Raw genomic sequence first — 144,179 nt, forward strand, 5'->3', positions numbered from 1 at the left:
GACTAATATTTGCTCCCCTTTAAATGTTGTGCCTGGGGTGACTGCCCACGCTGCCCCCCACACACTAAGCCACTAAATGGGGTATTACAGTATCCTTGTACCCTCCCCATCAACTCATCCCCTCACAGTTTTCTATCACTGGACCCCCCTTTTAGTAAGCTGTAATGAGCACGGCCTTCTGAACCCTCTGGTATTGAATCCTATTGAACGCACGCCATTTCTTTTTTATTTTGTAAAGCACTTCGCCAACTATTATTGCTCCATAACTCCTCTATAACAATAACTTGCGCCTGTAAACATCCACGTACATGATCCATTTTAACTTGGACTTTTCCTGTCGGCTGACCCATGTCCTCTTTATTTCTTGTATTGCTATACCCACAATTTCCATCTCAGCAACTTGCCCTGCTACTTTGTTATAGTTTAGGATGAATCAGTAGCAAAGGTTGAAGAGAAGTGTTTTCCTTTTACAGTTAGTAGCCACAAGGCTAAAGCAGACAAATATAGAGCTCCCAGCAGTGGCTCATAACTTAGAACTGTCACCAGAGTCAGGTCATCAGCGGGAGCGCGCTCCCCGCGCGCGCACACACGCTGACAGCTGCGATGACAGCTGTGCGCATGCGCGCCTAGGACCTTTCTGAAGCCAGGCAGGCGCGCTCCCCAGAATGGGCGGGGCACGTGGACGTGCAGTGTTTGTAAGTAAATAAACGCTCCCGTGTTAATCTGCTCGGTGAACGCGCTTCGAACAGACATTGATAGTGGAGGACATATGCTGACCTGGGTGTCACAGACCGGCTGAAGCGGACTCCTGGAGGACTTTGGTGGGTGCAGTCCTTGTTTGTGTTCCTGTAACCGGAGCAGCAGCCAGGCCCCTGGTCACCTGCACTGTGGGAGCCATTGGCAGCAGTGTCCTGGGCACAAGTTTCCTATGTGTGCCATTGTGTGTGGAGTCCACAAGTGCAGCCCTTCTGTATGAGTCTTGTAGAGGCCAGGCTCAGCCCCCAGCACTCCTATACAGCCCATACTCTGAGCCTTGAACTCCAAACATGGCAGCTGAGGTGTACAAGCCAGCCCCTGTCAGGGAGGTGGAGAGAGGTGAAGGCCAGGACTCCATAGAGCCGAAGTCTCAGCTTCACAACAAGGAGAACGACCAGCATGGTGGACCCTCAGAGTTCAGAGCCATGGAGGCCCCGCTGCCAAAGGTCAACCCCTGGACCAAGAAGAGCAACGGGCCACCGCTGGCCCATGTGTACGGTGCTCCGGGGCACACAGGTACGTCAGGTGTGTCACCATGTGTGATGTTGTCTGCTATTATCCTGTCTGATCTCTTGCCAGGACAGAGGTGATGATTATACTTGATTGGCATGGGATTCCAGCCAAATCTGACATACATAGCTGCCAAAGAGATGAGATTCGGGGTCCTCTGAACCAAAAACACAACAGTAAAATCAGCCTGTATATGCAGTAAAGCATGCTTGTTATACTTACCATGGTGCCTAAGGGGTTAATCCTCTGCATTGTGTGAAAATGCTGTTTGATCCTGACTGCTCTGATCATCCCCTTCTTCCAGTGTCCCCCTCTTCCTGATAACACATATAGTGTGGAGACACTGCACATGTCAGTTTAGTGTGTATGGCTAGAGAGGTTGCTTTTTTTTTTTTCTCTCGGGAGAGTGCATGTGATCAGCACAGGGCTAATTAGCACTATCCAGACAGAGATCGGGGGTTCTGCATCCTAGAGCAAAATGAAAACTCCTCCTGCACGTTTTAACCAGTTCTCTGCTGGACAGAAGTCACAAGACTGCTGTATACTGCTGATGAGAAAAGGTATTTAGCAGTTTGTATTTACTAAAATAATTGCATTTCCATGTACTGTAGGAGACCCAATATAGTGAATGCAGGGTCCTGGGTTTAGTAACACTTTAAAGTGGTTCTATACCTCAGACATAAAGTATATCCCTCTATAGTGTGTACTTGTCTCAATTAAAAGCACTAACTGTCATTTCTGTTTGCTGCTTTGTGCCTCTGCCATCCAGCATGAGTCACTTCTGACAGGTTTTCCTGACCCCAGGAGAATAAAGGTGATGGGGAGGGACCTCCAGCAGTTTGATAGCCTCAGCTCTGTTCCTGTGTGCTGTGTAAAGGAGGTGTGTCTCTTCCTTCCAATCAGCTCTTAAAGCTGTCCTCCCGAGCCCTACAGAGTGTAATTTCAGCTTTCCACTCCTTTTTTTCCTGAACTCTCATACAAGCTTTATAAATCCTGCACTTTGAGTTGCAGTTGATGAAGAGAAAACCAGGTCAAACTTATGTAGGAGGATTTGTTTCATCTTTCTGTATCACCTAGTGTTGCCACCTCATCACTTTATAAACCGAACATTTATTAAAGCTGTACTAAACCTCAGGGAAAGGGGGGGGGAAAAAAAGTCCCCTGCAAGGTAATGTTATAAAGTGTTACTAAACCCAGGACCCTGCATTCACTATATCTGGTCTCCCACAGAAAATGGAAATGCAATTTCAGTAAATATAAACTGCTAAATACATTTTCTCATCAGCAGTTAGAGCAGTCTTGTGACTTCTGTCAGTGTTCACAGGGATGTTCAATTTATATCGCCCGACACCACAAACATGTAGTTCCGGGCATTGGGCAGGTATTTTTTAATCTTTTGCCCTGTTGCGGGCAAGCAGCAGGGCTCGCCTGTCAGGTGGAAGCATTCGGGCAGCTGTGCTGCCTGATTGCTTCCACACAACCCACTACAGTGCCCTCATCTGCCCCCCCTGCCCGCTATGTCTCCCGGGCTTAGCTTGCCCATCTGCGGGCCTGTGACTATGTGACTAGTTCAGTGAGTGCCGGCAGGTGTAGGGGAGGGAGAAGAGCGGACACATCCGCTCCCCTCCTCCTGACCTGAAAGTGATGTGATGTCACTTCCGGGTCCCTGTTGACAGATTTCCTAGCTATCAAGGCTGGGAAATAATGTAATGCAGTGTGATGTGCCCTGCATTACATTCAGTGGAGTACAGGGGAGACATCCAGGGTCTTTTAGACCCTGGATGTCTTAATAAAGAGAACCTGTCACCAAAAAATCATCACATAGGGGACTTTTTGTCTGTTAGTGATTGAATTAACTAGTTGCCGACTGCAGATAGCCGAATGACGGCTGCACTGCGACTGGCCAGTTCTGGGTGGGCGTCATTTGACATCTTCCCAGAGCGCGCTCTCCTGCACACCCCTGGGGGCGCGCACCCAGTGGTCTCCATGATTGCTGTGTCCTACGGACACAGCTGATCACGTGATGTGGTAAAAGGCCAATCACAGCGGCCTTTTACCACGTAATCAGCTGTGTCCAATGACCCGCTGATCACCGGGAAATGCAATTGCCGCTTCTCGGGTGCACTTTCCTCACACTGTTAGAGCGTGAGGAAAGTACTGCCGAGAACTTGCAGTTGTCAGAGCAGGGATCAGCACCGATCATCAGGGAACTGATGATCAGTGTCCTGATCGGTGCCCAGCAGTGCCCCCACCTGTGCCCAGCAGTGCCGCCTATCAGTTCTGCCCGTCAGTGCAGCCTCATCAACACACATCAGTGAAGGAGAAAAATTACCTGCTTGCAAAATGTTATATTTTTTTTGCTCTTTTTTTGTTTATAGCGCAAAAAGTAAAATGCCCAGCGGCAAGTAAATACCACCAAAAGAAAGCTCTATTTGTGAGAAAAAAATGATAAAAATTTCATATGGGTATAATGTTGCATGACTGCACAATTGTCTTTCAAATTGTGACAGCGCTGAAAGCTGAAAATTGGCCTGGGCAGGAAGGGGGTATAAGTGCCCAGTAGGCAAGTGGTTTTAAAAAAAAAAAAAAAAAAAGTAAATTTACCCCCAAGCACATAACCCCGCAAAAAAATTTTTGAGGCCCCCCATTCCCACATATGTACGCACATACAAACGTAAAAGCACACGCTGGGGCGCCTACACATGAAAACGCTGATTGATATACACGTTGTATATCGCTGCACATGCCAGAATGAGAGCAATAATTCTAGCAGCAGACCTCCTCCGTACACTATACTGATGACCTATTAGGGGCTTTAAAAAGGCTAAGGCCGACACTCCCCTTCCCTGACCAACACCCAATCAGTGCTCATTACACTTCAAGGTCTCTCCCCTCCCTACTAGTCCCCGGGTGCGGTGCTGGAGACAGGCAGGGAGGGGAGGATTGGTAAATAGTGCAATGTTAAAAATATTAAATGTTTAAGTCGCCATAAAGCCCCTTTTTGTTTTTAAAAGCCCCAGGCATTCCTTAAATCACCTCAGATTTAAATACGGTTTTGTTCAAAATTTATTTTTTTCATCAGGACAAGTAGATTGTCACGAGGGACCAATAGATTGGGGCACAGATTTAGTCCCTGGACAAGTAGTTTTTTTTTTTTTTTTTTAAATGTCCAGTCGAGCACTGGTTAAAGCTTGTGGGAGGAATTTTCATTCTGCTCCAGGAGGATGCAGGACCTCTGACCTCTGTCTGGACAATTCCGATTGGCCCTTTGCTGATGTCATGCACTCTCCCAAGTAAATACAAAAACCTCTATAGCAATACACACCAAACTGAGCATGTGCAGAGTGCCTCCACACAATATGTCTTATCAGGAGACAAGAGGGGGACACTGGAAGAAGGGGAGGATCAGAGAAGTCAGGATCAAACAGCGTTTTTACACAATGCAGGGGATTATCCCTTTAGGTTCCACAATGAGTATAAGAGGTATGCTTTACTGCATATACAGCCTGATTTCACTGTTGTGGGTTTAGTGACACTTTAAAATGAAGCACTTGAGTGGCGTGCTGTCACCACTGCAAATTCTTTAATTTTCACCTGGTCTTCCTTCTGCATTCAAAAGCTCCAGCCATCTAACAGGCTGGGCCACGATGACGTCACTGGGCTATGGCACACGGCTCTGAAGGAACGGCACAGGTATGCCGTTCCTTCAGAGCTCATGCGCCAGCTTTAAAAAAGAGGCAATATCTCCTAAATGGTGCACGTTTAGGAGATATTCATTTTACCTACAGGTAAGCTTACCTGTAGGTGGTAATTAAAAAAACAAAAAGCGTTTACTTCCAGTTTTACACAGGTTCTGGGGCTAATTTAATGCAGATAAGGCACTAAGCTAGTTTAATTACCACCTTAATCAGCCACAGAGCCTGTGTAATTAATGTTTGGTTTTAACCACTTCCTGTCTGGACACTTTTACCCCCTTCCTGTCCAGGGCAATTTTCAGCTTTCAGTGCTATCAAGCTTTATTTTGGTGGTATTTATTCACCGCTGGGATTTTTATTTTTTTTTGCTATGTAAATGAAAAAGTCCAAAAATTTTGAAAAAAAGTGTTTTTCTTATAAAAGTTTGCAAATAAATAATATTTCATCATAAATCTTGGCCAAAATTTATTCCATTATCTTTTTAGTAAAAAAAAAAAAAGCCAAATTAGTTTATAACCAAAAATTATAATTTTTAAACATTTTGTTTTACATTTTTATTTTATTTTTTTATATTATTTGTTTGTTTTTTTACATACTGTCACCCTAGCAGTACAGTGTCACCATGGTGACACTGTACTACTTGTTGGGGGGGGGGGGGGGTGATGATTTTTTTTTCACACTGATTGCTTTTACACCCATATAGGATGTAAAAGCAATCATTTCTTTCTCTCTGTCTGTATTCTTGCAGCCATTGAGAACTACTGTGTGAGCTGTAATTTGGTCACTGCTTTAAAAACGTGTGTTTTTAAAACCGGTAGTGGCTGCGCCGCCACCCTACCTGTCCTGCCGATCACAGCCGCAGATGTCAGTCGCCGGGTAACAGCCGGTCGTTACCGGCTATGTCCCGGCGATCAGCGGCAATCGCTGACAGAGAGCACAGCTGCAGTAGCTGTGCTTTCTGTCAGTTCCCTGACAGCTCCAGGACACGCTGATCGGGACAGAAGAGTTTCTCTCTCCCGATCAGCGGTGTTCCCTGCAGTACACCCCCCCCGCCCCCTAGTAAAACACTCCCCTTACACAGTTAACCCTTTCCCTGAATAATAAACTTAACCCCTTCCTCCCCAGTGCCATTAGTACAGTGTCAGTGTTTTTTGTTTTTTTTTGCACTGATCACTGTATTGGTGTCACTGGGGATGTCAGTGACCCCAAGTCAGTTCCCCCCCAGTGTCAGAATGTCCGCCGCAGTCCTGCCATAAGTCGCTGATTGCCGCCATTATTAGTATAAAAAAAAACAAAATCCCAGTATCTTTCCCGCCATTTGTAAACGCAATAACTTTCACGTAAACCAATTAATTTACACGTATTGGGGTTTTTATCAGCTAAGACATGTCGCAGAATGCATTTTGGCAGAAATTTATGACTAAATTTGATGTTTAAATTTTTTTTTTACTGGACATGTTTTATAGCAAAAAGTCCAAAATATTGTTTTGTTTTTTTCCTCAAAATTGTCAGACCTTTTTTTTTTTTTTTTTTTTTTTTATAGCACAAAAAATAAAAACCACACAGGTGATCAAATACCACCGAAAGAAAGCTCAATTTTGTGGGGAAAAAAAAGGATGTAAATTTCATTTATGTACCGCGCAATTGTCCGTTAAACTAGTGCAGCGCTGTATAGCAAAAAAAAGGCGTAAATTGCAGTATCTATACCATAGTTTGTAGACGCTATAACTTTCACACAAAAGCAAGTTTACTATATATTTTTTATAGCTGAAAGTAAAAAATATTGTTTTTCAAAATGTTTGGCCTTTTTTTGTTTATAGCGTAAAAAATAAAAAGCGCACAGGTGATCAAATACCACCGAAAGAAAGCTCTATTTGTGTGAAAAAAAGTACGTAAATTTTGTTTGGGTGCAGCATTGCATGACCACGCAATTATCAGTTGAATTAGTGCAGCGCTGAGTAGCAAAAAGAGGCCTGGTCATTAAGGGGGGTAAATCCTCAGGAGGCCAAGTGGTTAAGGTTATGTTCACATCTCTACGTTCCTGCGGTTTGCGTGGCCACGAGAGCCCATTCATTGAATGGACTCCCGTGCCCCGGGATACGCAGCGAAGTAGTCCCTGCACTTCTTTGGATAACGCAGCCCGAACAGAAACCTCGGTTCTCAGTACGGTTGCAATTTCCAGTGCGGGCGGCGTGCCATTAGCATTCCCCTATGCGGGTTGTGCGGCTGCCTGTATTTTTTTTGAGGATCCGCAGCGGCACCACCTGTACAGATGTGAACCTAGCCTTAATCTGAACTCCAGAAAAGGCAAATATTGGAATCGATTTACTATAACTGGTGCAGCTGTTCATGATAGCCAATCCGCTTCTAACTTCAGTTTGTTCAGTTAAGCTTTGGCAAATAAACCTGAAAGTTGATCGGTTTCTATGCAGAGTTGCACCAGATTCTGCGCTCTCGAGGTTTAGTAAATAACCCCCACTGTCTAAATCAGCAATGGGCAAACTACGGCCCGCAGGCCGTATACGGCCCGGCGGACCTTTTAATCTGGCCTGCGGAGCGTGATGTGAGGCTGTCAGGATGTGTGTAGGCGGGGCAGCGTGACGAACGTGAGGGGAGCTAGGCTCCTCTCACAGTCCGCCCTGAAGACCGGAACGGCGCGGGAACACGGCGAGAGGAACGCGCGGAGCAAAGGTAAGTAAATTGACACAGGGGGGACTTACTCTATGGGGGATGAATTACTATATGGGGGATGAATTACTATGCTTACTATGGGGGAATATTACTATACTTACTATGGATGACACATACACATCATTCATCTACTCTTGGTCCAGCCCCCGGGTCCAATATATGAACCCATTGCGGCCCTCAAGTCAAAAAGTTTGCCCACCCCTGATCTAAATACATTCATCATATTTATTCTTCTTTTGAGTCTTGCATGATTTGTGTATTTCTTCCAGATCTGTGCAGTAATCCAGTGTGAAACTTTCCCTCTGTGCAGGAACTTCCCTTGATCAAGGCCAGTCACTGCTGTTCTCTTCCCTTGTCCAGGGTAACTGGTTTTGTCTCCATTCCGGCCTGTAGTTTTCGGCAACCAGCCTGTAGTGGGTGGAGCCTGCTGACCCCTCCCACATCTCTGCTTCTTGTAAAGGCTGTGTACAGCAAAATGATCACTGCTACTTTTACAAGATAAAAATGGTTTGTCAAAGACAGGAGGGGAGGGAGAGAAACAGTGCAAAAGCCATGGTGCAGTGTCAACGCTGAAAACGTTTTAAATTAAGAAATATGTAAACCTGACATTTCATCTTCATGATTTGTGCCTGCTGTACCATGTACTTGTAAGAAAAAATATCCTGTTCTCTTTGTATTGCTTCCTTTGTTTGAAATCCCTGGTGTTCCTGCCAGTCCCTCTGCTTTCCTGTTAAAAACTGACCATACCAGACATGAGCACAGTGGGGTAATTTCTGTAGCTTTGCTAAAACTCAGTCTGCTCTCCTCCAATGATCAGATTTCTGCTGACCCCCTCCTCCTTCCCTCTGTGTACAGCCATTGATCAGTGTGCTGCTGCTTCTTCTTATCCTCCTTATGCAGCTGAGAACAGATAGTATGTGATCACTTGAAAGAAAGGTATTTTCTAATGGTTTTTTTTTTTTTTTCATATCTGTACACTGGTCCCAGCCAGTGATTACTCGCCGGCGCCCAATGATTACTGAGGATCTCTGACGGGGAGGAGAACTGTTTTGTTTATTAACCGTTCTCCGTCGGCTCGTGCACACTGCTTTTGTTTTTTTTCAGCCGGCAGTCGGCTTTCATGTAAAAGCAATCCTAGTGGCTAATTGGCTGCAGGATTGCTTTTACAAGCAGCTGGAGAAGATGCCCCCCCCTCCCCCGCTGCCTTCCATGGGCAGTCCCGAGCCATCGGGGAACCTGAGAATGCAGCTGGTGTTTCTGCCAGCTGACCATAGAGCTGATTTGGAGACCGGAATGGTGCCAATCATCTCTATAGTTTAAGAAATCGGAAGCTACAAGCATTCATCACTTCAGTTTCGTAGGATCTAAAAGTGCCATTTGTAAATTGGGACCGCATCTGATCACATCGATTTTGGTGAGATTAGATAATGTAAGGGCAGACCCCAGATTTAAAAAAAAAAAAAAAAAAAATATATGACAATACCTATTAAAGTTACGGGGATATTTGCATTCCCTGTGATAGCATTACAAGTGATAAAAAAAATGAAAGGGACAGTGTAAAAATAATAAAGAAGAAAAAAAAAAATTTTTGGGAAAAAAAAAGCACCCTCGCCAACCCCCAACCACCCCACCCCCCCGCGCGCGCACACCTGCGTGTGGGAGCGTTGACACTGTGCCAGTATGTAAACAGCGGTTGCACCATGCATGTAAGGTATCGCCCTGAATGTCACATCAAGGGCAGTAATTCTAGCACTAGACCTCCTCTGTAAATCTAAAATGGTAGCTTGTAAAGGGTTTTAAAGCGTTGCCTATGGATAAAAAAAAGTATGCATTTTTTTGCCATTGCACGGGGCATGCGCAGCTTTAAAGCATGTCATGTTTGGTTTCTATTTACTTGGCATACCATCATCTTTTTATATTTTACCAAATAATTGGCCAATATATTGTGTTTTTTTTTTTTTTTTTTTTAATAAAAAAATTGCATTTGAAAAATCGCTGCATGAGTACTGTGATATAAATGATTGCAGCACCCACCATTTTATTCACTAGGGTGTCTGCTTTAGAAAAATATATAATGTTGGGGGTTAAAAGTAATTTTCTAGCAAAAAAATTATTTTTTTTTTCAGTGTGTCAGAAAAGGCTTGATCTTCAGGTGGTTAGAAGAGTGAGCGATGTGTGGCATAAATTTCTAATGCTGGGCATAAAAAACCCCCCACCCCCCAAAATTACCCCTTTTTTGGAAAGTAGACAACCCAACATTTTTGCTGAAAGGCATGTTGAGTCAAAAGAAGAATTTTATTTTTTTTTTACCACAAGTTTTTGAAAAATGACAAAACAAAAATAATTTTTTTTTTTTTTTTTGGACACAAAATTGTTACTTAAATGATTTATTGCTCACACATGCCATGCGTATATATGGGGAATTAATCCCCAAAATACATTCTACTACTTCTCCCGAGTATGGGGGTACCACATGTGAGAGACTTTTTGGCAGTCTAGCCAAGTACAGGACCCCAAAATCCAATAAGCACCTTCAGGCTTTTAAAGGGCTTTATTTCCTCATTACACTTCCAGTCTACCTATCAGTTTTGGAGGCCCTGAAATGCCAGGATAGCACCAAACCACTGCAAATTGCCCCTTTTTGTAAAGTAGACACCCCAAGGAATTTGATAAGATGCATGGTGAGTATTTTGCAGATCTTGTTTGTTGCCACATGTTTTTGGAAATGAAGAAAGAAAACAAAAACATATTTTTTCTTTTCTTTTTTTATATTTCAAAACCTTGTGCAGCATTGCATGACCGCGCAGTTAGTTTAAATAGTGCAGCACTGTATAGCAAAAAGAGGCCTGGTCAGGAAGGGGGGTAAATCCTCAGGAGGGCAAGTGGTTAAGGATAGTGGTCATATAATAACAGAAATCACCCAAATGGCCCTGTTCAAGTTTACATATCCTGGAATGTTTGGCCTTGGTACAGACACACAAGGTGACACTCCCACAGGTTAAAATGTCAATTAATGGTAAATTTCCCACATCTGTGGCTTTTTAAATTGCAATAAGTATCTGTGTATAAATAATCAATGAGTTTGTTAGCTCTCACATGGATGCAATTAGCAGGTAAGATACTGAGCCATGGAGAGCAAAAAAGAACTGTCAAAAGACCTGCGAAATAGGTAATGGAACTTTAGAAAGATGTAAAAGGATCTAAAAGATAACCAAAGTCTTGAATATGCCAGTCAGTACAGTTCAATTACTTAAGAAGTGGAAAATTTGAGGATCTCTTGACACTAAGCTAAGGTCAGGTAGACGAAGAAAGCTTGCAGGCACAACTGCCAGAAGAATTCAGGTTACAAAGAAAAACCCACAGGTAACCTCCGGAGAAAATATAGGCTGCTCTGGAAAAAGATGGTGTGGTTGTTTCAAGGAGCACAATACGATGGTGTTTGAACAAAAATGAGCTGCATGGTCAAGTTTCTAGAAAGAAGCCCTTATTCTGCCAGTGCCACAAAAAAGTCAGGTGCGGGATGTCAAGGTGTTATAACTGGGCTTTTTTGTGGCACTGGCGCAATAAAGGCTTCTTTCAGGCAGCTTTTTTTTTTTTTTTTTTATTAAAGTATCGTTAAAGTATCATCCTTGAAACAACCATACCATCTTTTTACAGGGAAGCCTGTATTTCTCCTGAAGGATAAAAAGGCAGGCCATCTGAGTGTGGTATAATCATACACCATCTTTAGTCACAAGTAAACCAACTCACAAGAACAAGACTTGTAGCAGGCATGTAATGTATCTCACTGCTGTAATCGTGTCCGGTTAGCTATGTGGGATGATTGCTCGTCTGGGCCACTCTGGTGGTTCCCAAGGTCCTTCACAGGCATGAGTCTAAGGCTGAGAACAGATATCGTCACTACCAGAAGTGGAAACAAGAGGTTTGGCACACGTTCTGAGCATGCGTGCTCCTTCATCAGGCCCTTCCAGTAGTGATGACATCTGTTGTCATTCTCAAACTCACGCCAGCCAGGGAGCCCTGGGAACCACCAGAGCGGCATGAATACTGTGTAAAAATGGTGTATGGTTATACTACACTCAGATGGCACTGCTCTTTGAATCTTCACATAGCCTGTTCTAGCTCCCTCAGTTGGCAGTCCTCATACAATATAACTACAAAAGACTATTGGACTTGTTATACATAAGCCGTCTGTCTGTCTCCTATGAGCTATGCGGTACTTTTTTTTTTTTTTTTCTTTTTCCTCCCATTTGTATTTTACTGAGGTTACCCGTGGGTTTTTCTTTGTATTGCGAACAATTCTTTTAGCAGTGGTGGCTGTAAATTTTCTTGGTATACCTGACCTTGGCTTGGTATCAAGAGATCCCCAAATTTTCCACTTCTTCTTAATAAGTGATTGAACAGTACTGACTGGCATATTCAAGGCTTTGGATAACTTTTTATATCCTTTTCCATCTTATAAAGTTCAGTTACCTTGTTACGCAGGTCTTTTGCATCCACATGAGAGCTAACAAACTCAGGCTATCTATACGCAGACGCTAATTGAATTTAAAAAGCCAATGGGAAATTAACCACTTCAGCTCTAGGCCATTTCTGGAACTTTTTTGTAAACATGTAAAAACCTGTATTTTTTGCTAGAAAATTAATTAGAACTCCTAAACAGTATATATTTTTAAGCCAGGGCCCTAGAGAATAAATTGGTGGGTTTTGCAATTTTTTTTTTTTTTTTTTTGTCACATGGTATTTATGCGGTGGTTTGCAAACTACATTTATTTTTTTCCCAAAAAAAACACACAACACAATACATAACCCATTTTTGGTAAAACATAAAAGATGTTACCCCGGGTAAATAGATACCAAACATGCATGGTTTAAAATTGCACGTGCAATGGTGACAAACGACATCAGTTTTACTAGTCATAGGCGACGCTTAAAAATACTTTTTCAGTTTACCCACTTTAGATTTACAGACGAGGTCTAGTGCTAGAATTACTGCCCATGATCTGATGTTCGCGGTAATACAGTATATGTGGGCTGATTGCTGTTTGCATGTGTGCATTACTGACACGCGTGTTCACGTGATGATAGGGGGATGGGGGCACTTAAAATTTTTAAGTGCCCCCCTCAGTAATAGGCATGTGACAAGTGCTTTTTATGGAGGGATCTGGCGTCTATAAGACCCCAAATCCCTCTTTTGTCCTCCAAAAGCATTCAAAACACCAAGATCAGTATTTTTGTAATGCTTTTGATTTTTTTAAAATGGCGCCCATGACATCCAGGTAAACTGACTGTTCGTGTGTCTGACCAGCTTGTGGACACGCTAGCTGGCTGCTCAGGTCTCCTGGTGGGACAGAACGTTTTGTACAAGAGAGCCAGCTGTCGGCTCCAGAAAGTGGCACCAGGGTGATACCTGAAAATTGTGAAATTTTGGCATTGCTATTGAAAATATGGCTGATAATGGAAAAAAAATCTTGTCTTGTTTAAGGATAGTGATCATATGAAGCCATTTATTATCACATAGTTGTTTTGGCTCCTTTTTTAAATCCTAATGATAATAGAAATCACCCAAATGGTCATGATTAAAAAAAGTTTATATACCCTGGAATGTTTGGCCTACAGACACAAGGTGCCACACAGGTTAAAATGGCAATGGTTAACTACTTGCCTACTGGGCACTTTTACCCTCTTCCTCCACCTCTTTACTTTAAGGCTGCCTACCCCTGTTCTACACTGCCTGCAGCTACAAAGGTCAGTGAAGGCATATTTTTACTTTTAAATAAAAATAATAAGCAGACTTGATTAAATAAACACATATAAAGTGTCACTACACCTAAAGTCCAAGTAAAGTCCAAAAAATTCTTGCAGGTGATTTCACAATAATTCGTATCCCCGAATAAGATTGATGGTATACTCCAGAAAATCTTCATATACCTCAAAGAAAAAGATTCTAAACATATTGTATTATCCCAGATATTATAATAAAGTGCCACACGTGTCACATGCAGACAAATTAAAGTGCCACAGCAATCGTGAAATGTCAGGACTCCAACAACTCAATTAATCCACTGCACACAATATAAAAACTGCATAATTACCCTAACATAGATAAAATCTGCATAGGATCCATAATAAAGATGAGATTGCCTCCAAACATTATTCTACCATCTTCTCCAAACACTTCCCATAGACCTCATAAACAGACCAGGGATCAGTATATGTATTAGATGACAAACATATTTTATTGTAGCAACTTACATTAAAATTTGATGAGATCAGCTTCCATATAGTGAGATGGTCAAAACAACATCACTCCTCAGCGGTAACTATATATTCATGGCCATACCACTCTGAAGGAGAGCCAGGTAGTAAATGGAAGTCTCCAGGGTGAGAACAGCCGTGTGTTCCAGAACCCAAAATTGAGTTACCCACATAACCTCGAAGACTTATGTGGTGTGATCTACTTCCAGGTGTTCTTGACTCCCCCCATATAATGATTACTATAGGCAGGCAGTAGGGGGCTTCTCTTTTACGAAACCATTGACAAGGTAGACCAGTTGGGCTGTTATTACACTGCAGAGCTGTATAGTCTATACTCTTATCTTTACACATTCATGCTTGAACTAAATTACTTCTGGCTAGATACAAAAACATGTGAATGCTGATAAGAATTTTTAATAGCCCTTGTACTCACACCGCACCATACTGCTGTTTCTGACACAGCCTGCACAAAGTTTTGAGTAGATGTGAATGTTCAAGGCATGAAAAGTTTTTTTTTTTTTTGTTATGCTATGTGTATGTTGCCTTTGGTTAGGCTGCTATACTAGGAGCAGATTCTGCATGTAAGGCTACGTTCACACTAGCGTTGTGTGCAGGCGGCAGAGAGGCGTTTGGGAAGCGGTTTTACTGCTTGCCAAACGCCTCTGTCAATTCTGCACATTACAGCACATGGTGCTGTTCTAACAGGAGCGTTTTGCGTCATGTCGCGTTGCGTCATGGCAAAACGGACGCCTCTGGTCGAGTCAGGAGGCGTTGAAGCCTCCTATTCTAGTCTGTGGTGCTGCTCCACAAACGCCCGGCCGGCGTTTGCGGTGCGGCTGCGGGGCGTTTGCAGAGCGGTAACACCATTCAAACTGCATTATAGGCGTATGTGGGGCGTTTTTAACGCTCGGCAAACGCCTAGCAACCGCCGCTAAACCGCGCATGCTGCGTTTGCGGAGCATTAAAAACCGCTCCGCAAATGCCGGACCAACGCTTGCCAAATGCTATAGGGGCGTTTGGCAAGCGTTGGTAAAACAGCCAAGTGTGAACGAGCCCTAACTGAGGTTTTGGCTACCATTGCTTTCTTCCATGAGGAAAAGGAATAATTACCTGGCTACATCCAAATTCAATAAATGAAAGCCGAGCTCCAGCTATGTTTTTATTGCATACGTAAGTATACATTTTCCATACTTCTAGGATTTCTGTGGAAGGGGAGAATCGCTGTGGTAATCAACACTACAACAGTGATTGCTGCGGTCCTCTGAATCCTGTCCTCGCAGTTGCCCTTCTGCAGATGGAGAGGTGAGCTTGTGACTTCACAAACTCCACCTTGTCCAATTGGATTGCTTTGTATTCTTTGAAAAAATACAAGGCATTTTGTGAATGGCTGTTGTAGTGAATGAACAATTCCACAGGTATGGTGTATGTTGATTTACATTAGTCCAAGATAGACTAATATAACTATGCAATTAAAATGATTTTAAACCTTCATTTAAATAATAAACAGGTCATGTCTGCTCTGCTCAATGGTTTTGCACAGAGCAGCCCTAGTCCTCCTCTTCTGGGGTCCCCTGCTTGCGCTCCTGCATATGCCACCATAGGAAGGCTCTTCCTATGGTGAAGTATGTGCGGGCTAGATCCTGAGCAGCGCTGTCTATCTGTAGACATAGACAGTGGAGCTCAGCCCCTGCTCGCTCATCATGGGATTTGATTGACAACAGCAGGAGCCAATGGATTCTGCTGCTGTCAGTCTGCCCTGTGAGGAGGGAGAGCGCGGAGAGAGCTGCTGCTCTCATTTACAGCGCTGGATCGAGATCAGGCTCAGGTGAGTAGAAGCGGGGCTTGGGGGAACCTGTGGCACAGAAGGTTTTTTGCCTTAATGCATGCATCAAAGTAAAAAGAAACTGGAACCTTTGAAACCATAGCTCGAGTTCAGCTTTAAGTATATGAAACAAATCTGCAACTCAAGCTAGTCCAAGTCACTGAACCAGAACAAGTACTCTGATCAGGAATTCTAAATATTAATGCCACAAGGTCAGCTCCATTGCCAAATAACTAACATTTCAGTAAGAAGGTCATCAGTGGCAGCCTGCAATAGAATATATTTATTTCAATACAAAATATATTGGTTTCTTCTAAATTCCCTATATAAGTAGTAAAGTTATTATTGAATTGACATTTCAGTTTGGTTAGTGAAGATTAATAATCGGTCATTAAACAGCTATCCTAGTCTACAAATTGCTGTTCTTGTAATAAGAGTATCATTTGTGTCAAATGAATGGGCATACTGTTCTTACAAATAAATGTCTGTTCATTTTAGACCTTCCATGCCCTGCAAAGATTGTAAAAGCTGCAAAACCCGTGTCTAAAAAGGTACAGAAATTTCTGTTTATACGTATTTCTTGTGTGGTTGTTTTCTAGGTTGGTTAAGTAGAACAAGTTTGATTGCTTACTGAATGCTGAATGTGTCACTCTCATGTGGATTCATGTTCTTGATTTGCTCACAAAATTGTTTGAAGGGACAAGCCCACTAGTTTAGTAGTGTTTGGGTGTTCTGTAGAGGGATATATTCTCAGTTCTAAACACATTTAACCCTTTGTTACTTGAGTCATTTTTTTAAAAATTTTTTTACACAGGTGTTTTAAATGTACTTTGTTGGCTTGGAAATATACTAAAGACAACCAAAATTAAATGTTTCTCAAAGGCAGAAAAATTCTAGAATAAATAGATTTCAATTCTCTGTTTCCCAAAACATTTGCCTTTTTTAAATTTATTTATTTATTTTTCAAATCTCTATTCAGTATCTACTTGCACTGTGCAAAACAAATTTTTATTGCAAACCAAAAATATAAACTCCAGATTTTGGCTACTAAAAATGAAAGATGAGACTACCTTATAACTTTAGAGATAAACCTACATGATGGATCTAAAACTATTCCTCAGTCTTGATCTACTAAAACTGGAAAACTGCAAAATCTGGTGCAACTGTGCAATGTAGCCAATCGGCTTCTAATTTCACCTTGTTCAATTAATCTGGAAGCTGATTGGTTTCTATGCAGAGCTGCACCAGATTTTACTTTCTCCTGTTATGTGGGCTTTTAAATTTATCATGACAGTTTGATCCTTGTTTCCCCGGCCACATACCAATGCAGAATTAAAAAAAAAAAAAGAAATACATTCTCCCATTCCCACCCCTACCCAATCTGTATGCTAACTGGCTACTACTGATTTCCTAAAGTTCTGAGCCTGGACAAACTAATGGCCATATACACAGGCTGAATGAAAAAACATCTAAAGGCTCATGTACACGGGGCATTTGGAAAACTCTTCTGACCACTGCAAAACTGACTGCTAGAAAATGTAGGTTAAAAAACGTCAGTTTAGCCGCATTTGCATACCGCGTTTCTTTGCGGTTTTTTAAAAAATAACCTCAGAAGACCCTTCCAAATGCCCAGAATGCACTGAAAAATAGTAAGTTAACTTTTTCAGACATTTTGAGAGAAATAGAGAGAGCAGTATGTGTTGAGATGACCTGTCTTTTCTGGTTGTATTCACTATGGATCCCATCATGAGCATAATGCAGCACGTTCTACCATTTATTTCCTTCATGCGAAACCTGGAACTGACTGTGCTGGTGTACTGGGTCCATTTGAATACATGGAAAACGCTTTGCATGCTTTTTTGATGAAGAATAAATGGCTCTGGACAGCATCTGGATGTGGACCTGTCAAAAAACGCGTCTAAACGCTTACGCTTGTAAACACAGTTAACCGCATTTACAAGCGTTTGGAACCCCGGTAAAATCTACTCCTGAACGCAACTGTAAACTCAACGGCCTGTAAACGGCTATATGTGTACATGGACACATAGGAAAACCTATAGAAGAGTTCAGGGGCTGCTGAAAAAAACGCTCAGCAGCTCCTAAATGTCAGTTTAGCAGCTGCAGTGTACATGAGCCCTAACAGGTTCCTCAATTTTCCACTGCTTCTATTGTATTTTGACAGCCAGTGCCCATTGGATGCATCTGCTAACAATTTTCTGTACAGATACTTTGATTTGAGTGCTTACATGGTGATCACATGGTTTTGTTTAGAAAACAAAACCAGGTGTTTTTTGAGCAGGCTGCATTGCAAAATCGGAGCTAATGTTTCCAAAATTGTTAATTGCATCGCAAAGTAAAGTTCATATCGGTAGTGGAGGGACAAAGTAATTGCACTGGGCAGCTGGTAACTCACCCTAATTGGCTATCTACAAATCTCTGTTTATTTAAATACAAGAAATGAAGAACAAGTCTGAGAGTGTGAAAGTCAAATTATAACTAATGTAATAAGAACGCCAAAAATATGTCTTCAAGTCCTCAGAGAATAGTTAAGCTTCATACTCGAGAATCTACCTCCTCTTAAGATTGGCACACTTGATGCAAAGATGCTAATAGTCAATAGCAATGTGAGCTACAAATCATTGAACAGCACCCTTTGTCCTCATGCACACTGGACGTTTTTACAGCGGCTGTTTGTGGCTTGTGACCTTTTTTTTCTCTACAGCTTAATGTGACTTTACATTGCTAACGTTACCAGCGTTCTCAAACGCCCAGTGTGCATGGAGCCTTAGTACTGAATGGCACAAGAGTTTCAGGTGCAATTAGGAAAGACATTGTTAAAATAAAACCTGTACTCTATTTCCTTTGCTTGGGGAGTCTTTTGATCTAAAGATTGAGTGGAAGAATTCTCTAAATGTACTTGTTGCAATTTGTATGTGTGCCAGCGGCATATATACTGCTTCCCTTGTATGCATTTATTACAGCACTGAACAGTAGTTCAATAAAGTGAATTTTGTGGTTTTCTTTTTTTTTTTCTCTAGGCTAGTGACTTCAGTGACATCACTAACTGGCCAACACCGAGTGAAACTGCCAACCATGTGGTGTGTATCTCTATCTCATTTAAAAGCATGGATAGTGTGTTTTTTTTTTTTTTGTTTTGTTTTTTTTTTCTCTTCTCCCAGTTAAGATCTTTATTACCCATATTAATATTTAGCCCATGGTTGTAAGCCTATTATAAATATCCCCTACTAAAACTTCATGTTAGTTTTACTGCAGGTATTTACAGTGGGGCAAAAAATATTTAGTCAGCCACCAATTGTGCAAGTTCTCCCACTTAAAAAGATGAGAGAGGCCTGTAATTGGTAGACCTCAACTATGAGAGACAAAATGAGAAAAAAATCCAGACAATCACATTGGCTGATTTGGAAAGAATTTATTTGCAAATTATGGTGGAAAATAAGTATTTGGTCACCTACAAACAAGCAAGATTTCTGGCTCTCACAGACCTGTATCTTCTTCTTTAAGAGGCTCCTCTGTCCTGCACTCATTACCTGTATCAATGGCACCTGTTTGAACTTGTTATCAGTATAAAAGACACCTGTCCACAACCTCAAACAGTCACACTCCAAACTCCACTATGGTGAAGACCAAAGAGCTGTCGAAGTACACCGGAAACAAAATTGCAGACCTGCACCAGGCTGGGAAGACTGAATCTGCAATAGGCAAGCAGCTTGGTGTGAACAAATCAACTGTGGGAGCAATAATTAGAAAATGGAAGACATACAAGACCACTGATAATCTCCCTCGATCTGGGGCTCCACGCAAGATCTCACCCCGTGGGGTCAAAATGATCACAAGAACGGTGAGCAAAAATCCCAGGACCAGACGGGGGGACCTAGTGAATGACCTGCAGAGAGCTGGGACCAACGTAACAAAGGCTACCATCAGTAACACACTACGCCGCCAGGGACTCAGATCCTGCAGTGCCAGATGTGTCCCCCTGCTTAAGCCAGTACATGTCCGGGCCCGTCTGAAGTTTGCTACAGAGCATTTGGATGATCCAGAAGAGGATTGGGAGAATGTCATATGGTCAGATGAAACCAAATAGAACTGATTGGTAGAAACACAACTCGTTGTGTTTGGAGGAGAGAGAATGCTGAGTTGCATCCAAAGAACACCATACCTACTGTAAAGCATGGTGGTGGCAACATCATGCTTTGGGGCTGTTTCTCTGCAAAGGGACCAGGATGACTGATCCATGTACAGGACAGAATGAATGGGGCCATGTATCGTGAGATTTTGAGTGCAAACCTCCCTCCATCAGCAAGGGCATTGAAGATGAAACGTGGCTGGGTCTTCCAACATGACAATGATCCCAAACATACCACCTGGGCAACAGAGTGGTTTCGTAAGAAGCATTTCAAGGTCCTGGAGTGGCCTAGCCAGTCTCCAGATCTCAACCCCATAGAAAACCTTTGGATGGAGTTGAAAGTCCGTGTTGCCCAGCGACAGCCCCAAACATCACTGCTCTAGAGGAGATCTGCATGGAGGAATGGGCCAACATACCAGCAACAGTGTGTGCCAACCTTGTGAAGACTTACAGGAAACGTTTGACCTCTGTCATTGCCAACAAAGGATATATAACAAAGTATTGAGATGAACTTTTCATATTCACCAAATACTTATTTTCCACCATAAATAAATTCTTTCCAAATCAGCCAATGTGATTGTCTGGATTTTTTTTCTAATTTTGTCTCTCATAGTTGAGGTCTACCTATGATGCCAATTACAGGCCTCTCTCATCTTTTTAAGTGGGAGAACTTGCACAATTGGTGGCTGACTAAATACTTTTTTGCCCCACTGTATACACTGTGCCCCTACTGTATGTAGAACTGGCAATTTCCACAGCGCTTTACATCTTGTATATTCACAGAAGTTCCTGCCCTCGAGGAGCTTATGATCTAAGGTTGCTATTTCAAATGCATGCATACACACACTAGGACAGAATTGGATTGGATGCAATTAACTTTCCAGTGTGTCTTTTTGGGGTGTAAACCACGGGCACAAAGTAAACTTATATCATCCCCTATTTTTATATGTAAATATTAAATGTGTAAATGTAAACCTATAATATTGCATTCTTGAAACAAAACACACAAAATTGTTATAGCTCATATAATCAAACCCAGAGGCTAATATGTGTGCTGTAAAAGTCTCTCTCCATGGAGCAGGATACAAGCAGTTTGTATGCTGTGTCATGGAGCAGAACCATTTTACAGTAACTTTTATCTGGAAGCGATCATTTTTTAATATCTGGTAATTGGTCAACTTCAAAGCTCAACTCCGATCAAAATGAAATGGAAACAAATTCCCCCCACAGGTGTTTAAAAAAACAAAAATTAATAGTAGGTGCATTCAAGCTGGCAGAGTAAGGACTGACTGAGTGCAGGACATAATATGCATGCCCCATTATGATGTCCTGCCCTGCACTCTAATCCCTGAGAACCACCTACTTCCAGGTATACACATAGGAGGACGAAGACCCTGTTTTATCATGTGGGTGGTCTGAAGACTTCAGGAAAAAGTAAGTATAAAAAAATCCTACAATATTGCTGGAGGAATCTTTGGAGGGGTGAAGCACTGAAGGGTGCAAGACGTGAGGCCGAAGTGAGGTTTTAATAGAGGTTCACTGTGGCAGCCTGTACATATTTAAGGGTCTGCCATTGCTCCACTACTTCTTTTTTTTTTTTTTTTTTTTTAACAATTCAAGCTCCCTTGTTGTCGTCCTGATTATGGCTGCACTATCTAGTAAGCCACTTACCTGGCACAAACATTGGACTGGAGCTCATGTTTAGTAGCTTTCGCTGTCCAGATGCTTGCTCTGAATCACTGAAGTAGAAGGTAATGAATTAAGCTAGGGTCAGGATGACAGCCCTGAAGTCTGCAGCTTTTAAAAGTAAGCATTGCTAGCATTTCTGTCCTTTACAGTTTTACTGTGAATTGCTGACAACTGCATCCTATGTTATGTATCATAATTGGACTATGTTGTAATATGTGGCCATGTAATTACTTGGAGTATCAACCTAATATAGGAAAAGGTGTTAACCTGTTCCTAATGCTTTTTGCTGTGCTTGGTGTGTTACAGTTCCAGCCGAACCTTCTAAATCCCCCCAACAAAAACTCGTATTCTAAAAAGGAGAAAAAAAGCGACAGTAAACCTGAGTGGAAAAGTAACCCTGAAAGCAAAGAGAATTGCGAGGTTGTCACTCCTGGCCAAAGCGAGGAAGGACCCACAGCGGCTGCAAAGAAAAAGTGTAAGTATTGCTGTCACATTTCAGGCATTGGTGGAAATTTGATGTATTATTTGGTTTTAGAGATCTGAACAGCCAGTACTGATATAATTTTCCACTTGCTACTGTACAGCAGGTCTTCCTTTCCTTACAGTATTTAATGTACAGTACTGTGCAAAAGTCTTGAGTATGAAAAATGCTGTAAATTTAAGAAATGCTTTCAGAAATAGAAGTGGTAATAGTTTATTTTTATCAGTTAATAAAATGGAAAGTAAATGCATGTGTGGAGTCGTTATCCTGCTGCAGGATAAATTTGGGGCCAATCACACGCCTCTCTGATGATATGACATGATGGAAAAGTATATGCCTGCATTTCTCAGAATTGAAGACACCATTGACGCTGACCAAATCTTCAACTCCACTTGCAAGTAACCTCCACCATGCTTCCCTGTTAACTGCAGACACTCCTTATTGTACTGCTCTCAGCCCTTCATGAACAAACTGCCACCCGCTACAGCAAAATATTTAAAATTTTGACTCCTCAATCCAGAACACCTACTGCCATTTTCTATACCCCGGTTCCTATGTTTTTTTGCAGGGTTAGGGCTCTTTAACACAAGGATCTGCGTAGATCAACACAAAATGAAACTGGAAAGTTGCAGTGCACTGGATTGGTTTGTCTAACTCTCCAATTAAATCTCTTATGATGAGTAGAACAGGATACGTGGTCATGTGATGAGAAATCATGCAGCTGTCCGCATAGATCCAGGTAGATCAAGAGAAACTCAGACAAAAGTGGCAACAGCGCGAGACCTCCATCAGCATATATACACATTTATTGGAAATAAAAACATAGCACACTTGCACATTAAAACACAGGTGTCCAGCACAGGAGAAACAGACACTATTATCACTGATAGAGTGAAGCCGCAGACCAGGTTCCTCTCATGCTAGCAGGAGGTGGAGGTGTTTGATCTGATAGCTGTCAAGGACTGACCGGAGTTTGGCATCCTGCAACGCTGTAATCAGCCTTGTGGTGGTTCCTGTGTGTGCCTGGGAGTGGTGGGCGATGTAGGGGGCAGTAACATATTTCAAAGGGAAATCCTCCTTTTGTCATAACCCCTAATGTGTAAGTGTGCTATAATTTTTTTTATTTCCAGTAAATGTGTATATAAGCTGATGGAGGTCTTGCGCTGTTGCCGTTTTTGCCTTTTTGAGCATAGATCAACACCAGATCATCAAAAGGGCACATAGAGAACAATTGTTTCTATGTGCCTGTTCCCACCATACATGCATGGTGAAAATGCATCATATTTGCATTTTTTTGAACCGTCCAACTCACCACACCACATAAATGACTGAATTGTCATTTTGTGATCCTTTTTAGTGAAGTTAGAGAGAAAAACGTAAACCTTGCGATGTATTATAACAACAAATTGCAATGCCCCTACTCAATGTACACAAGCGTGCACCAGTTTTTAGCTTGCATGCTGGTGTGAACAAAATCTAATTACTGAAGGAGCATTAATAACATGTAAATGGTGAGGTCTTTTTCTTTCTGCTGGTGTGCTTGAGCTGCTTGCTTTTTGCCTGGAACTTGTTACATTATCAAGAAGCTAAATACGGAATTCAATTTATAAGCTGAACCTTCGACTGACTACTGGAAGTTCCATTGAAACAAATGATGGACACTTTTTTTCTTCTTAAAGTAACCCTGTCACGAGTTCTATAACTGGTAACACAAATACCTTGCAAAAGAAGAGCAAACAGTTGGGTTCATACAGGACCATGAATGGAGGGGTAATGTGCAGCCCCTAAGGCACATGAACAGAAATGTGAAAAGTCTTCCAGGTACCTAGAATTCTAAGTTGGCAAAAAAATAAGATTGAGCTCCACAGCAGGTCATCATCTGCCATGTGAAGGAATTTCAGTAAAAGAACCATGTAGGCTCAATGTTCAGCCAATTGAGATAGTGAGTGATGTGCCAAAGTACGCTCCTCCTTGTCGAGCCAGTTCACAGCCACTGAGGGGTTGTCATAGAATTGCACAGTACCATTACGGATGATTTTATGCTAGGCAGGATAGAGCATAGCAAATTGTACACCCAGTTTGTGCAAATGTTGCTTGATGTCAGAATTTCTACTGTTGGTGCTGTACCGTGGCAGAGAACTGGAAACAAGGATATCTGGGCATGATCCACAGTGAGCAATTGCAGTCTTTTTTGCTTTGGTCAAGATAGCATCTCTGCCTTTTATAATTGAGAAGGCGAAACCAGGTCTAGGACTGGCACCCAATGGAAGGGGGTCTCACTGACACCCGATGAGCTGTCTCCACAGCAAACATTGGAGGAAAGATTATCCTTCCCAAATGTAGCCACAAGCCAGGATTCTATAAAGGAAACTATATTATTCCCCCTCAGTATGTTCGGGGATACCAACTGCACATGTGTTATTTGCCTCAGACTGTTTTCTTCCAATCTAACTGCGTTGGTAGAGGAGACAAGACTGTACATACCAGATATCCCTCTGCAATAGTTGCAATTCATTCTCCAGTGTGCTTAGCCTGCCTTCCAAGGCAGTGCTGCGATCATGCCATTTTTGCATATCTTGCTGCACTAGATTGAGTTCAACTTTCATACCCTTCAACTCCCCCACTAGCTCTGCTATGGAAGTATTGCAAGTAGTGACTGCAGTTAGAATTCCTCTCAAAGTGGGTTCTGGATCTGTGCCAGTAAGCTGGGGTGCAAACACCATGTCTGAGTCTGCATGGTGAGTACTCAGTGAAGCCGGAGCCCGCTGCGCCCTCAGGAGAAGGGAGGGAGCCATCCGCTTACCAGTATCCACATTGCTTGCAGCTCAGTGAGCGGCAGAAGCTGGGGGGCTCCTTGGCTGGAGTTTTGGCAAGCAGTCTGAGCCACTTCCTTCTGTTTCTCCTTAGCGGTGTAAGGCTGGAGTCCGCCTTCTTGTCCCATCTAGTCGTGCACTGCTCAGGCTTCTTTTCCTCTCTTTAGCCATCCCCCAGCGAAGCGGGAGTAGCAGCAATGGGTAGCGGAGGGGGTGAGTAAGCTAGGCAGGCAAAGTTGGAGTAAAATCACAGATGCCGGTGCTGTCAGGATATTTTATCAGGATCCCTGGTGGAGCTGCTCAGATGCATGTCCTGCTACATGCTATACCGGGTTGCAAAAGAAGAGTGTAAATACTTGTCTTTACCTCTACCAGTGCTGCCCAGCACTGCTCTATTCAAGAGAAATGGTCCTTCAAAGTCTGCTGGGAAAGCAACACTTCCTGAGTGTCAATCTCCAGTGTCCCCCATAACACTTACTGGTTTCTGCTGATGACCTCTATGTAACTACTGTATTTCTTTAGTGACTTGTAGGTCAGCAGAAGGAACCACTGAGAACTGCAGGGAACACTGGAGATTGATACTCCTGGAAGTGTCACTTACCCGGCAGACTTTGGAAGAACAATATATTTTGCAGGATATTCTGTTTTGGGAGTTAAAAATTTGTGACAGGATCACTTTAAAAGAGATCTTGAGTATCCTAAGTAAATAAGTAAATTTAGATGTCTGATATAGCTGACTTGTCTGTTTTTATAGATGTCAAACATAAATGGGTTCCATTACACTTGGAGGAAAAGAAGTCCAATAAACAGGAAAGGCCTGCTTCTCAGACTGATTCTCCATCTGAACCAAATACATCTAAAAACTTCAGACGAGGGCACCATATACATGGTAAGTACGTTCTTATAGGTGTTGTGTGTTTTTTGTTTTGTTTTTTAAAGCATATTGTCACTATTTTCTGTTCTTTAGGACTAAAAAGTGCTTTCAATATTGTGATTAAAATTTGGATAGGTTGATTGGGTAAATATAAGCAAAGAAAGGAGAAAGGAGCCTCTAAGTGTAAACTGTAAGAAACTTGATTTATTGTACATGAAAGACAGCAACTTACAGGAGGGTAGATTAAAAAGGCACTTCAATATCCATCAATGGGGTTTTAGCCACTGTGAACGGCATAGTGTGCAGTCCAGGATGATGATCTGTCAGTGTCAGTCATGAGCGGCCGGCAAGATGGACGAGGTCTTGCACCAAGGCTTGGAACGCACCGTGTGCGTGATGTCACCAGGCGTGGTGCGATGCATTACCTGAGCATGCGCTGTGAGATGGCAGTCCTAGCGCGCTCCTTTGTCAAGTGGTAAAAGACGTATAAGGATATGCAGGAACAGGAGACCCCCTGACGTATACCAGCCTCTCTCAATCACCTTTTATGGTGTAAAAAAATAAATCTGTAATTCCCTATAAAGACACAGCGCAAGGTCGGTGTCACACTACCAGATGGTTCTCGGGGCTGCAGTTCCTCCAAGCTTTTTATAGTTTATACTTAGAGGCGCCTTTCTCCTTTCTTTTCTTACATGTATCCTTATGGACTCAAGCTTCAATCCAGCAAAACCATAAGTGAATAGGACTACAAATAGGATTGTTAGCTATACACCTGTCAGCGGTAGCTAGACTGAACATAATCTATTTATTTATTTTTTCCTCTATAACCCGATTGGCTCCCATTTGTTTGCCATTCATTTACAAGTGTTTTTTTTTTTCCCTGCATATTGATGTTTCTTGTTACGCCTATTTGTGTTTTTACCCCACCTCTAGATCATACACAGGTTGTGCTCTTTTTTCCTTTTGTTTTTCTGATTAGGTAAATATAGCTGTATATTGTGATCAGATATTCAGTGGTCCAACAATTATTTCCATCACCTGAGTTCTAACATATCTGAAATGAGCCAGAGTACACAGGGGAAAAAAAAACTGCTTGAAGGAAGAAATTACTATTTTAAAGTTACTATGTTGCCATAATGTGGAGCAAAAGTCCCTCTGCTAACAAAGATATTACTCACCTGTCCGGTGTGTGGCAAGACCTGTCTTTGCTCTGATGACGAGCTACAGCCGCTGTAGAATTCTGCACTTGTATGTGTGTGTTAGATGCACTATATTGCCAAAAGTATTGGGGTGCCTGCCTTTTCACACACATGAACTTTAATACCAGTCTTAGGTCTGTTGGGTTAATTATTGAGTTGGCCCACCCTTTGCAGCTATTATCGCTTCAACTCTTCTGTGGAGGCTGTCCACAAGGTTTAGGAGTGTGTCTATGGGAATGTTTACCATTCTTCCAGAAGCACATTTGTGAGGTCAGGCACTGATGTCAGACGAGAAGGCCTGGCTTACAGTCTCCACTCTAGTTAATCCCAAAGGTGTTCTGTTGGGTTGGGGTCAGGGCTCTGTGCAGGCCAGTCAAGTTCCTCCACCCCAAACTCGCTCATCCATGTCTTTATGGACCTTTCTTTGTGCACTGGTGCTCAGTCATGTTTGAACAGGAAGGGGCCATTCCCAAACTGTTCCCACAAAGTTGGAAGCATGAAATTGTCCAAAATGTCTTGGTATACTGATGCCTTAAGTGTTACTAAACCCAAAACGGTAAAATCAGTCTGTATATGCAGTAAAGCATGCTTGTTATACTCACTGTGGAACCTAAGGGGTTAATCCTCTGCATTGTGTAAAAAAGATGTCTGATCCTCTTCTCATTTCTCTGATCCTCCCCTTCTTCCAGTATCTCCCAAATATCTCCTGATGGAACAGAGGCTAGGGACAAGCTGCACATGCTCAGTTTCGTGTGTATTGCTAGAGTTTTTTTTTTTCTTTTTCTTGGGAGAGTGCATGTGATCAGCACAGGGCTAATCAGCACTGTCCAGACAGAGGTCAGAGGTTCTGCATCCTGCTGCAGGAGAATGAAAACTCCTCCTCCTCCAATATGTAACCAGTGCTCTGCTGGACTCTGATAGAAGTCACAAGACTGCTCTAACTGCTGATGAAAAAAGGTATTTAGCAGTTTATATTTACAAAAATAATTGCATTTCCATGGTCTGTGTACTGTGGGAGATTAGATATAGTGAATGCAGGGTTCTGGGGTTAGTAACACTTTAAAGTGGTTGTATACCTCAGACATAAAGTATACCCCTCTATAGTGTGTACGTCTGTCAATTAAAAGCACCCAGACGGATTGCCAGACAAAGAAGCATGATTGGTCACTCCAGAGAACATGTCTCTACTGCTTCTAGTGTCGAGTGGTGGCGTGCTGTACACTACTGCATCTGACGCTTTGCATTGCACTTAGTGATGTAAGGCTTGGATGCAGCTGGTCAGCCATGGAAACCCATTCCATGAAGCTCTCTACGCACTGTTGTGCTAATCTGAAGGCCACATGAAGTTTTTGGAGGTCTTTAGCTATTGACTCTGTAGACAGTTGGTGACTTCTGCACACTGTGTGCTTCAGCATGTGCTGACCCTGCTCTTTTTTTTATTTTATGTGGCCTACCACTTTGTGGCTGAGTTGCTGTTTTTCCCAGTTTCTTCCACGTTGTTGTTGTTATACTGCTAACAGTTGACAGTTGGAGGGGTGTCCCAATAGTTTAGTAATGAAGTGGCCAGGTATCTGACATATACTATATTGACGAGAACTTACAGCCAAATCAATTTTCCACTTGCTTATGTGTAGTATATTTTGAGGTGAACATGAGCACTTTTTTTGAAATTTTGTAGTTGGTGCTGTGCTCATTCTTCCAGAGTGGGGTCACTCTAATTCATAAAGTGTGTTACTGCTCAGATCACCAGGTGAAAACAGAGGGGAGAAAATCCTAGTTAATGCAGCCACCACATCTACTCATCGGTAAGCTGCAATAGATGAAATTTTTGGGTTTAATATCACTTTAACCCCTTGGCGCCGAGCATACGTAAATTAGCGGCCCCACTGGACTGGGCTTTTTTCCATGGTGCTGCTAATTCTCATACCTGTCTTTGTGATGGGAGTGCGCCACATGGTGCGCTCCCAGCACAAAGACCAGGGTGTCAGTGAGATCCTCGGGTCCCGTTCTAACAGTCGGGACTTGGAACTCCCGATTCACATGAATCGCTGTTGCATGATCGCTGTGAAAGCCTCTGACTGGATATCACGGTGATCAGTCACTGTGAAGCCCATCCCCCTTGTTTACGCTGTCTGAGTGGAGGAGAGAGATGCATTATATCTCTTTTTGCCCTTTCAGAGGGGGGGGGGGGGGGGGGGGAAGTGTTTTGTAGAAAATAAATAATAATAAAAAAATAAATACCTAGATCAAGGTTTGATCTAGGTCAATGCCAGGATTAGTGTTTAGGTCAAAGTCGGGGTTAAAGGTCAGGGTCAAGGGACTTTTTTTTTTTTTGGTCAGGATTTTTAATTTTTTTTAAATTTGGTATCCGTGTCAGTTTAGTGGCAGGATAAGAACAAGCAATGTGTGTGTGTGTTTGTGTGTTTTTTAATTATTTGGGTCAGTTTTCCTCTTGATGATGATAAAAAAAAAATCAGGAGATATCCATTACTATTTACCACCAAATGAAAGCCCAATTTTGTCCTGGAAAAAAAAACAAGGTATAATCTACCTGGATGCGCAAAGTAGTTGTGGTGATATGTACAGTTTTTTGCTAACACATGTCAATGTTGCAAAACTGTTCTTGGGCTTTAAGATTTGTTTTACCCTTAGATGTGAAGGGGTTAAGAGACTGCCAACACAAAAAGGTATTTGACATGAATAAACCAGTGGCTGCAGTATACAAAGTAGAGATGAACAGTTCTGTTAGGTCGTATTGTTTAGTACCACACACTAGTTCCAGGCTAGTGAAGTTGAACCTAATTACAGTGATGTGAAAATTCTGGAACTAGTATGAATTTGGAGAGCTGGACAATGGCAGCTCTTGCCTGAGGCTTTCACACAAGTACCATGCTTTGTGACAGTTTACCTTTTTAGGTCTAGTTCATACTAGTGCAATTTCAGATGTGGCATGAGTCCCACAGAATTGTATGACAAAGAAAATCACATTGTTTTCAGTGGTGCCTGTTCACATCAATGCAGCACAACGTGACAATTTTAGAAAAGGGTCCTGTATTACTTTGGCGATTTTGGAACAATGCACTTCAACTGAAAAGCACCCAGGTAACAAAATGAGATTAGCAGCACTCCCTTTAAGAGACTGCTTCTAATCTCGGCTTGTTACCTGTATGAAAGACACCTGGTAGCCAGAAATCCTGCTGAATGACAGGGGATCAAATACTTATTTCCCTCATGAACATGCAAATCAGTGCATCATTTGTTAGACATGCATTTCTTTTGATTTTTTTTGTTGCTCTTCTGTCTCTGTGTTACAATATACCTACCATTTGGTTTTTAGACTGATCATTTCTTTGTGAGTGGGCAAACATTCAAAATCAGCAGGGGATCAAATACCTATTCCCTTCACTGTATATTCTCCCAGTAGTTCACAGGTTTGTCTAAATGTTGTGCAGCAAACTGTACACGAGCTTCAACATGCTTTTCTTCAGCAATGAAGTCTTGCGTGGTGAGCGTACATACAGGCCATGGTGACAGAGTGCATTACTTATTGTTGTCTTGGAAACAATTGTACCTGCTAATTCCAGCTCTTTCTGAAGCTCTCCACAAGTGGTCCTTGGCTCTTGGACAGCTCTTCTAATAAATATTTGCAAGGAGCACGTGGTTATGGCCGGTTTATGGTGAAATGGCCCCAAAAGTGCCCACTGGAACATTCAGAAGTTTAGAAATCTTTCTGTCTTGGCTTTCAGTTCCTTTTTTGCATCTCTTGTTTCATGTGTTCAATATTTTTTTCCGTGTCATTCCTTTTTATTACATATAACTTAATTTGTGAACCTATTTATTTTGGTTTCTTGTATGGATTGCATGGGTTGTTACCGACGTGAAATTTTCATATCAATAGCACCTTTTTTAGAAATATATTTACCTAGAAAAATGGTGACGTGTTCAATACTTATTTTACCCGCTGTACATGCTCAGCTATATAGCTGCAGCATTGGTCCAATGTTGCCGCTATCCCCCGAGAACTGAGAGATCACATAGCTGCTGATCATTCCATCCTCAGTCTTCACTGAGCAGAGAGCGGTGATTGTCAGTCACTGCTCTCTGCGCTGTCCCTTCAGCACTCACTGGAGTGTCAGGCTGTGGAGGGGGCAGAAGCAGCTGGCTCAGATTCTTAGCTGCACATTGAGAGGCTGAGCCAGCTGATGGTCAGGCATCTGAGTAAATCTCAGCCTTTGTCAGGATCTTTCCAGAGCCTGGGACCGACTCTGCGATGTCTGCTCACAGTGGCCTGAATCTGGGTTATAGTAGTGCAAAAATAAGTGCACTCCTGTGACTCGGGAGAAGAGAAGTATGGCCAAACAAAGGTTTGTCTTTTTAACCTCATCTACTGCCCTCCTCCCATGCACATCCCTCAAACAAATCTAATGAGGATAAGCCTTTGTAGTCACCTTTTTATTGACATGCATGTGTAATTGAACTTTTCTATATGTGCATGGAGGTCTTTATATATGACCTGGATCCTGTGTCTATGCTTCCTCTTCCCTGCTCCTCTTTAACCGCCTCCCGCCCACCATATAGTCCAATGATGGACGCGAGGCGGTTCTCTTGTTCTGGGAGATGTCATATGACGTCCTCCCATTCTCACCATGCGGCGATCGGCGGTGCACTGTGTCCCTCGAACACAGCGGATCACCGATCCACGGAAAGAGCCAAAGATGTCGGCTCGGTCATGTGATCAGCTGTGTCCAATCACAGCTGATCGCATGAAAACAGGGAAATGCCGGTTATCGGCATTTCTCTTCTCACGAGCTGTCACGGTAATCGGCATTCCTCGGAGGGGACATGTGCACTGATCATCAGGGCACTGATGATCAGTGTAGCCCCAGCAGTGCCACCTGTCAGTGGCCATCAGTGCTCATCCATGCCACCTGCCAGTGCCCATCAGTGCTTACCAGTGCACATCAATGCCACATGTCAGTGCACATCTGAGCTGCCTTTCAGTGCCCATCAGTGATGCCTGTCAATGCCCATCAGTGCCATCTATCAGTGTCCATCAGTGCAGCCTATCAGTGCCCATCACTGCAGCCTCATTAGCACACATCAGTGAAGGAGAAAAATCACTTATTTGCAAAATTTTATAACAAAAACTAAGAAAAAAACTTTTTTTTTTTTTTTAATCAAACTTTTCTGTGATTTTTGGTTTTGTTTAAGAAAAAATAAAAAACCCAGAGGTGATTAAATACCACCAAAATAAAGCTCTGTCACAAAAAAATTATAAAAATTTCATATGGGTACAGTGTTGCATGACCGCGCAATTGTCATTCATAGTGTGACAGTGCTGAAAGCTGGAAATTGGCCTGGTAAGGAAGGGGGTATAAGTGCCCTGTAGGCTAGTGGTTAATCAACATTGCGGCAGTAGCTGTAACGACTGCTGCCATAACCAGTGATGGAGGACATAACTGCCTAACCAACACACAATAGAGACAGGCAAGGAAGTAAAGAGGAAGAGGATGCCTTTTTTTAAATGTAACCGCAGATATGCTTATCATTGGCCAAAAACAAAGAGGCATGTTAATCACATCAAAAACCGCTTCAAAACACAACCAAGTCACACTATGTAATTGGACTGAAAATGGGATCAAATCGCAGCCGCAGTAGTGTGAACCTAGCCTTAACCACGTCACTACCACCATATTGTAAAATTAAAAAAAAAATATGGTGGACATCTATTTCTTTAAGTGGGATTTCAGAAATCGTCTTGGGGCAGCCAGGACACTCAAGCTGTCTTCAGATGGCTCAGCTGATACACTATGTACAGAGCCAATGACAGCAATTGCAAATGTAACAGTATAGTGTTTACTTTGGTAATCCCTCCCTTTCCTCTTACAATAGAAGAAGGGGAGGAACTAGTAAATGAATGGTTCGTTCATTAATTCCAGATTTGCAGCAGCAGTAATGAACCATTCCAACAATTGCTTCCACCCCTTCTCCTGCATAGATAAGCTCCATCCTTTCTCTGTGGTGACCTGTATGTTAACCCCTTATCCTGCACATCTGTACATTAACCCTTTCTTCCCACTGTGACCTGAGCATTAACCTCTGAACTTCCTCCTCTCTCTGTGTATGACATGTATCTAGTGTACTAATCTTTGTTTTAACCCCCTTATTGCCATCATGTTTATCCATGTTCAAAACATTGTGTCAAAAAAATTATATAATCTCGGGGTGTCTTTCCATAAAGGTGTAGTTTTTTTGGGTGTTTTTCATCCTGGCATTTTTATTTGCTGTGTTTTTATAACCGTAAGGAAAACTTCTTTTTTTTTTTTTTTTTCTTTTTCTTTTCAAAAATTAAATAAACAAACATAAAATTAATTTTGGTACAGTGTCACATAATGTGAGTAATTGTCATTCAAACTATCATAGCACTGGAACGAAGCCTAGTAATGAAGAGGGTGTATACAAGCTGGTTAAAGAAGATGTGTGTTTTTACAGGGTGGCAGCGAGATAGAAAAAGTGACCTAGATGAGGTCTCAAGCACAAGAAGTGAATCTAGCGGTGTTAGGGAAAACTTTAGAGGACGAGGAAGAGGAGGCCGTGGAAGAGGCAGAGGAAGAGGGCATTCTTATTGTAAGTAATGAATACAGTACTTGCAACATAATTTATTTTATGCTCTGATGGCTTTTTTGATATAGTAACTTTCGTTGAAAATTATAATTTGCATTGATTATTTCTTCCTCCCAGTTCGAAAAATCATTTAAATATCTGCAGCTAAATAAATGTTTAAGGTCTCCTGTGAGGTCATCTTAAGGAGAAACTAAATGGTATTGGGACAATGTTATTCTAGCTGTGTTTTTTCGTTTTCTTTTTTTTTCAGTTTTTTTTTTTGTCAATACAGTTTGTAAAATGCTGTATTATCAAGTTCTGTAAGACTTTACAGCAACACAAGAGACTGGAAATTATAAAAGGTCCTACAGCTCCACCTGATGGCTCAAAAGAAGAATGCAATAGTTCAGATTTACCCAGCTTGCAAATTAAAATCTTTTTACCATTGTCAATAAAAAATAAATTATATACAGCATAATGTGATATTTCACTGAATATAATTACCTTTTTCTTTAAAAATACATAAATAAAAAAATAAATTTATATTGTACAAGAGCACAAAGCTTCTTGTTGCAGGGAACATTTCTGGCTCAAAAATGAATATTTCAACTAAGGCTGCTTTTTATTCTAGATTTCAAAAGGCTACTTTTGGTCTTTGTCTGGAGTTCTACTTTATGCAGTCACCCATTTTATTGGGTGGTTGCCTTTTTGGCAAACATTGCCCAAACATATGAAGAGTAATTGCTTCAGTATTCTGGGCAGCCTTTCCACAAAGTTACCACCCATTCGTTTAAGCCCTGTTGCAAAGTATGTCTGCACTTTTCTCGATCTTTTTTTATGATTTAACACACAGCTTTTAAACACAATATACAAGATTAAAGTCCAAAGGGCAGTGTAGATACAGCAGGTAAAATAAGTATTGAACACGTCACCATTTTCCTAGGTAATTCTATTTCTAAAGGTGCTAATGACATGAAATTTTCACCATATATCGGTAACAACCCATGCAATCCATACATACAAAGAAACCAAAACAAATAAGTTCAGAAATTTAAGTTGTGTGTAATAAAATGGAATGTGACAGAGAAAAAGTATTGAACACCTGAAGAAAGGCAGGTGCAAAAAGGCATGGAAAGCCAAGACATTAGCTGAAATCTTTAGCTAATTAGAAGGCAATCCTTTCAGTGCAAATTAATATCAGATGGTTCAGTCTCAACTGATGGCCTATAAAAAAGTGTCTCAGTACCAAGGTGTCACACAAGAAATATCTCATGATGGGTAAAAGCAAAGAGCACTAAACATCATCACAACCTTATTGTTGCAAAACACACTGATGGCATTGGTTACAAAAGGATTTCTAGATCTCTGAATGTTCCAACGAGCACTGCTGGGGCAATAATCTGGAAGTGGAAAGAACCTCAATTCACCATAAACTGGCCATGACCAGGTGCTCCTCGCAAGATTTCTGACAGAGGAGTGAAAAGAATTATCAGAAAAATTGTCCAAGAGCCAAGGGCCACTTGTGGAGAGCTTCAGAAATAGCTGGAATTAGCAGGTACAATTGTTTCAAAGAAAACAATAAGTAATGTACTCAGTCGCCATGGCCTGTATGCACGCTCACCACGCAAGACTCCATTGCTGAAGAAAAAGCCGTTGAAGCTTGTTTAACGTTTGCTGCACAACATTTAGACAAACCTGTGAAAAACTGGGAGAATTTAGTCTGGTCACATGAGACCAAAATTGAATTCTTTTGGATGCCATAATACACAGCATGTTTGGGGTTCAAATGGCAGTGCACTTCACCCTAAAAACACCATACCAAAAGTGAAGCATGGAGGTATGAACAATATGGTGTGGGGCTGTTTTTCAGCATATGGTACTGGCAAACTTCATATCTTTTGAAGAAAGGATAAATGGAAAAATGTACCAAGACATTTTTGATAAAAATCTGCTGCCATCTGTCAGGATTATGAAGATGAAATGAGGGTGGACATTTCAGCAAGACAATGATCCCAAACACAAAGCCAAGAAACTTTTTAATTTTTCAAAGACTATAAAGCTGGTGAAATGGCTCAGCCAATCACCTGACTTGAAGCCAATAGAAAATATATGGAAAGAACGAATAGAGTTCATAGAAGAGGCCAACGGAACCTTCAATATGTGAAGACTGTGTAGAAGACTAGGTCAAAATCACACCTGAGCAATGATTGCGACTAATTTCTCCATACAGGAGGCGTCTTGAAGCGATCATTACCAAGAAAGTATTTTGTACCAAGTATTAAATAAATTTCAGTTAGCGTGTTCAATACTTTTTCCCTGTGTCATTCCATTTTATTACATATAACTTAATTTCTGAACTGATTTTGTTTTTTGGTTTGTATGTATGGATTGTATGCGTTGTTGCCAACATGTGAAAATTTCATGTCAATAGCACCTTTTAGAAATATATTCACCTTGACAAATGGTGATGTGTTCAATACTTTACCCGCTGTAATTTTGTATTAATTTATTCAGGACAGGAAACCAAATGAAATGCATTTTAAGGTGTCTTAAATGTATTCGTCTTTGAAAGGTAAGATCTAAATAATAAGCACTATTCTTCTATTTCAAATGTTTTTTCCTTTTCTGGATTTCAACTGTCTTTTCAGAACCAGCATTTCTGGTTCTGAATGGTGTAGCTCAGTTTTGAATGGTAATGTCCCACCGCATACTGTAGTAAGTTTTTATTTGGTATATAATCTTTTTAAAAGCTTCTACTGATTGCTACATTGTGTCAAATGCATAGTAGCACTTCCCAAAAGATAGGTTCACACCTATGCAGTTTGCGTTTGATCTGTTTCTGCAGTGCTTCTTGCAGTGCGTTTTGCGTTTTTTGATGCGTCTTGCTTTTTTTTTCACAACTTGTTGCTGGGCAGATTAAAACACACTACATGCTTTTCTGCAGCTTCTCCATTGAAGTCTATAGAACCAAAAATACAACGTTTTGCATTTAAAAAAGTCCCTGACCTTTTCCACAAAATGCACCAAGTGAAAACGTGGAGATGTGAACCTGTCCCATAGGAAATCCATATTAAATGGACTGCTGTGCGTTTCTCCAAAATGCAATGGAAAATGCATAGGTGTGAACCTAGACCAGGGGTGGGCAAACTTTTTGACTTGAGGGCCGCAATGGGTTCATATATTGGACCCGGGGGCCGGACCAAGAGTAGATGAATGATGTGTATGTGTGAATTAATATAAATTAAATTAAAATTTGTAACATTAAATTTTTAGATTAATTTAAACACTACCATGCCATCCATAGTAAGTATAGTAATATTCCCCCATAGTAATTCATCCCCCATAGTAATTCATCCCCCATATTAATTCATCCCTCATATAGTATTTCATCCCCCATAGTACTATTCCCCCCCAAGTAGTAAGCCAAGTCCCCTCTGTGTCAATTTGCTTACCTTTGCTCTGCGCGTTCCTCTCGCCGAGTTCCCGCGCTGTTCCGGTCTTCAGGGCGGACTGTGAGAGGAGCCTAGCTCCCCTCACGTTCATCACGCTACCCCGCCTACACACATGCCCTGCCTACATACGCTCCGCGGGCCGGATTAAAAGGTCTGCCGGGCCGTATACGGCCCGCGGGCTGTAGTTTGCCCATTGCTGACCTAGACTAATTCCTGCTGCTGCCACATGTTGCAAAATCTTTTTGCCACTTGGGAGTAAAAAGAAATTACAGTTGCATACTTGAAGTATCAGCCTTTATAGTTTTTAGTTTAAATGGACTGATTTTAGAATTGGTATTGTATCTGGACAAAGGTCTGATAAATAGGTCTGTATGGTATTGTTCACATGATCTTCAGTTTTCAGAAGCCTTTTTACTTTCAGAAGTGTGTACAGCAAGCATTTTGTAAAGCTTTGGGCTAGCTTTAAAATTGAACAGTTTTATACTTGCCTTTCCTTTAAACGGTCCTGTCCCTCACCGGTGCCAACATCTTTTCCTGCGTGCCAGTTTTGGGCTGTCTTCTTTGGTCCGCGCAGGGTGACATCTCTCCCACACTGTCATTCCGGCACACGGGGATTGCACTGGCTGCTGTAAGCTGAGCTGCACATGCGCAGTTCAGTTTACATGCTGGGGGATACTGCACACAGGCAGGTAAGTGTATATTATAACAGAAAATACATTGTATGTCTCTTATGCAATAAAGAAAAAAACTGCATTGTTGCAGTGAACAACAGTGGAATTTTAGTTCTGCTTTAAGCAGCTTTGCTGAGGCCTTCGAAGAATACTTTACTATAGGGATGTTAAACCTAGATCTTAATGGGGGTGATAATTTGCACTTTAAACAAGCTGCTAGAAATCTTTCAACCAGCTTCAAGTGCTGAATCTTGCTAGCAGCTTGCTTAAAGTAACAGTCAGCACTCGCATTAAGATTTGAGCTTAATGTCCCCAAACTGGAGCTGAATGGTGCTTTTTAAAGTCTTTTTATTCAAGCAATTTAAAGTCTGTTGAAAGCCTTCTGTGCATGCTGCTCTTATACAAGCTGAAACATATGCCAACAAGACCTTAAAGAATCATTTTTGCTTGGTGTACAAGTGATGAGTGGCTACATTATGAGCCATGTCTTCTCTTTGATAGCTGCTGGGTACCATCTATATGTGTGTATTAAATTGCAGCTACATGTAGTTTTCCACAGAATATACTGAAAATAATGAATTTTAGAACCTCAAAGGCTGTCGGGGAAATGTATAGGTGGTAGATTAAAATAGTTGCAATCATGAGCAGTACAGATTGGCTGCAGGTAACCATTTCAATTGTTTCCTGATGTCATGCTTTGTCTTGTTTTTATCTTCATTTGTTAACACCGTGTACATTCCAATATAGTTTTACCCTGTGTGTATTGTTGGACATGAAGATGAAGTTCCTCTTTTAGAGTAAACGCAAACACGGAGAATGTCAAAGAATTGTGAACATTCCTCCTTTTTTCTTTCTTTTCTCTATCACAGTTCAGTATGGTGTTCGTAAGGGGAATGAGCCATTTCACTCTGACTCAGTTGGAAACCGCAGAAGTATGGTGTATTGCTATGATTATGGAACTGGTGTGCAGTATTATCCTTTAGATGAAAAGCTGCTGAAGGAGTACCTGAAACGTCAGATGTAAGTGTGTGTTTGTGGGTTACTGATGCATTTTAAAATGGATTCAATGGTTTTGTAAAACTGATGCATAATACCCGTATTGTTCTCGCTGTTCCCTTGCAGTGAATATTATTTCAGTTTGGAAAACTTGGAGAGGGATTTTTATTTGAGAAGAAAAATGGATGCTCAAGGATTTTTGCCTCTCTCCCTGATAGCAGGCTTCCGTCGGGTGCAGTCTTTGACCACCGATGTCAGTAAGATTTGTGAGGTAATGCCTGCCATATCTTAAAACTGAATGAATACATTTAATCTACACGCGTGGGGAAAAATGTCTCATATAACTTGCTTTCATGATGTCAGTAGTAGAATTCTTTGTTGTGTAAGATTGCCCATAGCTAGAGCTATCAAGTGTGAACAACATTGCATCCATGACTTCATGATCTGGCAATAGTCTTTAAATTGAAACTACAGTGCAATGGTTTTAGATATTTTTATTTAAATATATACATTGTATGTAAACTGATCGTTTACATGCAGTCCAAGGCCACTTTATTAGGTACACCTTACTAGTTCCAAGAAAATATTCCCCACACAATTAAATCCATGCTTTCATGTTTAAGTTACTGTTTCCTTTCTATCATCTTGAACCAGTCTGCCCATTCTCTCCTCTGACATCAACAAGGCATTTTCGTCCACACAACTGCCGCTCACTGGATATTTTATCTTTTTTTTTTTTTTTTTTCTTTTTTGGACCATTCTCTGTAAATCCTATAGATGGTTGTGTGTGAAAATCCCAGTAGATTAGCAGTTTTTGAAATACTCAGACCAGCCTGTGTGGCACCAACAACCATGGCACGTTCAACGTCACTTTATATCCCCTTTTTGCCCCATTCTGATGCTTGGTTTGAACTTCAGCAAGTCCTCTTCTCCATGTTGAATGCCTAAATGCAGTGAGTTGCTGCCATGTGATTGGCTGATTTTAGCAATTTTGTGTTACCGAGCAAATGAACAGATATACCTAATAAAGTGGCTGGTGTTTATAATTTCTGTTCACATTTTTTTTTTTTTTTTTTTTTAATCCACATCCAATCCTGGGTGACATGTGACATGTTTACAAAGCATGTGGGGATAGATAATGTGTGCATATGCACATACATATATGAATCAACATATTCTATGGGGACACTATACTACAAAATACTACCACAAATGTGGGCCAGTGATTGCAAACAAGATTTGTTAATTTGCACACACAAAAAAATATTTTTTCCTTACAAATTCATTCAAGACCATGTTGCAAAAATGAATACACCCCAATGAAAGTCTTTAGGAGCTTTTAGACAACAAAATCCTAATTGCCAAGAATTCAACTACAGGTGAGTCTAATTATTCATTAAACAGGTGTCCAGCAGACAGTTGATTATAATAGGGAGTTACTTAAAGAAAACCCCTCCCATTTCATGCTGTCAGCAATGGCACCACATGGAAGAGAAATGTCACAAGGCTTGAGAAAGAAAATAATTTCTTTACACAAGAAAGGTGAAGGCTACAAGATGATCAGCAAAGCTTTATCAGTCAGAATACTGTAGCAAAAGTGATACAAAAATTTACCAAAGATGGAACTGCAACCATCTCACAGACGTTCAGGCCGTCCGCGGAGGTTAACACCTTGACAGGAGCATCTTCTGATGTGTTGAAGAAAATTGCCATGCAAGTTCACTGCAGTTAGCTAAACAAAGTAGAAACCCAAACTGGGGTGAATGTTTCCTGTGACACAATACAGTGTACGTGGCAGAGTAATGGTATGCATGGGTGTCGTCCATGAAGGAAGTGCATGCAAAAAAAAGCCCAGCTAGAATGTGCCAGGGCCCATGCTGAAAAGACTACTGGGACTCTGTACTCTGGAGTGAAAGGTGCCACAGTGAAACGTAGTGGGAGTGTCCTTCTGAGGGGCTACATGAGTGCTGCTGGTGTCAAGAAGAGTCACTTCATTGATGGTATCATGAGTTCACAGATGTACTACTCTATAATGAAAGAGATGCTACCGTCACTTTGTTCCTATTTGATGTTGTGCATTTTCCAACATGATAATGATCCAAAATACACATTTAAGATCACGGTTGCATTTCTGAAGAACAGGGTGAAAATGAATTAGTGGTCAAGTATGTCTCCTGATCTGAACTCAAATGAACACCTTTTCTGAAGAGACAAGTTGTTCATCACTCTCCATCCAGCATCCAGGCTCTAAAAGTGGTCGTTCTTGAAGAATGGAAATAGATGTTGCAATATGTCACCAACTTGTTCATTCCATGCCTAGAAGACTTGGTGCTGTCCTTACAAATCATGGAGGTCATACAAAATACTAGATGTAGATGAGGGTGTATTCCATTTTGCATCAACTGATTTGAGTAAAACTGAAGATTTTGTACTCTAAGGTATATTAACATTTTTATGTAATGAGCTATAGTAGTAGGTGTGTGTGTAAACAAATAATGAGTATATGAATGTTTAGGCTTTGAAAGACAGCACAGAGGTAGAACTGGTGGACCAGAAAATAAGGAGAAAGGTTGATCCAGAAAGATGGCCCATTCCCACTACTCCAACTCAAGAAGTGACACGTACTGACTTCACCCGGTTCATCAACTGCCCTGAGTTTGTACCTGGAAATCTGCAGGCATATCACACAGGTACTCTTCCTGTTCTCATTATTTTTTTTTTTTATTTAATCTTTTTATTGAGTTTTGCATATGTAAACACAATTTACAATAGAACACCACAAAACCTATAACCAGAGGCCTCACAGGACCAGAACCAAAAAATAATAGCTCTAACATAACAACCTTACTAAAGAAGCCCCCTAACCAGGCTATGTCAATCGGTCTGCTCTCGCCTTCCTTTTTTTTTCTTTTTTTTTTTCCAGGTATTTTCATATTTTGCTCCCGGAGTGTAAAGATTATATAAAAACACAAATATCTAGAAGGAAAAAAATGTTTGACCCAAATGAGTCTTTTGACCCTCTTCTTTTATCTCATGGTTTCAAAGGCACCAATCTTAAACTACCTCAGATCAAAAATTATTTCAGTCCCTGAAAGTATAGGATTCTGTGCTATTAAAATGTACAAACTCCTCTTTGGAAAAACACAACTTTACCTGAACCTTTTCTCAATCTCACACCCCAAAAATTGGTTCATACTGGGTATTTCCTGTCTAGATCATATTCTAGAAATTAAAGTAAAATCCTTTTTTATAAAATTTAAAACTAAGTTCCATCAGCCCATTAGAGTTCTAAATATTCATATTTATTTTGCTATTTCAATACTCCAAATCCAACATGCAGCCCAGGGTCAGAGCTTCCAGGGTGGACTACCAGAAAACCTTCTTTCTGATATCTTTAACACTCCAACATAAACCAAACTCATCTACAAGATTCATCAACGCTTACTTATGCCGCCAGTGCAGGTGACAGAATTTCACAGGAAAAAATGGGTGGATGATGAATGGGAGGAAACTTGCTCTGCTCACTGATATCTCACTTAAAATCTCTGACAAACTTAACTACATATCATTCGTAGGGCCTACCTTACTCCAGTTAACCTATCTAACTTTGCATCCAACTATGGCCCACTCTGTCAAATGTTAACTGGCGCTTGGTACTTTACTGAATTTTCAGGCATGCCCATAACTGGTGGAAAAAAAAATACAGTAGAAATTCTAAATACAATGGGTTCCTCAGTGGGATTAGCTCTCAAAATATGTTTACTCTGAATGATTGATCATAATCTAGATCAGTATTTCAGAACCTTTTTATTTCTATGCAGCTAAAATACTAGTGGGAAATTCCTGGATGAAGGTTTTGCTTTCAGTATTTACACATTGGATAAATGCTGTTAAAGCTAAACTACATCTTTTGGTACACTTTACATAGTTTGTCTGCCAGGCTTAAGCCAAACAAACTATGTCCCTCACTAACATGGGAGGCCACTGGATGTGCTGTATAAACTGAATGTAGCTGAGGCTACAAACAGCACCGAGTTCCAGGCGTGAGCCGAGACCTTCCTGTCTCAGACCCGGAACACAATAGTCTGTCTGAGCAGCTCTCAGCCACACATAGAAAGCAATGTATTCTATCAATGAATACAAAGCTTCATCTGATCATCAGCCCATCTTTAGTCATACACATACCAGGGCCAATTTTAGACTGGAGCCAGTTAACGTACCAGCATGTCTTTGGTGTGTGGGAGGGAACCAAAATACCCAGAGGAAACCCACGCAGGCACTGTGAGAGCATGCAGACTCCAGGCAGGTGGTGCCCCCCATTTTTGTATAATACCAGCTTGAAACACTATGATTATTTATTTTATTTTTTTATTCTCAACTAATACTGTATAGCAACACTTTGACGTAATGGGCAAGTTACTACTCATTGTGGTGAAAAATGTTTTCAAATCTATTTGGTGCGATATATATATATATATATATATATATATATATATATATATATATATATATATATCTCTAGGTCTCTGATATAGTATCTATGTTCTGTAAACTGCGATGCACTTCTGGTGTAAGGTTTTTATACTGCATTTTTTTTTTTTTTTTTTTTTGTAACTACAGTGTTCTCCAATAAAGTATTTGTTTTCATGCAGAGAAACAAAAAGCCATAGTAGATTATGAAAACAGAAGCATGTCCAATTCAGAAATGCTGTAGTCGGATTTTTAAAATACCTGTTTCTTCTCCCTTTTCTTCCTAGGATCTGCTCCTAATTCTCCTAGGAAAGGAAGTCTTCTCTTTCCAGAAAGAAGTTTAGAACCCAGCAACCTGCAGACAATGTCAAAAGGTTTATCTGCCAGTCTGCCTGATCTGGATTCTGAACCATGGATTGAAGTAAAGAGAAGACACAGAGCTTCTCCCACAAAGCCAAAGGTATACAGATGGTTTGAATATTTAATGTCTTAATTTGCTGGGTTTTCACTTCGAAATGAACTGTACTATATGGTGTAGCAGAGTCATTGAAACGTGTCCCATTACAGGAAGCAGAGACCTGTCCAGTAACTCCAAAACAAGCGACTGAGGAAGTGGAGCAAGAAGAGCTAGACTTCATGTTTGATGAGGAGATGGAACACCTACAGGGACGCAAAAATAACTTCACAGACTGGTCTGATGAAGACTCGGATTATGAGATTGATGATCAAGACCTGAATAAAATCCTTATTGTCACACAGACCCCACCTTACCTTAAGAAGCATCCAGGTGGAGATCGTACAGGAAATCACACTTCACGAGCCAAAATTACATCTGAACTAGCCAAGGCTATTAACGATGGGCTGTACTATTATGAGCAGGACCTATGGATGGCGGATAGTGAAACAGATCACCTAGCATTGAAGGTATTTTTCACTCTGTTTATTTGGAGTAATTTACAACCTTAACTTTACAAAGTAATATATTTCTCTGCAGTAAAATCAAATGCAGCATGTTTTACACTGATTTCTTGTAATTTTTCACATGGAAATTTGATTGACATCACATTTTAGGCCTCATTCACACGGGTGTACTTTAGGTGTACACCCATGCATGGCCTGTGTGTGCCCACGCAGGATATACAGGTATTCCATGCATCCATGTGCAGGCCTCTTCATGTCTCTCTGCTTCCTTCTCACATTAGTGTGCTCTGTCCTCAAATTGTCCTTGCTTTACCCCTCCTCTCTACCCCACAACGTATATATCTCTCCGTCACTCCTACCCTCTTGCTATTACTGCACCCATTACAACCAACAAATACTGAACCCACATGCTGACCTAAACAGCAGGGCAGTGAGATATGTTCACTCATATACATACTGGTCCCATCTTATTTTCCACACCCTCCTTCTCTCAATCCTGGCTTTCCATTTTCTAACTGCAGTCCCTATATCTGGCACCCTTCCTCCTCTGGCAACAGCTGCGTTATACTTAATTTCTATCCCCTTCCTTCCCAAAATCGGCCCCCCAATCTCATGTGCCCTCTCTGTCTGTAATAACATCACATCTGTGCATGACCTTTTTATCTCCCATTGCTTTAACATGCTTCCCATTACTGAAACCTGGCTTCAAGATTTTGACTCTCCTGCTGCCCTCTCCCATGATGGCCTCCAGTGGACTCACTCAAACCCAGTGGACAGAAAGGAGGTTTAGTTGGATTCCTTCTATCCCCAGTGAGCACCTTTCAAGTCCTTCCTGCCCCTCCCTCTCTATCTTTCTCTTCTTTCGAGACGCACTATATTTGTCTTTTTTCTTTAATTTCTCTGAGGATTGCAGTGATCTATCAGCCTCCTGGACCAGTATCACGCTTTTTTGAAGACTTCTCTGCCTTTCTCTCCTCTGAAATTCCTACTATCATTCTTGGTCACTTTAACATCCCCTGTTAATATCAACAGCCCGGCTACAGCTAACCGTAACCTCATCCCACAATAGACACGCTTCCACTCACTCCGATGGTAATACCCTTGACCTTATATTGTCCCATCTCTGCACTGCTGGCAACCTCACCAACGCTCTTTCCTCTCTGTAATCATATCCTCATCCGTTTCACAGTATCCTTGTCTGCAACCAACTATCCCTCCAAGCAGCAAACCATCACTTGTAGAAACCTTCACCACTTTAACCCTTCTCTTCTCTATTCTGCTACTGGCCACCTTTATGTTAAAATCTCTCACTTTTCCTGTCCTTACCTGGCCACCTTGATCTACAACAGTTCAGTCTCATCCTCACTGGACACACTTGCTCCTCTAACTACATGCAGAATTGGGCCCCGACCATTACAACCTTGGCAAACTGATGACACCAGAAATCTGAAGAGACATTGCCATGCTCTTGAGCGACTGTGGCATAAAACCAAATCCCTGCAGGAATTTACCCTATATAAATCTGCCCTCCTAAAATACAATTCCTGCTCCATGCTGCCATGCTTTGTCATGGTTATCATCCAGTCATAATTGTCTCTTCTATACCTGTTAACTCTTTGTCCCCCACCCCCTCTACCCACTAACTCACTCACTTCTCAAGAGATTACCCATCACTTTAAAAAAAAAAAAAAAAAAAGATTGATGCAATATGGAAGGACACCTCCACTATACAGATATCTTCCCACTTAACATACCTTGTCTTAACAGCACATTTCCTCTTTTGAACCAGCTACTACTGAAGAGGTTACCTAAGTTTTCTCAGATGCCCACCTAGCCAATTGTCCTCTGGATCCTGTTCCCTCATAACAATTACAGTCACCTTCTTTTTTTTTTATCCTATGCTCTCACATCTTCAATCTCAACCTCTCTACTAGCACCTTTCCCCTCCCCTCTAAAGCATAGTTACACAGTTTGGCTGAAAAAAGACAAAGGTCCATCCAGTTCAACCGTAAAAAAATGTATAATCCTTCACCCACAGTTGATCCAGACGAAGGCAAAAAACCAGCAAAGCATGATGCAATTTGCTCCTGCAGGGAAAACAATTCCTTCCTGATCCCCCGATAGGTAATCGGATATTCCCTGAATCAACTTTACCTATAAATGTTAGTAACCAGTTATATTCTGTGTATCCAAGAAAGAATCCAGGCTTTTTTTTTTTTTTTTAAAGCAATCCACTAAGCTGGCCAGAACCAACTCTTGAGGAAGACTATTACACATTTTCACAGCTCTTACTTTGAAAAAACCTTTCCATATTTGGAGATTTAAATCTCTTTTCCTCCAGATGTAAATAGTGCCCCCTTGTCCTCTGTGATGACCTCAAGTTGAATAACTCTACACTGCGTTCACTATATGAACCACTGATGTATTTATACATGTTGATCATATCCCCCCTTAATCTCCTCTTCTCAAGAGAATAAATTCAGTTCCTCTAATCTTTCCTCATAACTGAGCTCCTCCATGCCACTTATCAGTTTGGTTGCCCTTCTCTGTACTTTCTCCAGTTCCCCAATGTTCTTTTTGTGAATTGGTGCCCAAAACTGAACTGCGTATTCCAGATGAGGTGTTACTAATTATTTGTACAGGGGTAATATATCTCTCTCTCTCTCTCTCTCTCTGGAGTCTATACCTTTTTTAATACAAGAGAGGATTTTGCTTGCTTTAGAAACTTGGCATTGCATGCCATTATTAAGCTTGTGATATACCAGAACTCCCAGATCCTTCTCCACCATTGATTTCCCCAGTTGTACTCCCCCCTAGTATGTATGATACTTGCATATTCATAGTCCCTAAGTGCATAACCTTACATTTATCAACATTAAACCTCATTTGCCACATAGTTACCCAATTAAACAGTGCATTGAGGTTGGCTTGTAAGTTGGAGACATCCTGTAAGGACGTTATTCCACTGCACAGCTTGGTGTCATCTGCAAAGACTGAAATGGGATTTTTAATCCCAGACTCTATATCATTTGTAAATATATTAAAAAGTAAAGGTCTCAACACTGAACCTTTGGGTACACCACTGACAACCCTAGACCATTCAGAGTATGAATCATTAACCACTACTCTCTGAATATGATCTTTTATCCTGTTTTCTGTTCGTTTACATAAAGCATGCAGAGATCACTCCCATACTTAAAAAGCCCTCACAACCGGAACAAATTAAGACCCATCCAATTTCAATCATTTACCTCTAATCTTTTAGAACACTTAGTCTAGAACTGCTTGACCTTCTTGACCCCTTAGTCTGGTTTTCACTTGCAGCACTCCACAGAAACTACTCTACTAAAACTCATTTACTGACTGCTAAATCCAATGGCCAATAGTTCTTCTATCTATCACAGCACCTTTCAGTGTTTCCTAAAACTCTGCTTCCTCCTCTCCGCTTCCTCTGTCTGTAGGGGTTCCCTAAAGCTCTGTTCTTAGACCCCCCTCTCTTCTCTATTTAAACCTCCTCTCTTGGTCACTTTTATAACCTTCCATGGCTTCCAATATCACCTCTACGTCTATGAAACCCAAATGTATCTCTCTGCTCCTCACCTCACCCCTTCAGTCTCATCTCGCATTTATAACTAACATATCAGCAAGGAAGTTGCACCACTTCCTTTAAATCTCTCTGAAATCAAGCTGATACTATTCCCCCCACTCGTGTCCTTCATGACTTTTCCATCAAGATCAATAATGCAAGTATCGGTTCCTCCCCTCACACTGGGGTGCTGTCAAAAGCTTGTAGACTTTACCTCCATAACATCTCTGAAATTCTCCCCTTTTAACTAATGAAACCACGAAGCTACTCCTTCACTCCCTTGTTATCTTTCTTGCCTTGACTATTGTAACTTTCTTCTCCATAGGACTACCTCTCCATAGGCTATCCCCTCTTCAATCTATCAAGAATGCTGATGCCAGACTCCTCTACCTTACCAACTGTTTTGTGTCTGCCACCCCTCTCTGCCAAACCCTCCACTGACTTCTGTTTTCCCAGCGAATTAAATTCAAAATACTAACATAAATCATTTCACAACTTTTCCCCAAGCTATATCACCCAAACCATCCTCTCTGCTCCTCTCAAGGCCTCTTGCTCTCCAGCTCCCTTTTCTCCTCCTCTCATTCTCATCTCCAGGACTTCTCCAGAGCCTCTCTCCTCCTCTGGAACTCCTTACCTCAGTCTATCTGGCTGTCTCCTACTCTGGCTGCCTTTAGGCGATCCCTGAAAACTCATCTCTTCAGGGAAGCCTATCACACCTCCAGCTAACTGAACTTTTATCACTTTCATCAGCTCATCCCCCAGTTATAACCTTTTCTACCACTTGCCCCACCCTATTAGATTGTAAGCTCTTATGAGCAGGACCCTCTTGTATTTTATTGTATTGTAACGTTTCCCTTTATATTGTATAGCTCTGCACAAACTGTTGGGGCTATAGAAATCCTGTATTCTAATGATAATAAAAATATTGGGAGCAGTGGCTGCGTGGACACAACTGCTACTTCCAATTTTTACATCAGTGCATGTCCCTGAACTTTCACGGTCTGCATTCGGGGACACGCGTGTGCATGGCAAACACGGACCTCTCATGGTTGTATGCTTAAGTACACCCATGTGAATGAGGCCTTGACTAGCTAACTAAAATCTGTGGAAAAGTGTATAGTGGATACATGAAGCAAAAATAAGGGCTTATATACAGTATCTCACAGAAGTGAGTACACCCCTCACATTTTTGTAAATATTTTATCTTTTCATGTGACAACACTGAAGAAATGACACTTTTATACAAGCTGTGCACTCACTACTTTACATTGTAGCAAAGTGTAAATTTGCTGTCCCCTCAAAATAACTCAGTACACAGCCATTAATGTCTAAACCACTAGTAACAAAAGCGAGTACACCCCTAAGTGAAAATGTCCAAATTGGGCCCAATTAGCCGGTTTCCCTCCCCGGTGTCATGTGACTCGTTAGTGTTACAAACTCTGAGGTGTGAATGGGGAGCAGGTGTGTTAAATTTGGTGTTATCCCTCTCACTCTCTCATACTAATCATGGGAAGTTCAACATGGCACCTCATGGCAAAGCACTCTCTGAGGATCTGAAAAAAAGAATTATTGCTCTACATAAAGATGGCCTAGGCTATAAGATGATTGCCAAGACCCTGAAACTGAGCTGCAGCACGGTGGCCAAGACCATACAGCAGTTTAACAGGACAGGTTCCACTCAACAGGCCTCGCCATGGTCGACCAAAGAAGTTGAATGCACGTGCTCAGCGCCATATCCAGAGGTGGTCTTTGAGAAATAGATGTATGAGTGCTGCCAGCATTACTGCAGAGGTTGAAGGGGTGGGGGGTCCTTGTGTAAACTTTGGCTAAAATGTAAACTGCATTCAATGAATGGCAATGGGTGGAGTAATCTGTGCATATCGCTCACCCCATGTCCCTGTTATGTGTTTCCACTATTAAGCATTGACTGCATGAGGTCTAACTGTAGATTCATCTACTAAAGCATCCCTCTTTTGCAGCCTTTGCATGTTTTACACTATTGGTTTGACTGCAGTGCTAGAAGTAGTTCAGTCATAAAGATTGTTGTTTGACATGGTTTTATGTAGTGATCATTTGTTTTTCTTTTTGTTTTTTTTTTGTTTTTTTTTTTCTCCCAAAATTCAGCAAGAAATCGAAAACTTCAGGAAGTTAAATCTCATCAGTAAAGCAGAGTTTGACATTCTTGCACCAGAGCTACCAGTTCAGCCAAATACTGATGAGTCCCCACCAAATATTCCCACGTTTCCTCAAGGTAACATACTCTAGACCAGTGTTTCTCAACTCCAGTCCTAATGGACCCCCAACAGGTCATGTTTTCAGGATTTCCCTCAAATGAAACAGCTGTGGTAATTACTAAGGCAGTGAAACTGATCAAATCACTTGTGCAAAATAATGGAAATCCTGAAAACATGACCTGTTGGGGGTCCATGAGGACTGGAGTTGAGAAACACTGCTCTAGACCTTTAATTTGATTTGTTTTGTAAATCTCAAGCGCCAAATCCTGATTCTTTCCCTACACACAGGTGTTCCAGAATCTCCTGTATCTGTACCTGCTAGAACGCCTAAAACTCCCCGTACTCCACGCCTACAGGATCCCACCAAGACACCACGCTTTTACCCTGTGGTAAAGGAAACCAAATCCATGGATAACCAGGTGAAGCATGAAATAATTCTAGTCTGTTTGCAGATCTAAAGCTGCAGTTGATCTGTAGGATTGTAAAGCCTTTGCAATGTGTGATTCAGCAGGGGAAAAAAAATCCCTGAAGTGTTTTCTGTCCTCTTTTCAGTTCAGCAGCATCCTTTTAGTAAACTGGTGCTAAAAAGTGAAAAGCATATTCATGTAGGTCTTCTCCTCCTCCCTCCATTCCTCCTCCTCCCTCCATTCCTCCTCCTCCCTCCATTCCCCCCTCCTCCATCTCCATTCCCCCCTCCTCCATCTCCATTCCCCCCTCCTCCATCTCCATTCCCCCCTCCTCCATCTCCATTCCCCCCCCTCCTCCTCCTCCATTCCCCCCCCTCCTCCTCCTCCATTCCCCCCCCTCCTCCTCCTCCATTCCCCCCCCTCCTCCTCCTCCATTTCCCCCCCTCCTCCTCCTCCATTTCCCCCCCTCCTCCTCCTCCATTTCCCCCCCTCCTCCTCCTCCATTTCCCCCCCCCCTCCTCCTCCATTTCCCCCCCCCCCCTCCTCCTCCATTTCCCCCCCCCCTCCTCCTCCTCCATTCCCCCCCCCTCCTCCTTCATTTCCCCCCCCCCTCCTCCTTCATTTCCCCCCCCCCTCCTCCTCCATTTCCCCCCCCCCCCCTCCTCCTCCATTTCCCCCCCCCCCCCTCCTCCTCCATTTCCCCCCCCCCCCTCCTCCTCCATTTCCCCCCCCCCCTCCTCCTCCATTTCCCCCCCCCCCCTCCTCCTCCATTTCCCCCCCCCCCCCCTCCTCCTCCATTTCCCCCCCCCCTCCTCCTCCATTTCCCCCCCCCCTCCTCCATTCCCCCCCCCCCCCCTCCTCCATTTCCCCCCCCCCCCCCCACTCCTCCATTTCCCCCCCCCCCCCCCCACTCCTCCATCTCCTCCTTCCCTCCCTCCCTCCCTCCCTCCCTCCTTCCCTCCCTTCCTCCTTCCTCCCTCCCTTCCTCCTTCCTCCTTCCCTCCCTCCCTCCCTTCCTCCTTCCCTTCCTCCTTCCCTTCCTTCCTTCCTTTCCTTCCTTCCTCCCTTCCTTCCTCCCTCCCTTCCTCCCTTCCTCCTCCAAAAAAAAAAAAAAAAAGAGGTATTTAACTAAAATAGTCCAGGCTGCAGTGTGGCTAGCCATAAAAAAGAAAAGGTATTTAAGGATGATAAATCTATCCTCGTATTCAAATTTGTCCCTTGCGAAGGGTTTGCAAAAACTATAGAAATTAGGCTGGCCATACATTATACAATTTTTCTTGTACAATTTCCTTTAGATTTACCTTCAAGAATGCGGTACAAGGGCCTGCCTGATTGGATACAAATTGAAAGTGTTTAGGTTTTACCTCATATTATATGGTTTTTGGTTGGTAAATTGTTTAATGCATAAGGCTAGCCTTATGCCATTCTTTCTTAGCTACTGACCTAGAACTTTCCGCTTGTGCTGGATGAATATGTATGTATGTGTGTGTATATATAGATGTGTGTGTGTGTGTGTGTGTGTGTATATATATATATATATATATATATGTGTGTGTGTATATATATAAATTATTATATAATTTTTTAATTTTTTTTTTTACTATGCGGGAGGTTTTGATTTTACTTTAAGGCCAATTAACAACCCCAGTGTTGTGATAAGAGCTCCACCACCCAGCAAAGGTATACAGTACCCTGTGCGAATAAGCCACCAAAGATGAAATGCCACAGGCTACCTGTACTGTGATCTCAGCCTTTATGCAGTCTTCTGGTGGAGGAACCAATTACAGATGCAAAGGATGATGATGCTTCTAAGAAATATAAACCATAAACAATGCTGCGCTACATTCAAACTAATTTATGTGAATGTGGAATCCAACATCTCAATTCAAAAATGTGACAATAATAATGACTATATAAATCTATACGTGCTTACTGATAATCAAAATATCAAATAAATCACCCAAAAAGATGAGAAACACAAAACTGTATCTATATGTATGTGCATAAATATAATTAAATCACACGTGCATATTGTGAAGTGAAAAAATATAAATAACCATAATAATGGTACACGCAAAAAACAAAAGTCCAAAAAATAGAATGTTGTAGGTGAACAAAACAGTAAACGGTGTTTCCAAATGATACTGTAAGTGACCACAGGTGAAACAAATCGTGCAGGTATCTGGGTGTATATAGATCTTATGAATCCAACCACCTTCTGGATTAGCCTCTCACCTCATCCCTTCGACCCTTGCGGGTCAAAGAGCAGTAATGGATCCCTCTCACAGATCCTCCAGGCACCAAAGCACTCCAAAACCGCTTTTCAGGATTTAATATTCCCACTCAGGCTCTTTTCCAGGAAAAGTTGAAATATCAATCTCTCAGAATGAGACAAAGGAATCCTCCCATAGTGTAGTATATTTATTATACCATAGGAACATATAATCTTTTATAAAAACGAACTTACGTAGCAGCCAGTCCACATTAGAACCTCATGCTTTCAGATGATTTGTTTCACCTGTGGTCACTTACAGTATCATTTGGAAACACCGTTTACTGTTTTGTTCACCTACAACATTCTATTTTTTGGACTTTTGTTTTTTGCGTGTACCATTATTATGGTTATTTATATTTTTTCACTTCACAATATGCACGTGTGATTTAATTATATTTATGCACATACATATAGATACAGTTTTGTGTTTCTCATCTTTTTGGGTGATTTATTTGATATTTTGATTATCAGTAAGCACGTATAGATTTATATAGTCATTATTATTGTCACATTTTTGAATTGAGATGTTGGATTCCACATTCACATAAATTAGTTTGAATGTAGCGCAGCATTGTTTATGGTTTATATTCACTTGATCACTGGTATATGATTTAATGCTAGCAGCTTCTTTGGGGTTTATACATTTATTTATTTTGGTTTAATTATTTTAAACACACATTTGGAGCGCAGGAGGGTCACACCACTATTGCTTCTAAGAAATGTTGACTGCAAAGTAAAAATGATTACCTTTGTTGAAATGCAGACAAGTGTTTTTCCTTCTGAGATCATGTTACCACTATAGTGAAATCTCTTTTGAAAATTGTATATAGGGGTGTTTTATAGCAAGCGCCATTTGTTAGTAAGGTTTAAAGTGATTGTAAAGCTTTGATTGATTTGTTTTTTTGTTTTTTTTTAGTAAAATAACAAACCTTTCATACTTTGTGCAATGGTTTTGCACAGAGCAGCCTTGATACTCCTCTTTTGGTCACCCCCGCCACTGCTCTCGGCTCCACCGCCCGCCAAGTACCCCCATAGCAAGTTGCTTGTTCTGGGGGCAATCATGCCTGCTTTCTCCTGAGCCCTTCTTTGTGTGTCTTATGGGGCCCCGCCCCTGATCATTATCACTGGCTTTGACCGCAGGAGGAGCTAATGGCTCGCGCTGGTGTGTCTGAGCCAATGTGGTGCAAGAGAGTGGAGTTTGCTCTCATGCATATCGCTGGATCGAAATCGGGCTCAGGTATGCATTTAGGGGGGGTTTCAGGGAAGCTGCATGCAGAAGGTTTTTTTACTTCATAAAATGCTGTAAGCTAAAAAAAACCTTCCGTTTTTACAACCACTTTAAATCTCCCTCTAACAGTGTTAGTTTGCCCCAACTCCTGCCACTGTTGGTTTGGTTGGATGACTTGGTCTGCATGTAGATGTACTGAAAAATATAAATGAGATTTGGGGAAAAATGTAATTTAACATATTGAATACTGTTATTACATATACTAACCTCATACCATTGTCTGAATACAGTCATAAATACAGTACCAAATTTGTCATAAAGGTGGAGTTGCACTTGAAATAATCAGCCTGTTGTGTTTTGTAGACCCCAAGAAAGAGAAAAACCCGGCACAGTTCAAATCCACCTGTGGAAAGTCATGTTGGATGGGTAATGGACGTCAGGGAGCACAGACCGCGGACTTCATCAGTGAGGTAAAATGCAACACCGCATTTTTACCATTTCACTCATTAACATTGTTTTTTTTTTTTTTTTTTTTTTTTTCTTACATGCCTGTGATTTACAGTTCAAAACCATAAACTCCATTCTTTTCATTTACCCATACTGTACTATCAGAATAAACATTGCGGTGACCAACAAGTAATTGTGTTGGGCTAAGTAAATGTTGCTATCATAGAGCTGTGTTTTGGAATCTGACGTCTGAAGAACCTTACATCCACGTCTCTGTGTTTGACCACGTGTGAGTTAACCACTTCGAGTCCAGACACACTAACCCCCTTCCTGTCCAGGCCAATTTTCAGCGCTATCACACTTTGAATAACAATTGCACGGTCATGCAACACTGTACCCATATTAATTTTTTTGCATTTTTTTGAGACAGGTAAAACTTTATTTTAGTGGTATTTATTTACCACTGGGATTTTATTTTTTCGCTATATAAATGAAAAAGTGTTTTTCTTATAAAATTTAGCAAATCTTTCTTCATAAATATTGGCTAAAATGTATTCAGCTATCTTTTTGTAAACAAAATAACCCAAATTAGTTTTATAATCAAAAATGTATACTTTTTCCCAATTTATTTATTTTTTTTACATTATTTGTTTTTGTTTTTTTAACATACCATCACTCTAGCAGTACAGTGTCACTGAACTACTTGTAGGGGATGATGAAGATATTTAAATTTTTTTTATTTTTTTTATTTTTTACAATGATTGCTTTTACACCCATAAAGGCTATAAAAACAATTTCTCCTTCTCTCTGGCTGCATTCTTGCAGCCATTGAGAAATGCTATGAGAGCTGTAATTTGTACATGGTACAAGGCTGTTGTGATCATTCACAGATTTCACACGTAGTAAGCAATGATGTCAGGCAGTGACATCTTGTTTACTATTATTCATGTGATCACCGATTGGCCAATCAGGGATCACATGAATTGGTACCTCACACAGATCGGTCCTCTGGACACAGCGGCACCAGATCGTGGTGCCGCCCGCTCCCAGGGAGTGCGCACAGGCAGTGAATGCGGGGGCCGTTTATAAACGGCGACCCGCTTCGGCACTGCTCCCGTCCAGCCATTTATGTACATGGGCTGGACGGGAAGTGGTTAAGATCCACATTACTGATTTACATCCCAGAATAAACCATTTTAAACATTTTTTTTTTGCAAGAAATGCAAATCGCTGATCCCAAACAAGTATGGAGCTTGAGAATTCTGACTTGAGCCATTACTTGCTGCATTTTTGTTTCAGCTCAGTGACCCAAAAGTTACAAAGCCAGAGACCGACAACTAGCATTTTCAGAAGGTGGTCATCAATGAGAGACCACATGTTTGTTCCAGTAAAGGTTTCCTTTAGAATTTGGCCACATCAGTTGTATAAATGGTCTCAGTGTAGTGCAGATGTGAAAAAAACTTGAATTGCTTACTTGCCATTGTGTACTGCAATCTCACGTTCTATGGCTTATTTGCAGCAGTTCCAATGCTTCTCCTTCAGAAGGCACCCCACTTGTTGGAAGCTATGGGTGCACCCCTCATTCATTACCCAAGTTTCAACATCCTTCTCATGAACTGTTAAAGGAGAATGGATTTACACAGCAAGTGTACCACAAATATCGTCGGAGGTGCCTAAATGGTAAATATGTGTTTAATAACTTTAAACAGAGATTTTCCGGGCTTCAAGATGGAGAAGAGGGAAACACTTATGGAAATTCCAGAAAATGTGAAAGTTGTGTGAAGGTTCAAAACTGTTTAGCTGTTAGTACTTTGAGCAGCATTGACATTTTTGCTGGCGTTCTATGTTCCAGTTTTCACAGGTCGGCTCCATATGTCATGTAGTGTAGACTTCCTTTCCTATAGGGATGCTGATGCTAGCTGGTTTATCTGGGTGACAGCTTAAAACCGCAGTCCTTTTGTGTTACTACTGCAAGATGTGTCACATGCGACTGCCTTATGTGCCTGGAAAAAGCTGAAGCCCTTTACAATTGAAGTTATTTGTGCTAACCACATGTGGAAAGCAGGAGGAAGCATTACAGGATGTTGGTGTATTTACTAATCACATGGCTTGTAATGTTACAGATATAAATTAGTGCCTTGTCTATGTAACAGAGCTGAAAGCACATAGAATTAAAACAAAACTTAGAGTAATAATGTTCTAATGTGCTAGAAATGAATTGCCAGTGTCAATGCTTTACTTCAAGCCTATGCAAGACAGGGCACCAGCAAGGTCATTTCTTAATACTGACAACTAGTATTACTTGGTTATTAATTGATCAAATGGCATTTACAATAGAAATGTCTGTACCCCAGCATCAGCCCTCCAAACCTAGCTATTAGGGCTAAATCCTGGGTCCTTTACAATGGCAGAGATCCAACACTTGCAACTCCCTCCCACCACACGTATTCCTATCAGTCCATTGTTGTAATGGGCAACTTTACTGGCTAATATGAATGTGCAGGAGGCAGGAAAAGGGTGGATACACTTTGGCACCATGGGGAAATGTTGAAGCTTTGTCAGAACAGCTAATGATCTGTCTGTGACCACAGGGTTTTGGAGAATTCTGTAAGTCTGCTCTTTTATATCTGAAGCAAAGTCCCTTTAAATTTATTCTAAGTCTTCCATGACAAGCATGCAGCCAGTAAAATTTTATTGCAGTAAGGACTCCTAATCGACATATTGTACCAGGTCAGTCACTGAGAAAATCAAAAGGCTGTTGGATCTGCATAGCCGATAAGGAACTAGCATTCTCAGAAGAAAAGGTTAGCAACAGTAATTTCTGTATTTTCTCATTGGAAGTGTTCCCTACCAACAATAACTGACAACTATTACAACTATACAGAGTAATCCTGTAGACCCCTTTAGGCTCTTTTCTATTTTGAAGATCAGCTCTTTGCTGGTTCCATGCTGGTGTTCACAGGCAGAAGTGATTAGACTGTCTTCAAGTTACCAAAACGAAGTTAGGTCAGAATAGGAATAATGAAGAATATTAATCACTGAAGAGCCGAGCACAATCCCAAAATCTTTCCCAGTCTTTCTGATAGGCTTTTTTTAAGTATGGGATATTTAATTCTAGTCTATTTCAATTCTTGTAGGCAACAGTGGGATTCACCAGAAGTTAGGTAAAAAAAAAAAAGTATGTATAAAGTGCATGTTAAGGGCAAAAATGCATTCGAGTAACATATAACAAATAAGAGAAGTGTATTGTTAGGGTTCACATACCCTCAGAAATATGGATGTTTGAAATCTGTATCTGTATTTTATATAGTTCTTTAAAGACACGGATACTTATATTACCACTGGTAACTGTTGTCCTTTGCTATTTACAAGATGTAGTATCCTAAAATAAAGAAGCACATGTCAAGCACAAGAAATTTAATCTCCAAACATGGAAAGGTTTCTTCACAGTGAGAGCTGTGAAAATGTGGAATAGACTCCCTCAAGACTTGGTTCTGGCCAGCTCAGTGGATTGCTTTAAAAAAGGCCTGGATCCTTTCCTAGATACACAGAATATAACTGGATATTAACATGTATAGGTAAAGTTGATCCAGAGAATATTTGATTGTGTCTCGGGGGATAAGGAAGGAATTTCTTTTTTTCCCAGCAGTAGCAGATTGGTTCATGCTGTGCTGTTTTTTTTTTTTTTGCTGTCCTCTGGATCACCTGTGGGTATAGGATTATAACTTTTTTTTTTTTTTAATGGTTGAACTGGATGGACTTTTGTCTTTTTTTCAGCCAGACTAGCTACATAACTATGTAATTTACATGATCCAGTGACCTTTTTACATATATACACATCCGTAATTGTATTCTACTATATGACTTGTTTAATTTCAGAGCTCTAATTGTCGTACCCCATATACATTGGCGGTTTGTTTATCAAGCAAATTGGTGACAGACGCAAATTAATTTATTTTATTTATAAACCTCTACAAGGTTTTTATGCGTATTTGTGGCTTGACCCCCTAGAATTCCAGCTAGCCAACTAGGACATAGATGCACAAGTCTGCAATAGACTCGGCAATTAAGATTTCTCTCCAAACAAGTGAACCATTAAAAAGTGCTCCAGGGCAGGTTTTAAGCCTGTTGCATATGGGAGTTTTTACTGTTCTCAATACAGGTGCATTGCTGTCTATACAGGGGTTAGTACAGAGAGGTAAAAATAAGGCTACATTCACATGGCTGTGACACAGCCCTGAAAATTTTTACTGATCAGAAAGGCAAGGAACAAATGTTCTTGCGTAAATAAGAGCCATTTTTTAATGCATAAAAATTGTCACTTTTTTTTTTTTTTTTTCAATGGCGTATGCGTACCTGTGTGAATGTCTCAACTTAAAACAATGTAGCTGTATTGAGATCCATAAATATAAAATGGGTGTAATGCGGTTGTGTGAATGAGGGTTAAAATTAGAAAGTGTTATGTTTTGAGTGCAGTAATTTACACACACGGGTAAATGGCAACTAGAAAAGGATGAAGAATTTTACCCATGCATTTGAATTGCGGAACGTTGTACTCAGGATCTTGTGGACAGAAAAATCCTGAGTAAAAACATCCGTAAATGATTATGTTCGTGTGCATGAATATTGTAAATCTGTCTCGCTGCATCTACCCCATTGTGTGACAGAATTGATAAAAGTGCATTGAATCATTTTCTTCTTTTGTTTTTAGAGAGAAAAAAATTGGGAATTGGTCAGTCCCCAGAGATGAACACTCTGTTCCGCTTCTGGTCCTTTTTCCTCAGAGATCACTTTAACAAGAAAATGTATGAGGAGTTTAAGCAAATCTCTGTCGAAGATGCCAAAGAAAACTACAGGTAACGTGAATCATCTAACTTGTATTCTTCTGAAAAATGATCAATTGAAATAAACCTTAGATCAGCCAAATCTCACTTCTACAAACAGGATTTTTTTTACCAAAATGTAATGGTTTGTTGATTTGTTGTCTGCTATATTGGCTGTGTGCATTCATTTGGTGCTGCAGTAAAATACAATGAAACAAACATCAGTAGTTATCCGTATAGAAAAGCAGTTACCTGGCCTATCCTATGTATTGCTGTGTAATTTGCCGTTTACATTTTAAGGAGATTCACACACAAGTCGGCAATGGGCTCAGACCAGTCATGTTCTGCACAGTAGTGTGTTCTGGTGGGGCAGTCAGTTTTCTATGGGTTCATTTTTAGAAAGTACAGTGCCGACATGCAGAACTTCGCCAGCCTGGTTGTTGATTTCTAAAAGAACATTGCTCTGCTTGTATGCAGCAGCCTCCCTAAAGTGCCCTGTGCCAGGAGAAAAATGCGCCTTTCTTAGTATAGCAGAAGAGATGTCTGGCTCACACATGAATCCTCAAGTCTACACTCTAGAACCACGTTAAGAACCACGTTTTTTTTTTTTTACCAGCTGTTTGTATAATAAAAGAGAAGTGTTACCAGAGCTTTTTTTGGCCATACTTCTCTTCTGGGTCACAGGACTGCATTTTATTTCTGCATTCCTGTGACCAGTATTCAGCCAACTGCAGGATAAAGTTCTTTGTCGGCTGATGTCATAAAGCTGGTCCAGTCTCTGCAGGGATCCTGAGAATGTCCACCCAGATACCCGACCAGCAGCTGTCTCAGCCTCTTAGTGCGTTGCCCCCTCCACAGCTACGTGCTCCAGTGAGCACTGAAGGGGTAGAGCAGAGAGCAATGATTGATGATCACCATTCTGTGCTCAGTGAAGATCAAGAACTGAGTGATCGGCAGTCATGTGATCACTCAATTCTCAGTCTCGGGTTTCAGGCTGGGGGGGTCAGCTACAGTATCAAGCGAACACTCCAGCCATATAGGTGAGTATATATGTTTGTTATCCCACATTTCTCCTTTAAAGCAGAACTCCTGAAAAGTTCTTTTTAAATCTGTAGTGTAAAAACAGCTTATAGCAGAGTTCAAGTCACACTGTTAAAAATTAAAACTCAGCAGCTACAAAAACTGTAGCTGCTGACTTTTAATAAAACAGCCACTCACCTGTCCCACGATCCCGTGGTATCCTTCCCGCATCCTGTTTCACCAGCCGTCTGGTGTTCCAGGCACTGGCATATTCATTGTGGGCACCCAGCTGTGACCGCTTGCTGCTTCACAGCTGGGTGCCCACTGCGTATGCATGAGTAGCACTGCGCTTCCTGAATGGTCCCGTAGTCTTCTGGGACCTGTCACAAGTCCCAGAAGACTACAGGGAGGGAGGGTGGAGGACAACTTCCACTTCCGATCGCCTAGGCGATCACAGCGGAAGTGGGAGCAGGTACCTGTCAATTTTGGGTACCCACTCCCCGAAGGTGCCAATCCTTAATGGGGAGCGGGGGACCAGTCGTTAAAGCGGAACTTCACTTCAAGTCTCTGGAGTTTTATGCTATTTTTAAAAGAGACGTATGGGCAATGCTTTTTTGGGTCATTCTTCTCTTTTGCTCTCCTGTGACCCAGAATCAGCCAATAGTATTATTTATTTATTTCAGGTACTTATCTAGCGCCGTCAATTTGCACAGTGCTTTACATATATATTGTACATTCTCATCAGTCCCTAACCCTCAAGGGGCGTACAATCTATGGTCCCTAACTCACATCCATACATACACATACTAGGGCCAATTTAGACAGGATCCAATTCACCTACCAGCATGTCTTTAGAGTGTGGGAGGAAACCACAGTACCCGGAGGAAACCCACGCAGGCACAGGGAGACCATGCAAACTCCAGGCAGGTGGTGCTGTGGCTGGGATTCGAACCAACGACCCTAGTACTGCCAGGCGGAAGTGCTAACCATTTAGCCACTATGCTGCCCTACCATTTAGCCACTGTGACATCAGCCAACAGAGGGCTTTAGCCTACAGAGCTGCTTCAGGCTTTGGATGAATCCTGACCATATTGTTGTGATCCACCTGGATATGTTGACGACCCATGTCACGATCTGATGGTATACCTAAAAGGAGATTGTACAAACAACTATGTATTAAAACGACCTGTCTAATTGGATATAAAGTTATTGGGCAGATTAGGTGGATTGTGAAATTATTTAGTTTTGTTACAAATTAAGGATACAGACCGGTTGTAAGGTGTATGGTGGCCTCCTTTAACAATCCTGCACTCCTATTATACCAAACTTTACTGCTGTACTATACTACTGCCCTACTGTACTATACTACACTCTGTACCTTTCGGTCATTTTTACTTTTATACTTTTTTGCAGGTATGGCCTGGAGTGCCTTTTCAGGTTCTACAGCTATGGACTTGAAAGGAAATTTAGACCAGACATATTTAAGGATTTTCAGGAAGAAACTCTGAAAGATTATGAAACTGGTAGTAATCTCTACTTGTGCCATAGCAAACTGTTTTATTTTGTCCTGCCATATTCTGAACTTTTATTTGTCACAATCAGGTCAACTGTATGGACTGGAGAAGTTTTGGGCCTTTCTTAAATACTCCCAATCCAAAAACCTGTCTGTAGATCCCATACTGCAGAACCACCTGAGCAAATTCAAGAGACTGGAAGACTTCCGAGTTGATGTAAGTCATTCACTAAAAGCTGACCCAGGCCTATAAAGCAGATGGAATTGGTAACAATTGTAACTTAGCACTGCATAGTGCATTTGGAAAATTTGGTTTAAATCATGGGTCTGACAGGATCAGGCTAAAGTTTATAATCTTCTTGCATATGGTCTTGATAAAAAAAAAACCGCAACATGCAAAAGATCTCAGGTCACAGAATACTGCTGCGTTATTTCTAAGAGCCCAGGTCTGCATGTTCGTTTTTCTGGTGGACTTGATCAGAAGCTTCATGCAGCTCTATGGGCAGGCTGATGTAAACGGTCTTGTGTCATTTTACACCCACCTACCTTTTGTGTGTCCAGGTCCAGGAAAAAAAAAACAAAAATAAGGTTGTTTACCCAGACCTAACTGTGGATCGAAGGTAGCTTGATGTAAATGGATACAAGTCCATTTACATTCTGCCATCCATAGAGCTATCAAAGGTCCTTCCATCTCAGCCGGACACAAGCTGAACAGGCATGGATGTTTAAAAAAAAACCCCAAAAAAACCAAAAACATAAATCTGTCCCATTCAGCAGGGGACAGCCACGGATTTCAGTAGCAAAGTGAGGCACTATGTGTACACAGGGCCTCAGTTACAGTTGGGGCCCCAGGTCCAGCCCCACCATGACTGGATGATATCCTTTCAAATTGCATGGGGTAATGCTATTTTATAACCTGCAATTACTTTTTGTTATTTCTGTATATATCCTTTGTGTCCTCAGCCTCCGTTAGCAGAAGAGTCAGGACGCCGCAGACATCCATCTAATTCAGGACATGAGGACACCAGCCGTCGAAGGCATCGTTCAGGCTCCTCCAAGGCCATTCATACCACTAAACATTCAGTGGTCAGTCACTCTCAGGGCCCCTCTTAACCTGTGATCCCAGGAAGCTCTTACCATCCAGGCCGGTAATGTCCTCTTCAGTAATTATGGGTACTTGAGAAATGGACTCAAGGTTTTATGGCCAAACCAGCAGATTGGTCGGCAGTATTACAGGGACATCAGGTGAACTTTGAAGAATGATGCGATTTATGTCAATGCTATGAAGTGGGATGTGATGTATCATTGGCTGGGAGAAGAGAAAGCATTGTTATAGAAAGGTATTTGATAGTGTTCACAATGTGCATTCCTAGTTAATATGCAATTAATGGAATGCCTTATTTTCAACTAGTGCTCAGATACCATTTTGAAACAAGCCATTACCCTGCTTTGGTCAACTGGGCCTGGTTACAAACCTATGTGTAGAATTGTAAAAATTGAAAAAAAAGCACAAAAATAACATTTTATGCATCGCAATTATAGATCTATTTTTAAGCAGCCATTCTAGGGGAGGCAAGGGGTTTGCTGTGTATGGATGTTTCACGTCTTCTAGGAGCCTTTGTCACAGAGAACTACTTTCTTTTTTTTTTTCAGTATGACTTCATGAATACAGTGAAAAGGAATATTATCCTATTTTCAGCATACATTAGTACTTGCTATCGCTACCTTGTTATATATTTTCTAAACTTTGCTAGTTTTTGCTATCACATTTTTACGTGATGTTCCTACTGCAATTAATATGGTTTAGAGAATAAGCATTGAGCAGATTTTAAGTGTTCATTTTGCCAGCAAATTTCAGGAAAATATACTGTATATATAATTTCTTTCCTTTTAGGAAAACCACGTCTTATATTCTGAAATAACATTTCAAAAGACAGATCTATGATGTTTGTTTTAATCAAAGCATTTTAGAAGCATGATTCTTTGGTACAGTTCTTGGTTCTGTTAAACTTTTAAATGTTTTGGTATCCAATAGAAAATTGAAGATCCAATAGATCTTGCCAGAAGGGTTGACTGACTGATAGGAGTTCAATAATGGCAGCTTAAGGGGCTAACTGCGGAGCATGGTTGACACTTGTGATTGCAGCACTGTGATATGCTGCTCTTCTGTCAGTACTTCAGGCCATTGCTTAAATGGTGGCAGTAAATTTCAGGCCATTTAGATTTACGTGACAGTGTCTGCTGAACTAAAGGTGCTAAAGAATTCCCTTTTATGTATATAAAATTGCTTGAATTATGCATTGTAACGTCTGTCTTGTGAGCAGTGACCATCACAGGAGATGTTTACAGTGCTTTGGGAGCCGCACTATTTACAGTGGTCTGTGGTGCCTGCTACTGTTTATTAGTGATGGAATCGCAGTGTTGGAAAGTGTGCAGGTTCAGAATTTTTAAGATTTTTCAGAAGCGGGTGTTGCAGCCTGTTCAGAATGCGACCATTGCAACCCTTGCTTCACAGGTACAGATATCAAGTGCCCATATTATAAATATTCCCCTGTAAGGCTTTGCTCATATGTGATTTAGTTTGTATATTAGCAAACGTGGATTTTATGACGTTTTCTGCAAGATTTTCATTAAACTCAGAGCAGTTTTGTTGAAGCCTTTAAAGAACTCTTTCGCTGCAGTTTGAGAATGTTAAATAATGGGACTTAATACAAGCATTGACTGTCACTTTAAGGTTTTATGTACACTGGGCGATTGCCCAGCTCTCCTGAATGCCTTTCTCCTGGCAGGAGAGAAGCCGCACCAAAACACGTCTAAAGCCATATTTTTGTAAATGTGTTTAGGCAAGTTGAAGCCTAATGAAGTCTGTTAGCATCTTGTTTAAAGTGATTGATAGTTACCACTTCTATTATGATCTGTATTTAACAAACTAAAGCCAAAGAGCTCTTTACAGACCTCAGCAAAGCTTGCTAAAAGCTGTGCAAATGCTTTGTAATAGTTTGCCGTATGCATTGCTCCTATACAAGCTGAAGCCGTGTAAACGAGGCCTTGGTGCTACTAGAATCCCCAGAATAGAGGGTTGAAACAAACCATTTACCCCTGACAAGAGGCAACTTTAGTTCATTTATGTAAAGCCTTTATCCTAAAAGGAAAAAAAATGAACTCCAGCTAACACCTTTTTAAGCAGTTAAAGCAAGAGCTTGAACTGTCCACATCCCTGTTAGTCTAGTTCATCTAACAATACCCTCTCCCCATATTGACAGTACTGCTGTCTAAGGGCGTCTTTGTTGCTCCTCCACGTGTAGCGGAGCCACCCTAAGACAGGAAATGTATTACTATCCAGATCACCAGGCAAAGGAAAAAAGCCTAAAAAGAAAACCAATGCAGACATCAAATTTAAAGATTAGTGGTAGGTTGCAATAATATTACATTTTTGTTTTTGGGTTTAGTGCTGCGTTAAATGTTCTGCAGTTCAACGTTTTAGACCCTTCTGACCTTTCAAACAGATCTAACAATTTGCATCAACATTTGATAGCTGTCAAATATTGATGCAAATTGTTAAAAACATTAGTATTTAACATTTGCAGCAACCAACTACAGGAGAGAGCATACAGTATATATTTTAATATTCAGTGGTGCAAACAAGTGTTGATGGGTAACATTTTGTAGACTGGCAGAAAATAGAAACATAGACATGCAATTCTGTAGCAATGCAGAGCAATACAAAGCAGCATGCTGGTGCTGACAGGGAAGAGATCTGTATTGTTTACATACAGACCTCTCCCCTGTCAGTGTTCCTTGGCGATCGCTGGGTGCCATTGGGGAATCTTCAGCCGGGACCCAGAGATCGACTGCTGTAGCTGGTAGGGTGGCGCGCCCCCTACCTGGGGAATACAAAATCGTGTGTGTGTGTGTATTTTCCGCTGCCCTGTAGCCGTAGTTCTGCTATAGAGGAAGCATGCCCTCCCACCTGGAAATACAAAATCAAGTGTGTGTGTGTGTATATATATATATACATGTGATTTTGCGCAGCCCTGCCACCCTGTAGCAATAGTTCTGCTATAGGGTGGTTGGGAAGCGGTTAAAGTCATCTAGCAACCTATTCACCTATGGATCTGATGGCAACTACAAAAAAATGTGCACGGTTACTAGTGTAGGAGGCTATTGAGGTCTAGAAAACATCCAGCTTCTGTAGGCCAAATCCAATCATGCCATCTTTATTGGGACATTCTTTTTACAGCTTCGTTGGTTCATGCTTTTTATAATTGTAAAGCTTCAGGCTGTTCGATCTAGGCAATGCAAACTGCAGTAATATACAGTAACTAAAAAATTGACACACTTGATCACAATAAACAGAGATCTGATTGGTTGCCGTGGATGTCTACATTTTGCACTACCTTTTTATTGAATGACTTTTATTCATTGAGAATCATTTTTGTTGGCTAAAACAATCTGCAGATGTCATTTTTTACAGCAAGTTAAATATATGTTTATTGGAAATCTCACAGCAAATGCTGGTGAATAATTAGGTCTGTGTTAATTTATGGATGGGAACTAAATAAACACACTTCTTTTGATAAAAGGTTTCATTAGCATATTGGTTCTTGTCTTCTCACAAAAATGATGCAAGTATAATTTATTTCTATTTACCTGTATGTAAAGTATCTTACAAAGCTGGGGTGTTTTCTTGCTTTGCAACAATACATGTAGACATGTGAAATTGTGGCATTTTTGTATTTTATAAAAATAAAAAAAATATATTTTTATGTAAAATGCTTTGTGTGTGGTTTCCTTTGCAAAGTACAAACTCTTCCATGATATTGGGAACAAATACATGCCAATGTTGGCTAGAAGCCACCAAGATCAATGAGTGTTGCATACGATGTTTGGGTTGGCACAATGCCAGTGGTGAATACAGATGTGTACATTGTGGCATCCAGCTCCTTACATCCTTTCCCACCTTCCTACTGCTGTCACCTTTTTTGTAGAGGAAAAAAAAGGCAAGATGAATATGGCTTCTTGTGGGTCTAATTTAGGCATCGCATTGGAAAATACAAGTTTGTTACATCTGAGGTCAAATGTTTTTAAATACCCCATATTCTTACAATCAACAAGAAAGATGCAAAATACTCCCTGCATCACATCAAAACGCTTCTTCCCATGTGGTCACATCATCTACCCTCCACATTCCTATAGTCATATTTGTGTTCCCCCTTGTAAGATGGTGCTAATGTGTATTTCTGAATTAAATATTTGGGCATGTGGAACCTCAACCCCAAGCATGTTTCATTTAAATTTGTTTACTGTTGATTCACTACCTCTGCTGACTTGCAACCTGTGACCCAATGCACTATTTAAAACAACCCTGGCAGGTAAATATGGATGGACAGACAGATACCCCCCTGACAGATACCCCAAATTAAATTCATGTTCTTTTTTTTCCCACAAATTGAGCTTTCTTTCCGTGGTATTTGATTGCCTGTGCGTTTTTATGTTTTGTTTTTTTGTGCTAGTAAACAAAAAAAAAAAAAAAAGATTGACAATTTTGAGAAAAAAAACGATATTTGTGACTTTGCTATGTCCAGTAAAACAACTTAAAAAAATCAAATTTTGTCATAAATTTAGGCCAAAATGTATTCTGCTACATGCCTTTTGCTAAAAAAATAAATCCCAACACATGTAAATGAAATGGTTTGCGTGAAAGTTATAGCGTTTATAAATGGCGGTATAGATACTGGGATTTTTTTTTCATTTTCACTAGTAATGGCGGTGATCAGCTACTTAAAGCGAGACTGACTTGGTGTCCCTGACATCCCCAGTGATCAGTGCTACAATAAAAAAAAAAAAAAAAAGCACTGACACTGTACTAATGGCTGTGGCAGGAAGGGGTTAACATGGGGGGGTTAACTGTGTGCTGGGAGTGTTTTTACTAGGGGGTGGGATGTGTGTGATTCAGTGTAATCACACTGCTGTGGATGGCTGTGCAGCCTGCCTGAGCTGACAGGAAGGAGGACTGTTGGTAAACAAAACAGTCATCCTCCCTGCCAGAGATCCTCAGAAATCACCGGGCGCTGGCGAGTTATGATTGGCAGCTGCGAATGCCTGCACGCCCCCTACCTGGAAATACAAAATCACGTGTGTGTGTGTGTGTGTGTGTGTATATATATATGTGTGTATGTATATATATATATATATATATATATATATATATATATATATATATATATGATTTTGCGCACCGCTGCCGCTCTTTAGCAGTATTTCTGCTATAGGGTGGTCTGCAAGGGGTTAAGCACCACACTTGCCAAAAACAATTTCCTTTCATTTGACTGATCGGCATACAAAACATAATTCACTCATTCACCGTGGTAGCTCTTTCTCTGATTGGCTCTTCACAGCAACAATTGTTATCCACTAGACCGCAGCAGTGCTTCACCAGGCAGCTAGTGTGAATCACCGTTGCTAGCACCATCCACAGCCTCATGGATGCTCACCAGAGCCTCAGAGCAGGACCATTCTGTGTGTGCAGCAAAGAGGAAGTTCCACAGGGTAAGGAGGGGCTTCTTTTGAAGCACATTTCCGAAATGCATGGCAAAGCACACATTTTTTTGTTTAGAAACGCACAGGTGTGAATGGAGCCTCCATTGTTCTTATGTAAACACATTAATTTCACTTTGAGTCATTCACACCTAACATAGTGGGACCTTACATTTTTTTTTTTGGCTTGTTTTTCCCACGATATGGATAGCACAATCCATTGATTTCAAAGGGCTACCCTACATCCAACAAAGGAGCTCATGGGACATTTTGGTGTATTTCGGTTTGTACCTTCCTTCTTTTTGTTTTTTTAGCAGCTGTGGTGGCCTACATTGACAACCCAGGCAAATACACTCCTGGAGAGATGGCAGAGATGCCGTACAACATATATTGCCAAAAATATTGGGACGCTTGCCTTTACGTGCGCATGAACTTTAATGGCATCCGTCTTAGTCCTTAGGGTTCAATATTGAGTTTGCCAACCCTTTGCAGCTATAACAGCTTCAACTCTTCTGGGAAGGCTGGTCACAAGGTTTAGTAGTGTGTCTATGGGAATGTTTGACATCCGCGCCTGAATTCACAAATGCGCTTCTGGAAGAATGGTCAGAGTGGAGACTGCAAGCCAGGCCTTATCGTCCAATTCACCCCAAAAGGTGTTCTATTGGGTTGAGGTCCGGACTGTCAAGTTCCTTCACCCCAAACTTGCTCATCCATGTCTCTTTTGGGCCTTGCTTAGTGCACTGGTGCGCAGTCATGTTGGAACAGGAAGGGGCCATCCCCAAACTGTTCCCACAAAGTTGGGAGCATGAAATTGTCCAAAATATCTTGGTATGCTGATGTCTTTAGAGCTTCCTTCACTGGAACAAAGGAGCCAAGCCCAACCCCTGAAAAACAACTCCATACCCTAATCCCCCCTCCACCAAACTTTACACTTGGCCCAATGGGTTTGGTGGTTGCCAGGAGAGCGGTACTTGCCTGACTGCAGACATGTCCATTGGATTGCCAGACAGATGCGCGATTCGTCACTCCAGAGAACATCTCCACTGCTGTAGAGTCCAGTGGCAGTGTGCTTTGCATTGCACCTGGTGATGTAAGGCTTGGTTGCAGCTGCTCCGCTATGGAAACCCATTCCATGAAGCTCCAACGAAGTGCTAATCTGAAGGCCACATGAAGTTTGGAGGTCATTAGCTATTGACTTTGCAGACAGTTGGCGACTTCATGTGCTAACCCCATTCTGTTGTTTTATGTGGTCTACCACTTTGTGGCTGAGTTGATTTTGTTCCCAGTTGCTTCCACTTTGTTACAATATCACCAACCGTTGACCATGGAATGTTTTTAGTAGCAAGGAAATTTCATGGATGGACTTATTGCACAGGTGGCAACCTATCACGGTACCACGCTTGAATTCACTGAGCTCCTGAGGGCGACCCATTCTTTCACAAATGTTTGTAGAAGCAGTCTGCATGGCTAGGTGCTTGATTTTATACACCTGTGGCCATGGAGGTGATTGGAACATCTGAATCTAATGATTTGGTAATTGTGTGTGTGTGTGTGTGTGTGTGTGTGTGTGTGTGTGTGTGTGTGTTCAATGAGGTCAGCTGGTGAACTGAAACCTGTGTCTTGCTAGTTTCAATGTGCCAAATATACATACCAAGAAGTTATGAAGTTTTCTATGAACACAGCAGGGGCTAAGGTAAGACCTTGTTCTAAAAGTCAGAGAGCTTTTATTTTTCTGCAACAGATGTACATTAATGGTATATTAATAGGAGAGCTGGAATTTAAAGATGAACTTAATCTTTAACAAACAAGAAGAAAAAGAAAAAAAAAACCTTCCCCTTGCAAGTTAAGAGCATAATGTGCTAGTATGCATTATGAAAGATTTGCCTTAAAATGAAGCCCTCCAGCATTGCTATCACTGCTCATAGGTTTTCATATTCACTCTTTTTTTTTTTTTTCCTTCTGGGTTTGCAGATTCCGGGTGTTTGAATGGCTGAGCTGTGCTAATGTTGCTTCCAAGCACACACACAGGATCTACGATCACAGCACAGCTCTCTGAAAGTGCAGTACGCATGTACTTGTGGCACCACAGGCTGCAGAAATGGTGAATATCTCCTAAACGGTGCATGTTTAAAATATATTCCTTGTTACCTACAGGCAAGCTTTATTAAGCCTACCTGTAAGTGCAAGTGTGCTACCACTTTAAAAAACAAGTGTGGGGGGGGGGGGGGGGGAAACTTACTCAAACAGATGGCTGCGGCATCGATCCGATGATGCAGCTGCCCCCCTCCAGCTCTAATATGAAAACTGAGCATTTAACCACTTGCTCTCTGGAAGATTTTAGCCCCTTCCTGACCAGGCCATTGTTTGCTATACCGAACTGCGTTACTTTAACTGACAATTGCGCAGTCATGCAACACTGTACCCATGTGAAATTGATACAATTTTTTTTTTTTGTGAAAAAATATATCTGATCGCCACTTTACGCTATAAACAAAAAAAGACTGACCCATTTTGAAAAAAAACAAAACTTTTACTTTGTGCTATAAAACATAGATTTTGGCCAAAATGTATTCTGCTATATATTTTTGCTAAAAAAAAACAAAAATCTTAAGTGTATATTGATTGGTTTGTGCAAAAAGTATAACATCTTGAAAACTATGGGATATATATACTGTAATTTTCAATTGCGTATTAATAACTAAATATACTAGTATGGTGGCGATCAGCATCTTATCATAGGACTGGAATAGTACGGCGGTCATTCTGACACTAACTAAAACTTTGTGGTAACCAGTGACACTAATACAGTGATCAGTGCCAATAATATACACTGTACTGACACTGGTTGGGAAGGGGTTATCTAGGGGTGATCAAAGGGTTAAGTGGATGCCTAACCATGCTAAGTGTGTCTGTGTTTATATACAGTGTGGTGCTTTTTACTAGGGGATCAGCTGGGTTTTACTCCCTGCTTTGCAAGGAAACAAAAAATTGGCACATCCCAACTGACAGGGTAGAGTTCTATATTGCTTATGTGAAGGAAGTGTGGGGGGAATAGAACACATGCGGAAAGCAGTGGGACACACAAGGCTTTTATTGAGTGATTTTGAGGGCACTTTATGTATATAGCAAGGTTATGGCAAAATAACAGTTAAGTCCGCACCACAGGGTGGGGCCACACGAAGAGGAGCACTGACTTCTGGTAGGCAACAAGCAGGTTAGTCCGTAGCACCGTCTGAGCCCACAACAGCGAGGCGGGCAAGGATTAAGTCCAGGTTGGCACACCGCTGGGAGGCAGACTCTGGCAGGCAATGGGTTAAGTCTGGCTTGGCACATAGCAGAAAGGCGGACTCTGGCAGGCAATGGGTTCTAGGCAGAATAGGGTTAGGTTCACAGTCAAAAGCAACAATCCATCCAGGCACAGCAAAGTCTATGAGGGCTGTGTTCTCCTGGCCGCAGCTTCAAGACCACACAGGCAACGGGCAGGGAGAGCAGTGTCCAGGAAGCCACATAGACCATATAAAACTACAAGTCCCAGCAGTTCAGAAAGCACAGCACAACCCATACAAGACTATCTTTCTCACTTGCAGCCCTCAGCTCCTGTGTGTTCATCACAGGAGTAAACTCAGAAAAAGGTCTGCGCCTTTCTGCCAGCATAGGAATATTATATTGTCCCTTTAATTCGAAAAACCTCAAACATGTGGGGCTGACACCACTGGCTTTATCCAGCTACAGGACATTGTGCAGTCTGTGCCTCCTGCTGAGATCAACCTCATCTCCCACCTCCTGCGGGGCACAGGAACTCCTAGATTTAATTAAGCAGACTAGCTGACTGCTTGACACACTGAGTTCAACAAAACACAAAAATAAAATAATAGTTCTGCTCTCTGTCACAGCTTACATACAGAGCTCTGCCCTGTCAGCCTCTTTGCCAGTCACCGCTGCTCAGCTTGTGCTATGTCTAATCACAGCACAGATGGGGTGGCAGGTGTGTGCACCCCCTACCCAGAAGAGCTGGATCACATATCAGGTACTAGGTGATCCAGCGCAGGAGAGCTGCCTTGTGGTCAGCAAGCAGTTAAAGAACGCTGGTTTCTCAGTTCAGGCCCATTCTGCGCGACTGTCAGTCACCGCTTTGTGCTCTGCTTCTACAGCGCTCGCTGGAGTGCTGGACTGTGGAGGGGGCAGGATCAACTGACTCAAGCTCTCAGGGGTGCACTGAGGGGCTGAGCCAGCAATCAGTCAGGCATATGGGCAGATCCTGACATTATTGTCAGGATCTCTGCCAAGCCTGGACTGTCTCTGTGACTTTAGCCTGCAGTCAGCTGAATCTGGGTCACAGAACTACAGTGGGGAAAATAATTATTTGATCCCCTTCAGCTTTTTTAAGTTTGCCCACTTACAAACAAAAAAAAGTCTATAATTTTTATCATAGGTGTATTTTAAATGATGATAGACAGAATATCAACAAAAAATCCAGAAAAAACACGATACAAATGTTCTAAATTGAGTTGCAGTTTAGTGAGTAAAATTAAGTATTTGATCTACCAACCAACAATAATGCTGGCTCCCACATACTGGCTATGTGCTTATGTGGTACACAGTACCTTCTTGAATTGGCAGCACTAATCTCCTAATGGCAACTCGTCATGTGTATAAAAGACACCTGTCCACAGAATCTTTCTTCCGTTCAAACCTTTCCACCATGGTCAAGACCAAAGAGCTGTCAAAGGACATCATAGAGAAGATTGTAGACCTGCACAAGGCTGGAATGGGCTACAAGACCATCAGCAAGATGCTTGGTGAGAAGGAGACAACTGTTGGAGCGATTATTTGCAAATGGAAGAAATACAAAATAACCATCAATTGCCCACAGTCTGGAGCTCCATGCAAGATTTTGCCTCATGGGGTAAGAATGATCCTGAGAAAAGTGAGGGATCAGCCCAGAATTACACAGGAGGAGTTTGTGAATGATCTCAAGGCAGTTGGGATCACAGTCACCAAACAAACCATTGATAACACAATATGCTGACCTAGATTGAAATCCTGCAGGATCCGCAAGGTCCCCCTCTTCAAGAAGACACGTGTACAGGCCCGTCTGAAGTTTGCCAATGAGCATCTACATGTTTCAGATAAGGACTGGGAGAAAGTGCTGTGGTCAGAAGAGACCAAAATTGAGCTTTTTGGCATTAACTCAACATGTTTGGAGGAAGAAAAATGCTGACTATGACTTTAAGAACACCATCCCTACAGTCATGCACGGAGGAGGAAACATTATGCTTTGGGGCTGTTTCTCTGCTAAAGGTACAGGCCAACTTTGCCACATGAAGGGGCTAATGGACGGGGCCATGTATTGTAAAATCTTGGATTAGAGCCACCTTCCCTCAACCAGAACACTGGATGGGTGGTGGATGGGTCTTCCAGCATGACAATGACCCAAAACATACCGTCAAGGCAACAAAGGAGTGGCTCAAGAAGAAGCACATCAGGGTCATGGAGTGACCTAGCCAGTCTCCAGACCTTAATCCTATCAAAAATTTATGGAAGAAGCTGAAACTTTGAGTTGCCAAGTGACAGCCAAGAAACCTTAAGGATTTAGAGAAGATCTGTAAAGAGTGGACTAAAATCCCTCCTGAGATGTGTGCAAACCTGGTAACCAACTACAAGAAGCATCTTACCTCTGTGCTTGCCAACATGGATTTATCCACCAAGTACGAAGTCGTGTTTTGCTTGGGGATCAAATACTTATAAGTTGAATTGCAGTTCAGTGAATAAAATAACATTTGTATCATGTTTTTTCTGGATTTTTGTGGTTGATATTCTGTCTCTATCATTTAAAATACACCAATGATAAACATTATAGACTCTTAATTTTCTTGTAAGTGGACAAACTTACAAAATCTGCAGGGGATCAAATAATTATTTTCCGCACTGTAAGTGCATTCCTGTGACTCACAGGAGACATATGGCTAAAAGAGCTTTGGCTATACTTTAAAGCAGAACTTTACCCATAACTACTTAGAAAATAATGTACTTTAATGCAACCAAAATTAGTGTGCGCTATAAATTGCCTCCAGCATTGCTCCTGTTTCTTCTAGCTGGGATTTTGCTGAAGCCCAGAGCCCCTGAACAGCAGTAAATCATAAAGCGTAACTTAACCCATCGATTTAGTGGTTTAAATAAAACCACATTTTTGTGTCCTCAACCAAACCATCAAATGGCTGGTGTCATAGCTGATCAGAGGTGCAGTACCGTGGCAGTTGCAGACCAAACAGAAGTAGCTTCCTTGGCTGTAAAGGATGAGGGTTAATTTCTGCTTTAAGGCTGGCAGCAGATTAGCCTCTACAAATTCAGCAGTGCCTAAAAAATGGAGAGCAACGCAAGACAATTGTATTACTGGATTTTACACAGTATAGACACTTCATTTTTTATATTTTACATAGTCATACCTTTTAAAGGGGCCAGCCTGAAGTGATCTAGCAAGATTTAATTTTCTGACTAAAGTTCCGCTTTAAGTATCGAAAGCTGTTTGCACTGTGAGGTGCCTTTTCAAAACTTCTATCACCAGTGGATTTACCATTCACTTTCCTGCTATTAGGCTTGGAGGAAGAACCATGCCACTTTTGCTCCTGAAGGGCTAGGATTGTGTATACCTGAGGCCTTGTCTCACTTCGCACAATTGCATACTGCTGTGCGGACACAACATGTCTTTGTTAATGCCGGCCAGAGATGGGTTGAAAATCTGCCAATTTTTCAGCTGAAAAAAAAAAACGGCCGATTTTCAAACCGTTAGTGGGTTAATTGGTTAGCCGTTTTTTGGGGTTTTTGCACATTTTATCGGGCATGTTGGAAAATTTGCGGCCGATTTTGACAATTGCCCGATTTTCCCGGCAATGATGGGCAAATTGGCCGATCGTTTCACCGATAAAAAATCTGCGCATGAGCCGTGACCTAGAAGAAGAATTCCAGTCCGCTATTATATTTTATATGAAAAAGTTTTGCAGTTGCAACAAATGTATCCATTTGTAGGCAAATAAAATGTTTTTATTTGGATACAGATTTTTTTTATTTTGATACAAATGGATATATTTGTTGCAACCGTAAGACTTTCATATAAAATATAATAGCGGACTGGAATTCTTCTTATGTATTGCTGTCACATTGTATGGTGTGCTTCCTTGTCTCTGCAAGGGACAGAAGTTATGGGGTTAATGCCGGCCATAGACGTAATGAAAATTGGCCGATTTTTTTTTTTTTTTTTTTTACCGGTAACATTGGCAGATCGAACGACCAATTTTTCATTTTTTTTTTTTTTCAATCAGCTGATTTTCGACTCGTTTATGGCCTGCATAAGACCCAGAAAAGACTGCTGTTGCAAGCCTTGGGTCTTTCAGAACTCGTACAGCTACTAAGTCCTTTCCATTACATCCACTATTAGACTCATTCTTCTATGCAGACTATCCAAGAGTCTTGGGCCCCATCTGAGTGTGATGGAACTTTACTCATTTGAAAGGGAATATGTAAATTAGTCTGTTGTCACCATGAACATAGGTAACCCACCTTAATGGGAATATCACTAGACTGGTTGAGGATGTGCTCACCTTTCAGGATTCCACTAACAGGTAGAGCCCCTCCTTGATGGTAACCTTGGTCTGTCAATTGATGTCCAAAAGGTAGATTCCCCTAAAAGTGATTCCTCCACCTCTGGGGTAGGCCCCTATTTCATAGAAGGGCTAGAGCTTGAAGCCTTGTGCTCAAGTTGCAATGTCTTGTTGCAAGCATCTAAGCTTGTGTTTGGCATGGGACTATGGATACTGCTCAAAAAAAATTAAAGGAACACTTTGAAAACACATCAAATCTCAAAAGGGAAAAATATCATGCTGGATATCTATATTGATATGGACTGGGTAATGTGTTGGGAATGTAAGGATACCCCATCATTTGATGGAAATGAAAATTATCAACCTACAGAGGACTGAATTCAAAGACACCATGAAAATCAAAGTGGAAAAAATTATGCAACAAGCTAGTCCATTTTGCTGAAATTTCATTGCAACTCAAAATGGTACTCAGTAGTTTGCTTGCTCCTAATGAGATGACGGATGGTGTCCTGGGGTGTTTTCTCCCAGATCCGGACCAGGACATCACTGAGCTTCTGGACAGACTGAGGTGCAACCTGGCGGTGTCAGATGGACCAAAACACAATATCCCAGATTGGATTAGGTCAGGCAAGCATGGGGACCATTTAATGGTATCAATTCCTTCATCCTCCAGGAACTGCCTGCATACTCTCACCACGAGGCCAGGCATTGTGCACCAGGAGGAACCAAGGACCAAAGCTCATTCCACTAGCCAATCAGGTCTGATGAAAAGGCAGGTTGCCTAGAAACGCGTCACCACCCCCTTGGAGGATTCCCAGCAACGTTCTGATGTCATTTCCTGCCCGGTGGCCATCTTGGATGTGCCTCAAGCTGGCTACTGTACCCACGCTGATGTGAGAGATCAGCAGTGCCTGCCCTGGATCCCAGTTCTTATCTGCGCCACGACTCCCGGTTACTGCGCCTGCCATCCTCGCTTCCTCCTGTGGGACCCGCCTAGAGCGCCAGCCACGCAACACCTTGACATTACAGCCATCCATTTGTGAGGTGCAGCACAGATGACATCCTCCTCCTTATATATTGATGCCTGATATCTACCCACGTCTTGTGAGTTTTTATAATCTTGTGTGCAATAAACTTTTATATTCATACTGCACTTAGTCTGGCGCACTTCTCTTTCTTCTCCATTTACCAAGGACCCACTGCACCAGTGTAGGGTCTGACAATGGGTCCAAGAATTTTATCCCAATACCTAATGGCAGTCAGGGTGCTATGGCCTAGGTTGTAGAAGTCTGTGTGTCTCTCCATGGATATGCCTCCCCAGACCATCACTGACCCACCACCAAAACGGTCATGCTGAACGATGTTGCAGGCAGCATAACGTTCTCCACGGCTTCTCCAGAATCTTTTACGTCTGTCACGTGCTCAGGGTGAACCTGCTCTCATCTGTGAAAAGCACAGGACACCAGTGGCAGACCTGCCAATTCTGGTGTTCAATGGAAAATGCCAGTCGAGCTCTATGGTGCTGGGCTGTGAGCACAGGGCCCACTAGAGGACATCAGGCCCCCCTCCTGAAGTCTTTTTCTGATTGGTCAGAGACATTCACACCATTGGCCTGGTGGAGGTCATTTTGTAGGGCTCTGTCCAAGGAGGAACAGGATGAGCACTGCCACAGGAGCAGATACCGGTCCTGCTGATGGGTGAAGGACCTTCTACAGCCCTGTCCAGCTCTCCTAGAGTAACTGTCTGTCTCCTGGAATCTCTTCCATGCTCTTGAGACTGTGCTGGGAGACACAGCAAACCTGTTGGCAATGGCACATATCGATGTGCCATCCTGGAGGAGTTGGACTGCCTGTGCAACCTCTGTAGGGTCCAGGTATTGCCTCATGCTACCAGTAGTGAAACTGACCCTAGCCAAATGCAAACCTAGTGAAAAACAGTCAGGAAAGATGAGTAGGGAAAGAAATGTCAGTGGCCTCAACCCGTAAAACCATTCCTGTTTTGGGGATCATCTCATTGTTGCCAATCTAGTGCACCTGTTAATTTCATTAACGCCAAAGCAGCTAAAACAGATAAACAACCCCCTCTGCTATGTAACTGACCAGATCAATATCCCAAGCGTTTAACTTGATGCTATACTCTGCTGCATAGTTGGGCTGCTGATGCTGTAGCCAACTCAATTGATCCTAAAAGAGATATCGCCTCTTTGGACCTACTCTTGACTCCATGATTAGCAATGCTATGGGTGGCCAGAGTGCTTTTGCCTCAACGCCAGTCTACAGCAGAATTTGCTCTTTTCCTTCATCTACTTTGGCAGCAGATACTCGTAGGCCCCTAGAGCCTAAATCGCACTGTGGGGCTTGAAGCCAGTTTATTCAGGCTCAGTGCTCCTTCAGGTGAAGCATTTCCCCTTGGTAGTAATCTCTGCTTTGTAGGTCTTGAGCATCAGGTTGATCCTGCATAGTCTATTTGCTTGTACTAATTTTATTTCCCAGTTCCATTGTCATTAATTGAAGATTTTGTTTTTCAGCCTTTATGAAGGGGGATTTATGTCTCCGAAAGGCGTTGTCTTCTTGTTATCAAAGTATCATCAGCAACAAAGAATTATGGGGCTCGTAAGACATATGTTTGATGCGGTTGTTCAATTTCATATGAATTACTTTGCTTATTGGCAACTTTCCCACTCTTGCTGAGGGCTTCACTTTAGACAGTTCCCATAACCTTTTTATAAACCTTTAATTATTGTCCACCCCTCAATTGGACTGATTTTATATGTCCTGACTTTCACAATTTCTATATACCGCAATAAAGAAGATTGTTGTAGTTACAGTAAATTATATTTCAGGGAATCCATTGAGAGACAGAGGCCCCACTCCTGTTTTTTGTTTTGCCCTTGGTAATGCTTCTCCACAAAACTACTAGGGATGCTGGGTGTAAGGTGTTATATGGTGACTGTATTAACTAGTAGCCGACCGCAGATAGCCGAATGACGGCTGCACTGCGGCCGGCCAGTTCTGGGTGGACGTCGTATGACGTCCCACCAGAACGCGCTCTCCTGCGCGCCCCAGGGGGCGCACACCCGGCGATCTCCGTGATCGCTGTGTCCTACGGACACAGCTGATCACGTGATGTGGTAAAAGGCCAATCACAGTGGCCTTTTACCACCTGATCAGCGGTGTCCAATGACACGCTGATCAGAGGGAAATGCAAGTGCCGGTTCTCGGCTGCAGATCGTGAGGAAAGTACTGCCGAGAACCGGCAGTTGCCAGAGCGAGGATCGGCACTGACAAGTGCCCAGCAGTGCCCCCACCTGTGCCACTCTGCAGTGTCACACACCTGTGCCAAGAAGTGCCACCTACCTGTGCCCAGCAGTGCCACCCACCAGTGCAGCCCAGCAGTGCTGCCAGTCAGTGCCCAGCGGTTGTGCCATTCAGTGCCGCCAGTCAGTGCCATCTATCAGTGCTGCATATTAGTGCCGCCTATCCGTGACACCTCATTAGTGCTGTCTATCAGTGCCGCCTATCCGTGACACCTCATTAGTGCCGCCTATCAGTGCCCATCAGTGCTGCCTCATCAATGCACATCAGTGAAGGAGAAAAATTACCTGTTTGAAAAATTTTATAATAGAAACAAAGAAACTTTTTTTTTTTTTCCAAATTTTTTGCACCTTTTTTATTTATAGCGCAAAAAGTAAAGCGCCCAGTGGCGATTAAATACCACCAAAAGAAAGCTCTATTTGTGAGAACAAAATTTCATATGGGTACAATGTTGCATGACCGTGCAATTGTCAAAGTGCGGCAGCGTTGAAAGCTGAAAATTGGCCTTGTAAATAAGGGGGTATAAGTGCCTGGTAGGCAAGTGGTTAACCTTTGGGGGGGGAAAAAAATTGTAAGCTAAAAAAATCCTACTTTTTGAAAAATGCTGGTATCGGCTTATATTGTAGAAAAAAAAAAAAAATCTGCGCATGATACTAGTGTTGTGGTGTGAACAGGGCACATAGAGAACAAAAGGTTTTCTTTGTGCTTTTGAACAACTCACTTCTTTGTACACTGGTATAAAACGAGGCTTAGGGTAATTATCTTTTTACTTTAAAACTGGACTTCACAATTAATGCCTATATGTTACAGAGACTGCTCCCAAGTTACAAAAGACATGTGAGCAGTCTCTTTCACAAAGGTTGTTATAGATTGTTCATAATTCTATTGCATGTTTTTCCAAAAAAAAAACCAGACTAAAAAAAGACAGAGTTAACCCTCTGAGCATACCTTAAAAAGGAGAACTTTGTTAAACTAAATTTTTTTGTTGTCAATGCCATGAAAAATAAATCCAGTCATTGAGTGGGTGTAAAATAAGCAATAATTGGCAACATTTAACAAAAGCAAGGGGATGCCTTGGAGTGATGTAGAAGGAAAATGCGGTGATTGCAACACACTGCTGTGTTAATGTTAGTGGCAGACTGTATCAAATATGTAAGTTTTAATTTTGGCCATGTTTCACCTTAACCTCCTTGGCGGTATTCCCGAGTGTAGCTCGGGGTAATATTTCAGTACCAAGAGCGGTAACCCCGAGCTACACTCGGGCTTACCATGCGGCACTGCTCTGGCATGTGTTCTTCACTTACCTTACCCTGCGCTCCCACGATGTGTCCCCTGCAGCGTCCCCGGCCATCTCCTCCGGCCGATGCCGGCATCCGGCTTCTGTGTCCTGTCCCTGTGACGTCGGGACGTACGGGCACCGTCGCCGGGAAATTTAAAAATTTTAAAAAATGTCTTTTTTTTTTTTTTTACATTTTACATAGTAAAACATTGCTGTCTCAACCAATTTCACATACATTTTGTCCCTAGTGCTGTGTTCTGCGCCCTGCCTGCATTTTGTCTGTTCTTTCTGCCTGGAAACTGAGAAACGTCCATGGCGTCCAAAAAGTGTCCCTTTAGGTCAAAAGCGGTTTAGATCAGCTAGAGAACAGCGATAGTAAATCAGAACCACTTGCAGAATTGAGTGATAATGATTTGTGGGGAAATTCGTCATCAGACACTGAAAACGATTTTGGGACTTTGCTCAGCAATGTGCGAATTTATTGTGGCGCTATATTTCAAATTTCAGTGTTTTTGGTTTGATTATATTATTGAATTAAATGTATTATTATATTATTTTTTGTGATTATTTATTAAATTATAATTTATGATTTCGGGTTTCAAATTTTATCCTACCCGGGATGTTTACTAGACTTTTGTTCGGACAGATTTCAGTGAGTTATTCCTAAAAATTACAGCCTACAATAAAAAAAACTACATATTTCCATGCAAAAAAATGGTACCGCTTTCAGCACCAAAAATTGGAAAGAATCAGACCGCCAGGGAGGTTAACCAAAAATCTGCCTATGCAAATGAGAAACTGCGAAGCTCTAAATAAAGTTTAATAATGCCCTTGCTATAGGTGTGGGCCATTTAGATACCTCAGGAGATACAACATGCAAACCTATTCATAGGTTAGTGAAACCAATGCATTTTATGTAAAATAGTCCATCTAGAAAGTAAATTTAGAGTGCTTTCATAAATCAGCGCAGCAAACTAGCTGAAAATCATATCAAAGCAGTTTATTCAAATTCTGGATAGTCCATCTACTGTGCACAAATGTCATTCCACAAAATACATAAAGGTATGATACTGCTAGCAGTTTCCATCCTCAAAGCTCATAGAAAGGGACACAGATTTGGTTTAATGTACATGCTTTATTAAAATGGTACCCTTATTTACAGTTTCCTCAACACATCTCTCACATCCATACACACTCCCAAGCATACTCACTACTCCACATAAACATGAAGACTGAACTTTTCTGAGCAAAATAAAGCAGTGCCATGGACAAGAAGGGGTGCTTTTGGCCATTAGAATGCTACCTTAACGTATATGAACATATATATATATATATGGCAGTAATACTGAAGATTCTTTCCCCCCCCTTTCTATTTACAGAGAACATTATCAAGGTTTTCCAGTCAACACAGAACACCGACTTCAGTATCAAAGCTGTGACCTTGAACTAATACATATTGGGTATGATTTCCCTTAAAGCGATTCAAGTCTTTACAAGAAGTAAGGCACATAGGGAACAACTGTGCTGCTGCAGAAGACTGTGGTATGCTTCATCAATGTGTTAAAAGGCCTCAACAGCAGCAAAGTGGTTCATATTGATTTCATGAGTCCAGACTAACACTATCCTACCATTTGCTGGAAAATGTTGCCTTCAATACAATTGGATTAAAAAAAAAAAAAATCTCTTTAAATCACTAGACAAAGTTGGCACAAAGCCAGTCTGACCGTGGAGGGAAAAATCTTAAATACACCCAACAATTTATGTTGACAATATTTCTTTAAAGATGTGGCCACCTAAAATTGTATTTTAGTGCAGGGTAGTTCGCACTCAGTTGCTTCCCACCTTGAAATATTCTGTCACTTGCAAGAAGTCTGCAACTGGGTGTTCTCAGTTCCTTGCACCTGTTACAGCCATTATAAAAAGGAGGTTCTGCTCTCTGTTACGTTTTATATTTTCATTACAATTGTAAGATGTGGGAACATTCTTCATACTAAAGCAGTGTTTAGAGAGACAGATACCAGAGATCTCACCACTAAAAGTACACAGGGAATAGAAGTGAAGGTGACAGAAATCAGCAGATTGCATCCTATAGTTAAAAAGTATGGTAGGGATGGACCAACCCATTTAAAGAGAAGCTGCCCCAATAGAAGATGGTAAAGTAACGTCGCCAGCCTGCGTTTATGCATCTATGCTATCATTCACATCTCTACCTTATTACTCAGTTACAGAGTCAAAAGCCTAGAACATGCATGCAGCCAAGAGTCAAAACTCCAGACCCTCATATTTGTTCCAGGTCTATAACTCATTAAATAGTGAAAAAAAAAAAATGAGCCCCAGATGTATTCAGTGTCACAGGTAAGTAATCATTACAGTTGGATCTAGTGTGAAAAATATGACATGTTGGGGATACCTGAGGATTGGCGGTGAACTGTCACACCAATACACCAAATACCTGGAATTGCTAGTGAAAATGTACATACAAATTTGAGGACTTCACTTGAAAACATTGGTTTAAGTAGTGCAGACTAACAAGAGTCAAAAAGTGATAAAGACCCAAGATACCACAATGCGTATGCTCTCCTCAAGCCCTCTAATCACCATCTGCCAGTACCATGGTAGAAAACCGCTTGGCTAGGTGTGCAGGCTACCAGGGGATTATGGAGCTACTGCTGACAGTTGTCATATACAACACAGGTATAGCTATACACAGGTTTCCCACAAAATTGTACTCCTGGACCAAGATTCCTTACACAGATACAGCAACTGTGTGTCGGGGGAGAAAAATGGCTGGCAGTTTAGATTAGAATGCTAGTATTAAAATCTTTCACAGACCCTCAAGTCATCATTCTGATTTCTTCGTACAAAATCTGGCAATAGTGTTGAGAACACATTCCACCCAAGATGTCCATGGGTGTTGGTGGGAAGTAACAGGTTGCAGATTCTTAAAAGGCCCCTGACTTTGGTTTACACAGTTCAATCCTGTTTTGAATGATCCCGAACATCTTCCTCATCTGTGTATTCAGATGGCTCTTCTCCAGGTTTCAATAATCGGCCAACATAATCATACTTCTCTGTTAAAAGGAAAATCAGACAGATGTGAAATCATAAATTACAGATGCCAAAAACATTTTAAATAATAACAAAACAATTGCCTTAGAAGAGGTTTAAAAAGGTTTGTTCCTATTACTCTTTGGGATATCTAGCAATTGTTAGAAACCAGTTTACATACAGTAGCTTCTAGTGTGGGGTGACGGCTGTTTATGGGGCTGCACAACATCAACCTATACAGGGCTGTAGTCAGCACATCCAAGTGGCCTGCAACCTGCTTCTTATAGACAGTATGAAGAGGGGGTACATCTTTTATAATGGCACGTAACTTTTCTATTCTTTTACAGACGAATATGGCACAATCTTAAATCTTTATTAAGATCTACAGTTTCCATGATGCTCCACACATGATCAGCTATGAGAACAGCCATTTTAGGGGCTGAAAATTAGGTTCAGAGCTGACAAAAGTATATTGACAACCGAGTTCTCACCAGAGACATGCCTTTAATGTAGCAAACACTGTGCATAGGCTATTAGCAAAGATGTAAATGAAAAGACCGCAGACCATAACACAGGTATGTTTAAAGATTTGATAACCTTCAATAAACTCTTAACCATTAAATCCATAGGAGATTTATTTTCATTTGGGCAGATGAAAATTGACTTACATTTTGTGGCTTGTTTTTAAACAGATAGTTATAACCCTTGGGTTGTCAACAACCTGCTCTACCCTGAAAGCAAAATCTGCCCATAGGGTCAAAATAAAGATTTTGGGCAGAGGTTGGTTAGATACTGTCACCTCCAGAACATGGCCCTGCCCCAATCTGTTCACCTATCTCCTACTTTGCAGTTACGTAAAATACTTACTCTGTCTGTAAGCATTCCCTGATAACTCATTTCTTATGGAAGCCTATCCCATTGCCAAACTCTTATCTTCTCTATCAACCCATCCCCACACCGTTATTACCGTTTTGTACCACTAACCCTTTCCTTTTAGGCTGTAAGCGCTTGCAGATGCAGGGCCCTCCCAACCCTCTTGCCTTGAATTGGATCAAACTGTTGGTGCCATATAAATCCTGTATCAAAATCTAACTTGGACCAGGACCAATAAGATGCGTTTTTGGTAGTAAAAAGCTACCAATCTCTGGTAGAATGAAAAAATGCTTCTTTAAGGCTGCATTCACATCTGAGCAGAGATATTTGCAGACGTTTTGAGAGCTTTAGCAACCATATATAACCGATTTAGAAGCATATTACACTTGGGCCCTACGGGTTTCCTAAACAGCACACAAAAGTGGTTTGGCTTCAAGCTCCCTCACAATCTGACTGTAATTTGGACAGAGCTGATCACAGCACAAGGAAGGAACATGAAGCATTGCATCACTTGTTTGTGTGAATTTTGGTTTGAGCTATTGACCTTCCTAAAAAACAGTGTTTTACTCCAAACAGGAATTTGTGGGAAAATGAAGTCCACAAACTGCCAGCTTGCTACATGTAAAAAGTAGAAAATATCTATATAAAATTGTTTTCAGTTTTTCCTAAAAAAAAAAAAAAAAAAAAAAAAAAAAAAAAAAAAAAAAAAAAAAAAATCACATTTCCTTTGCTGCCAAACAAGTGCTTTAAAATCCAAAATTATACAAAATGAATACCTTTAAACTGCATCTCCCATTCTCGAACACTTTCCATTTGCACAGCATTGAGGTCTGAAAGATCATCATATTCATCTCTAAGTGCCTCCTTATCGAGGCAAAATGTTGCAAGTCCTCTAGAAGCATCTCTGCCTGCAAATATCCCATATGGTCCATCTAAAAAAAGAAAAGAATGAGCCTCATGAAACAAACAGACAAGAAACCAAAACACACACACACACACACACACACACACTGAACAGGAAAGTCACTATCCCCCCAATTCAACCATTTTCAAAAAAGGTTGAGTTGGATTAAGCTACTTTGGCAATTTGTTACTATTCTCATGAGATCAGGCCTGCATTGAGGCTGTTGCCAAGTGCGTGAACAGGCATATGTCTGTGACATCCAAACATCTACACTTGTGCATCCATAAAAATATATTTCGCTATCTATAGTGCATCCAGAAAGTATTCACAGCCCTTAACTTTTGTCACATATGTTACAGCCGTATTCCAAAATGGATTCAATTCATTGTCCTGTTTGAAAGATGAACCGTCGTCCCAGTCTAAAGTCCAGAGCGCTCTGGAACAGGTTTTCATCAAGGATGTCTCTGTACATTGCTGCGTTCATCTTTCCTTTGATCCTGACTAGTCTCCCAGTTCTTGCCGCTGAAAAACATCCCCACAGCATGATGCTGCCACCATCATACTTCACTGTAGGGATGGTATTGGCCAGGTGGAGAGCGGTAGCTGGTTTCTTCCAGACAGGACGCTTGGCATTCCGGCCAAAGCGGTCAATATTTGTTTCATCGGACCAGAGGGTTTTGTTTCTCATGGTCTGAGAGACCCTCAGGTGCCTTTTGGCAAACTCTAGCCGGGCTGCCATTTGCCTTTTATGGAGGAGTGGCTTCCGTATGGCCACTCTACCATACAGGCCTGATTGGTGGAGTGCTGCAGAGATGGTTGTTCTCCCTCCACAGAGAAACGCTGGAGCTCTTACAGAGAGACCATCATGTGCTTACCTCCCTGGCTAAGGCCCTTCTCCCTCGATTGCTCATTTTGGCCAGGCAGGAAGATTACTGGTGGTTCTAAACTTCTTCCATTTATGGATAATGGAGGCCACTGTGCTCATTGGGACCTTCAATGCTGCAGAAATTTTTCTGTACCCTTCCCCAGATCTGTGCCTTGCTACAATCCTGTTTCGGAGGACTACAGACAATTCCTTGGAGTTCATGGCTTGGCTTGTGCTCTGACATGCACTAACTGTGGGACCTTATATAGACAGGTTTATGCCTTTCCTAATCATGTCCAATCAACTGAATTTCCCACAGGTGGAGTCCAATCAAGTTGTGGAAAGATCTCAAGGATGATCAGTGGGAACAGGATGCACCAGAGCTCAATTTTGAGAGTCATGGCAAAGACTGTGAATACTTATGCACAAGAGGGTTTATTTTTTTTTCTTTTTAATAAATTGCAAAGATTTCAAAACAAACTTCTTTCACATTTTTATTATGGGGTATTGTTTGTAGAATGTTGAGGGAAAAAAAATTTAATCCATTTTGGAATAAGGCTGTAACATAACAAAATGTGGCAAAAGTTAAGCGCTGTGAATACTTTCTGGATGCACTGTATCTGCACTAGATGTTGTATAGTTAGCAAATATTATCCATTCCAATTACCAACATAACTATGCATATACTATACCTGCCTAATGCCCCTGCAAGTAGCCACTGCTACAACAGTGATCTCCATTTCCTTCCAGGTCCCATGCCAAGCGGTCAGCCTGATGCAAAGCAATCTCTGGAAAGCATGGGGAGGCAGGGCTGTGATATCACACTCTCCACCTCAGCCAGAGAACGCTTTGCATTCATTTAGAAAATACAAAGCATTTTCTGAATGATGCCTGTGCTGCAGAGCCAATGGCTCCTGCTGTTGTGTCTCAGCCAATGAAGAGAGGCAGACAGACAGCCGAGGCTCCCTTGCACACCGCTGAACCGAGGGGGGCTCAGGCGAGTATTGGGGGTGGGGGGCTGTGGGTGAGCGGCAAAAAGCAGGTTTTTTACCTTCGTGCACAGAATGAAAGTAAAAAAATCTTCAACCTTTACAACCAATTTTAAGTTAACCTTTGAGAACAGGTTACATCCGTTTTTAGGGTGGAACATGTAACATGTTCCCATAGCCGCAGCCAACCCCCCCTCTGACAGATTGTCTCCCCGTACTAGGTCACATTTGAAAACAGCGTGGCTGTGCAGGGCTCCGCCCACGCAGGCGCATCATGCATTCATGGACTTCTGTAAATTAATGAACTGCAAGTCCCAATAGCCTAAGTGGCTGTTGGCTTGTCGTTTTTAGTGAACTACCACGGTGCAGTGGAGTGTTGTGGTAGTTCATTTAAGTTTCCTGTCAGAATATCTGATTGCTTATACATCCCGTAAGGCAAGCAAATATTAAGACACATCTGCAGGAGCCCTGCATGGCATTAGCAATTTACTGATTGCTGGTGCAATGCTTTCCAGGCTCCTGTAGACAAAAATAGTAAAATGAACATTTTTTTTACCAGCAAAAAAAAAAATGTTAATTTACTACTTTTTTAAAAATGTGAACTTATCCTTTAATAATTGCAGTGCGAAGTTCTAAGAGTCTGGACTAGCAGCCTTTTTCTCAGCCAGTCTGAATTGAGGCATGTGTTTTAATTCCCAGGGGTGATGGTGTTCTGACCTTCTTGGCACTGATGAAGAGAGGTTTCAGAAAGATTGTGCTAGTAATCTGTAAATAAGCAGAGATAACTGCATAGTTTCAATGTGTTGCATCACATTGCTGTGTACACATGATTTACTGTGTTTTGCCAACAAAAGTAAAAGATGGACGCCGCCTCAGAAACTGCTCTAATATGAATTCAGCCATTCAAGTTTAAAGAAACAAAAAATACATTTTCTACATAAAAAAGGGAAAATAGTATTTTTAGTAGCTCATTTTCAACAAGCCTTAAAAATAGCTGTTTTCCAGTAACTTGTGTCAAAGTGGATTGTTTTTTTATAAAAATTGTAAGGAAATGTATGAGCAGGACTTCAGGCTTTGTGAAAACTGCTGTACAAAACATTGAAAAAGTATTCATACTCCTTGAAATTTTCCACATTTTGTCATGTTACAACCAAAAAACGTAAATGTATTTTATTGGGATTTTGTGATAGATCAACACAAAGTGGCACATAATTTTGAAGAGGAAGGAAAATTATAAATGGTTTTCAAGTTTTTTTTACAAATACAGGTGAAACTCAAAAAATTAGAACATCGTGCAAAAGTTCATTTATTTCAGTAATGCAACTTAAAAGGTGAAACTAATATATGAGATAAACTCAATACATGCAAAGCAAGATAGTCTAGGCCGTGATTTGTCATAATTGTGATGATTATGGCTTACAGCTCATGAAAACCCCAAATCCACAATCTCAGAAAATTAGAATATTGTGAAAAGGTGCAATATTCTAGGCTCAAAGTGTCCCACTCTAATCAGCTAATTAAGCCATAACACCTGCAAAGGGTTCCTGAGCCTTTAAATGGTCTCTCAGTCTGGTTCAGTAGGAATCACAATCATGGGAAAGACTGCTGACCTGACAGTTGTGCAGAAAACCATCATTGACACCCTCCATAAAAGGAGGGAAAGCCTCAAAAGGTAATTGCAAAAGAAGTTGGATGTTCCCAAAGTGCTGTATCAAAGCACATTAATAGAACATTATGTGGAAGGGAAATGTGTGGAAGAAAAAGGTGCACAAGCAGTAGGGATGACAGCAGCCTGGAGAGGATTGTCAGGAAAAGGCCATTCAAAAGTGTTGGGGGCTTTCACAAGGAGTGGACTGAGGCTGGAGTCAGTGCATCAAGAGCCACCACACACAGACGGATCCTGGACATGGGCTTCAAAAGCTGCTCCGGAACAACAAACAATGTCAGAAGCGTCTTACCTGGGGTAAAGAAAAACAGACCTGGTCTGTTTCTCAGCGGTTCTCTTTTCTGAAGAGACTAACTTTTGCATCTCATTTGGAAACCAAGGACCCAGAGTATGGAGGAAGAATGGAGAGGCACACACTGCAAGATGCTTGAAGTCCAGTGTGAAGTTTCCACAGTCTGTGTTGATTTGGGGAGCCATGTTATCTGCTAGTGTTGGTCCACTGTGCTTCATTAAGTCCAGGGTCAACGCAGCCATCTACCAGGAGATTTTGGAGCACTTCATGCTTCATTCCGCAGATGAGCTTTATGGGGATGCGGACTTCATTTTCCAGCAGGACTTGGCACCTGCCCCCACTGCCAAAAGTACCAAAACCTGGTTCAATGAATGTGGGATTACTGTGCTTGATTGGCCAGCAAACTCGCCTGACCTGAACCCCATAGAGAATCTATGGGGCATTGCCAAGAGAAAGATGAGAGACATGAGACTGAACAATGCAGAAGAGCTGAAGGCAGCTATTGAAGCATCCTGGTCTTCCATAACACCTCAGTAGTGCCACAGGCTGATAGCTTCCATGCCACACCACATTGAGGCAGTAATTGCTGCAAAAGGGGCCCAAACCAAGTACTGAGTACATATGCATGGTTATACTTTTCAGAGGTCTGATATTGTTCTATGTACAATCCTTGTTTTATTGATTGCATGTAATCTAATTTTCTGAGATTGTGGATTTGGGATTTTCATGAGCTGTAAGCCATAATCATCACAATTATGACAAATCACGGCTTGGACTATCTTGCTTTGCATGTAATGAGCCTATCTCATATATTAGTTTCACCTTTTAAGTTGCATTACTGAAATAAATGAACTTTTGCACAATATTCTAATTTTTCGAGTTTCACCTGTATGTGAAAAGTGTGGCATGCATTTGTATTCAGCCCTCTTTACTCCGAAACCTCTAATTAAAATCTAGTGGAATCAATTGCCTTCAGAAGTCAACCAATTAGTAAATACAGTTTACCTATGTGTAATTTAATCTCATTATAAATGGCAGTTTTCACAAAGCCTGAAGTCCTGTTCATACATTTTCTTACAATTTAATAAACAATCCACCTTCACACAAGTTAGTGGGAAATGGTTACTTAAGGCTTGTTGAAACTGGTGAGCTACTAAAAATACTATTTTCCCTTTTTATGGAGAAAATGTATTTGTTTCCTAAACTTGGATGGCTGAATTTATATGGAAAATTTCAAGGTGGTATGAATACTTTTTCAAGGCACTCTAATGGCTCACAGAAAATGACTGTACACTACTACTGAAGTTGATTAATGAATGCAGCATGTGATAAGGGGGTAACCAGTGAGCATTTAAAATGTAGGAAGTACACCAGTTAATAAGAAGGGGATCCCACTTCTTTTCCTAAATAATTAATTCATGCAAAGATTAAATCGATTAAGATTGTTTAGTGCATAACTATCTGCATAGAAAAATTCAGTTATGCGTTACAACATTCATATCAGAACTATAAGCAAATACAGTGATTGGCCTTCAAGATAACCAGTTTAATATACACCGGTCATAACATTATGACCAATCATCTAATATTGAGTAGGTCCCCTTTTGCCACCAAAACAACCCTGGCCGACCAAGGCATGGACACCGCTAGCCATCTGAAGGTATGCTGTAGTATCTGGCACCAAGATATTAATACCAAATCCTTTAAGCCTCCACCAGCTTGCCTTCTTCCCATAATGCATTCTGATGCTATCCCTTTCCCAGGTAAGTAATGCACACGCACCTAGCCATCCACAGACCAGGCCAACTTCCTCTGCTTCATGATCCACGTCTGATGCCTACATGCCCCCTGTAGCCACTTTTGGCCTTGGGCATGGGTCAACATGAGCATCCTGACCAGTCTGTGGCTATGCAGCCCCATACACAACAAACTGCGATGCTTTGTATGTTCTTACACCTATCGAAATGAGAATTAACGTTTTCAGCAATCTGAGCTATAGTAGCTCTTCTATTCAACTGGACTACAAAGGCCAGCCTTCACTACCCACGTGTATCAATGAGCCTTGGCTGCCCATGACCCCGTTGCCGGTTCGTCGGTTTTCCCTTCTCGGATAACTTTTGGTAGGTCCTACCCACTGCAGACCATGAACATCCCACAGCAGATGTGGTTTAGGAGTTGCTCTGATCCAGTCACCTAGCCATTATATTTTGGCCCTCATCAAAATCACTCAACCCCCGCCCCTTGTAAAAGTGATGAGGCGGAACATTGAAGAAAAATCACTGGCAGAAAATTTTGATACTGGAATCACGGCACAGCAGGTATATATGTAAATATGACAAACAGTATCAATTAAACACATAAAATTTACACCAAGTCTTGCATTTTCAGTCCACAAAAGTAGTATGTGGTGTCAATCCACAAGAGAAAATTGAAAGCCAAGTACATTTATGACAGAGTAAGATTTTGTACTTGAGGAGTAGGATTATCTATTTGGATATTATGGGTGGTGGGTTAGAATGGCAGGAAATATAAATTAAAATCTAAGGGTATAATTCACCTTGATACAATAAAGTAGTAGCAAGGATATGTACACTTTTACCAACACATGCCAAAGTTGCAAAATGTGTTCAGGCATTAGAATTTGGTTTACCTTCAATCATGAACAAGTTAAAAAGGGATACAAAAAAAGGTACATAAATTGCAGAGATGTTTGGCATATGTTCCCCCAGACATAAGCTATAAATTTAAAGGATTGCGCAATGAGAATATACAATCTGTTGCCAAATTTAGAAAGCCAGCTGCTCTATCTTTGTGATATTTATTCACACCACGTATATGCAATTTATGTCACAGGTCAGTGTTACACTTCAAGTACATTTGCAAGGTCAGCACCAAATAACCCCCCATACAGAGAGAGTGGTATTGCTAAATCAAATTCAATTCTGTCAATGCAAATATAAATGGATTCAAATTTTATGGCAGTGATCACATTATGATAAAGTCATTCCTACTAATTTTTTCACTTATTTATTTTATAGCAGTCAAGGTTGTTTAGCACCAAGAGCAATGATGATCTGTAAAGTACAGCAAACCAAGTGATTGGTTGCAGTTTCCTATCCAAGCTGGAAACAAAGTAATGTCTATGGGTCATGTTGCTAACATCACAAGTTGAGCATCATATGAAACATTTAAAAACCCTGTCTGGTAGCTATTGTTTTCACCCTAACAAGCATTTGCCAGAGAAGTCTGCAACACACCTTTCCCACATCTATCCAAACACCTAAACATGAACAGTTGTATAAGCCAACTGTTGACGTTAGGTCTGTGTACAAAAGGGGTAAATAAGATTACATACAATTTAGTTGGTCAATAAATGGTATCATCCTTGATTCAAACTTGGACATTTGTCGACAGCTATCACAGTACAACACTCTGCTATGGTAAAAGAAGATTCAAGTAGTTCTAAAGGCAGAAGGTTTTGTACCTTCATGTATTCTATCTATGCATAAAGGTAAAAAAACCTTCTGGTGTGCAGAACTGGAGACATCACAGATCAAATGCAAACAAACATTCGCCAGCGCATCACGGATCAAATAAAGTCCAAATCTTTATTGTAAAAGGATTACATCACAGAAGACATAGTACAACGTTCCAGAGCCATGCAGGATCCCTTTGATGATCGCATGCCTGACAAAGGAGTCCTGCGTGGCTCCAGAACGTGGCACTTTCTTCTGTGATGTGATCATACTTCAATAAAGGATTCAGACGTTGTCTGATGATCTGTGGTGTGCAGGCCATACACAGCATGCACAATATCCAACCCCCACCCTAAGCTGCCAGACATCTGTGCTGTGCAGTGCTGTCTCCTCAGCGCTTCTCTTTAGTTTACATAGAGTCTGGAGCTGCAGCCTGCTTTACAGAGGAAAAAGAATGGAAATTGCCAGCTTGTGTTGTGTAGTACCTGGCATGTGTTGTCCCTTGTGCTTTTTTTGGTAAATAAAAGCTCACTTCTTGAGCTGCAATCATTCACAAGGCTATCCCAGGCAAGTGTAGTAGCTGGTGTCTGCGCTTGGCAGCTTGTTTTTTTGAGAATGAAAGTTCTTTTCTCGAGCTGTAATCATTCACACCACAAGCTCACAGTTTACACTCTGTTGCCTGAAAAGCAGTCTGTACTTTGTGTGTACTGAACAGGCCAGATGAGGAGACAGGGCTCCACAAAATGAAAAGTTCATTCACTTTGAAAAATCCAATATAGCATTATATTTCAATAGGCATACACTGCAATCAGAATAAATTTCCTGTTTAGAAGAGTGGCTATAATCTGTACACAGCAGATCACTGTAAAGCATTTCCATTTCTACACAGACAATGGATGCCTTTACACTGACTGTACATAATTTAGCATGCAAAAGATGCATTCAAATAGAATTTGAAATATTCAGGCACATATAATACAAACTAAATTAGGTAATGTACACAGACCATCAGGAATGAGCTGCCTCTATAATATCCAGCAGTGATTATGCAAACATGTAGCCAAAGTTCAGCACATTTTTAAAGCGCATCTAAAAAGGTCAAAATGTAAAATCTTCTGTTAGGTCTCACTTTGAATTTCATTTCTAGCCTACTCCTATTAAAGGGCTAGTAAAGTCGCTCTTAAATTTTTACCTACAGGTAAGCTTATAATAAAAGCTTACCTGTAGGTAAAATGAATATCTCCTAAACGTTCACAGTTTAGAAGACATTCTACAGAGACATCACTAGCACATGCACTCTGAAGGAACGGAATACCCGTGCTGTTCCTTCAGAGCTGTGTGCCATGGTCAAGACTCCAGCGTGACGTCATCAGCGGCTCGGCCATTCAAGCAGCCATAGCCCACAAACCCGGAAGGAAGACCTGGTGAAAATGGAAGCCTCTGCAGCAGTTACAGCATGCAGCTGCAGGCCTTCATTCTAAGGCAAGTCTCATGAGATTACCTAGCAGCAGGAAAAAAAAATAAAACATTTTTTTCCACCTTTGATGTGACCTAATCTGTGTAATGCATTAAAAAAAAAAAAAACCCAAAAACCTGAAATCTTTAAATGGGGAAGGGGGGTAAATATCGAACAATAATGTAGTTGCATAAATACGCACAGCCTTAAACTAATACCTTGTTGAAGCAGCCTTTGATTTTATGACTGCAGTCTTTTGAGATAGGCGTCTATGGCATGGCACATCTTGCCTTGGAAATATTTGACCACTCCCTGTTGCAAAAGCACTCCAAATCAGATTGTGAGAGCTCTCCTGTGCACAGTCCTCTTAGGTCACCCATTGATTTTCATTCAAGGTCCAGACTCTGGTTGGGCTAACTCTTCTAAATCAACCAAAGAATGGCTATACCAGAAGGAGGTATGGTTTGGGTCGCTGTCATGCTAAAAGGTGAAAATCTTCATCTTTGGCTTTGGCTGAAGACTTTTTTCCAAAATTTACATATTTGAACTTTTCATAAGGAAACTCAAAAAAGGAACTGTTCCTTTACCTTGACCCCAGTTCTAGCTGAATAAAAATAGCCCCAAAGCATAATGCTGCCACACAGAGATTCTCTGTGGGCATGTTTTTTTTCCCCTGGTGATGCACAGTGCTGGTTTTGCGCTAAAAATGCTTTTTAAATTATGGACAAAAAGTTCAATCTTGGTCACACCAGACCAGAACATTTCCCCACAGGCTTTTGGAAGACAATGTAAGTTTCCGCAAAATGTAGCCAGGCTTGCGTGTTCTCTCTAGTAAGAAAAGCTCTGTCTTGTCACCCTACAGCTCAGACATATAAAGAATATTGGACATTGGTGTCACAAGTAGTACCACAACCAGTATGTGCCAGAATTTCCTGCAGCTCCTTTAAAGTGATTGTAAAGCCAAACTTGTTTTTTTTCAAATAACAAACGATAAAAACTTAGTTGAAAAGATCTGCAATACCATTGCTGCTCTTAAAAATCTTGCTTTTATTAAAAAACCACAATGTATAAATTGAAAATACAGAACGTTGATGCATTTCAGTCTACGCAGCTTTAGTCATAGCTCACAATACAACATGAACCTATAGAATATGTAGCAGTTAAAACGGGGGCTTCGTCTAGTCATTGTCCTAATCAACCACGTAATGGTAAAGGCAAGACAGCTGATACGTCACGGAGTCCATGTATAAACCGCTATCCAAACGATTATAATCCTAACAAAAATTAGCAAATGAAAGAAATTTAACAAAAAGGGCTAAAGAAAAAAGAGAATATAAATCTAAATCCCATCTCAAGTTTAATGCAGGCCATAGACGGGTCGTTTATCGGCAAAATATTAATCAGACAAAAAAAAAAAAAAAAAAAAAAAAAAAAAAAAAAAAAAAAAAAAAATCGGCTGATATTCACACCGTTAGTGGGGCAATGCCATTGGCTGTTTTTCACAGATCTTCTCGTTTCTTTTTATCGGTCATGCTGGAAAATCTACAAAAAACTTCTGTTTTTTGTACGCATTGGTGGCAGCATCCATGGCAACGACCGATTTTTCGTTTATCGGCCGATAATTTGGCTGATAAACAGCCTGTCTATGGCCAGCCTAACCCATAGGAGGGGCTCTCATGTTTATGAGAAAAATCCACCATGGTTCTCTTCCTAGTTGCCTTCTAGCCCTACCACCACCTCTCAGTAAGTGCGACAGCCTTTCTATGCCGGTAAATCTAAAAAAGGAGAGATCACCAGATCTCTGTCTGGTGATCTCTCCTTTTTTTTAGCTGTATTGATCACATAATCTGTTCTCAGCTGCATAAGGGGCCTAGAGAGCTAGACACTGAACCTCCCAGTGAAAGACAGGAGAAGGGGGGTGTGCTAGCACAAGTCTGATTGTTGGAAAACAAGCAGGCTGTTCTCCCAACACAGCCGATAAACTGAGATGGTCGCGCTCATGGACAGTTTGAAATTGGAAAGCAGAGAGACTGGCGGCCACATTTATGTGTATAACTGCTGTTCTGTGGGGGGCACACTCAATCATGACCTCCCAGCACTGTGATCGCACAGGTACTGACAGCGCCTGGTAATTTGGCAACAATCTGGAGCCAGCAGGATGGGCTCCCCATCACAAGATCACTGAGAGCCACAGTGTTCTCAATATCAATTTAGATACCACTGCAGCCAGAGGTATTGTTCGCATGGCCACTAATGAGCACATCTCTGCTCTGTTCACAAATTCACTAGAAAACAAGGAAAAGCTGTACACCTATGATATCACTTATTTAAATAACTTAATTCAGACCACATGTACAGTCAGGGCCATAAATATTGGGAAATCGACACAATTATAACATTTTTGGCTCTATACACCACCACAATCGATTTGAAATGAAACAAACAAGATGTGCTTTAACTGCAGACTGTCAGCTTTAATTTGAGGGTATTTACATCCAAATCAGGTGAACGGTGTAGGAATTACAACAGTTTGCATATGTGCCTCCCACTTGTTAAGGGACCAAAAGTAATGGGACAATTGGCTTCTCAGCTGTTCCATGGCCAGGTGTGTGCTATTCCCTCATTATCCCAATTACAATGAGCAGATAAAAGGTCCAGAGTTCATTTCAAGTGTGCAATTTGCATTTAGAATCTGTTGCTGTCAACTCTCAAAATGAGATCCAAAGACCAGTCACTATCAGTGAAGCAAGCCATCATTAGGCTGAAAAAAACAAAACAAACCCATCAGAGAGATAGCAAAAACATTAGGCGTGGCCAAAACAACTGTTTGGAACATTCTTGAAGGAACGCACCGGTGAGCTCAGCAACACCAAAAGACCCGGAGGACCACGGAAAACAACTGTGGTGGATGACCGAAGAATTCTTTCCCTGGTGAAGAAAACACCCTTCACAACAGTTGGCCAGATCAAGAACACTCTCCAGGAGGTAGGTGTATGTGTGTCAAAGTCAACAATCAAGAGAAGACTTCACCAGAGTGAATACAGAGGGTTCACCACAAGATGTAAACCATTGGTGAGCCTCAAAAACAGGAAGGCCAGGTTAGAGTTTGCCAAACGACATCTAAAAAGCCTTCACAGTTCTGGAACAACATCCTATAGACAGATGAGACCAAGATCAACTTGTACCAGAGTGATGGGAAGAGAAGAGTATGGAGAAGGAAAGGAACTGCTCATGATCCTAAGCATACCACCTCATCAGTGAAGCATGGTGGTGGTAGTGTCATGGCGTGGGCATGTATGGCTGCCAATGGAACTGGTTCTCTTGTATTTATTGATGATGTGACTGCTGACAAAAGCAGCAGGATGAATTCTGAAGTGTTTCGGGCAATATTATCTGCTCATATTCAGCCAAATGCTTCAGAAATCATTGGATGCCGCTTCACAGTGCAGATGGACAATGACCCGAAGCATACTGCAAAAGCAACCAAAGAGTTTAAAGGGAAAGAAGTGGAATATTATGCAATGGCCAAGTCAATCGCCTGACCTGAATCCGATTGAGCATGCATTTCACTTGCTGAAGACAAAACTGAAGGGAAAATGCCCCAAGAACAAGCAGAAAGTGAAGACAGTTGCAGGAGAGGCCTGGCAGAGCATCACCAGGGATGAAACCCAGCATCTGGTGATGTCTATGCAGTCCAGACTTCAGGCTGTAATTGACTGCAAAGGATTTGCAACCAAGTATAAAAAGTGAAAGTTTGATTTATGATTATTCTGTCCCACTACTTTTGGTCCCTTAACAAGTGGGAGGCACATATGCAAACTGTTGTAATTCCTACACCGTTCACCTGATTTGGACTTAAATACCAATACTGTATGTGTAAATGAACTAGTTTATGTGAAAGTTATAGTGTTTACAAATGGCGGTACAGATGCTGGAATTTTTTTTTTTTTTTTTAATACTAGTAATGGCGGGGATCAGCGACTTTTAGCAGGACTGCCACAGGCATTCTGACAATGTGTGGGAACTGTCACTGACATCCCCAGTGACACCAATACATTGATCAGTGCTAATAAAAAGCACTGACTGTACTAATGACACTGGGCAGGAAGGGTTTAACATCTGGGCGATCAAAGGGTTAATGGTGTGCTGTGTTTTACTAGAGAGGCATGCTGTTCTGTAGCTCTCTGCTGTGCAGAGATACAAAACAGCATGTCCATGCTGACAGCAGAGAGACCTGTGTTTACACACAGGTCTCTTCCCTGTCAGCTTTCCCGACGATCGCCAAGTGCCGGTCGGGACCCGGTGATTAACATCTCTAGCCTCCAACAGCGATGCAGGTAGGGCAGTGCACGCCCCCTACCCGGAAATGCAAATCACGTATATAAACAAACACACGTGATTTTGCGCACCCGCCACCCTGTAGCAGTATTTCTACTATAGGGCGGAGGGCAAGAGGTTAATGAATTGACTAATGATTTCTCTCTTTTTTTGCGGTATTTATCGCACTATTTTAAGGAATATGCAGTAGTTACCTCACATTCGATATTTTACTTTGATGAATTGACTCCTATATTATTTCATGCGATATTTCTAAAGAATGACACACACGACCATATGGCATTCGGTAGCCTTTAGTGAACTGACCCCTATATAAGAATAGCTGTTTTTGGTTAAAATATAAAAGATGAGGTTACACCAAGTAAATAGATACCCAACATGTCACACTTTAAAATTACGTGCGCACTTGGAACAGCGCCAAACTACGGTACCTAAAAATCTCCATAGGCGACGCATTAAAAGCCTTTACAGGTTGCCAGTTTAGAGTTACGTATGCATGCGTAAGCAAAGGGGGGGAAAAGGAGACACCTAAATTTATTTTAATTATGATATATATATATATATATATATATATATATATATATATATATATATATATTTATTTTTTTTTTAAATCAAACTTTACTGCTTTCACAAGCAATGAACAGCATTCCGCCACCCACAAAAGTGATCGAGTGGTTGTTCAGCCACTCAAATCACTTCCCATAAACAGGGAATCACCAGCGGAAATATTTTGATACCGGAATGATGCCTACAGGTATCATCCCGGGGTATAACCACTTCAACCCAAGGACGTCATATGACATCCTACAGGCGGGAAGTGGTTAAAGGTTAACATTAAGAGAAAAAAAACCCCACAAACATGTCATACTTACCTGCTCTATATAATGGTTTTGCACAGAGCAGCCCCGATCCTCCTTTGCTTGGGTCCCCTTCCAGTGCTCCTGGCTCCTCCCCCTGCTGAGTGCCATTATTACAACCCGCTTGCTCTGGGGGCGCTTGTGCATGTTCATTCCTGAACCGCCTCTGCGTCAGAGACACACAGAGCGCTGCTCGGTCCCGCCCCCTCCTCAGGGTCTGTTATGAACAGCAGCAGGACCCAATGGCTCCTGTGACTGTGTGTGGCATCAGACCCCAGCCCTTCTCACCAACTCGTGACCGAAAGACCAGCCGATCTCGCACCGCGCTATCACTTGCTTAACAATGCCACTCTCAGCTACGCCCTGCACAAAGATTTTCCAGCTCGCGGGACTACAATCTATGTGCAGCAGCCTGAGAGCGATTGTTACTGGGTTAGGTTAATTACGAATTAACCCTTCACACTGCCACCACCTTTTTACAGAGAAGGAGGAAACTCACAAATCTTAGCAGTAACACTATATTAGTATAAGCGTCCGTATACACACTGTCACCACAGACAGATGTATTCAGAGGATTATCACATACAGTAGCACTCTTCAGAGACAGGGATTCTTTAGTTTGCATTAAAAGCTTTAGAGACAGTTCAACACTTTTCAGAAAATAGGATTTATTGCTAAAAAGGGTCAAAATGGTGCAATTAAAATATTTACAGAAAAAGATGTAACATATACAGAGCAAAAAAACAACAGAGAAATAAAAGAAATAAGTTCAGAAGGCAGAATACTTTCAAAAGTCTTTGGTTTGAGCAGAGTCCAATTGTCTGGACAAAAAGCTGCTTTGGCTCTCAAGTCTCTTATATGGTTCCTTATTGATATTAAAAGGAGAGCTCATTTTTCTCCAGGCTGTCAGTCTTTTTCTATCATCTCAAATGGGTGTCCCCTGAGAAAAAAAAATGGCAAATCATCCCATTTGGGGATGGGTGTTAGGCGGTAACCTGGGTTATGACCAAATCCCTTACAAGTTCCTACTAAGGTCAATAACCTTCAATAGGTACAGGTAGAAGCCTAGCAACTGGCAGATTATTATTTAGAATTATATTCCAAACGCAAAAGGTACCAAACATAGCATATCCTTGCCAATCCAGATAAAGGAAATTGCTTTCTAGTCTCTTGTGGGTGCTAACATAGGGATGTAAGGTGTCATGTGACTCATTAAAATGACCTTATCCGAATATATACTTCATATTAATGTGCCCAGTTCCTGCTGAAGTTTATGAATTTGTATGAAAAATGACTCCAGTGGAATGTACGTTTTATGGCACACTCTAGCCCTAACAGGTCACGACTGACTGAGTTATTATACAGTATTTATATAGTGCTAAAAGGTTTGCTCAGCGCTGTACATTATAGTTATTGTTTTACGATCGGGCAGAGGAAAGTGGTTTTCAAGCAGACCCCCTGCAACCAGATTAATGGTATACAACCCTGGAGTTTATCTGTGTTTTAGATAAGAGGCCCCTTTGACCTCCATTCACTTACAGACTCACATTCCATTCAAAAGGGAGGACAGGAGAGACAACATGGCTGCGACCTAAGATGGCTTGTCATGTACAGAGTCCATACCTCCACTGCACACAATCGTAACAGCTCCCTCTAATGTGTCTCAGCCAATGAAGAGGGAGAGACCCAAGACAGTAGCAGCTCTTGTGCACATCGCTGGATCAAGCTAAGGTAGGGGGGGAGCTGCATACTTGAAGGTTAAAAAAAAAACAAAAAACTTTCAGCCTTTGGAACCACTGTAAGCAGAGCTCCAGGAAAAATGAAACATCCCCTATCACAGGCTGAGATATACTAGAGTGCTTGTTTTGTCCTGAGAATTACAGAATACTTGAACCAGGGTATACATGGCAGCCTGCAGTTCATTCCTCCGCCAAAATGTAGGTGGGCACTCCCATGCCATTGTGTACATTGCAGGAACAGTAGTGGCTGCTGGTCCAACAATGTATATGATATCAACATTAAACCAGCAAGAGGAGCAATACCAACCAGGACACTCAGCACCCTCCGCGCTATGACCCCCCCCCAAGCAAGACACTCAGCACCCTCCGCGCTATGACCCCCCCCAACCAATACACTCAGCACCCTCCGCGCTATGACCCCCCCCAACCAATACACTCAGCACCCTCCGCGCTATAACCCCCCCAACCAATACACTCAGCACCCTCCGCGCTATAACCCCCCCACAACCAATACAATCAGCACCCTCCGCGCTATAACCCCCCCACAACCAATACACTCAGCACCCTCCGCGCTATAACCCCCCCACAACCAATACACTCAGCACCCTCCACGCTATAACCCCCCCACAACCAATACACTCAGCACCCTCCACACTACAGCCTTCCCCCTGGACACTCTCGGCAGCCTCCACACTACAGCCTTCCCCCTGGACACACTCAACAGCCTCCACACTATAGTCCCCCCCCCCCCCAACCAAGACACTCAACACTACAGCTCCCACCAACCCACAGGACAACCAGCACCCTCCAGCTCCCCTTCCTCCAAGGACACTCAGCACCCTCCACCTCTCTACAGCTCCCCAGGACACACTCCTGGCATTGCACCCTCCATACTACAGCTCCCCCAGCACAAGACATTTCTGCTCCCTCTGCACCCTCCACGTTACACCACGGCTTCCCTGGCACCCTCCACCTCCCCAGCACACAACACATTACAGCTCCCCCAGCACGACACATTTCTGCTCCCTCAGCACCCTCCACCTCCCCCGGTGCCCTCCACGTTACACCACGGCTCCCCCGGCGCCCTCCACCTCCCCAGCACACAACACATTACAGTTCCCTCAGCACGCTCCCCTGGTCACACCCCCAGCCGTGTCCTCTCACCAGGGCCATAGAACTTGCTGCCCTCCGTCACGTCGAACACCTTGCCGTTGACGGCCAGCAGTATGCGGGGGTTGTTGGCTCCATCAAAATCTCGCAGCTGCTGCAAGGCGAAGTCTCTCCGCTTCATGCGCGGTAATGAAGAGCGCGACCTGGTCCCGGCCCCTCTCCAGCGCCAATACACCCGCCAGGCCCCGAACACCAACACCGTCAGGAGAGCCGCGTTAAGCAGCAGCGTCCACACACAGCCCAGCACGGAGCCTTCTCCTTCCTCTTGGCCCAAAGGGGCACCGGCCGACCTCTGTTCCTCCCAACTCTCCGACATCACACGCCTAACGTTCCTCCCAGGTCACCACTGGACGACACCCGCCGGGAGGAGGGCGCACACGAGACAAGGGTGGGAAGGCTCAGCCCACAGACACACCGCCCAGACAAGAACAGCGAGTACAGATGACGCTACTCGCCACGGTGACGGTTACAGCCAGGCGACAAGGGGCGCTCTCTGATAACGTCATTCAGGCGCGAGAGCGGTATTTGGAAGTCAGAGGAAGGAGAAAGGGGCGGGAGGGAAGCGCTTTTTTTTAAAATGAGCTTTATTATTTTGGTCACAAAGAACAAGGAGAGGGCGGCACGTGATAAACTGCGTGCTACACGACCCGAAATTTAGGATGGCTCTTAGTGTTCATAAAATAACTGGAGGCAAAATGGAGTTCCTGACCAATCAGCTTCTTTGTTTCCTTTTGTATATCGTGAGCGGTGAAACCTGACTGGTTGGTGCATGTACTATTCTGGGCAAGGGTACTTGTCTGTTAATTCACCGGATATTATATATATATATTATATGTTTTATTTAAATATATCACAAATATATATATATATAAAAAAGTAAATCCCTGGGCAAGTTTACAAGAAGTGGGTGTTCTAGTGTACCTGTGTCCAGACAGTGCACATCAAATTACATATTCTGTATGAACGGCAAAAACTAGTCACTGAAAATGATCCCATTCAAACCAAACACGTATTCATTACATAGGTTCTGTGGCTGATTAAGGTAATTAAACGAGTCAATTCACTAAAGGTTACTGCCTGTGATAACAAGGTCACATGACTCATTTGCATAAATTATCGCATGTGGTAACAAAATGTCCAATTCACAAAAAAAAAACGATTCTGCAGTGTTTAATGCAAAATTAAAAATGTGTCAGTAAATACTGGAAAAAATAGTGCGGCAATCTGTTAAGTCCAATTCACAAAAGAACCAGGAAGTAAAAAAAAAAGTTGTGATATTTGTCACCAGGGTTTTGGCGGCAGTATCACGTGTGGTATTTCCTGTGAGGGTGTAGGAAGTGGTTCAAGATGGAGGTGTTTGAATGCACTCTGCTGCAAATCAACATGCTGAGAAGGCGTATGAGGAGATGGAGAAGAGTGGTGGTAATGGCTCCAAGGCTTTTCATAGAGCACACTGCTGGAGGATTTTACAGAGTCGGAAGTTGTGTGTAGGTTCCGTTTGACCAAAGAGCTAATACTTATCTTGTACATCTAGCTGTGTCTAGTGGAGTCTACCACCCAGCGGAGTCATCCAATACCAGGCATGTCGAAATTGCTGGCTGTGCTGCATTTCCTTGGAAAGGCCTCCTACCAGATGGTTGCTGGTGATGTTGTCAGAATGTCTCAAGCATCCGTTTCTAGACTTCTTGGCACAGTGCTGCAGCAGGGCTTCTGACAAACTGCATCATCATATTTTTACATGCCCTCATCATGGCTGGAGTGGGATCAAATTAAAGGAGGATTCTACAGCATTGCATCCATTCCCAATGTAATGGATGCTATTGATTGTACACATGTCCCCTTATTCCTTCCTAGTCACAAGGAGCACGAGCCAGTTTTCAGCACTATGAATAATTGTTCAGTTATGCAACACTGAACCCCAACTAAATTTTCATCATTTTGTTCGCACCAATAGAGCTTTATTTTGGTGGTATTTAATCACCACTGGGTTTTTTATTTTTTGCTAAATAAATGAAAAAAGACCAAAAATTTGGAAAAAAAATCCCATGTTTTTCTTCTTTTTTATTATGAAATTTTGCAAATCAATATTTGTTCTGCATAAATTGTGTATTCAAAATACAGTGTATTCTGCTACATTTTTTTTGGTGAAAAAAAAAACAAATCTGATTATTATTAAGTCTGTAGGAAAGGTTTATAGACCACAAACTATGGTATATATCTGAAAATCGATCAATCCTCATACACTGATGGCCTATCTCATTTTTTGAGGCCCTAAAATGCCAGGACAGTACAAATATCCCCCAAATGACCCCATTTTGGAAAGTAGACAGTCCAATGCATTTACTAAGAGGCGTGGTGAGTTTTTTGAAGTTGTAATTTTTTATCATAATGTTTTGGAAAATGAAGAAATAAAAAAAAAATGTTTACTTTTTTACATACTGTCACCGCTGCTGTACAGCATTATCATATAACACTGAGTGATCTACTGACACTGAAAGGGGTATCATTCTATGAACATTCAGGTGGTGTGCGATTCACAGCTTTTGATCTATGATGTGGTAACTGGTTTCCCTTGAGCAGTACACGATGCCCATATACTACGGCAGTCGCGACTGTACACAAATTTTGAAAAGGGAACATTTCATGGTGGCTGGCTACTTGGTAAGTGGATGAGTGTGCTATGTCAGTGTTAAATATACTCTATAGTTATATATTCTGCTGAAAAAATTAAAGGAACACTTTTTAATCTGAGTATAGCATCGTCAGTTAAACTCCTGGGTTATTGATCTGGTCAATTAAAGCAGAGTTCCACTCACCCTGTCAAAAAATAAAAGCAGCTACAAAAACTGTAGCTGTTGACTTTTAAAAAACAGCCACTTCACTGTTCAACAGGTAAAAAGTTTTGGGCATAAAATTAGCTAATCTTACATAATTTTGGGGTGCTGAAAACGAAAATGACCCTAAAAAATGTTGATTGGCTCTAGTTTCCATAATATATTCACCCATCTAATGACGTAAGCCATTCAAAATTATGATGCAACTTCAGCTGCATATTGCGCAATTGATACTGGTGACCAATAGAAAATTGCATGTATACTGAGATGATGCAATATTAGCCTTTAATTGCATCACTTCACTGCATAAAAGCTGCAGTATCTGTAGCTGATTGTAGTTCGACAGCGTCTTTACATTTCGTTTTATGCTTATATAGGCTACTCAGTAATGCCTCGAACTTGTATGAATAAAGCAGATAATTTCTGCTATATCTGCGGTGAAATAACTTTTATCTCACGAAAAAGGAGGATAACAGGAATGATTAAGAAAGCCTACAACTTGTATTTTGGCTGCAAGATAGGAGACCAGGACAAGAGCTGGGCACCACATATATGCTGCAATTCTTGTGGGACGGCACTGGAGCAATGGTTGAATGGAAAAAAGGCATCTATGCCTTTCGCTGTGCCAATGATTTGGAGAGAGCCAACAGATCATGTTAGTAATTGTTACTTTTGTATGGTGCCTCCAATTGTAAAAGGGCTAAATAAGAAGAAAAAGTTATCTGTGCACTATCCAAATATTCCATCGGCAATACGTCCAGTTCCTCATGGAGAGGGGCTACCAATTCCTAAAGCACCAGAATCCTTCGTGGTTGAGTCAAGTGAGGAAGAACCTGAAGCGTGTAGTCACGTGCAGTTGTAAGAGATAGCCCTTTCCTCGAATACAAGAGAAGCAAAACCGACACAAACTGAAGACAAAACTAGTGAGAATCCTAAGTATTAAAATGATTCAACTTAGCTTATGGCTATAATTTTTCTTGGTAATCCTATGCAATATATTATGCCATTTAGGCTTTGTTATGTAGTCAATATCACTTGCTTTATATTTGTGGAAAGACATCTATCTATATAATTATTGTGCATTATGTAGTCATTACGCCTATAGTAGAAAACTTTCCGTTTACAGAAAAACTAGAGCCAATTGACAAATTTCATTATTATATTTGAACTCAGAATGTGAAATTCATTAAGAAATGGATCCTTTTGTTTCCAAAACTGGCAAAAAATAAAAATTTGTTGAACAGTGTTACCTGTCCCTTGGTCCCGTGGTGTGTCCCCCGCAATCCGTTTCACCGGCCACCTGGTATTTCAGGAGGCCGGCATCTTCAGTGTGGGCACCCGGCTGTGATAGTTTGTGGCTTCACAGCCGGGTACTCACTGCACATGCGTGAGAAGCGCTGCGCTTCATGAATGGTCCTGTAGTCTCCTGGGATCTGTCACGTGTCCCAAAAGACTACAGGGAGGGAGGACACCTTCTGCTTCTGGTCGCCTAGGCGGCCCGAAATGGGAGCGGGTACTTGTCAAATTCGGGTACCAATCCTTAATGGGGATCGTGGGGAGCAGTCCTTAAAGAAGAACATCCCTCTTTAACTAGCAGTGGGGGTTGTTAAACAGTTTCAGCTGCTTTGTTGTTAATGAAATTAACAACAGGTGCACTAGATGGGCAACAATGAGATGACCCCCAAAAGAGGGATGGTTTTACCGGTGGAGACCACTGACATTCTGCTCATCTTTCCCAACTGTTTTTGACTAGTTTTGCATTTGGCTAGGGTCAGTTTCACTACTGGTAGCATGAGGCGATATCTGACCCTACAGAGGTTGCACAGGTAGTCCAACTCCTCCAGGATGGCACATCAATACGTGCCATTGCCAGAAGGTATGCTGTGGCTCCCAGCACTGTCTAAAGAGCATGGAAGAGATTCCAGGAGACAGGCAGTTACTCTAGCATAGCTGGACAGGGCCATAGAAGGTCCTTAGCTCATCAGCAGGACCGGTATCTGCTCCTTTGTGCAAGGAGGAACAGGATGAGCACTGCCAGAACCCTACAAAATGACCTCCAGCAGGCCACTGGTATGAATGTCTCTGACCAAACAATCAGAAACAGACTTCATGAGGGTGGCCTGAGGGCCCGACGTTCTCTGGTAGGCCCTGTGCTCACTGCCCGACACCATAGAACTCGATTGGCATTTGCCACTGAACAACAGAATTGGCAGGTCTGCCACTGGTGCTCTGTGCTTTTCACAGATGAGAGCAGGTTCACCCTGAGCACACGTGACAGACGTGAAAGGTCTGGAGAAGCTGTGGAGAACATAATGCTGCCTGTAACATCGTTCAGCATGACCATTTTGGTGGTGAGTCAGTGATGGTCTGGGGAGGCATATTCATGGAGGGATGCACAGACCTCTACAGGCTAGACAATGGCACCCTGACTGCAATTCGGTATCGGGATGAAATCCTTGGACCCACTGTCAGACCCCATACTGGTGTAGTGGGTCCTGGGTTCCCCCTGGTGCACGGCAATGCCTGGCCTCGTGTGGCGATAGTATGCAGGAAGTTCCTGAAGGAGGAAAGTATTGATACCATTGAATGGCCCCCACGCCTGACCTAAATCTAACAGAACACCTCTGGGATATCATGTTTTGGTCCATCCAACGCCGCCAGGTTGCACCTCAGATTGTCCAAGAGCTCAGTGATGTCCTGGTCCAGATCTGGGAGGAAATACCCCAGGACACCATCTTTCGTCTCATTAGGAGCATGCCCCGATGTTGTCAGGCATGTGGGGGCCATACAAACTACTGAGTACCATTTTCAGTTGCTGCAATTAAATTTCAGCAAAATGGACTAGCCTGCTGCATCATTTTTTCACTTTGATGTTCGGGGTGTCTTTGAATTCAGTCCTCTGTAGGTTGATAATTTTCATTTCCATCAAATGATGGGGCATCCTTACGTTCCTAACACATTACCCAGTCCATATCAGTATTAGATATCCAGCATGATATTTTACCCCATTGAGATCTGATGTGTTTTTAAAGTGTTCCTTTAATTTTTTTGAGCGCAGTTTCTCCCAAGGACAAGTGGCAAATTACCTTTGAAATCGACACCCAGAAATGGGCTCGATTCCTCCCAAGGACACCAGCAATGTGGCACAATACCTCCCAATGGACACCCAGAAAGGAGCTCAGTTCCTCCCAAGGACAAGTGGCACATTACCTTCCAAATGGACACCCAGAAAGGGGCAGAATTCCTACCAAGGACATGCGCCACATTACCTCCAAAGGACAATAGCAATGTGGCACAGTTCCTACCAAAGACACCAACAATGGTGTACAAATACAGTGGGGATCGAAAGTTTGGGCACCCCAGCTAAAAATTAGTATTAATGTGCATAAAGAAGCCAAGGAAAGATGGAAAAATCTCCAAAAGGCATCAAATTACAGATTAGACATTCTTATAATATGCCAACAAAAGTTAGATTTTATTTCCATCATTTACACTTTCAAAATAACAGAAAACAAAAAAATGGCGTCTGCAAAAGTTTGGGCACCCTGCAGAATTTATAGCATGCACTGCCCCTTTTGCAAAGCTGAGACCTGCCAGTGTCATGGATTGTTCTCAATCATCGTCTGGGAAGACCAGGTGATGTCATTCTAAAAGATTTTAAATGCCCAGACTCATCTGACCTTGCCCCAACAATCAGCACCATGGGCTCTTCTAAGCAGTTGTCTAGAAAACTGAAACTGAAAATAGTTGACGCTCACAAAGCTGGAGAAGGCTATAAGAAGATAGCAAAGCGTTTTCAGATGTCAATATCCTCTGTTCGGAATGTAATTAAGAATTGGCAGTCATCAGGAACAGTGGAAGTTAAAGCAAGATCTGGAAGACCAAGAAAAATATCAGACAGAACAGCTCGCAGGATTGTGAGAAAAACAATTCAAAACCCACGTTTGACTGCACGATCCCTCCAGAAAGATCTGGCAGACACTGGAGTTGTGGTACACTATTCCACTATAAAGAGATACTTGTACAAATATGGTCTTCATGGAAGAGTCATCAGAAGAAAACCTCTTCTACGTCCTCACCACAAAAATCATCGTTTGAACTTTGCAAATGAACATATAGACAAGCCTGATGCATTTTGGAAACAAGTTCTGTGGACCGATGAGGTTAAAATTGAACTTTGGCCGGAATGAGCAAAGGTACGTTTGGAGACGAAGGGGCACAGAATTTAATGAAAAGAACCTCTGTCCAACTGTTAAGCATGGGGTTGGATCAATCATGCTTTGGGGTTGTGTTGCAGCCAGTGGCACAGGGAACATCTCACGAGTAGAAGGAAAAATGGATTCAATAAAATTTCAGCAAATTTTGGATGGTAACTTGATGCCATCTGTGAAAAAGCTGAAGTTAAAGAGAAGATGGCTTCTACAAATGGATAATGATCCTAAACACACCTCGAAATCCACGGGGGATTACATCAAGAGGCGTAAACTGAAGGTTTTGCCATGTCCTTCACAATCTCCTGACCTCAACATAATTGAAAATCTATGGATAGACCTTAAAAGAGCAGTGCGTGACAGACAGCCCAGAAATCTCAAAGAACTGGAAGACTTTTGTAAGGAAGAATGGGCAAAGATACCTCAAACAAGAATTGAAAGACTCTTGGCTGGCTACAAAAAGCGTTTACAAGCTGTGATACTTGCCAAAGGGGGCAGTACAAGATATTAACTCTGCAGGGTGCCCAAACTTTTGCAGACGCCATTTTTTTGTTTTCTGTTATTTTGAAAGTGTAAATGATGGAAATAAAATCTAACTTTTGTTGACATATTATAAGAATGTCTAATCTGTAATTTGATGCCTTTTGGAGATTTTTCCATCTTTCCTTGGCTTCTTTATGCACATTAATACAAATTTTTAGCTGGGGTGCCCAAACTTTCAATCCCCACTGTAGTACCAACAATGGGATACAATTCCGACACCAAAATCTCAATAATGTTTGAAACACTCAATGAAAGCGAACATTCACATATTTATCTTATAAATAGCTTACATTACATAAAATCTGTCAAGTACCTGTTTTACAAAAGTGCTACAATGGAGCATAAAACATTCTGCTATCTCTACAGCTTCATCTTCTCAGTAGCATGGGCCATTTTTTTCAAAAGTGCACATACCAGTAATACAATATTATTGGTTTGGCCAACCCCCCCCCCCCCCCCAAAAAAAAAAAATACCATAGGAAACAGACTGAGCTTAGATCCCCATGCAGCAATTAAAGGAGACATAAATTTGAAGTTGCAAAGTTGTCTCCTACAGATTATCGTATTAACAGTATAACAAAAATAAAAAAAAAACATTGTAAACATCCATGTGACAGCAGAAATTCAGAACTTCAGGTCAACATAAATAAAAACGATAACATAAAATGGTACAATATTAAAATGAACAGCTCTCAATCATGAAAGAAATGTAAAAAATAAAAAAAGAATATATACAGTCATGGCCGAAATTGTTGGCACCCTTGATATTTTTCCTGAAAATCAAGTATTTCACACAAAAAAGGTATTGCATTAACACATGTTTTGCTATACACATGTTTATTCCCTTTGTATGTATTGGAACAAATATAAAACAGAGGCAGAAAAGCAAATATGACATAATGTCACACAAAACCCCAAAAATGGGCTGGACAAAAGTATTGGCACCCTTAACTTAATATTTGGTTGCACACCCTTTGGAAAACATAACTGAAATCAGTCGCTTCCTATAACCATCAATAAGCTTCTGACACCTCTCACCCGGAATTTTGGACCACTCTTCCTTTGCAAACAGCTCCAGGTCTCTCTTATTGGAAGGACACCTTTTCCCAACAGCAATTTTAAGATCTCTCCACAGGTGTTCAATGGGATTTAGATCTGGGCTCATTGCTGGCCACTTCAGAACTCTCCAGCGCTTCTTTGCCATCCATTTCTGAGTGCTTTTTGACGTATGTTTGGGGTCATTGTCCTGCTGGAAGACCCAGGATCTTGGACGCAAACCCAGCTTTCTGACACTGGGCCCTACAGTGCGACCCAAAATCCTTTGGTAATCCTCAGATTTCATGATGCCTTGCACACAGTCAAGGCACCCAGTGCCAGAGGCAGCAAAACAACCCCAAAACATCATTGAACCTCCACCATATTTTACCGTAGGTACTGTGTTTTGTTCTTTGTAGGCCTCATTCCGTTTTCGGTAAACAGTAGAATGATGTGCTTTACCGAAAAGCTCTATCTTGGTCTCATCTGTCCACAAGACGTTTTCCCAGAAGGCTTTTGGCTTACTCAAGTACATTTTGGCAAACTGTAGTCTTGCTTTTTTATGTCTCTGTGTCAGCAGTGGGGTCCTCCTGGGTCTCCTGCCATAGCGTTTCATTTCATTTAAATGTCGACGGATAGTTCGCGCTGACACTGATGCTCCCTGAGCCTGCAGGACAGCTTGAATGTCTTTGGAACATGTTTGGGGCTGCTTATCCACCATCCGGACTATTCTGCGTTGCAATCTTTCATCAATTTTCCTCATCCGTCCACGACCAGGGAGATTAGCTACAGTGCCATGGGTTGCAAACTTCTTGATAATGTTGCGCACTGTGGACAAAGGCAAATCTAGTTCTCTGGAGATGGACTTGTAACCTTGAGATTGTTGATATTTTGCCACAATTTTGGTTCTCAGGTCCTCAGACAGTTCTCGTCTCCTCTTTCTGTTGTCCATGCTTAGTGTGGCACAGACAGACACACAATGCAAAGGTTAAGTGAACGTCTCTCCTTTTTATCTGCTTTCAGGTGTGATTTCTATATTGCCCACACCTGTTACTTGCCCCAGGTGAGTTTACAGGAGCATCACATGCTTGTAACATTCTTATTTATCCGCAGTTGTGAAAGGGTGCCAATACTTTTGTCCAGCCCATTTTTGGAGGTTTGTGTGACATTATGTCGAATTTGCTTTCTTTCCTCCCTTTTTTTGTTTTGTCCCAATACACACAAAGGGAATAAACATGTGTATAGCAAAACATGTGTTAATGCAATACGTTTCGTGAGAAATACATGATTTCCTGGAGAAATATCAAGGGTGCCAACAATTTCGGCCATGACTGTATATATATATATATATATATATATATCTTTAAAATAGATATATATATATACAGTGGGGCAAATAATTTTTTGATCCCCTGCATATTTTGTAAGTTTGCCTACTTACAAAAATCAAGGGTCTATAATTTTTATCATAGATGTCTTTTAAATGATAGAAACAGAATATCAACCACAAAAATCCAGAAAAAACACGATACAAATGTTATAAAGTTGCAGTTCAGTGAGTATTTGATCCCTAAGCAAAAACATGACTTAGTACTTGGTGGGGGTAAGACGTTTCTTGTAGTTGGTTACCAGGTTTGCACACATCTCAGGACAGATTTTGGTCCACTATTCTTTATAGATCTTCTCTAAATCCTTAAGGTTTCCTGGCTGTCGCTTGGCAAATTGAAGTTTCAGCTCCCTCCATAAATTTTCTATAGGATTAAGGTCTGGAGACTGGGTAGGCCACTCCATGACCTTAACCACAATCCGTCTGCCCTGTAGCAGAAGCACTGCTACGGGGCGGCATGGGTGCGCAAAATCATGTATATATACATGAATTTGCATTTCCAGGTAGGGGGTGTGCATTCTACCTGTGTCCACCATTCATGGCTGTCAATCACAGGGTCCCAGCCATTGATTATTTGCTGGCGCCCGGTGATTCCTGAGCATCTCTGATGGGGGGGGACTGTTTGTAAACAAAATAGTTCTCTCCTCTGTCAGCTTCTGTACACAGCCATGCAAAGCAGTGTGCTTACAGTGAAGCACACACACACACACACACACACACACACACACACACACACACACACACACACACACACACACAGCCCCACAGTAAAACACACACAGTACACAGTTAACCCTTTGATCACCCCACATGTTAACCCCTTCCTGCCCAGTGCCATTAGTACAGTGTCAGTGCTTTTTATTAGCACTGATCACTGTATTGGTGTCACTGGGGATGTCAGTGACAACAAGTCAGTTCCCCCCAGTGTCAGAATGCCGCCGCAGTCCCACTATGATCGCCACCATTACTAGTAAATATAAAAGATTTAAAAAAATCCCAGTATCTATACTGCCATTTGTAAACATTATAACTTTCATGTGAACCAATTAATTTACATGTATTTTGATTTTTTTTTAGTAAAGATATGTAGCAGAATACATTTTGGCCTAAATTTATGACAAAATTTGATTTTTTAAAACTTTTTTTACTGGACTTGTTTAATAGCAAAATGTAAAAAATATAGTTTTTTTCTCAAAATCGTCTCTTTGTTTTTTTATAACGCCAAAAAAATTAAAAGGCACAGGCGATCAAATACCACCAAAAGAAAGCTTTATTTGTGGGGGAAAAAAAGACAAATTTCATGAGAGAGAGAGAAAAAAAAACAAACATACATTACCTTGACCGTTGGAACACTCTTTTCTTGGTCACTTGTTTGTGCAAGACCCTGAATATAGATAGTCAATTGGTTGATAACATAAAACAACAATTAAAAAAAATCTATGATGCGTTTGAACATTCAAGTTGAGTACTTTGACTGTACTTCGTGGAGTCTCACAATCTAACGTACAGAACATCTGCAATATAATGAGAGAATTATAATCAAACAATTGTAATTAATGATTGACATTTGTAAAACATGAAACACGATGCACAGTAGGTTACATTTATAGATCTAAATTTTTTTGGGTGGCTAACAATATTGCAAAAGTAAAATTTTTGCCACTAATTTTTTACACACACACAAACAAAAAAAAAAACAAAACTATGCTTCTGGACAGCACTGCGGTAGATTGAACTTTTACCATTAATGCAATCATGCATCCCACTACTGGTGTGCGTGGTGGGGACATTGTCAGTATAGCTGTTTTGTATGGGACATGTGCATAGGTAGAACATTAACCACTTGCCTCCTGAGGATTTACCCCCCTTCCTGACTAGGCCTTCTTTTGCTATTCAGTACTGCACTATTTCAATTGATAATTGCGCGGTCATGCAATGCTGTACCCAAACGAAGTTTATGTCCTTTTTTAACACAAATAGAACTTTCTTTTGGTGGTATTTGATCACCTGTGCATTTTTTTTTGCGCTATAAACAAAAAAAAGACCTAGAATTTTGAAAAAACAATATTTTCTTCTTTCGGCTATAAAAAATGTATAAATGTATAAAGGGTGCGGCGCTCAAGCAATAATCAATACAATAAAATATAAATAAGAACTATATAAAATCCATAAAGTGACTTGTGACAAGGTGCCAACATATAAAGTGACTTCAGGGATATCATATATTCGGTCACTGTAGAAGTTACTCCTGGTGACCAATAATGATGAAAATAGATAGTTCAAATGTGAGTATAAGAGATCGAATTATCTCCAGCAATAGGTGCTCCGTTCAAACCAAACGGTGAGGTGACCGGTATATATGGATGTGCAAAATCACGTGTATATATATGTGATTCGCGCTCCCACGGTCTTCGCAGGTGCCGTGATTTGAACCCTGAGGGGTCAATCATCTGATTTAGGCCAGTGATGGTTGGCCTAAGTCGGATGATCGATCCCTGTCCTATCAGGGATCTTCATGTACCTGTGTTTACAGTTATACGGGTACATGAAATGATGAAATCTTCTCTCTCTGCGCACATTCCGTCCCAGAGAGAAAAGAATCAAGACACAGCGAGTAAAACAGCACACTTACACAGTTAGAACACTTTAGGACACATTTAACCCCTTGATTGACCCCCCTCCCCAGTTAACCCCTTCACTGCCCTATCACCAGAATCATTAGTACAGTGTACATATATTTTGCTGATCACTGTATTAGTGTCGCTCAGATAGCGTTAGCATCAGTTAGCAACCCTCCCAGATAGCGTCAGATTGCCCGTCAGTACACCAGTAATCACATTTAACCCCTTGATTGCCAGGAACATGCTCACATACACAATAAACCTCCATTGATAGTATAGTGTCTGAACGGATCAATATCTTTGATCAGATCCGCACTATACCAGCATTCACATTAGTATAGTGTCCCCAAAAATGCAGCGTTAGCGGGATCAGCCCCAGCACCTGCCAGCATCTGTTTTTAGCCCCTATGCTTACCTCCCCCACCCTTCTCCCCCAGCAAGTGCAGTGTAAGTAGGTCACTGTCACTTGATAGGTGTTCGGGTTTAAAGGGATGAGGTGGCAACCCTACACCGATTGCACCACCACCCTATCGCTGCTGAAGCCGTTTTTGTATTTTTTGCTCTCGTTGGACCTAAAGATTAGTCAAAACCCTAGTGATAGAGTTACTCTTTAAGCTTTTCTGTCTGTTTTATAGTTTCTCTGTCTGTGTTCAGGTTCTTGCTTACGAAACTAGTGACAACTTTGGCTTGGTATCCTGTAAGCAGAACTAACTACTGATATGGTACATACTTTGGCATAAGGCCAGTTTCCGGGTAAAAAAACTCAAAATGGCTAGTTTCGTTTTTGCTGGTTTACATATATGCCAAAATGTATACTCCTTGAAATGTGTATTATTTTTATTGGTTAAAAATATTATACCTACCCATATGCTTGCACATTTAAGTTTGAACACAGTGATTAAAGCTCTGAATACGATTTGCAATACCTTGGTGTGATCTGATCTTATTCCTGGGTACCTGCAGTAAGCACCCCAGGTTGGACAGTAGAGTGAGAGCATCCTGACTGAAATTAACCCTTAGAGTTCAGTGGTGTCATAAGTTGGGATCTGCGTCACCGCAGCGGTAAGTAGCCTGTGTTCTCTTGCCATCTGTTTTGGGACAGATTCTGTAATGAACCTGTGCTTTGGGAGTAAGTGTCAAACAGGTAGCTGCCTGGGGAAAAGGAATCAATTGCCTAGACTATTAATACTTTTAATCTATATCCTCTCCAATTGGGGCCCTGCTAATTTTAGAAGTTAAGATTTATCATTGATGTTGTATTGATAGATTGTGTATGTATATTGCTGCAAACACCATAAGATGCTCCAATATCTTAGTGAAGCGATAGCTGGTGACCTAGGACTGTTGAACGCAAGTGATGGTGGGAAGGTGGTTGTAATAAATAATGACAAAGTAAGTGACAAAAGAGGCACCTAAAGAGACCTCAGAAATCAAGGTCAGGTCCCAGCAATGACCCCATAAATGAAACCCTAAAGAATTTATATGCTGTATGTCAGCAGATTATTGGGTTGAGCCTTGGGTAGATAAAATGGCGGCATGGACAGAGAGTATGGGAAGTTCAGACCCGTTCCCTAGAGAACGTTCGGTCAACCCATTCCACTTAGCAATGATGAAAGGGATTTTGTTTAGGAGATAAGGAGGCTTTTCCATGGTATGGACCAGATCCTGGGTAGGATATGTCATATATGAGGGAATGTGGGGAAAATTGGTTGAGATGGGCACTTTATAAACTGCTGACTGATAACCCGGATACAAGTTCTTTGCCCACTGCACCACCTCCTTCTCCTGATTATATGCAACTGTATCCATCCATTCCTACGGGAACGAAGCCTAGTGAATTAACTGAGGAGGACTTGATAACAATGGCTCAGGCTGCATCAGGAGGACAGAGAGCCCCTGTACTAGCCTCCGTGCCAAGTCCAATGGGAGAGTCTGAAGGATCGGAGGTAGATCAGGTGTAATAGCAATGGGAATTTGAGTTGAGATGAGAAGAATAGAGGATGATAAAGATTGTGAGGAGGAGGTGGTAGTCATTACGCCACTAAAAACACATAAGGAGACACTTACCCCAGTACACGAATTACCTTTCATGACAGTCAGGAATGAGCTTGTTGTCTACCCTTTGGCTGTCACGGTAGCAAATGACATTATAACAAAATGCCCAAATCCAAGAGAAAACTCCATGGCCATGGTAAATTATTTAAAAAGGTCTACAAAAGAAATGTAATGTACCATAGAGGACTGTAGAATGTTGCTAGGTGTTGTGATGGGCTTTGATGAAGAGTCAGCAGTGGCATCTCTAGAGGGGTGCGGGCCGCATCGGGTGACACCATCACAGGGGGTGCAGGAGCAGGATGCTAGCAGAGCTTCTGGGCTCTCTGAAGGTCCTGGCCAGTTATTGGGGTGATCCCAGATTCCCGACACATTGACAGCTGCCCCCGGTGTAGCGGTAAAATGAGTATCCCGGACCCGTGAAGATATGTATCCCCTGAAGCAACTGCGCATGTGCCACTTTCAGGCCAAAGAAGCCGATCACCGGTCTCCGACTTTAGCACAGAACTGCCACAGTTAACCCCTTACAGGCTGCAAACCGCTGAAGCTGATCCCGCGGATCACTATGGGTTGCAAGATCAGTTAACCCCGAATAGGTTCAACCTATACGGTTAATTGATCTTGCAACCTTTAGCGAGCCGTGGGATCAGCTTCAGCGGTTTGCAGCCTATAAGGGGTTAACTGTGGCAGCTCTCTGCTAAAGTTGGAGATCAGCTTCTTCGGCCTGAAATAGGCACATGCACAGTTACAGGGATACATATGTTGACGGGTCGGGATACTCATTTTACCGCTACACCGGCACCGTTCCTTCCTCTCTGAAGGGGTGACGCCACGTGTTACTGCACCGGGTGACACCAACCCTAGGGACACCTCTGACAGTCAGGCTTTGATTATGCCCATGAACCTACCTTATGCTGCCACAGGCTCACACTTGCCTCGTTCCTGCAAATGCGGCACTATACCCGTTGAGGATGGGAGAACAGGTGAATGCAATGTGGGAAGAGGTACTGGCAAAATTAAAATGAATATGTGGAGATAGGAAGTCTATAGCTACTGCTATAGCTTGTAAGCAAGGGCCAAAGGAAAATGTTACAGAGTTTACAAAGAGATTTAGGAAAGTGTGAAAGCTGGACTGAATTTAACAGGAGATATGAAGACAATTTATTTTCAGGCTCTGGTCCAAGCATTAGGACCAGAAATCACACTGTTGAACCAAAAGATTTAGAGACTGATATTCTGGTAAACGATGCAGCAAGTTGTTTTGATGTTCCAATAAAAGCAGGCCATCTTCAAGCACTTCAGCATAGTGGTCCACCATGTGTGGGGGCTTGTGGAGGGGCTTGTAGTGGAAGATGTGGCATGCATAGACAGGGATATGGGGAAAGTAGGTATGCAGGTCGAGGAAGGGATGAGGCAGAGGTGGATAACGGCAAGGACAAGGAATTAGGCGAGGAGGAAATGACAGATTTCACAATGACAAGTGTTTTATTTTGTGGTGGTACAGGACATTGGAGATGTGATGCCCTAAAGCTCAATCTCATCCTGTCCCACCGAACCCTACACAACAAAACCCAGGATCCCAGGAGGACCCATAAAATACCCCAGACCTTGGCAAAACACCTCCCAACATCCATAGGGATGTCCAGAAGTTAACCCCCTCAACTGTCCCACGACCCAGTATAATCCCCAACAATATTAAGAGTAGGGGATAGGTTAGTTTGTTTTTTTGTAGATACCGGTGCTCAAAAACTGTATCTTAAATCAGACCAGTATGTGGGACCCCTTTTTGACAGCGATCCTTCTAAGGGTATTAATGGGGTTTTAACCCCTACTAAAGAAACACCGCCATTGCCCATATCAAATTTGACAGGAGATACTGTTTCACTCTCATTTCTGGTTGTTCAGTGAATTTGTTAGGGTGGGATTTATTATCCAAAATGCAGGTATTGATAGCTATGGACGAGGAAGGATTGTCTCTCACTTCGCCATTCCTATTGTGGTAGGACACCATAATTTAAGAATTAGCAGAAGTTCCAAAAGGAGTGTGGGCAGAGGACAAATTAGATGTAGGATATATACCATGTACTCCATATAAGGCCATACAAAAGCCATATGCAAACCCTGCAGTAACGAGAAAACTGATGGCATTCGAGCAGTGATAGCTAAGATCCTAATACCTGGTATCATCCGCCCTGTAGGTCACCCTATAACACACCTATCAATCCAGTTAAGAAACTGGATGGTTCATACAGGTTTACACAGGACCTTAGGGTCATAAAGAGTCTTATAGTGCCGATTGCATCCATTGTCCCTGACATACAATCACTAATGACTTTGATTCCCCATGACACACAGTACTATACCATAATTTATCAAATGCCTTTTTTCCGGTACCAGTCGATGAGGAGACACAACTGCTACTTGTCTTATAGTTCAAAGGGAAGCAGAATGCCCATGATTCACCCACAGTGTACTCAATGGCACTTCGTGCCTCCCTTAAAGGTCGGTCACCACCCGCTGGTTCAGTGTTGCTTCAATATGTTGATGACCTGATATTGTGCAGGCCAACTGTGGACGCCTGTAGGCAGGACACTGTGTCTTTGTTAACCTATTTAGAGGGTCTCAAGAAAGAAAATGCAGTTTTGTCAGGAAGCTGTACAGTATCTGGGGTTCGCTCTGAAACAAGGCATACACACTCTAAGTGATCAGCGTATCCAAGCCATTCTGGGGTTGCCCCGCCCCTACACTGAAAGGGATATGCTGGCCTTTCTTGGAATGATCAATTACTGCAGACAATGGATACCTGTCTGTGCCTACTATGACAATATTTTACGGCAATGTACAAAGGTTGAGGCACCCGACCTTATACAATGGAATCCGGAGCTGATACATGCTTACAAAACATTGAAGGGAAATGTATTTTCGGCTCCCAATCTGGGCTTACCTTATACAAAATATTTTCATGTGCATGCTAGAGACAACTGTAAAACCATGCTTGGTAGTCAAGGCCCAGGAGCATGGGGAAAACATAAGACCAACTGCCTTTTTTTCCAGAGTAGTTCCTGTCCCAGTACAAGGCATGTCAGCCTGCATAGGGGCACTGGCTATATTTTCAATGGCTGTAGAGGCAGCAATGACAGTAACTCTAGGTCATGACACAGTTTTGCACACCACATATCATATATTACATGTATTAAAGAACCTCACAACACAGCGTATGATGGTACAAAGATCTTCAGGATACAAGGTGATTCTCATATCTACCTCCAGTTTTGAAATACTCTTCCCCCACATCAGGACTGATCACAATTCTGAACAGCATGTTAGGTTTGAAGGGAGAGCATAATACCCCCTGAGGAACATGACTACGTTCAGGTTTTAAAGACTTTTTTGTAGATGATTTATGCACCAGACCCACTGTCTGTGAGTTTAAAACAGGGTATGCAGGGTATGCAGTGGTAGAGCTGCCAGACATTATACATGAAACCTCATCTGCTTCTTACAAACCACCCCAAGCTGCCGAATTGATTGCTCTTATCAGGACTTGCCAGCTTTTTAAAGGACAAAATGGTAATATTTACACTGACTCCAAGTATGCCTGTGGTGTAGTTCATGATTTTGGGAAAATATGGAAAAGAAGAGGGTTTGTGATGGCAGATGGCAAGAAAATATCCTGTGGAGATTTGATTACTGATTTACTAGAAGCCATCCATTTGCCTGCTCAAGTGGCAGTGATTAAATGCAAAGGTCATATGAATTCTGACTATCATGTTGCAAGCAGCAATTCACTAGCAGATCAGGTGGCTAAAGAAGCCACCCAATTGCCCCTGGCTGATACTGCCTCACTTGATTCAATAACCCTCATGGTACCACCATCGGACCTTTTGGGCAATGACTAATTGTAGTTATCCAGTGTATAATACCACTTTTCAACTCCTAGCCCTATTGTCAACCTTAGGATGGGCTGATGTGACTGCTCATAAAGGGGAAATGTCATTCACACTGGGTAATAGCTTGTTAATTTGTTGTGGTAAGGTGTGCTATCCATGAATCACCATACATGAAAGAAGTTGGTGTTATCTTGCCTCATTCGTTCCGGTATTGGATATAGTTGGGGATGGGGGACATGGATACCATGTGTTACAAGCCAGCAAACACCCTAAGTATTCCCTAAAGTAGACAAGAGGGAGATTTTTAAGAAACATGACGTGGCCTGGGCATGGTTCCCCTCATGGACAGGTTGAGGAACTGAGTTAATGCGGAGATTGAATAATTATTCTATTATAATGGACAAGATAATAAATAAGATGGCTGATGATATTGCTTTACTTAATAGTGAACAATGAGCTCTATGGAAACAGTTAATGTTGCATGAGCTAGCAATTGAGTCCATGGGGGCAGCACTCACTGACCTTTGTGAAGTGACTGAGGACTAAGAGTGCTGCACATGGATATACAATACAAGTATGAAAGTATCCGATTATTATGATGTAATTGAGCAGCATCGGAAAGAGGTAGCTGGATTTCAGGCTGAAGTTGCTGATGATGGGTAAAATCCGTTTAAGGGCTTAGGAAGCTTTAAAGATTTTTTTGGTGCCACATTATTATGGTTAACATCCTGGTCACACTGGATGCAAATTGTCATGTGACTTGCATGCCATGCGACTTGCAAATTGCATGCCAAGTTGCACCCTATTGTCCGCAATTACAGCGGTCATATTGGTGCTGTTCCAACTTGTCCGGAGCTGCACCAATTTCAAAAGTAGTACATGCACTACTTTTGGTGCGATTTGCATAGACATCTGTGTCAGATGTCTTGCAAATAGCACCTAAGATCGGCATGTCCCCTGATTTTTTTCACTGTAAGTCGCACGATTTCAAAGTCCGGCTTGATGTGACCGGGGTGTTAAATAAGTTGGAATGTTAATCCTAATGTGCTTATTATTTATCTTTTCCTGTATATGGCCATAAAGGTATGTCGATGCATATGTAAGAAAACTATTTTAGCGGCAGAGCATGATTATGATGATGAAACATGAATAATGAGACATTATAAAGCCCTCATTCGGTCATAAATTTTTCTTTCAGGATAAAAGGATGGGATGATAGAGTTGCTCTTTAAGCTTATCTGTCTGTTTTATAGTTTTTCTGTCTGAGCTTATGTTTTGGTTATGAAACTAGTGATAACTTTGGCATGGTATCCTGTAAGCGAAACTAACTTATGATAAGGGCACATACTTGGTGTAGGGCCCCATTTCTGAGCAGAAAAGCTAAAAATGGCTAGTTTGTTTCTGCTGGTTTATGCATTAATTATGACTATGCTAAAATGTATACTCCTTGATAAACGTGTATTATTTTTATTGGTTAAAGGCCATTTTATAACTGCCAACCTGCTTGCACATTTCAGTTTGAACACAGTGATTAAAGCTCTGAATATGATTTACAACACCTTGATGTGTTCTTTTTTTTTTATTTAAATATTTTATTCATTTTCAATTTTCCATTTATACTAACATTAAAGAAAAAGAAACAAAACAAAGAACATATACATACTTAACAATATGTCAAAATATTAACATATATCTACCCCTATCCCCCTCATCCCCCCCCACCACGACCTCCACTCTGCGATTCTCCTTACTTCTGGGGCTCCCAGGCCTAGAATCATACTACTTTTATTCCATAGAATTCACCTGTATCCTCTCATCTCTATTACATAAACTCTGAAAATAAATTAGATTTTTTTAATTCCTCCCATTTTCTCCGACTTATACGAAAACGCTCCAATTTATCTTCGTCCATATGGTAAAGTTCCTCCAATCTATATATCTGATCTACCTTTCTTACCCAATCTTTTATTTTTGGCACTTCCTCTTCCCTCCAAAATTTGGGTATCAAGCCTTTCGCTGCATTCAAATAATACAATAAGCCAGAATTTTTATATTTTTTTTCTGAGAACTTAGTACCATGAAAAAGGCAGATTTCTGGGTCTTTAGGAATAGTAAGCTCTGTTATTTTCTGAATCTGGCAAATTATTCCCTCCCAGTACTCTTGTAATTTTGGACACTCCCACCAAATGTGAAACATTTTACCCCTGCCCCCACATCTACGCCAACATAAAGGTGAATTATCTCCATTTACTCTATGTGCCACACTCTCTCTTATATACCACCTTGCCAAACATTTATAGTTCATTTCCACCTCCTCCACATTTACATTCCTGTGAATTACTCTATACATCTTCCTTTGCTTTTCTACATCTATTATTACTCCCAATTCCCTTTCCCATTTCTCTATATATGGGGGGCTTGTATCCGTGAATAATCTAGTGAGAATCTTATATATTTTAGAAATCCCATGTTCACCATCTCCCGTGTGTCTACTAGGTGCTCAAAAAGATTCCAGTCCTCTTTTGTTCTTAATGGTCTAGAAAGCTTCCCTATAAAATGTTTTAATTGAAAATAACGCCAGTCATCTATTCTCATAAATATCTCTCTTATTTTTTAACTCCTCAAGTGAACAAACTTCATCACCCACCATTATGTCTCTTAATTGTGCGCCATCCTTCTTTATCCACCTCCCCACTATACTTTCTTTTCCTGGAGGAAAGAACTCTGTAGACCCTAATGGCATTAACAATTAATTAAATTCCCACCCCATTTGTTTGTATAATACAACCCAAATTTTTAAAACATTACGTGTAAACAAACTTGTGTTATCTGCCAATCCTCGGTATTGCCGGGGTAGCCATACAATTCTACTCAAATTTGTGTAACTTAGTGTATTTTCTATTTTCACCCAACTTCCCCAGTGCATTATGTGTCCAATCGAAAATTCTCGCCAACATTACTGAATTATAATATCTTTTCAAGTCTGGCACACCCAATCCACCGTTCTCTTTGTCTCTGCTTAAATTTTCATAGCTTATTCTAGGTTTTTTTGTTCCTTGAAATATATCTAGTAAACATCTTTTTAATTATTCTAAAATATACTTCTGGCAATTTAATTGGTACCATTTGAAATTTATATTATATTTTTGGGACAATTATCATTTTTATCAGATTTATACAACCTATCCATGACAGAGTTCCCCAGCCTAATTTCCATAGCTCATCCTTGATCTCATTTATTAATGGGATATAATTTGATCTATAGAGATCCTTTGAAGATACGGTTAAATTTATTCCCAGATATTTTAATTCTCTTTCTCTCCAAACAAAGGGGAATTCTCCCTGTAACATTTTTTTCTCTTTCTTAGGAAGATTTATATTTAGGATCTCTGTTTTTGTTGGATTCATTTTTAAGTTTGACACCTCACCATATTCCCTCAATGATTTAATTAAATTTGGCAAAGTTATCCTTGGATTTACAACATAAAACAGCATATCATCCGCATAAGCTGCCACCTTTTGCTCTGTTTCTCCTATCTAGATTACTTTTATATCAATATTGTTCCTTATTGTTGCTAAGAGAGATTCCAGGGACAGGACATATAACAATGGCGACAAAGGGCATCCCTTTCTTGTCCCATTTTGCATCCCAAAAAACTCTGATAATTCCCCATCAACCTTGATTGCTGCCGAGGGCTGACTATATAATTTCCTTATCCATTCTCTCATTCTAGGTCCCATCCCCAGTACTTCCAATGTATCTAGCATATATCCCCAATCTACTCTGTCAAATGCTTTCTCAGCATCAATCGAGAGTACCATCGCAGGAGTTTTCTCTTTCCTACTTTTTTGTATAAGAAACAAAGATCTTAAGCCATGAGACAATGGGACAAAGCCAACCTGATCTATATGAATCCAATCCGGCATTAGGTCTTTCAACCGATTAGCCAGAACTTTTGTGTATAGTTTAGTGTCCACATTCAGTAAGGAAATCGGTCTATTACTAGAGCACTGAGTGACATCCTTTCCTTCCTTATGTATAAAAACACATGAGCCTGCAAGGATTCCCTCCACATTTCCATCTCTCCTCCCAGGGCATTCATATATATCTTCAATTTGGGTACTAATAAATCTTTATATTTTTTATAGTATCTCACTGTATACCCATCAGGTCCTGGGATTTTCCCAGCTGTCATACGTTTTAATGCTAGATGGATTTCTTCCTGCGTTACTTCTATTTCAAGAGATTTTAATTGTTCTTCACCTAATTTCGGCAATCCCGCCCTTCTTAAATATACCTGTCTTTTTTCTATTTTTCCTAATTCATCTTCCTTTATAATACCATGGGGAGTAATATTATATAGCTTGTTATAATATTCCTTAAACACTTTTACTATATCTTTAGTTGGGTACACTAATTCTCCATCGTTATCTCTTATTTTCTCTGTATAGTTCCTAGATGTTTTTTTCCTCTGCGCTCTCATTAAGTATTTTCCTGGTCTGTCCCCCCATCTATATCTCTCACTTGTTATTTTATTAACCACTCTCCTCTTATCTTCTTCTATAAAACTATTTAATTCTTCTCTTTTGTTTATTATCCTCTGCATGATCTCTTTTGTTACTCTATGAATCTGCTCTAAGTCACTGAGTTCTCTAAGAAGCATATTTATTTTTTCTCTTCTTTCCTTCTTCTTCTTGGCTCCTATCGCTATTAAGATTCCTCTAATATAGGCCTTGTGAGCTTCCCATACTGTTGCTATGGACACTTCCTTGGAATAATTCTCTTCAAAGTATTGCTCTATTTCTTTTTTAACTTTCCGGTCCGTCTCATGATCTTGAAGTAGTGTCTCATTTAACCTCCATAGTTTTCCACCTTTCTGCCCATTTCCCCATAATAAATGCATTGTGACAGGGGCATGGTCCGAGATTCATGACTTCTATTTTTACTTTAACCAGGGACTCAATGAGTTGATGATCCAACAATATATAGTCCAATCTTGAATAAGTCTCATGTGCACGAGAGTAAAACGTATAATCTCTCTCCTTCATATGCTTAATTCTCCATATATCTACAAGTTGACACTGATATAAAAAATTTTTCAATGGTTTCAAAAACTTAATACCCTCTCAGCATAGGAGACGTCGTATCCATCCGAGGCTCCATACACAAATTAAAATCTCCTGCCACAATTAAACTACCTTTTTTTAAAATCCAGTAATTTCCTCAGAATATTTTTTAGGAATATCTCTGGTTTCTTATTCGGGCAGTAAATATTTGCTAATGTATAGTCTGTTTCCTGCAATTTTCCCTTCAAAAACAAAACCTTGGTGTGTTCTGATCTTATTCTTGGGTACCCGTGGTAAGCACCCCAGGTTGGACGGGAGAGTGAGAGCATCCTGACTGAAATTAACCCTTACACCTAGAGAATAAAATAGTGGTAGTTCCATTATTTTATGTCTCATGATAGTTGCACAGTTTATCAAGCGCAAGATTTCAGTAATAAATACACTAAAGTTAATTTTAGGGCACACAATTGCAATATATTACCCAATTTTTGGTAAAACAAGGTTGTGCTGAACAGATACCTAATCTGTTAAATATGAGTGTGCCCACCAAATGACTTCAAGGAATTTCAATAACCTATATTTTCCATAGGTGATGCTTTAAAAGCCCCTACAGGGCTGAATAGATTGCAAGCAACATTTTCATACATAGGCACCCCCGATGAATGTGTTTACATTTGTGTGTGCACACGTGGGGGGGGGGAGATTAATAAATTTTTTGGAGTAAGTTAAGTGCTTGGGTGTAACTTTTTTTTTTTAACTTTCACTAAAACTTTATATCACATAGGATACAAAAAGTGCCCTCCAGGAGTCGCAGCAAGTGATCGGGCGGCTGTACAGCCACTGGTTCCCTTTCATGAGAAAGTCAACTTGTGGAGTGTACACATGCTCCCCATGGCTGTAGTCACTAAAAGGTGCCAGTAAAACACCCCCTGCTGCCACCTCTGTAAGGGATACGGCGAAGGCAGTAAACGGGTTAAGACACAATGCACATTGGGCATTGAACCTTAGTGTGTCCAATCCCAGCATTTTTGCTGTGGAGGCACAGTTGCAATGTTTAGGCCTGCTGCCTGTATACTGTCAAAGTCTGACAAGCTGAAATGTACTGCAGCTAGAAGCTGTACCAAGTGGTCATCAGTTTAGAGTTAACTGTAAATAAAGGTCTTAGAATTACAGCTCTAACTCTGGCATGTGCGGCATTACCTAACATGTGTAGAACATTCCTCCTTTTTTCATGTAGGTGCACCCAAAGTGTGTTTATGTAGTGTCAGGGGCCATAAAAAAAAGTTAGAGGGGGTTTATTGACTGGTAAAATTTAACCACTAGCTGCCCAGGCCAACGCTGACATTTCTGTCATACATGTAAAAATCTGCAATTTTTTGCTAGAAAATTACTTAGAATCCCCAAACATGATATATTTTTGAAGCAGAGGCCATAGAGAATCAAAAGTGGGTGTTGCAGTTTTTTATGTCACATTGTATTTCTGTAGCAGTTTTTCAAACTCAAATTTTTTGGAAAAATTTATTTTTTACAGGATTTACTGTATTTTTCACTCCACAAGACGCACCTGACCATAAGATGCATCTAGGTTTTAGAGGAGTAAAACAAGAAAAAAAATATTCTGAACCAATGGACTGCAGACATAGTACAGGAAATGACCAGATACTGTGGATGTACTACAGGAGATGACCAGAGACTGCAGACATATTACAGAAGATAACCAGAGACTGCAGACATGCGGACGTACTACAGGAGATGACCAGAGACTGCGGACATACTACAGGAGATGACCAGAGACTGTGGACATACTACAGGAGATGACCAGAGACTGCGGACATAGTACAGGAGATGATATGAGACTGCGGACATAGTACAGGAGATGACCAGAGACTGCGGACATAGTACAGGAAATGACCAGAGACTGCGGACATAGTACAGGAAATGTCCAGAGACTGTGGACATACCTCAGGAGATGACCAGAGACTGCGGACATAGTACAGGAGATGACCAGAGACTGCAGACATAGTACAGGAGATGACCAGAGACTGCAGACATAGTACAGAAGATGACCAGAGACTGCGGGCATAGTACAGGAGATGACCAGAGACTGCGGGCATAGCACAAGAGATGACCAGAGACTGTGGACATACTACAGGAGATGACCAGAGACTGTGGACATACTACAGGAGATGACCAGAGACAGCAGAACTTTGGGGAATGGAGGGGTACCCGAATTTGACACGCTCCCACTTCCGCTGCAATCGCCTCTCTCCCTGTAGTGTAGGGCTGCCTCTTTTGGGCTCTTAGGAGAAGGGCAAATGGAGGGCAAAACAATATCCTCATTTAAGTGAAAGCCAGACACCGCTTTGTTAAAAAGGAAGCATTTGGACACAAAGCAACTTGTCCTTATGCAATACCAAAAATGATTCCCTACAGGATAGTGCAGCCAGCTCAGAAACCCATCTGGAAGAGGTAATAGCCACTAGAAAAGTCACCCTATGGTTAAGATCCACCAAAGGAATTTCCTGGATTGGTTCAAAGGGCAGCTTTTGGAAGATCAAGATTACCACAGGAAGGTCCCATGGTGTTACTGGCATCTAACAAAGCAAGACAATGTGAGCATTCCTTGAACAAAAACCTTCATGAAGGAGTGAAAGGTTGAGACCTGAATGCAGAAAGACAAGCAAATGACCCATAGAATAATGGTGAGTATGGAAGTTCTTCTTTAGAGATGAGCGAATCGAACCAGGCGAAGTGGAATTCGATACGAATTTCAGGAAAAATTCGATTCGCGTCGAATCCGAATATTTGCCTACTTCAGGTGCGCGAATCGGATTTTTCCCGATCAGCCGGCAAAAGTGTCCCTGCAGAGAGCTCCGCTATTTCTGACAGTTCTCTGACAGTTCCTTCACATGTACAGCGGTTGAAACATTGTATCTATTTGTTTCCATTTAGGATACAGATGGTTTTATTCGGAAACAGATGTTTCAACCGCTGTACATGTGAAGGAGCTGTCAGAGAACTGTCAGAAATAGAGGAACTCTGCAGATACACTTTTTGCCGGTTTGGAATTATTCTTATTTTCATCCTACTTCTTCTTCTTCTTCTTCTTCCTATTCATCCTCATCCTCTTCTTCTTCTTCTGAGGATGAGGATGAAGAAGAAGAAGAAGAAGAAGTAGGATGAAAATAAGAATAATTCCAAGCCGGCAAAAAGTGTATCTGCAGAGCTCCTCTATTCTGCAGATACACTTAGAGGAGCTCTGCAGATACACTTTTTGCCGGCTTGGAATTAATCTTATTTTCATCCTACTTCTTCTTCTTCTTCTTCTTCTTCTTCATCCTCATCCTCATCCTCAGAAGAAGAAGAAGAGGATGAGGATGAAGAAGAAGAAGAAGAAGAAGTAGGATGAAAATAAGAATAATTCCAAGCCGGCAAAAAGTGTATCTGCAGAGCTCCTCTAAGTGTATCTGCAGAATAGAGGAGCTCTGCAGATACACTTTTTGCCGGTTTGGAATTATTCTTATTTTCATCCTACTTCTTCTTCTTCTTCTTCTTCTTCTTCCTCTTCATCCTCATCCTCTTCTTCTTCTTCTGAGGATGAGGATGAAGAAGAAGAAGAAGAAGAAGAAGAAGAAGAAGTAGGATGAAAATAAGAATAATTCCAAGCCGGCAAAAAGTGTATCTGCAGAGCTCCTCTATTCTGCAGATACACTTAGAGGAGCTCTGCAGATACACTTTTTGCCGGCTTGGAATTATTCTTATTTTCATCCTACTTCTTCTTCTTCTTCTTCTTCTTCATCCTCATCCTCATCCTCAGAAGAAGAAGAAGAGGATGAGGATGAGGATGAAGAAGAAGAGGAAGAAGAAGTAGGATGAAAATAAGAATAATTCCAAGCCGGCAAAAAGTGTATCTGCAGAGTTCCTCTAAGTGTATCTGCAGAATAGAGGAGCTCTGCAGATACACTTTTTGCCGGTTTGGAATTATTCTTATTTTCATCCTACTTCTTCTTCTTCTTCCTCTTCATCCTCATCCTCATCCTCTTCTTCTTCTTCTGAGGATGAGGATGAAGAAGAAGAAGAAGAAGTAGGATGAAAATAAGAATAATTCCAAGCCGGCAAAAAGTGTATCTGCAGAGCTCCTCTATTCTGCAGATACACTTAGAGGAGCTCTGCAGATACACTTTTTGCCGGCTTGGAATTCTTCTTATTTTCATCCTACTTCTTCTTCTTCTTCTTCTTCCTCTTCATCCTCATCCTCATCCTCTTCTTCTTCTTCTGAGGATGAGGATGAAGAAGAAGAAGAAGAAGAAGTAGGATGAAAATAAGAATAATTCCAAGCCGGCAAAAAGTGTATCTGCAGAACTCCTCTATTCTGCAGATACACTTAGAGGAGCTCTGCAGATACACTTTTTGCCGGCTTGGAATTATTCTTATTTTCATCCTACTTCTTCTTCTTCTTCTTCATCCTCATCCTCATCCTCAGAAGAAGAAGAAGAGGATGAGGATGAAGAAGAAGAAGAAGTAGGATGAAAATAAGAATAATTCCAAGCCGGCAAAAAGTGTATCTGCAGAGCTCCTCTAAGTGTATCTGCAGAATAGAGGAGCTCTGCAGATACACTTTTTGCCGGCTTGGAATTCTTCTTATTTTCATCCTACTTCTTCTTCTTCTTCTTCTTCTTCTTCTTCCTCTTCATCCTCATCCTCATCCTCTTCTTCTTCTTCTGAGGATGAGGATGAAGAAGAAGAAGAAGAAGTAGGATGAAAATAAGAATAATTCCAAGCCGGCAAAAAGTGTATCTGCAGAGCTCCTCTATTCTGCAGATACACTTAGAGGAGCTCTGCAGATACACTTTTTGCCGGCTTGGAATTATTCTTATTTTCATCCTACTTCTTCTTCTTCTTCTTCTTCTTCATCCTCATCCTCAGAAGAAGAAGAAGAGGATGAGGATGAGGATGAAGAAGAAGAAGAAGAAGTAGGATGAAAATAAGAATAATTCCAAGCCGGCAAAAAGTGTATCTGCAGAGCTCCGCTAAGTGTATCTGCAGAGCTCCGCTATTTCTGACAGTTCTGTGACATTCACTCCATACAGCGGTTGAAACATTGTACCTATTTGTTTCCATTTATGGAAACAAATAGATACAATGTTTCAACCGCTGTATGGAGTGAATGTTGTTGAAACCGCTGTATGGAGTGAATGTCACAGAACTGTCAGAAATAGGCTATTTCTGACAGTTCTGTGACATTCACTCCATACAGCGGTTGAAACATTGTATCTATTTGTTTCCATAAATGGAACCATTTATGGAAACAAATAGATACAATGTTTCAACTGCTGTATGGAGGGAATGTCACAGAACTGTCAGAAATAGCGGAGCTCTGCAGATACACTTAGTGGAGCTCTGCAGATACACTTTTTGCCGGCTTGGAATTCTTCTTATTTTCATCCTACTTCTTCTTCTTCTTCTTCATCCTCATCCTCATCCTCAGAAGAAGAAGAAGAGGATGAGGATGAAGAAGAAGAAGAAGTAGGATGAAAATAAGAAGAATTCCAAGCCGGCAAAAAGTGTATCTGCAGAGCTCCGCTAAGTGTATCTGCAGAGCTCCGCTAAGAAATAGCGGAGCTCTGCAGATACACTTTTTGCCGGCTTGGAATTCTCCTTCTTCTCATCTTTCTTCTTCTTCTCATCCTTCTTCTTCTTCTCATCCTTCTCCTTCTTCTCATCCTTCTCCTTCTTCTCATCCTTCTTCTTCTTCTCATCCTTCTCCTTCTTCTCATCCTTCTTCTTCTCATCCTTCTCCTTCTTCTCATCCTTCTTCTCATCCTTCTCCTTCTTCTCATCCTTCTTCTCATCCTTCTTCTCATCCTTCTCCTTCTTCTCATCCTTCTCCTTCTTCTCATCCTTCTCCTTCTTCTCATCCTTCTCCTTCTTCTCATCCTTCTCCTTCTTCTCATCCTTCTCCTTCTCCTTCTTCTCATCCTTCTCCTTCTTCTCATCCTTCTCCTTCTCCTTCTTCTCATCCTTCTCCTTCTCCTTCTTCTCATCCTTCTCCTTCTTCTCATCCTTCTTCTCATCCTTCTCCTTCTTCTCATCCTTCTTCTTATCCTTCTCCTTCTTCTCATCCTTCTCCTTCTTCTCATCCTTCTTCTCATCCTTCTCCTTCTTCTCATCCTTCTTCTCATCCTTCTCCTTCTTCTCATCCTTCTTCTCATCCTTCTTCTCATCCTTCTCCTTCTTCTCATCCTTCTCCTTCTCCTTCTTCTCATCCTTCTCCTTCTTCTCATCCTTCTCCTTCTCCTTCTTCTCATCCTTCTCCTTCTTCTCATCCTTCTCCTTCTTCTCATCCTTCTCCTTCTTCTCATCCTTCTTCTCATCCTTCTCCTTCTTCTCATCCTTCTTCTCATCCTTCTCCTTCTTCTCATCCTTCTTCTCATCCTTCTCCTTCTTCTCATCCTTCTCCTTCTTCTCATCCTTCTCCTTCTCCTTCTTCTCATCCTTCTCCTTCTTCTCATCCTTCTCCTTCTCCTTCTTCTCATCCTTCTCCTTCTCCTTCTTCTCATCCTTCTCCTTCTTCTCATCCTTCTCCTTCTCCTTCTTCTCATCCTTCTCCTTCTTCTCATCCTTCTCCTTCTTCTCATCCTTCTCCTTCTCCTTCTTCTCATCCTTCTCCTTCTCCTTCCTCATCTCCAAGGGCATTTAAATTAAAGGTACAGTGTTCTGCACTAATTTAAAGGCTCTCTGAAGCCTAGAAACCCTTTTTATAAGTTAACTTCGTAGCGAATTAATTCGCATCGAATCGAATTTCTTCCTGAAATTCGGCGAATCGGCCGAATCGAATTTTTGAATAATTCGCTCATCTCTATTCTTCTTCTTACACCAATAGAAATATGCCGTCCAGGTACAATGGTATAAAATATAGGAAGTCACCTTTTTTGTCTTAAGAAGTGTGGAATCACCCACTGCAAGACGCCCCTTTCCCTTAGTACCTGGGTTTGAAAAGCCGTCATTAAATCCAGCAGCCGTGAAGAAGGGTGGTAAATGGGTCCTTTCAACAGAAGGTCTGGACAAACAAGAAGTTAGGGTAGTTCCTCTAACATGCAAAGGATGTCTGAGAACCCAGCCCTTCTTTGTCATTTTGGGGCCACCAGAATCACTGTAGCTCTCGCTACCTCAATCCTGGTAGCAGATGCATTAAGAACTGAAGCAAGGGGAGTGTATAAATCAGATGGAATTGATCCCATACAGTCACCAGAGCTTCTATTGCTGTCATTAGAGGATGCCTTGTTCTGGACACTAAGCTTGATAGTTTTTTGTTGAACCTGGATGTCTGGAGGTCCATGTCTAGAGTTCTTCAGCAATGATAGATCTCCATGAAGACCTCTGGGTGTAGAGACCATTCCGCCAGTTTTAGTTAGAATGTCCACCTGCCAATTTTCAACTTCTGGAATGTGCAAGGGTGGGTAGGTCTAGAACATTTATGTCTGCCTGTTGGATTGTACAACATGCTTTCTATCTGACATTTCTGGATTGCTACTTTGTGGTTATCAATAAACCACCTGGTCACTGCTGGAGATCATCTTAGAAAATCAGTGGAACGGGATTACACAGTAGGTTGCAAATAAGGATTCATCAGCTGGGAGAAGGTTTGCACATACCCCCCTGTGGTGGGTTATGAAACTGATAATGAGCCAATAATGAAAGGTTGTGATACTGTCAGCATCCCTATACATAGTATAAAAGAAAGGTGACCAAAAGGTCAAAGGATTCCCCAGGGGACTTTAGAGGCAGAAGATATGAAATAAGAAATATATTAAAAAACAAGTAATGAGGCGCTACGCACGGGGAGCGACTCCCTCTCATGACTTGGTGCTGGAGGAACGTATGCGCTCTCTTTTGCGGATGGCGGGGCTAGCGGATGTCTGGAGGGAACTTCATCCAACTGAACGTGACTTTACGTTCTATTCCAATCCTCATGACAGCTTTTGTAGAATTGATCATATATTCATGCAGGTCCAGTAGCTCCCCTCGGTCCGGCGGATAACTATTCCCTCCTCACCCTGGTCAGATCATGATCCTTTGGTACTCCTCCTTGCCCTTTCTGGGTCAGAACGGCGCCCTTTTCATTGGCGCATCAATGACTCTTTGCTGACCACTCAAGCTACCTGCCAACAAATAGAATTCTTTTTACGGACATATTTTACGGAAAACTCGGGATCAGTCTCCTCAGCAGTGCCCCTATGGGAAGCGCATAAGGCCACGGTGCGGGGTCATGTTATACAGCTGGCTGCAGTTCGGAAGCGGGAGCGGGAACGCCGACTCTTGGAGCTACATTCTCTCCTGGCCTCTGCGGATGCGCGTTGGAAGACATCTCCATCCGTGGCCCACAAACGCGCTCGGGACGCTCTGGCGACAGAATTGGACCTCCTCGCCTCTTCGGAGGCTGAAAGGGCCCTGCGTTGGACCAGACATTTTATTCCTGTGCTAATAAGCCTGGTCCCATGCTAGCCAGGAAACTCAATTCTGTGGGGAAACCCCATAAACCGATTCGACTTCGACTTTCCACGGGTGGCTGTACTTCTAATCCTCAGCAGATTGTTTCCCGATTCTCCGACTTCCTTTCGCGCCTCTATGCTGCCCCAGATCCCTTCCCTGTGGCCCAGGCAGAGGCATTCTTTCAAGACCTCCATCTTCCTGGATTAACCGAGGCAGCACAGGCGGCCCTCAACGCTGGTGTCACCGTACCGGAAGTGCTCCAAGCGATCAAATCTTTACGGTCCTCCGCGGCCCCAGGTCCCGACGGCTTCTCCGGTCTCTATTATAAAAAATTCTCAGTCCTATTGGCTCCCTTTTTAGCGGCCTATTTCAATGAGTTACAACAGGGCTCCTTGCCTTCTCCGGACGCACTTAGGGCACATATCTCTATGATTCCTAAAACGACCGATGATGTCCAGGAACCGCAAGCCTTCCGGCCCATTTCTCTTCTTAATGAAGACCTAAAGATATTGGGCAAGATCCTTAGTTTTCGCATCAATAAATATTTGTGTAGCCTGGTCCACAGGGACCAAGTAGGGTTCGTCCCCGGGAGGCAGGCGGGTGATAACGTCCGTAAGGTGGTCCATCTTATACATTTTCTGCAACAACGGAAAATCCCAGGTTTCTTACTGTCCTTGGACATATATAAAGCTTTTGATTCTCTATCCTGGGAATATCTGCAGTTTGTGCTGTCTCGTTGGGGTTTCGGGGATTCTATTCTCTCTTGGATTCAAGCCTTATATTCCTTCCCTTCGGCCTCCGTTAAATACGCTGGGTACTTCTCGGATCCCTTTCCTGTTGAGCGAGGGACGAGGCAGGGCTGCCCGCTGTCCCCGGCGCTTTTTGTCCTGGCGCTTGAGCCACTGGCTTTAGCGCTCCGGACCGATTGCAATGTATCGGGGGTTCCATACGAGGGACAGGAGTTTAAGCTGAGCCTCTTTGCGGACGATGCCCTCTTGACTCTTACTAATCCTCTGACGACGCTTCCTAACTTGCAACGGGTTCTTGAGCGCTTCTCCTTGATCTCGGGTCTATGTATCAACTTGGATAAAACCGTCGCTCTCAATATTACCTTGGCTTCAGACTTGGTTTCGCGCCTACAATCTCACTTCCCTTACCGGTGGGCTTCCTCTTCTCTTGAATACTTGGGCATTCGCTTGACCCCCACCTATGACTCCCTTTTTGGTGCAAATTACTATCCTTTGCTTAGCTCTTTATCTTCCCTTATGCATTCCTGGCAATTTCCGCACCTGTCTTGGATAGGACGGGTCCATTCAGTCAAAATGACCATCTTGCCGAAATTGTTATATTATTTTCGCACTCTCCCAGTGCGGGTTCCCCCTCATTTTCTTCGGTTGCTTCAGGCGAAGTTTATGTGGTTTATCTGGGCCAATAAACACCCCAGAGTCTCTAGAAATACGCTCTTTGCTCATAGACTCCAGGGTGGTCTTGGGCTACCTAATGTAATTAAGTATTATCAGGCGAGCCAGATTGCTCCGCTGTCTATGTTGCACGCTTCCTCCGATGTTCCTCTCTGGGTCCTGCTGGAACTACCTAATTGTGCCCCTATCGCACTGTCGACACTTCTATGGCTTCCTCCTGCCCTGCGCCCTATGGCGCTGAGTCCGATGTTGCTCCATGGCCTACAAGTCTGGGACTCGGTACGTTACTCCAGTGGCCTGATGTCACCCTTCTTGTCTTTGCTTCCAATCATTAACAACCCTCTTTTCCCGCCGGGTCTAGATCACCCGAGGGCACTTTCTTGGTGGGTGGCTCATGGTTTCTCACAGGTGCAACACTTTTTGATTTTCCGGTCCTTTCCCACCTGGAATGTCCTTCGGGAGTCTCGAGATGTTCCCCCAGCGGCATTTTTTCGGTACCTTCAATTGCGGCACTGGCTACTCTTGCTGAGGGCCACTTCTGCTTTCCCATATCAGAAATCTGCCTTTGAACGGCTTTGCCAACAGCGCCCAGGTGCCCCGGGCCTTATCTCCCTTCTTTACGCAGCTTTGAACAGACGCTCGTCGCACACTTCTCTTTCATATGTAGTTCAGTGGGAACGCGACCTGGGAGTGGCTGTGGATCCGGAGGACTGGAATAGGGCCTGGTCACTCATAGCTAAATGTTCATTTAATACGACCACGTTGGAAGCAGCCTACAAGGTATTGTTTCGTTGGTACTGGGTTTCGGCTCGTCTGGCCCAGGCTAACCCTGCCTGTAGTGATCGATGTTTTCGGGGTTGTGGCCATCGTGGCGATGTACTGCATATCTGGTGGTCATGCCCGAGGTTGGTTCGTTTTTGGTCTCGTGTGTTTGGCCTCCTTTTCACTTTGTTCCATCTCTCCATACGCCGTGATGCTCGGTATGCTTTGCTTCATTGCCCCATACCGGGCCTCTTGGCTCGTCAGCAGCGGTTGGCCTCCTATTTGTTTTTATCGGCCACTAGGACAATTGCTCAGGCCTGGAAGAGTCCGTTTGTACTCTTTCAGGGGGTGCGGGATCGTATGACTACTATGATGCTCAACGAGCAGATGTCGAGTATATGCAACGACTCTCAACATAAATTTATGAAAATATGGGAGCCGTGGTTGCAATACGCCTTTCCCACGCTCCCCCCGGCCAGTGTGGGGAGTTAATGGAGTTTGGTATTGGCGTTCGTGGACCCCTGCTCTTTGGTGTGTGTTGTTTTTTTTCTTTCCTCTCTGCTCTTCTTCTCTCTTTTTTGTTTGTTTTGGTGTGACAGTGGACAGCTGCTTTTAGTTGCGTTAGTCAGCGTTTCACTGATGTTATTGTAACCTATGTGCCATTGATAGCCCCTGCGTGGGCATACGTTTTGCCTTATTGGAATTAGAGCTTTGTCTGCTCTATTATGCCTTTTTTTATTGGTGCAATTGATAGCCCCTGCGTGGGTGTGTTTTGTTGCCTCTGTTTTCTACTGTTTAAAATTAATAAAAACCATTGAAATACAAAAAACAAGTAATGAATCTTTATTATTAATTCCAAAAAAATGGCCAATGGGACAAAGGTAAAATACAATATGATACACCAAATAATTGAGCCAGCATATACCCAAGTGTATTTAGAAATACAACAATATAGATACATTTCTTGCTTAGTAAAATCTTCCCATAATTCCCAACATGTTTTGGAATGGAGTTCCTTCTTCAGGGAGAAAATACTGGTATAATGATGCTACAATACAATAATGTCATATCAGTAATTACATACAATCAAGTTTACAGCATATATATACATTGTAAAGGGATGTATAGCATGGCAGAAAAAAACAGGAAAAGAGGACAAGAGGAAAGGGGAGGGGGAGTTTTGTAAGCATATGCCTCCATAATTGCAAAAACGTACAACTAGTAGGTGTATCTATGTAACTTGATTCAAAAATAGACATCCACAAAGCAGAGGCAGTCTAGACAAAAACAGTAATATCTTTAAATTCACATCTTAAGCTCTGAAGGGGTTACTGCAAAGATCCCAGTGGGGCATCACCCAAAGGAAAGGACAAGAAAAGGGAAGATATCCTCTAATCTGGCCAGTGTTGTTTCTAGAAGCTGATTAGAGGATATCTTCCCTTCCCCCTACCTATATAGTATCACAACCTTGGCTCATTATCAGTTTCTTAACCCACCACAGGGGGGTATGTGCAAACCTTCACCCAGGTGATGAATCCTTATTTGCAACCTCCTGATATAATCACCTTTTTGTGTAATCCTGTTGATGAGCTTTCACTGCTAGATCAAAGTGCAAGCTGTGGCCTAAATATTGATATTTGCCTGCAGTATAACAACACTATCTACTGGAGGATAGAGGATAGCAATATAAACCCTGATATTCACAGATTAGACAGAGGACTATACAGGAGATGAGTGGGGGTGTCGATGAGGGTGGTTTTAGGTGTGAGCATGTGTTATAAAATGCTAAGTCAGGCTATTTTGTCTCTCTTTTTCTTGGAGCCTAGGCACAATACGGAGCTTGAGGACAGGCTTATCTAACATATCATCCCTGTTTTTATTCTGATTTACGCAAATTCTTTAGAGTTCTATGTATTAGTGCTTTACTTTCTTTGTAAACAAATAAAACCATTACTTCTTTGAGCATTATGTATGTTATTATACCTATTATTCCTATTATCGCTAACATTATCAGAGCTGTAACAGACTAGCAGAGTCTATATACACATACACACTATATTGCCAAAAGTATTGGGACACCCCTCCAAATCATTGAATTCAGGTGTTCCAATCACCTCCATTGCCACAGATGTATAAAATCAAGCACCTAGGCATGCAGACTATTTCTACAAACATTTGTGAAAGAATGGGTCGCTCTCAGGAGCTCAGTGAAGTCAAGCGTGGTACCACGATAGGTTGCCACCTGTGCAATAAGTCCATCTGTGAAATTTCATTGCTACTAAATATTCCACGGTCAACTGTTAGTGGTATTATAACAAAGTGAAAGCAAATGGGAACAACAGCAACTCAGCCATGAAGTGGTAGGCCACGTAAAATGACAGAGCAGGGTCAGCGCATGCTGAAGCACACAGTGTGCAGAAGTCACCAACTGTCTGCAGAGTCAATAGCTAAAGACCTCCAAACTTCATGTGGCCTTCAGATTAGCACAACAGTGCATAGAGAGCTTCATGGTTTCCATGGCCGAGAAGCTGCATCCAAGCCTTACACGCCACCACTGGACTCTAGAGCAGTGGAGACGTGTTCTCTGGAGTGAGGAATCACGCTTCTCTGTCTGGCAATCTGATGGACCTGTCTGGGTTTCACGGTTGCCAGGGGAAAGGGTACTTTCCTGACTGAATTTTGCCAAGTGTAAAGTTTGGTGGAGGGGGGATTATGGTGTGGGGTTGTCTTTCATTGGTCGGGCTTGGCCCCTTAGTTCCATTAAAGGGAACTCACTAATGCGCTTCTGAAAGAATGGTCAAACATTCCCATAGAAACTTTCCTAAACCTTGTGCACAGCCTTCCCAGAAGAGTTGAAGCTGTTATAGCTGCAAAGGGTGGGCTAACTCAATATTGAACCCTACAGACTAAGTCTGGGATGCCATTAAAGTTCATGTGTGTGTAAAGGCAGGTGTTCAATACTTTTAGCAGGAAACACTATATAATTTGCAGGTGTGAAAGTGACCACATGTCTCTTGAAAGTGTCTCTTGAAAGTGGAAGTGATGTAACATTCTTTTGTTTCCGCTGTGTGATGAAATATCTAGAAGCCTCACTTGTCATTCACTGTATGGGCTGCTCCTAATACTGAGTCAAGTTAGAGCTTACTGAGCGTCAAAGAGGGCAAATTGTTGGTGCCCACTTAGCTGGCGCCTCTATGACTGAAGTTGTCAATTTATTTTCCATGTCGTGAGGTACAGTATCAAAGGTTATGACGGCATACACAGTTTCCGGGAAAAGATGTCTGATAAGCATAGTCGTGGTCACCATGGTCAACTGACCAAAAGAGACAAAAGGACATTGCACAGGATTGTGACCCTGAATAAGAAAACAACTGTTACAAAAGTGACTGCAGAGCTGGTCACCAGCTATTACCTGACATAACCTCCGGTTTACTCAGAAATACACAGTGCCACTTTTAAAAAATAAAAGTGCAGATGAGAGATTTGGAGTCTCATTGACCCCAGCACCCTCCATAAAGAGTACCTGTCATCCCTTTTGCTGTCAAAAGGGATGTTTACATTATTTGTGACAGCAATAAAAGAGATTAAACATTTTTTTAAAGCAACAGCGTAAAAAATAAAGTGCCCCCGTATCCCTGTGCTTGCATGCAAAGGCAAACATATGCATCTGTCCTGCATCCACACAAACAATGATGGTCTCACACATGTGAGGTATCGCCACGAACATCAGATCATGGGCACAGAATCTAGCACCAAACCTCTTCTGTAAATCTAAAGTGATAACCTGTAAAGGCTTTTAAAACGTTGCCTATGGAAATTTGTCGCTGTTGAACGGCTGGGTGCAATTTTAAAGTGTGACATGCTTGGTATTACCTTACTTGGTGTAACATAATTTTTTATATTTTACAAAAAATTGGGTTATGTATTGTGGGTTTTTTTGCATTACAATTAAAAAAACTGCGCATGAAAAAACACTGTGCCAATACTGTGTGACAAGAAAATTGCAAAACCCACCAATTTATTCTCTAGGGCCTCTGCTTTAAAAAAAGATATAATGTTTGGGGGTTCTAAGTAATTTTCGAGTAAAAAATACAAAAGGTAAACAAAAGGTACCAGAAAAGGCTTGGTCTGGAAGTCTATATAGTCCAGCTTGATTTAGAAAAAACTGTGTTTATGCATTTCTCTGTTGTATCACTTGTTTGTTCAGTAGCCTCTCCTGCAAAATACTGGTCAGGCAGCTTTCATTGCAACTGTCATTAGCATAACAATGGAAGTAGTTGGAGTCTTTCTGAAGGCAGCTCAATGCATAGATTATTCTTTTTTTTTTTCAGTGAATGTGGGTATCCTCCCTGCTGAGTCTTTATATTCTGACAGTGGGGAGATTTATTTATTTAAGGTACTTATATAGCAAGGTCAATTTGCTCAGCGCTTTACATATCTATTGTACATTCACATCAGTCCCTAACCCTCAAGGGGCATACAATTGAAAGTCCCTAACTCTCACATTCATACATATACATACTAGGGCCAATGTAGACAGGAGCCAATTAACCTACCAGCATGTCTTTGGAGTGTGGGAGGAAACTGGAGTATCCGGAGGAAACCCAAGCAGTCACAGGGAAAACATGCAAACTCCAGGCAGGTGGTGACCCTGAACCAGCAACCCTAGTACTGCCAGGCAGAAGTGCTAACCATTTAGCCACTGTGACTTCCTCACTATCATAATACACAGATCAGTGCGGCAGGCTATAGCTGATTGATCGAACATTTTCCAACAGGGAGGTTGTGCAGAAGTCAATTGATAGATCAACTTCTGTACAACCACCCTGCCCATACATGGATCGAAATGTGGCTGGTCCCTGCTGAACTGGCCAAATTTCAATCCATGTATGTCCAGCTTAAGATATATACCCGAAATATACCTCTGTAAGCTTTACCGCTTACGCAGAAGATGATTTGACCCACCATTTTATTGATTTGTTAAAGCAATGTGATAATCAAAAAGATAGTATGAAAAATAAACCATCATCTAAAAAATTAAAGAAAGCAAGAATAGAAAACTTAGTAAGCATGTTATTGAGAGTGAAAGAAATTGCTGAACAGAAAGAGTGGCAGAGGTATGCTGAAAAGCAAGGCTAAGGGAACAAATAGAAAATGTTAGAAATAGCAAAAATATGTCAACAATAGCTGCAAATGCGAATGTTTGTGGATGTGATCAACTGAGAGATTAGATTGAACTAGTAACTGAGAAGTGTGCACTGGAACAGAGATTGGATGAATGTGAAGAAAGATGTAAGCTGAGAGAATGATGTATCACCTCTTTAGAACAAAGAGAAGGTTGGAATGTTATAATATTGCTTAGGAAGGAGTTACAGGATGCCTAAGCTGCCATAATGGAGTTATGCTCCAAACGTCCAGGGGTTGATTATTCTCAGTGTTTAGCACAGGTAGATTCTCTGGAACAGCAATTATGGAAGCATAACGCTGTTGTTGCTACAAATGATGTTCCTATGGTTGGAGTCAGTGTTAGTGATTTGGATAAGTATTCAGACAAAGGTATTGTAATAGCTCCTGAAGCTGACTGAGGAGTGGAAATGAAAAATGCATCTGACCCTTTGTTTGAAAATTGCAATACTGTAGCAGTAGACACATGTGATTAATTCATTGTGAGTGACTGCTCCTCAGACAATGAAAGTGTTAGGTCTCCTGATTCCAACCATGATAATGTTGTGTGGCCATGTGCTCAGAGACGGAACTTTGAAGCAGGGGTGGACTGACAACTCATGGGGCCCCCGGGCAATAGGGGATCATGGGGCCCCTGTGTCCTTGCCCAAACTCAAAAAAGCCTATGAAAAAAGGTACCAGAGGCATCTCATGGGGCCCCCTACTGACCCCAGGCCCTTGGGCAGTTCCCGAGTTTCCAAATGGCCAGTCCGCCCCTGCTTTGAAGTGAAGCTTGCATTCAGGTGTTTTGTCTGTAAAAGGTTAGGTCACATTGCTTGGTTGATAATGATATACAAAAGGAATTCTCAGTACCCTAAAACTGCATCGTGGTGCAATGAGGTGGGTGGTGCTAGGTGGGGGTGCCAGGCAGGGTAGTGCTCCAAGGCATGGTGGCCATAGTTGTCAAAGCCAGGTCCCTTTTAAAACCCAAATACTGAGGTTACAATCTGAAAATAGTCAGTTGAAGCAGGAAAGGCATCAGTTTGTGGCACTACTGAAAGGGCTTACAGTGGAGGTAACTTTATTTACAATGCAACACTGGGTTGAACAAATCTCTTGTTATTAGCCCTTAGTGGGCTTTATAGATGGTAGAAATTTTCTGGTTAAGGTTTCTCTGCTATGGAATAAGTTAGATACGATTCTCAAAGATTTGGCCATAATTTTTGGGACTTTGATGTATTTTTGTGTTTTCCAGTTGTAAGCTTATGAATTTTATTTTATATTTTCTAAATTCAGGAGAAAAAAACATTTAGATTAATAGGTTTAGTTCACCTGAAAGGGGAGTAGCTGGGTATGTACACTATATTGCCAAAAGTATTGGGACATCTGCCTTAACAAACACACATGAACTTTAATGGCATCCCAGTCTTAGTCCATAGGGTTCAATATTGAGTTGGCCCACCCTTTGTAGCTATAACAGCTTCAACCTTTCTGGGAAGGCTGTCCACAAGGTTTAGGAGTGTGTCTATGGGAATGTTTGACCATTCTTCCAGCCTAACACCATAATCCCGCCCCCCACCAAACTTTACACTTGGCACAATGCAGTCCGGCAAGTACCGTTCTCCTGTTAACTGCCAAACCCAGGCATGTCCATCAGATTGCCAGACAGACAAGCGTGATTCATTACTCCAGAGAACACGTCTCTACTGCTCTAGAGTCCAGTGGCAGCGTGCTTTATACCACTTCATCTGATGCTTTGCATTGCACTTGGTGATGTAAGGCTTGGCTGCAGCTGCTCAGCCATGGAAACCCATTTTATGAAGCTCTCTATGCACTGTTGTGCTAATCTGAAGGCCACATGAAGTTTGGGGGTCTTTAGCTATTGACTCTGCAGACAATTAGCGACTTTTGGCAACTGTGCGCTTCAGTATGCGCTGACCCAGCTCTGTAATTTTACATGGCCTACCACTTCGTGGCTGAGTTACTGTTGTTCCCAGTTGCTTCCACTTTGTTATAATACCACTAACAGTTGACTTTGGAATATTTAGTGGCAAGGAAATTTCATGGATGGACTTATTGCACTAGGTGCTTGATTTTATACACCTGTGGCCATGGAGGTGATTGGAACACCTGAATCCAATGATTTGGAGGGGTGTCCCAATACTTTTAGCACTATTGTATTGTGCATGTCTAGCTAAAACACTAGGAGAGCACTTTATTAGTAAAGGATACCAATCAAGGTCCACTGAAGAAGAAATACAAGAAGTGGGGAAATTTGACTGGAGATGCTTAATTGAAGACATGAAGAAAGAGGATGAATCTTGAGACCAAATATCATCTTGGACAGTATAAGAAGATAGAGGGTATTTTCAAAAAATATTGGCCATTACTAAAGTCAGACAAACAATTGAAGGAGATATTTAGTTTATATACAGACGAGCTCCAACCCTAAGAGACAAATTGGTGAAAAATGTAGTGGATCCTCCAAAGAAGGAAAAGCAGGTTACATTTCTGAATAGAAATGTTTTTTTTCAGTGTAGTCGGTGTTATGTCTGTGTAGCTACCAAAGGCCAGAATTGCAAACAGGATACCTTTTTGTCATATAGTAATGGGTTAGAATTTAAAATGAATGATGTCATTACGTGTAGATCAGAGGGAGTTGTGTATGCCCTTCAATGTCCTGTGGCTCACAATACATTGGCAGAACAAAGAGAC

At 41.7% G+C, this 144,179-nt stretch overlaps 2 protein-coding genes across 3 annotated transcripts; one reads left to right on the top strand and one right to left on the bottom strand.

Annotated features, from left to right (window-relative positions):
* Positions 1-650: 650 nt before the first annotated feature.
* On the top strand, positions 651-66,354 carry LARP1B (La ribonucleoprotein 1B). 2 transcript variants are annotated; one of them, XM_089672195.1, is made up of 19 exons: positions 651-1,281; positions 16,231-16,283; positions 18,771-18,830; positions 21,875-22,043; positions 25,617-25,751; positions 33,428-33,562; positions 38,531-38,681; positions 38,784-38,928; positions 41,173-41,347; positions 43,415-43,587; positions 43,695-44,051; positions 49,759-49,885; positions 50,157-50,287; positions 54,142-54,248; positions 55,745-55,905; positions 58,937-59,081; positions 61,482-61,591; positions 61,671-61,798; positions 62,545-66,354. In XM_089672195.1, exons 1-19 carry the CDS (start codon positions 1,047-1,049, stop codon positions 62,692-62,694), a joined length of 2,847 nt encoding a protein of 948 aa, XP_089528321.1. In that variant the 5' UTR covers positions 651-1,046; the 3' UTR covers positions 62,695-66,354. The 2 variants fall into 2 exon arrangements, with proteins under 2 accessions (XP_089528321.1, XP_089528323.1); XM_089672197.1 differs by having other exon boundaries at positions 651-1,272.
* Positions 66,355-81,294: 14,940 nt separating this feature from the next.
* PGRMC2 (progesterone receptor membrane component 2) lies at positions 81,295-102,475 on the bottom strand. The gene is made up of 3 exons (XM_089672198.1): positions 101,980-102,475; positions 85,007-85,162; positions 81,295-83,380 (listed from the first exon to the last, which is right to left on the bottom strand). Exons 1-3 carry the CDS (start codon positions 102,299-102,301, stop codon positions 83,283-83,285), a joined length of 576 nt encoding a protein of 191 aa, XP_089528324.1. The 5' UTR covers positions 102,302-102,475; the 3' UTR covers positions 81,295-83,282.
* Between the last annotated feature and the right edge of the window lie 41,704 nt (positions 102,476-144,179).

This window comes from Staurois parvus, unplaced genomic scaffold (genome assembly GCF_062004578.1).
Source record: "Staurois parvus isolate SC_StPar_1 unplaced genomic scaffold, SC_StPar_1.0 ptg000122l, whole genome shotgun sequence".
Classification (NCBI taxonomy): Eukaryota; Metazoa; Chordata; class Amphibia; order Anura; family Ranidae; genus Staurois; species Staurois parvus.

What these genes read in the sequence shown, in the direction of transcription:
- PGRMC2 (XM_089672198.1), bottom strand. Translation starts at nt 102,301, where the DNA reads ATGTCGGAGAGTTGGGAGGAACAGAGGTCGGCCGGTGCCCCTTTGGGC. An exon ending in CAGCAAGTTCTATGGCCCTG is followed by an intron (nt 85,163 to 101,979) that starts GTGAGAGGACAC and finishes TTCTTTTTTTAG; the next exon opens with ATGGACCATATGGGATATTT. An exon ending in ATGGGAGATGCAGTTTAAAG is followed by an intron (nt 83,381 to 85,006) that starts GTATTCATTTTG and finishes TCCTTTTAACAG; the next exon opens with AGAAGTATGATTATGTTGGC.
- LARP1B (XM_089672195.1), top strand. Translation starts at nt 1,047, where the DNA reads ATGGCAGCTGAGGTGTACAAGCCAGCCCCTGTCAGGGAGGTGGAGAGA. An exon ending in ACGAGGGCACCATATACATG is followed by an intron (nt 25,752 to 33,427) that starts GTAAGTACGTTC and finishes GTGTTTTTACAG; the next exon opens with GGTGGCAGCGAGATAGAAAA. An exon ending in TATTCCCACGTTTCCTCAAG is followed by an intron (nt 49,886 to 50,156) that starts GTAACATACTCT and finishes CCCTACACACAG; the next exon opens with GTGTTCCAGAATCTCCTGTA.